General features: G+C 37.6%; 3 long non-coding RNA genes across 5 annotated transcripts; 1 reads left to right on the plus strand and 2 right to left on the minus strand.

The window, feature by feature from the left end:
* Positions 1 to 32,235: 32,235 nt before the first annotated feature.
* LOC117070162 lies at positions 32,236 to 107,668 on the minus strand. Its single transcript, XR_004431811.1, has 6 exons — positions 107,584 to 107,668; positions 87,327 to 87,468; positions 85,090 to 85,198; positions 40,089 to 40,408; positions 36,437 to 36,580; positions 32,236 to 32,296 (listed from the first exon to the last, which is right to left on the minus strand). It is a non-coding gene; the product is annotated as an uncharacterized LOC117070162 (long non-coding RNA).
* LOC117070161 lies at positions 71,558 to 86,105 on the plus strand. 3 transcript variants are annotated; one of them, XR_004431809.1, is made up of 7 exons: positions 71,558 to 71,618; positions 74,183 to 74,272; positions 74,599 to 74,681; positions 79,397 to 79,609; positions 80,411 to 82,004; positions 84,329 to 84,416; positions 86,047 to 86,105. It is a non-coding gene; the product is annotated as an uncharacterized LOC117070161 (long non-coding RNA). The 3 variants fall into 3 exon arrangements; XR_004431810.1 differs by lacking the exon at positions 79,397 to 79,609 and having other exon boundaries at positions 74,183 to 74,352; XR_004431807.1 differs by lacking the exon at positions 79,397 to 79,609.
* Positions 107,669 to 115,104: 7,436 nt separating the features above from the next.
* LOC117071468 lies at positions 115,105 to 120,255 on the minus strand. The gene is made up of 3 exons (XR_004432314.1): positions 120,018 to 120,255; positions 118,313 to 118,317; positions 115,105 to 115,133 (listed from the first exon to the last, which is right to left on the minus strand). It is a non-coding gene; the product is annotated as an uncharacterized LOC117071468 (long non-coding RNA).
* Between the last annotated feature and the right edge of the window lie 23,924 nt (positions 120,256 to 144,179).

Consider the following 144,179-nt stretch of genomic DNA (forward strand, 5'->3'; position numbering starts at 1 on the left):
TCTTAAATATTTACTATGTGCTAGACGCTGCTAGAACTGGAAATAAGGATAGAATGAACTTTGCTATCTGGGAGCATATAATCTACAGAGATGGGCAAGTATGACATGATTAATTAAGCAATTAAAGCATAAATGGCAAGTTTTATGAATGGCACAAAAACACAGAGCACGCTTTAAGTCTCTTGGAGGCAAAATGAATTTTTCTGTTTTTTCAATACCTGTAAGTCAGGGGTCCCAAACCCCTGGACCACCGATCAGTACTAATTCACAGACCCAAAGGAACCAGGCTGCACAGCAGGAGGTGAGCGGTGTGCCAGCGAGCATTACCACCCAAGCTCCGCCTCCTGTCAGATCAGCAGCAGTGCATTAGATTCTCGTAGAACCCTATTGTGAACTGCACATGCCAGGGATCTAGGCTATCCGCTCCATCTACTGCCGGATGATCTAAGGTGGAAGAGTTTCTCCAGAAAACATTTCCCCCTCCTCGTCCGTGGAAAAATTGTCTTCCATGAAACCATTCCTGGTGCCAAAAAGGTTAGGGATGGCTGCTGTAAGTGGTTTGCTATATAGTATGTGTTCAGTAAATCTGGGGGGACAGATGCACTGTTTGCTCTGGGACCCATTAGGCTGCTTCAGACACTTACATAAATTAGCCTTCATATGAATTTCTGAAATCAAAATAATAGCATAACTATGCCAGTCAAAGCTAGTCAGTTTCCACTGCCTTTTAGTTTCACAGATTATTACTTCATGCTCAAACTGCAAACCAATACAATCTTAAGTAAAGTCTTGCAGAAATTTGACTCCCATATTAAGTGAATTCAACTCTTCTGACATACATATTAGCATTAGAAAGGCTAACTGCTCAAATACTTTTATATATTAAATCATTTCTCAAATAAATTAATGTAAATTTTGCTCAACAACTTTGAGCAAAATTTGAGAGGTTCAAAAAATAAAACTGACCTCAATTCTTCCTTCAGATTCTTATTTGTGTAATCCTCTTTTTTTTTTATTTGTATCCAGCTTCCTCTGTAAATAAGCTCTGTAATAGGTGAACAATTTAGACATTTTAGAGGAGTCTAGAAATCAATGCAACTAGGGAGTAAACAAATTCATTTCGACCATATTAACCTTAAATGTTACTCTGATTTGTGCAGTACCTACACTTACCCACACTTACAGGCAAACTCAGAGACACATAAACAAGACGCCGTGAAAAATATCGCCATTGTTATCCGGCATCATCCAGTCAGTTCAGAAAACAATAACAATTGAAATATGTCTCTACTAGAAGACACCTTCCTTTTATTGCCTTAAAAGATATTTCTCTGTGGTTTTCTTTTGCTACAAAAGAGCAATGGGCAGACTCAGGAATTTTCTATTTCTTGTGTGAACCTTCTACCCAGCTCTCTTACAGACATTGTCTAAGTAAACTCCTATTCTGAGATTTTGAATTTCTACTGTTACTCAAATGCCAGTAAGATAAAGGTCTTAAAGACTTCAAATTTTGTAACCTCATGGTTATTATGTGCTTCAATCTCTGTATGTTAATTTGGCAAGGAAGTTCATCCCTTTCCCAAAAAAATCAAAAACAGCCAAATGCATTTTTAGGTCTGAAAACTAAAGGTAACTGAAAGGACCGTCATATCCACTACAATTTAGAGTCAGAAATAAATTTGTCTTACAGACATTAGCATTTATTCACATTTGACAATTCTTGAGAATCAACTACCTAAAGATATTTAGAAAATGTGGAGCTCATCGAAAACACACACTTAGTAATTAAGCAAGTATAACAATTGGAAGCACAGCTCAAATTAATGAAATGAGAAATAATTTGTTGAAATTTGTCATGAAAATTATGTATACCCATAAATGTATAAAGCATTGAGATAGGCTGAGTGTGGTGGCTCATGCCTGTAATCCCAGCACTTTGGGAGGCCAAGGCAGGCAGATCACCTGAGGTCAGAAGTTCGAGACCAGCCTGACCAATGTGGTGAAACCCCATCTCTACTAAAAATACAAATATTAGCCAGGCATGGTGGCAGGTGCCTGTAATCCCAGCTACTCAGGAGACTGAGGCAGAAGAATCCCTTGAACCTGGGAGGTAGAGGTTGCATGAGCTGAGATCGTGCCATGGCACTACAACCTGGGTGACAAGAGCAAGACTTCATCTCAAAAAATAAAATAAAATAAAATAAAATAAAATAAAATAAAATAAAATAAAATAAAGCCTTGAGATATTAATGTCCTCTGAATCTAACATGCTTTTACCTGTACTACTTCAATAATCGAGATCCCTTCTTATGTTTATTGGCACGTTTCTGCATTATCCATATGGTCTCTCCTGACATTATGTATTTTGTACTATTAGTACCAACGTTTAAAAGGCCGATCAGCCAGTATTTAATGGTAATGTTTGTGTTATATTAAAACCTTCTGCATTTCCTAGGTCTAACTTTTTGGACTGAAGTCCCATGCAGGTAAAACTTCAGGTTCAAACCCAGAGCGGACTGGAGGAGGGAAACTCAATTCATGGGAGCAGGGTGAGAGTGGATTGTATTAGCTGGAATCAACATTTCTAAGGAAACAAGTTGTTTGGAGCTTGAGTCAGTTTATCTATGAAGAGATTTACGATTTGATTTTTTTAAAAGCTTTGCCATATTTCCTCCTTTGAAATCTCAGCATAGCTCTTCAGCCCTCCATTTTTATTCCGAGGAACCTAATACTTTGTTTCCTTCCAATGCAATGTGAATATTTAAGTGTTTTTGAAAATACTGGAAAATAGAGGCATGTGATGTGATTTGAATTCATTTATCAAGATATTAAACTAGATTTCACTTAATAATTGTTTTATTTCCTAACAGTTTTAGACTTACAGAATTATTAAGAGCTACTACATAAGGTCCCCATGCACTTCACTTCCAGGTTCCCTGTTATTATCATCTTATATGAATGGCTATGTATATAAGTACATCTGTTATAGTCAATGATCCAACACTGAGCCATTATTATTAACTAAAGTCTATACTTTATTCAGGTTTTCCCAGTTTTTTCCTAATGTTCTTGTTGTGTTCTAGGGTTCTACTTACAGTTAACCATCATTTTTCCACAGATTCCTTCAGATTAGGCCAATTTCTCCACTTCCTTTGCTTTTGATGACCCTGAAAGTTTTTAGGAATACTGGTCAAATATTTCATAGAATTGTCCTCAATTGGGATTTTTCTAATGTTTTGTTTTGGGTTCTTTTTCTCATCATTAAAGTGGAGTTGTGTGAATTTGGTAGGAAGAACACAGATGTAAATTGCCATCCTCATCATATAGTATCAAGGGTGTGTACTGTCAGTATAACTTCGTACTGCTGTTAACTTTGTTCACCAGGCCAGAGTTTGTCAAGCTTCTTCACTGTAAAGTTACTGTTTTTCATCATGTTTATACTACACTTATGAAAGGAAGTTGCTATGCACACCTACACATACGCTCCCCCTCCTGAGGGTGAAGTATCCACATACATTCTTCTTCATGGCAGATTGGTCTATTCTCTCCTATTTGTTTATTTATATCAGTAGAGTCATGGATATTTATTTTATGCTTTGAGTTCTAATCCAGTGTTACTTTATGTCTTTTGTTTCGCAAATTATTTCAGCTTTGGCTGTTTGTCTGTATCAGTTGGCTTCTGTGCCCCTTTGACATGCCTCCACCAATGTGGGTTGTATTTTGGTATTTCCTTTCTAGTATTACAGGCTGATCTTGTATGTGCCCTAGTCCTTGAAACAGCCATTTCTCCAAGGAAACCTGATTCTTTTTATTGGAGAATGATATCAAAAACCAAGATCTGGGTGCTAGGTTCTAGAGTTGTAAAAATATTTCCTTGTTTATTACTATAGAATAAATGGCTAATGAAGCTTAACTATAACACATATTCTTAAAAGGAAATAATCATTATTAATGATTGCCCCATGTGTCTTATTCTAATATTTGTTCAAAGCAGCTGTTTTATAAAACTGTAGTAAATTTTCTAGAGAAGAGACTTCTTTTTAGCTATCATTTGTATCTTAGCGTCCAAAATACCTTCACCTTCATAAAAACAGTAGGAGGAGGTGGAGCAGGAGTGAATTAAACCTCACAGGATTGAAGCAGAATAATAAAAACAGGTTCATATTAACAGCAAGGCAAGGGTTTCCTCACAAGGTCCTTACCCAGCTTCTATGATAAACTCTTCAGAGGATATGTTCTAGTGTCTCACATTGATTGCGTTCTAAAATGGGAAAATAACTACATTTTAAGAGGCATATAGAAAAGGTATGACGTATTTATCCTAAGGACACACACATATTCATTTACAAATTATGAATTATTATATTCAGCAAATATTGACGTACCTCCTCTGTATAATTTACAGTGTATGGGTATGTGTGTTTGTGTGCGTAAGCACACACCTATAGGCACACACACAGTCTGAAGAATCACAAGTCCATGATTTTTGTTTCCCTTACTGTTCATTTTGTCACTGATTTTTATGCATTTGCTCATTTACGTTGCTTAGGGGGAGAAAGAGCTATACATAAAAACAGATTATCTTTTAGAGCACTCCAGGGTTAGTTTCATTTTCCCCTCTTCTTTTTATGAAGAAAATGATAGGAAACATAAACTGTCGCCCTTAAAGAAGAAAATGCATGAAATGAAACAAGTAAGCTTTCAAAAATACGCAAAACATGACAGGCAGACCTCTAGCCTGGTGGGAGGGCTGGGGGTAAAATATGCAGTGTGTACATGTGCTCAGTATATCCTCAGCACTTAAAAAAAGATAAAAGTGGTCTTGAAAGTGAATGAAGTTGACTCTCAAAAAGTGGGTTTTAGATGTTGAATATTAATTCACTGATAAAAGGGACCTGATTTCCTGCACACGGCTGCCATAAATAAGGGGGGGGGGGGGAAGCACATCTTAAAAGAGAAGCAATGAGCAGAAACTGACCTTTCTGTGAGCAAGCAGATGAGAGAAGGTATTTGGCTAATCCCAGCTGTCTCTGATTGGCCAGACAGCACCGTGTTGAAAATGTCTCCATCTGGGCTAATCTGCTCTCAGTTGGATGAGCTGAGGCCTTCAGAGTTAACCTGACATTTAACAATAATTACCCTTTCGAATGACCCTGGCCCAATCGCCTGCTCTCTTAGAAATCTCTTTTTTTGTGCGTGCTTCCAAACCTCTTGACTTTTGTGTTAGAGATGGGGGAAAAAAAAGATGAGACGGTATCACTTGTGTGTGTAAACACACAGAAGTATGTGGTTGTGTGTATGTGAGGATGTGCATATACACACACACACACACACTTACATAACATAACATAGAGGAAAACCGGTGATCTCCAACTGGTAATGAGCCTGATTTAATGTCTCCATTTTACTGTCCCGAATTCTGCAGTTTATCAACCTCCTGTGGTGTTGGAAAAAAATACATAGAGGAATAACCTCACCAATTAAAGTGGGACAGAATTTGTTTACTGGCTATTTTATGAAAGTCAAAGTTCCAGTCTGTCCTTGCTCAAGCACTTGAGTGTCCCTTATCAGACACCAGGAGAAATGGTGCATGAAAAGAGGTTCAGATAGAAAAACCAAGTTCAAGGGTCACGGAGGCTAACTGTAGATGAAATGTGGCCATTTCTTTTTACCTGAGGCTGACTTCATCTTTTCTTAGAAAGGTCATTGTGATAAAACAAAAACACATCTTGGAAAGAAAATCCATTCTGGGGTTTAATTTACTTAAAAAAAAATAAAATAAAAAGTTTTTCCCACTTTAGACTGGCATTTTTCCAGAGCTGCTCTATCAAATGCCACTGTAAGACACTGCAGTTTCTAACACTAATATTTAGTAAGGCGCTTCATGAGGCTGAAGGTTTGGTGTGAATAACCACCCCAAAGTTCAAGTACTTTAGCTTGGTCTAAAATATCAGGCTTAATTAGCTTAGCAAAGTGATCTGAAACTCCCACAAGCACCATTTCTCTTCAGCTCTGGTATTTGCTAGGTTTTTTGTCCACTTTAAAATGCCAAGAGAATAAATAATCTGGAATATTTCTTCACATCTCTTCTATAACTGATACAGAAAAAATAATATAAGAATATGTGTAGGCATAAAACACTTATGTAAAAGAAAGTGATGTTCTTGAAAATAAATGTGAAAATATTTTGTTTCCCTATTTTCTCACCTGTCTTCTTAATTTACATTTTTAGAAAAATAAATTTTATGTCAAAGTTATATTTTCATCTTTTATCATCACCTTTTTCAGTAGCCAATTAGAACCATGGATGCCAAGGAATGTGTATGAATATGTGTACATGTACTACATATACATATACATATATATACATATATATATACACATATGTAGGTATGTTTCTCCTGGGAACTAATTGCAGATTTCAAATCAATTATTGCTTCTTTTTATGCTCCACACAAATTTGGTGTTTTCTCATGATCCAACTTTCTTGTTGGTTGATGAAAAAAGTTGATGATAAGTAACAAAATATTAAAATAAAACTTCATGAAAAAATGTGTTTTTGTTATTCTAAAAATGAGAATTAGTAAAACTAACAGCATATACTTCTATTGTCTTTGCATAGACCCATTTGTTGTAGGGGTACGAATATGTGCTTGTGTGTATGTCTTTAAAAATGTAATGTTTAATACACTAACATTTTTGCCGGGTGTGGTGATTCACACCTGTCATCCTAACACTTTGGGAGGCTGAAGTGGGCAGATTGCCTGAGCTCAGCAGTTCAAGATCAGCCTGGGCAACATGGCGAAACCCCATCTCTACTAAAAATTAGCTGGGCATGGTGGCAGGCACCTGTAATTTCAGTTATTCAGGAGGTATCAATATTTAATATATTGTGTCAACTTTTTCTTTAGTGTCCCTAACAGATTTATTTAACACTAAGCAAATGAAAATACCTACTTATGTGCCAGGCACTATAATATTTGCTAGGAATACAAAGGTAAACAGGACAAACTTCATGAACCATCATTTTAGTGAGAATGAGAGTGTAGATGTCTAAAGTTGATTATAAATGAGGGAGTAATTACTATGTAGTAAACGTATATTAGAAATATACAAAGATACTCTATACATGAATTTAAATTGTTAGCTAAGATATTCTTGTAAAAAGACATTATAATATTTCTTATATAATAACCCTCACCTTCAAGTTCTTATTTTACTAATGAGATATCTGTTTATTAAGCCCTGATGAGAAAACTATATCGATATTCTGATTAGCCATAGTGGTATGGTTAGATCTAATGAGGTCAGCATCTCAATTCTGATCCCTAAGAGGCTAATTTTGAATACTTCACTCCTATGTGGAATCACTCACCCTAAAAACATGTCACAGCATCTGTGCCTTATTGGATATATGATCTATTATTTTGATATCCTGTGAAAACCACAGATGTAGAGTATGTAGGGTGGAAGAATCATTTACCAGGTTTACCAGATATCTCCAGCTTCATCTCTTGGGCCCACAGCACTATTGCCCTTCCTGGCATTAGCTTAAATGAGTCGTAAGATCAGTTTGAACCAATGAGTTGTGAGTGGAACTGATTCATGGAACTTCCATACTGGAGCTTTCAGTTGCCAATGCAAGACCCAGTAGTGCCTGCTTTTATCTCATTCACAGCAACTGACAATGTTTAAGATGGTGGGTGCTTCATCTACTGGGATTCCTGATTGACTAAGATGAGCAGGGCCCAGCTGTAAGCCTGCTAAGGACATGTTGCTTAAATAAGAAATATGCCTCTGTTATTTTAAGGTATGAAATTCTGGACTTGTTTCTTATGCAACATAACATGAAGCTGCTTTCCTCCTCAAACAGCAGTTTATACATTTGATTGACAGGAGTGAGATTGGAGGCCGCAGATCAGTTAGGAGATCATTATGGATGCACAAGAGAAAAGTAAAGAAAATAAAAAGCAGAAAGAATACAGAGAGGAAGGTAGACTTGATAAATCATTACATAAAGAACAAATGCTACTTTTTTTGTGGAGATTGAAAAAGAGAAGAGCAGGCTGGGTGCTGTGGCTCATGCCTGTAATCCCAGCACATTGGGAGGCCGACGGGGTAGATCACAGGGTCAGGAGTTCGAGACCAATCTGGCCAACATAGTGAAACCCCTTCTCTACTAAAAATACAAAAATTGGCCAGGCATGGTGGCACACGCTTGTAGTCCCAGCTGCTCGGGAGACTGAGGCAGGAGAATCACTTGAACTCGGGTTGCAGTGAACTGAGATGGTGCCACTCCAGCCTGGGCAACAGAGTGAGACTCCGTCTCAAAAAATAAAAATAAAAAAAAGAAGACCTAGAGATGTTTTAGAAAAATAATAGCACAGAGAATTAGAGAATGATGATGAACAGGTATTGGCAAGTTAAGTAAAGGAAAATATGGCCTTAAAGAGTAAAATCCCTAGGTACAAATTGGAAACATGGAACAACCAGGACTGTAGACATAGGTTGGGTGTCTCATCATATAAATCAAATGTTACAGAAATTGTCAAGATACAACAATAAAAGTTATAGAAAGTCAAAAATGACACAATCAAGGGTTTCCACCAAAGGACACAGAGAGGTAATTCCACCGGGTAATTGAACAACAGAATGGTGGTCTACTATGAAATTCCAATGAAAAATATAATGAGGCAAGGTGTAGACAATAGTGTGGTATATTACTGAGAAATCAGAGGGGGTGAGGACTGAGGAAAGGCCACTGGCTTTGGCAATCTTCCTTTTGATTTTTATCTTGTAAGAGTTTAAATCTATGCTAGGGAAGAGGAAGCCTTTGATGAATGTGGCTAATTTGAGGATAAAATTAAGATGGCAGCTTCAAAAGCAGATGGAGTGAATGATTAAAAGGCTTGATTTTTCCCATCAATATAGTTGTTACTTAGAAATATTTGCAAGCTTAGGAGATAGAATAATAAAAAATAGATACATAGAAGGTATGCACAATTTTGTGGGGATTGCGGAGAAAGAGAAGAGAGAGAGGAGAGTCTGGTCTAGTACACACTTGCTTATTCCATGTACCTGTCAAGCCCATGGGTTTATATTTGAGACATTCTTTCCTTGAGATCATTCCCAGACCTTTCTGTTACTCTGCCTACCTGTTTTCCAGGACTTGCACTGACTTATCAGCGGTGTTATTTCATAGCCCAAATCCTAGGCACAGCTGATTCCCATTGGCTTCATGGAGCTTCAGCAACAGCACAGCAACCAGACAAGTAGAGGGTGCTGAGGGCCGAATGGGCCCCCTGAATTCATGTGCTGAAACGTAATTGGCAATGTGATCATATTAAGAGATGGAGCTTTTGAGAGGTGATTAAGTCATGAGGGCTCTGAAATTAGTGACCTTATAAAAGAGGTTAAAGGGAGCTCCCTAGGCCTTTTTTTTTTTTCTTTCACCTGTCAGCATTCAAGGTGCCAGCTTGGAAGTAGAGAGTGACCCCTCACCAGATATGGAACTTTCCAGCACTTAGATTTTGCACTTCGTAGCCTTCAGAACTGTGAAAATTCAATTTCTATTACTTACAAATTGCCCAGTGTGTGGTAATGTATTATAGCAGCAGAAATGGACTATGACAGTGGCTGCTATGGTTTGGCTGTGTCCCCACCCAAATCTCATCTGAATTCCCACGTGTTATGGGAGGGACCTGGTGGGAGGTAATTAAATAATTGGGGCAGGTCTTTCTCATGCTATTCTCCTGAGAGTAAGTCTCACAAGATCTGGTTGTTTTAAAAATGGGAGTGTTCCTGCACAAGCTCTCTCTTTCTCTTTGCTTCTTGCCATCCACGAAACACGTGACTTACTCCTTCTTGCCTTCCACCATGATTGTGAGGCCTCCCCAGTCATGTAGAGCTGTAAGTCCATTAAACCTCTTTCTTTTGTAAATTGTGCAGTCTTGGGTTTGTCTTTATAAGCAGCGTCATGGACTAATACAGTAAATTGGTACCACTAGAGTGGGACATTGCTGAAAAAATACCCAAAAATGTAGAAGCAACTTTGGAACACAGTAAAAGACAGAGGTTAGAACTGTTTGGAGGGATCAGAAGAAAACAGGAAAATGTGGGAATGTTTGGAACTTCCTAGAGACTTTTAAATGGCTTTGACAAAAATGCTGATAGTGATATCAACAATAAGATCCAGGCTGAGGTGGTCTCAGATGAGATGAACTTGTCCGAAACTGGAGCAAAGATGATTCTTGTTATGTTTTAGCAAAGACTGGCAGCATTTTGCCCCTGCCCTAGAGATTTATGGAACTTTGAACTTGAGAGAGATGATTTAGGGTATCTGGCAGAAGAAATTTCTAAGTAGCAGAGCATTCAAGAGCTGACTTGGGTGCTGTTAAAAGCACTCAGTTTTAAAAGAGAGACAGAGCATAAAAGTTCAGAAAATGTACAGCCTGACAACGTAACAGAAAAAAGAAAATTCAATTTTCTGAGGAGAAATTCAAGCCAGCTGTAGCAATTTGCATAAGTAACAAGGACCCCAATGTTAATCCCAGCGACAATGGGGAAAATGTCTCCAGCACATGTCAGAGGTCTTCATGGCAGCCCCTCCCATCACAGGCCTGGAGGTCTAAGAGGAAAAAGTGGTTTTGTGCATTGGGTCCAAGGTCCCTGTGCTGTGTGCAGCCTAGGGACTTGATGTTCTGCATCCAAGCCACTCCAGTCATGACTAAAAGCGACAAGGTACAGGTCTGACTGTGGCTTCAGAGGATGGGAGTCCTAAGCCTTGGCAGCTTCCATGTGTCCAGCCTGTGAGTGTACAGAAGTCAAGAATTGGAGGTTTGGGAACCTCTGCCTAGATTTCAGAAGGTGTATGAAAATACCTGATGTCCAGGCAGAAGTTTGTTGCAGTGGCAGGGCTCTCATGAAGAACCTCTGTTAGGGCAGTGGAGAAGGGAAATGTGGGAGCAGAGCCCCCACACATTGTCCCTACTGGAGCACCACCTAGTGGAGCTATGAGAAGAGGGCCACCATTCTCCAGACCCCAGAATGGTAGATCCACTGACAGCTTGCACCATGTGCCTGGAAAGGCCACAGGCACTCAACATCAGCCCATGAAAGCAGCTGGGAGGGAGGCTGTACCCTGCAAAGCCACAGGGTAGAGCTGCTCAAGACCATGGGAACCCACCTCTTGCATCAGCATGACCTGGATATGATGTCATGGTGTCAAAGGAAATTATTTTGGAGCTTTAAGATTTGACTGCCGGCCGGGTGCGGTGGCTCAAGCCTGTAATCCCAGCACTTTGGGAGGCCGAGATGGGCGGATCACGAGGTCAGGAGATCGAGACCATCCTGGCTAACACGGTGAAACCCCGTCTCTACTAAAAATACAAAAACTAGCCAGGCGAGGTGGCGGGCGCCTGTAGTCCCAGCTACTTGGGAGGCTGAGGCAGGAGAATGGCGTAAACCCGGGAGGCGGAGCTTGCAGTGAGCTGAGATCTGGCCACTGCACTCCAGTCCGGGCGACAGAGCGAGACTCCGCCTCAAAAAAAAAAAAAAAAAAAAAGATTTGACTGCCCTGCTGGATTTCAGACTTGTGTGGGGCCTGTAGCCCCTTTGTTTTGGCAGATTTCTCCCATTTGGAATGGTTGTATTTGCCCAATGCCTGTACCCCCATTGCATCTAGGAATTAACTAATTGCTTTTTATTTTTAGGCTCATAGGTGGAAGGGCCTTGCCTTGTCTTCAATGAGACTTTGGGCTGTGGACTTGTGAGTTAATGCTGAAATGAGTTAAGACTTTGGGGGACTGTTGAGAATGCATGATTGGTTTTGAAATGTGAGGACATGAGATTTGAAAGGGGCCAGAGGCAGAATGATATGGTTTGGTTGTGTCCCCACCCAAATCTCATCCTGAATTTCCATGTATTGTGGGAGGGTCCCAGTGGAAGGTAGTTGAATCTTGGGACAGGTCTTTCCCATGCTGTTCATGATAGTGAATAAGTCTCACAAGATCTGATGGTTTTTAAAATGGGAGTTTTCCTGCACAAGCTCTCTCTCTCTTTGCCTGCTGCCATCCATGAAACATATGACTTACTCCTCCTTGCCTTTCACCATGATTGTGAGACCTCCCCAGCCATGTAGAACTGTAAGTTCATTAAACCTCTTTCTTTTGTAAATTGCACAGTCTTGGGTATGTCTTTATCAGCAGTGTGAAAACGGACTAATACAAAGGCTTATGTTTATATTTCATTCTCTTTTTCTTTTCTTTCTTTTTTTTTAGATGGAGTTTCGCTCTTGTTGCCCAGGCTGGAGTTCAATGGCACGATCTCTGTTCACTGCAACCTCTGCCTTCGGGGTTCAAGTGATTCTCCTGCCTCAGCCTCCCGAGTAGGTGGGATTACAGGATGTTCTACCACCCCCAGCTAATTTTGTGTTTTTAGTAGAGACGGAGTTTCTTCATGTTGGTCAGGCTGGCCTCGAACTCCTGACTTCAGGTGATCTGCCCACCTCGGCCTCCCAAAATGCTGGGATTAAAAGCATGAGCCACCGAGACCAGCCTATATTACATTCTTAATAAAATTAGACTCTGTGGCATCAAAGTCAATGTTTCAAGTATTTTTTTTCTTTCTGTTCAGAAGAAGAAGAAAAGAAGACGCAGAAGCAGAAAAAGAAGAAAGAGGAGGAGGGGGAAGAGGAGGAGGAGGAAAAAAAGAGGAGGAAGAGGAACAGGAAGAAGACGAGGAAGAGGGGGAGGAAGAGAGGGAAGAAGAAAAAGAAGAACAAGAGAACAAGAACAAGAAAAACAAGAAGATGAAGAAGATGAGAAAAAGAAGAGAAGGAGGAGGAGGTAGAAGAGAAGGAGGAGGAAGAATAGAAGGAGGAGGAGGAACAAGAAGACTAGGAGGAAGAAGAGGAGGAGGAAGAGGATGAAGAGGAAGGAGGAGGAAGGAAGAGGAAGGAGGAGGAGAAGTAGGAGGACAGGAGTAGTGGCTCACACCTATAATCCCAGCACTTTGGAAGGCCGAGGTGGGTAGATCTTTTGAGGTCAGGAGCTAAGACCAGCCTGGTCAACATGGTGAAATCTCGTCTTTAATAAAAATACAAAAAATTAGCCAGACTTGGTGACAGGTGCTTGTAATCCCAGCTACTCAGGAGGCTGAGGCAGGAGAATTGCTTGAACTCAGGAGGTGGAAGTTGCAGTGAGCCGAGATCATGTCACTGTACTCCAGGCTGAGTGACAGTGAGACCCTATCTCACAAAAAAAAGGAGGAGGAGGAGGAAAACTTAAAGCAACAGCAGCCACAGCCCTGTTTTCTTTCTTTTCAAGGCAAGCCCCCAAGACCACTGTAAGCCCTCAATAAAATGACCATTACTTTTTTTGGAACTATTAACCAATTGCTATTCTCATAATAAGGATAATCTTTCATAAAATGGTGCCTCAAAGTAGCTGTTTGTCATGCCCAGACCCTTCATTCTCTCAAAGTTTAACTCAAAAATAAATAATTTTAGTTGGGTCTGGGGTGCTAGCAGTCTTCACTGGGCATGTTGTGACATCTGAATAATTTCTAAATGAAAATAAGAACTGCTAAGTTTGTCGTATCTTATGAGACCTCAAATATACCACCTTCTTAGTAAAAAGAAAAATTAACTTATATTTATTAACTTCAAAACAATCTTTTTAAAAAACAACATTTTAAATATTTTTCCTTTATACAATTCATCATGCTCTTTGGAGAAATTTGGGAAAGAATTAAAAAATTGAAGGAAGTCTAAAAGTAACTTAGCAGTTGCCATTCCTTTTCCTATTTCTAAAAATGGTAATGAGTACTAATAGATAAATGATATTAACCAACGACCGGGCAAAGTGGCTAATGTCTGTAAACCCAGCACTTTTGGAGGCTGAAGCAGGTGGATCACCCGAGGTCAGGAGTTCGAGACCAGCCTGGCCAACATGGTGAAACCCTGTCTCTACTAAAAATACAAAAAATTAGCTGGGAGTTGTGGTGGGTGCTTGTAATCCCAGCTACTCTGGAGACTGAGGCAGGAGAATCACTTGAACCTGGAGACACAGGTTGCAGTGAGCTGAGATCACGCCATTGCACTCGAGCCTGGGTGACAGAGTGAGACTTGTCTCAGAAAAAAAAAAAAAAAAGAGAGAGAGATATTAACTAACTTAGGGAATTGACTAAAAACCAAACTAGGTTTCTATATGAATGATATCATTGAGTTCCCTATCAATTATATTCTGTAGGTATTGCTATTTTCGATTTTTAGATTGGAAAAAAATCCCTTATTTAGAGGAGTTACAGAATTTGTTTAAGGCTCAGCACTGCTGCTATTTTGGCTAAGTAATTCTGTGCTGTGGGGAGTGTTCTGTGCATTGTAAGAAGTTTAGCAAGATCTCTAGCCCACGCAATGCCAGTGGCACTCCTGCCTTAGTTGTGACCATCAAGAATGTCTTTAGACATTTTCAGCTGTCCCCTGTGCAGCAAAATCAAGCCCCAGTTGTGAACCATCGGTTCTAAGTCACACTCCTGGTTAGTGATAGGGGCAGAATCCAAGCCTATTCCATCTTTCTTGATAGTTGTGATCTTACTCCAAATTACATCTTGTCTTCTCCATTTCAATCCTGGTATCATTGGCTTAAACATTCTTCTTCTTCTTCCTTTTATTGTTTTTCTTTGAGACAGGGTCTTGCTCTGTCACTCAGGCTGGAATGCACTTGCACAATCACAACTCACTGCAGCCTTGACCTCCAGGTTCAAGTCATCCTCCCACCTCAGCTCCTGAGTAGCTGTGACCATGGGTGTGCAACATCACACCAGGCTAATTATCATTATTGTTATTATTTTTTGTGTGTGTAGAGATGGAGTCTCCATATGTTTCCCAGGCTGGTTTCAAACTCCTGGGCTCAGGTGATCAAGAGGGTTAAAAATGCCCCATGAGAAATAAAAGTACACGTGTTACCACTAATGTCATTAGTGTAATAAGTTTTAAGTACTATACAACAATTAACCCCAACTATATTTAGCCTACTAATAATTACTGAGGTTCCATGACCTTTGGATTCCAGTGGCCACTCTCAGTTTTCCAGGGAAAGCTCTGGCCAAGAAAACAATTTTTATGAATACTTGTGAAATGAGTCATCATCTTCTGAATTGTGTACTAATCTACTAGTATTGGTTCTTTCCATAGAACTTTGTTTCTTCCTCAAGACCTAGACACCTGCAGTTCCGTCAAGGAGGTGATCATAAAGGAAGCTTAGTGTATTATGCACTTACTAGAATCAGAGTGCAGGGCTGTACATAAGTTATCTCATTTAATCTGCATGGAAAGTATTACTTGTATTTTGCAGATGCGTGCACTGAGATTTGCTAAGCATAAATTATTCAAGTTCAGAAGCAAGAAAATGGCAACACTGACATTTTTGACCATACCTGTACTGTTTGAACTTGCATCACATTAATGGACCTCAAAGATATTTCCTCTGACAAGATCCTTAAAATTTACAGATACTGCAAAGATTGTTCTACTACCATCAGCTTTGATCACACCTGAGAAGTTGTTACAAATACAGATGCAAGTCTCTGAGAGTAGGGTATAGCAATTCCATTTCCAAATCCTTCAGTGATTCTGAAGTATGCTTAAGATTGAGAACCAATGGTCTCCCAAAAAACTTCCTCCACTTCACCTCCCTCAACCTCAGTCAGTAATGTGGTAATGTGCGTATCTGTGTTCATTTTGAGTAAGGGCAAAGTGTTTTTATCATTTTTTCGTGTCAAATGTAAGGTTATCTTGCTTCTAACCTGACTTTAGAGAATATTTTTAAGAATTTCTCCAATTTTCCTCTCATTTCTTCTTTTTAAAATAATGTTTTTATTTAAGATATAACTTACATGACATACAATTTACCCAGTTAAGGTGTACAACACCATGGTTTTTAGGATATTCACAGAATTGTACAATAATCACTTTTAGTACATTTCTGTCACCTGTGAAGAAACCCTGTAATTATTGGCACTCACTCCCTTGTTCATTGACCTCTGATGTCTTATACCTCTTTCTATATTTCTTCATATTGTTAAGTTTGATTTGTACAAGACTTTTACCTGACAGAGACTGAAGGGAATGGTGTATTATGGTATGCATAATACACTAAGCTTCCTTTATGATCACCTCCTTGATGGAACTGCAGGTGTCTAGGTCTTGGGGAATAAACAAAGTTCTATGGAAAGGCTAACTCCATCTTTATTATACATTTCAAAGCAGCTTTCCTAATCATTCATCACATTTGTTCAAACAGTACAGATTTGGTCAAAAATGTCAGTGTTGCCATTTTCTCACTTCTGAACTTGAATAAATAATTTATACTTAGCAAATCTCTGGATTAATCCTAATTCTGATATTGTTTTTGACACATTCAATACTTATTTGAAATTATAATCATCGATCGTGGTGACTAGTTGTTTCCTTTACAAGTTTTCTTACATTGTTTTAGATTCATCATATGAATAACACTGTTGAGCTTGTTTCACTCTAGTTGACTACCTTCCCCAAACTACATTGAAATTTCCAAAAAGAGATCTTGTCACACTATTTCGTTTTCCCCTTTCACAGTCAATTAGTAATGGCTGCCAATGTGCGGCAAGGCAGAAGAGTTGGAGCACTGCCCTTGAGAAAATGCCATGATGAGATATTGCCATGGAAGCTTGTGTCATCAAAGGTCATAAGATAACTGAGGCATCCGTATTTAGGCAAAAGCACAGGCTCAAAGATACGAAAATTGCTTAGGTATACATATCTTTACCATGGCCTTTTAGCAACTGGGCTAATGAAAAGGAAATAAACAATAAAACCTGGAAATATTTGAGATTAGAAAGTTAATCTGGCATAGTCCACAAAGTCAGTATTCATAGGTTAATTCCATCTTTATCATACATTTCAAAACAATTTTCCTAATCATTCATCACGCACCATCTAGAAAGTTCTTTGACAGGTCAGAAGTGTGGCCTTCCTTTCAGAATAATTTAAGGTCTTACCTCACTCATGGGGGCTACTTGGAAAGCCCCAATAGACCAATAAACAATTCTTTCTGCACAATGCCCTGCCATAATCTATACCACAAAAACATGTGCATTAGTGACTCATCTCCACCGTGCTATTTTCTCCATGGCATAATAAAAGTAGTTAATTAGATCACACTAGAATGCCTATCAGTAAACTGCAGAAGTACCAATGGCCCCTTTTAAAGCTATGGAGCAGATAAAAGCCTCCTTGTGAAATTCTTCTGAAATGAACATGTAAGTACTGGGAAGAAACTTACCTGCATTCGTTCCTTTTATCTGCACACCCCTCCCTGCTGCTTTATTTTTTAAGTCACCCAGACCTTGTCTTTTCAGTAATGTCATAATCAGCAGGCTGAAAGCAAGGTTGCTGATAATTGTTCTTTATGTTGCTCTTTGTTTAGTATCTGATTCAATACATCTGTGTAGACACCATTTCATCACCTTCTTAGTAACAGAGGTGAAAAAAATCAATGGCAATCAGATTACCTTGTTAACAAAAAGGCTAGAGGGTCAGTGTGTTAAGTTCACAGTGCATCACCTTTCATTTAAAACATTTCACTTTTTTTATTATTTATCTTTATTATTATTTATAGCACCAAGCCCAGAGCGTTTCCTAACACAGAGTGTGGCCTTGCATTTGTCTTCGGCAGAGCCAAGCATTTCTGCCACATCACAGATAGGTCGGAGACCTCTGGTGCAGGCCAGATTAAAAGCCTGCAGACAGCCCACCACTGCCATTTCTCACAAAGTGGTTTGGACCACTCCCGAAGGACTCTGGTTGCAAGGCCAATTTTGTGATCTGAGTTGTCATATGATATTGTATCTATTGTCGTGTTTGTTATTTACTGTTGGTCCTTATTAAGATCACTGTTATTATCCACAGCAGCAATGTGCCCCAAGCTATGTAAGAGGTATTATAATGTGTCCAAACAACAAAAGCTCTCAACGGGGAACTTCCAGATGAAAGACATAGGACTGCACAGGCCAAAACAATGGGGACGGATGTAGGGTAGTCATACACAGAGGGTTAGGTGATTACTGCAAGAGGAAGTGCTTTGAAGAACAGGTGGGTATGAGGAGGTTTTTGAAAGTGGAGAAGGATGTTATGTTATTGCAAACATGTTATTGTTTGAGCTTAGTGGATAATTCAACAACATTTAAAAAAAAAATAGAAAGGCATGATTGGTCCTAAAACTGTAAGACGAACTGAAAGACACAGAAAGCATGTAGGAGAGACAATGGTTTCATTGCAGTTGGTTTAAATACCAAATGGTAAGGAAAGACTTGGCCGGTGCTTACCTTTGGTTGTAATGCATGGGTCAAATGTCAGCTCGCCTCTGCTCAATTAGTGGCCCTGCCAGTGTCCGTGTGGGATCCTTGAGCTTGAGCTCATGCCTCCGCATCAGTGGGGTATTCTGGGATCTTCGAGAGGCCCCTGGAAACAGAAATATTAGCTGAGTTTCTGGAGATGAGGCCTTGGAATGAACTGAGGTGGCCCTGTATCTTGGTGTAAGTGAGCTAATTTTCCTGAACTATTTCTGGGCTATGTTTTGGAAACAGGAATCGAACATAGACAATGACCTGAGATCATGACAAATATTCAGATTTCATACCAAATTCAGCAGGTCATACCCACCGCAGCCCCAGGGTGACTGCCAGGTAGACGCAACAGTTGCTTTCAGAGAGCCATGAGATTTAGAAACTTCATTCCATTGACGATTCATAATATTCTCAACAAAGTATGTACTAGGATTTCCTCTTCACACACAGAAATTGGAAAGCCAAATTATGTAAGCTGTAAGAGGCAGAATAAGGATTTGAACTCAGGTTCATTTGATTTAGAGACTCTGTTCCTCTCCATTATTGTTTCTTAGACTGTCGTCCCTAGACTGACAGCATTGGCATTCCCTGGGATCTTTTTAGAAATGCCAATTCTTGCAGGGAAGGCTTTGCACAAGTAAATACAAATGATCGGACTCATCATTTCAGGGATCTATACTCTCCCCAGCAAGTTTCTAGGTCATCACAGATCTACTGAATCAGAATCCTTGGGCATGGGGGCCAACAATCTGTGCTTTCATAAGACCCTCGGCTTATTCTGGTACATACTAATTTACACACGTTATCAGAGGCCAGCGCTGCATGTCCTATAGTCCTCAGAATCACTCTGGAATCTCGGTGTTTCAGGTAGTAGGACAGCACACAGCGGGAGACCTGGAAAGCTCTCAACACCAGGACTACTGTCCCTGTCTCCAATGCCACTAGGACAGGGTCAGAGCAATTTGGGTTCCTTAGGAGAAGACATTTTGATATCATGCATTTAAGCATAATTCTTCATTATAAGATACAACATCATAAAGTCATGTGCAGATTAGGTTAAATGGCAGAGCAGTCCAAATAGACAACCAGTGATGTTTATCTCAGAGCAATAAAAAACTCTTGTTTTACCAAAGAGCTATTGCCTGGACTTGCATTTTCAAATTTCTAAAGTGACTTTTGTACACTAAATTCTAAATTCCCAAGAGAATTCTTAATCAAGATTTTTTAAATTTTAAAAAGAAGTCATGCAACCATCGATTAGGACTCTTCAAAATTATCAGAGGTTACAAGGATACATGAGTGGTCCTGGATTAGATCTTGGTCCGGGGAAGGACAGAACAACCACTTTGTACTTGTTTTATTAATTCGCAAATTGTCTTTGGCCTCTTCAGGACAAATCCTTGAGTTCTTGTGATAGAATCACAGTCATCTTTGATAATTTCCTTGCTTTTCCCTAAGCCATTTTTTTGTTTTATTGTATTTTTTTGCATATATAACTTTCCTTTTCTTCTCTATCTTTGCTACTTATTGTGATTTAGCTTTTAATAATGGTTTGAATTTTAATTCGAAGGCGATTATGCTGTAAAACACCTGTACTGTAAGTAAACACATATATATGCATACATTATAAACCAACAACTCTTTTTAGGTATCATTTTGGCAGCACATATTTAAATTGTTTGTAGAATATTTACACCCTTTGGCAAAGCAGATACATTTCTGAGGGTCTATCCTGAAGCAATACCCATGAATTTGGATAGAAACTGTGTGTAAAACAAGACATTATGATTTTCAAAACCAAAAAAGTGATAAAAACAAAAACTACAGCCTACAATCCTAAACTTAGCAAAATGGAAAGAATTAACTGAGCATCATACAATTGTTTAAATATGTTATTATGAAAACACTTTAGCATTTTGCAAAAGTACTTTCATATAATTAAATGTGAAGAAAAGCATAATATGAAATTCTCAATATACTATAATTACAATTATAAAATATATATGCCTAGGATAGGAAAATACGAGGTAATAAACACAGATGACTACTAAGTGTGTTCGTAGGTTAATTGTATAATGAACAATTTTTCTTGATTTCTCTTAAAGTTTCTGTAATACTGTTATATTAATTTATAATTTTAATAAAATTATTTAAAGCATTCTAATTGATGCTAGTATCAGAATGATGGGTGAAATATATTGATCATCTTCTTTTCATTATATTTATTCATCACTTTATTATGTATAATCTATGAATATTATTTGGATTAAAAGAGAAATTAGGCCTGGCGAGGTGGCTCAAGCCTGTAATCCCAGCACTTTGGGAGGCCGAAACGGGCGGATCACGAGGTCAGGAGATCGAGACCATCCTGGCTAACACGGTGAAACCCCGTCTCTACTAAAAATACAAAAACTAGCCGGGCGAGGTGGAGGGCGCCTGTAGTCCCAGCTACTCGGGAGGCTGAGGCAGGAGAATGGCGTAAACCCGGGAGGCGGAGCTTGCAGTGAGCTGAGATCCGGCCACTGCACTCCAGTCCGGGCGACAGAGCGAGACTCCGCCTCAAAAAAAAAAAAAAAAAAGAGAGAGAGAAATCAAAAAAATAAATAAATAAACCCACTCCGAACTCTTTTAGACGCACCTGGCTGCTCTTCCAAGAGAAATTAAATAAATAAATAAATAAACCCACTCCGAAGTCTTTTAGACGCACCTGGCTGCTCTTCCCAGGTTTTCCAAGTATCTTGTTGCCAGTTCCCTTCCAGTGTCGCTCCTTCTGTGCAGCTCAGACACTGAATGGTACTAGCACTGCCTGCAACGTGTGCCTTTCTTTGATTCCATTTGCGCAGGAGGACTTTGGGAAAAGCTGCCACTACTAATGGCTTCAGCTTCTGTTCAGTTGTCCTAATAAAACTGCATAGCAGAGACTGAATAAAATGGAACATAGCTGTACTTTCCATTGAGCATTATGAAATATACACATGTAGACGTATATACATAGATAAGATCCAAAACTCACTGATACAATCAATGTTTATATCCAGATCATCATTCTAGGCAACCAAATCTATGTCTCAAATCAAGATCACACACACATTGAATTATTTATATTCAATCAACGATATAAATCTTAATACTTAAGTCCGGCATATCTTTTATTTTGCATCTCAAATGTGGGTTGATCAAAACATGAATAAAAGTATAACCACTAAATCTTGGAAATCTACAGCTGCCACTGTCCAATCAAGTGTCTCCAAATTCAAGAGGCAATGGATGAGAATTGCTTCTACTAGTATGATAGAAAAATCATGGGTTCGTAGCAGGAAGATTTTAGTGTGAAGCCTATTTGGCTACACATGTACAAAGCTGGGTGGCCTTGGTCAAACCTCAACTACTCTATTTCTTCATGTTAAGAAAATGATTATAAAGCCTCGCCTATTTTGCATGTTCACTTGAGATCATAGTGGAAAGTGTAAGAAGTCACTTTTCTTATTGAATTAAAGAATACAGAACTTTGTTTTATCTACACTGCTCTTTTCCCCATTACTGCCATTTTCCCCATTACATTATTAAGGATTTACATTCATCTTCATGTACTTGTTATCATTGCTTTCATTGATTGAGAAAAATGACAAAATCTCACCAGAGATTTTATTTGTGCTGCCACTGCCAAATCGTACTTATTTGTCCTATCTATAACTACAGGCTTCATATATACCTCAGTCGTAGAACTATCACCTTGTGCTGAAACAGTCTACTGATTTACCTCTCCATTACTTTACTTTGTAAGTTCCTTGAAGTTGGGGACTTTTTTCCCACCTAGAGTGTACAATTCCAGGACTCAGCATGGTTTCCAGATGATTTTAGGCACTTGTGGAATATTTGTGTGAAGTCTTTTGAGAAGACAGTTAATCAAATTGATTGGAATGAAAAGTGTTGGGTATAAGTTAAAGATTGAAAAAGATGAGAGAAGACCTTAAATGATGGTTAAATTCACCAGACTTCATCCCAATGCACTAAATGTTTATTGAAGATGATGTAAGTGAAGTTTTAGGAAGATTAATCAGGGGGAAAGAAGTGTAAGTCCTGAAGGAGAAATAAGCCAGGACACTAACATGAGTTAACAGGGCCTCAACCACAGCTACAGATGAGGGAATAAAAATTCAAGAGGGGATGGATGAGAACTTACGAAAGATACATCAAAATACTACTGTGGTGTTGCCTCCATCTTTAAATACCAGTCACTTCTTTTCAGATGCTGTGGTAGATTTCAAGGGCTAAGGCTACCTTGTTAACTTTTGTTGCACTAGATCTTGTCTAAGTTCTAGAGGTCCTGATGTTCTAGCTCATCAGGAGCTAGATATAAATGGGTTTATTCTTTGGTGAACTGCGCTACTTAAGCAAGAATCTCATATCAGTGATATGGTTGCTCCTCTCAATAGGCACATTTATCAGACTAGTGTGATATTGTTCCAAATGATGTCATTTTGATGAAATAAATTGGAATTGCCCTTTCGAAATTTTTAACTAAAAAAATTATCTCAGCCAGGCGCGGTGGCTCATGCCTGTAATCCCAGCACTTCGGGAGGCCGAGGTGAGTGGATTATAAGGTCCAGAGATTGAGACCATCCTGGCCAACATGGTGAAACTCCATCTCTACTAAAAGTACAAAAATTAGCTGGGCGTGGTGGCAGGTGCCTGTAGTCCCAGCTACTCAGAAGGCTGAGGCAGGGTAATCGCTTGAACCCGGGAGGCAGAGTTTACAGTGAGTCAAGATCACACCACTGCACTCCAGCCTGGTGACAGAACGAGACTCCATCTCAAAAAAAAAAAAAAAAAAAAATTATCTCAGGACAAAAATTTATCAACATTTGACACCTTCTTTAAATCTACCTAACAAATGTATTTTTAAAGTTTTATTTAGGAAAAAATATTGTTAAATCCCAAAGGAAGAAACGAGATATAGGAGACAAAGAGGCAAATGGTTGAGTGAATTCAACAAGGTTTTCATTTTTTATTCATTGATATGTGTTTAAGCATCTTTCAGATTTAACTGAATTTCAGGTTGAATACATGTAACTACTAGGAACCTCTTCACCACAGAATCCCATGGCTGGAGTCATTTTAATTAATTAAGGGTTACAGACGTTAGTAACGAGTTTAGGCTGCAGAATGAAATTATTTCATGAAGTGGCAAATTCCTCCTGTATTTTCACTTCCTTCATCTGGATTAGGGCAGGCAGAAGTGGAATCTTGTCAATAGATTTTTAAAAGCCTTATCCCTAGGACAACTTCAAACCTAAATCTAATGACTTGTATAGAAAAGTAAGGAAAAATAAGTATTTATAACTAATATTATAAGTAAAAAAATATATTCACATAGAAGCAAGTTTGTGAAATGTGGCAAGTTTCTGAAAAGTTTAGAAAAGGAATCAGTAGAAATTTTTCCATCTCTACAAAGCTTACAGAATATTGAAGAAAATCCTGTTTCTTGTTGGATTCTTCTTAATACCTAATGTAAAATAATTTAAGGACAAAATTTAAAAAATTATACAAATAATCTCTCTCTCTCTCTCTCTCTCTCTCTCTCTCTCTATATATATTATATATATATTATATATATATATATTATATATATATATACAGTGTGTGTAGATATATTTAATCTCTTTATGAAGTCCAGTACTACACTAATTAAAATCAAGAGTAGTAAGAATACTATGACCCTGTCCTCAAGTAGTTTATAGTCTTGCTAGTTACTTAAGATGTATACATAAGAAACATTTAAAAATAAAGGCATCATGTAATAAAGCAACAATATATAGAATAGAAGCAAAGAGATATAAAAGAGATGAAAATGACTAAAATTATATGATGCATACTTAGTGGCAGATTCTGTGCTAGGCAACTTTAACTTAAAAATATTTTTAATTACAAAATGAAAAATAATTTTATTACATTTCATAAAATTGAGAAAATACATATGAGAATAAAGGAAATCCAATCTGTGAATTCACTATCTAGAGTTAAACATCAGCCAACATTAACATTGAACATGAGGCATTTCTTTCAGAATTTCCTGTGCTAGTGGCATATCACTACCTATTAATTACATCATATAAACAATTTGACTGAATTTTTGCTTCACACATCATGAATACTTTCCCATGTCATGACATTTTTTTCTGTAATATCATTTTAAATCTCAGAAATATCCCCCTTTATGGATATGCCATTATTTATTTAACTAATCTACTAGGTACTTTTCTTATCTCCTTTATTCCAGCAATGTTCCATTTTAAAAGTAACTTTCCCACTTCACGCGTCTAGTTAGCTACTGTAGTAGTGACAAAAAGTTAATATTTTGTCACAGCTATTATGTTTGATTCTAAGCTCCTTGTTTGATTCTAAGTTCCTACAAAATGGTATCTATATGCTAGCCATCCTCTGTACCAGTGCAATGCACAGAGTAGAATCAGTAGTATTGATGGCTGATCAGCTTCGAATTGAGTACAAACATATTTATCTTAGTTTATCTATACACACAGGGAATAAAGGAGAAGGGGATTGCCTTAACTAATGTATTAACTTGCTGGTTGGGTAAGTAATAAGAAAAGTGGAGAATTAGAGTTAGGCAAGTAAAAATAATTTTAAATTAAATAAAATGTAAATTTAAATAAATTTATTAAAAATAATTTTACTCTATAAGTTAAAGAGACAAATGGAGGAGAAAAGAAGTAAATCAGTTCAAACACATGGAAATTAAAGACAGAATATTGTATTTGATGGGACTTTATATAAGAAGGTTATGACATAATTAAAGCCAAGGAAAGAAAACAAGTGGGATAATAATATTTAAATAGAAATATTGTTGAGTTACGTTAGAAGGAAGGTAAGAGAGAGTAACAGGAAACAGATTTACCTTCTTCCTTGGAAAAGAAATCCAGAAAAATTAGATAAAATAGGCAAAAACAATGTTTTTTATGGTATCAGATGTGAGACAACAAAGTACAGTAATTAGTAGGAGACAAATAACAAAGAGGATAAGTCCTGTGACAGCCTCAGTTTACTTTCTTGAGAGAATTTCTTGGCTGTAGCACAGGGGGCATAAGCCAGGCAGACCATGGCCAGGCAGACCACGACCTACTTCCTGAGCTGAGACAGAGATGGACGTCCAGAGAGAGTAACTTGGCAAGAGCCATAGAGTAGAGAGCTGAACCATGAGGGAATGCCAGAGATCTGCAGAGGACTCTTCTTCAGTGCATGTGTGTGAGGAAGCCGCTCAAAGTCAGGAAAGGAACTACCAAAAAGACCAGAAGAAACAGTACCCAGTGTTTGAATAGGATTGAGGGGAGTGTCTGCCCTTTATTGCCAGGTTGGAAAATTTCATAATTAAGAAATTGTTGAATATAGTATTTAAAAAGGGCATTAGTGGGGGATGACTGGCTCTAGACACTGCTCTGGCCTTGTCTGACAAATATTAAAAACAAGACAACCACACAACCACACACACACACACACACACACACACACACAAAGCTACTTCTGAGTAACTTAACTGCATCCTAAAATGGAGCTCAAGAATATTTATAGTGACACAAAATGACTCAACACCCAACAAGGTAAAATTCACAATGTCTGGCATCTAATCAAAAATTACCAGGAATGCAGGCCGGGCGCGGTGGCTCAAGCCTGTAATCCCAGCACTTTGGGAGGCCGAGACGGGCGGATCACGAGGTCAGGAGATCGAGACCATCCTGGCTAATACGGTGAAACCCTGTCTCTACTAAAAAATACAAAAAACTAGCCGGGCGAGGTGGCGGGTGCCTGTAGTCCCAGCTACTCGGGAGGCTGAGGCAGGAGAATGGCGTAAAAACCTGGGAGGCGGAGCTTGCAGTGAGCTGAGATCTGGCCACTGCACTCCAGCCTGGGCGACAGAGCGAGACTCCGTCTCAAAAAAAAAAAAAAAAAAAAAATTACCAGGAATGCAAAGAAGCAGAAAAACATAAAGTATCATGATGAGAAAAACCAATCAATTAAAACCAGCCGAGAACTAACACAGATTTTAGAATTGGCAGACATAGACATTAAAACAATTATACTGTATTCCATATGTTCAGATGGTAAGTAGAAACATGGAAATATAAAAATGAACCAAATTTAAATTCTAAGAACAATTTTACAATGTCTAAGATAAAATATACACTGGCTGGGTATATTAGTCAGCGCAGTCTACTATAACAAATTGCCATAGACTGGGGGACTTAAACAACAGACATTTGTTTCTGACAGTTCTAGAGACTGAGAATCTGAGATATAGGAGCCAGAAGATTTGGTATCTGGTGAAGGATCTCTCTGTGGTTTGCAGACATCTATCGGCTTGCTGTATCCTCACATGGAGGAGAGACGAAGCTAACCCTCTGGTCTTTTCTTATAAGGGCACTAATCCCATCATGAGGACTCTACCTTTGTGACTTGAAACCTAATTACCTCCCAAAGGACCTACCTTTAAGTACCATCTCATTGGATTAGAAAGAACACATTAAAGGTTATGATTTCAACATACGATTTTGAGGGGAAGGAAAAATATTCAGCCCATAGCAGTGGGATTGACAGCAGATTAGATATCGTAGAGAAAACAATTAATGGATTTTAAGATATAGCAATAGAAACATTCCAGAATTAATTCACAGGGGTAAGCACTAGTGTCTGTTAGGAGGCAGAAAAGTCATAGGCCACAGTGTTTTGGTATATTCTGCAGGAAAGGCAGGGCAAGGCAGAGTCAACAGTTTAAGATTGGCCAGTTTGAATAATTCCAGCAGGCTTTGGGAAGTAGGGGTTACCCCAGGTTATCTGGTACCTGACCCTGGGCTAACATAAGGTAGGGCAACTATTGGCCCGATGTGTGAGAGTTAGAGGAAGAAGGTGGTCGTGGTATTGATTCTGGATTGCATAGTTTGTATATAAAAGGCAAGCTCACTGACAAGTTGTTTCACTTCTCTAGGAATCTGCTAGCCCTAGGAGGGACATTCTTTCCCCAGCCAGCAAGGACTCCTAAGGATGTCAAAACAACATAAAACATAGAAAATAAAAAACATGAATAATGCAGTTGGTCCTCTGAAATTTTGACAACAGATTAAGGAAGCTTTGGGGTGATGATTATAGAGACATTTAGAAAGCAGGACATTTGTTTCTTTAAACAGTATAGAAAATATTTTATCATGAAAATGGAAAGAAGGAATACAAGTGGGAGTACAAAGAATCTTTGTCGTTCATCCCATAACTAAGTTTCCCATTTTTATCGCATTACCCAGGAAAATAGAGCTGAAATTTTGGGGAGTCTCTAAAAATATTTTGATGGAGTTGTAAAACATGTTAGAAATATGCTAAGATCAAGGTGGCAGGTCCATCAGTTATGTTGTTGGAGGGTATGGACTCCTAATTTAATAAAGATTAGTGATATTTGTGTGTAATCCAAGGGAATGAACGGAAAAGGCTGGCGATGCAAGGCAACAGTTCACAATGGAGGAGTGTAGTCGGAGAAGACACTTCTCCTGTCCTTAAGGGTCAAGAAATTGACTTATATAAGGCAGGTACCTTCTGGGGAAAGCAATCATCTCTGTTATTTTTTAGAATGGCACTGTTAGTAGTAATCTACCAGATTTCTCTTTAGGCACGGGAGTGTAGTGTATATGCTTGGCAGAGTGCAAGTAGTATGCCAGGATCATGGACTGAGCAGACAGCAAGCTCAGAAACATAATGGAATGTCTAAGTTAAAGGAAGAAAAGCAAAAGTCTCCTATGTCCAGTTGGTGCCTTTCAAGAGACAGTTGACAGGTATCACAGAGGTGGAGATTTTACTGTTCAGGTGAAGTCATCTCTGGTGCAGGAAGTGAAGCCATCTGCACTGGTTGGGTTGTTGGTTGGGGCCATGTCATCTGATATTATGGCATCTCCAGCAGTGAGCTCCTGGGTCAGGGTGACACCATCTGAAATGTAGAGCTTGAGATACCCTTTCTCAAGTGGATACCCACTCAGGTTGAGGTGGGTCTCAGCATTTTCTGTGCTTGGTTGAAACAATGGCTTATTCCCAACTGTAAACAAATTAAGGCACTCAGAACATCTGTAATAAGACAAACAGTCAACAGATAGGGGTGCAGCTGCATTTCACATGGTTTTGGTTTTTGTTTATTGATGGAAGTTTAAGTTGAGATTCGTCTCATATCAGATGAGTGGCTATCTGGCCTATGGGACAATCTATTGTTAATGCATCCCAAGACAGCATGTACCTCAATCTGGCCTCTAGCCCTTATGGGATGGTGGTAAGAGCGAAAACTTATCAAGCCAGGTTAAGGCTTGGGGCAACATAAAGGCTCATTTGGTAGATCTATCGAACGGTAATTTGAAAAGGAGTTTATGAGGAGACCATGATATCTTTCAGATAAATTGGCTCTCTGGGACATATTAGGGATGTGAAAGTTCTATTGAATGCTTCCTCCAAGAACCCAGATCAAGTATTTTGAAAAATAAAATGTGTCTTGTTTATTATGAGTAATGTTTTTAACTCCAAAAAGGATAAAGTGTTGGGATAAGAACTTTTATTGTGGCCATAGTATATATGAAGACATGGTTTTGAGTTATATTTTGGTTATCTGTGAAGCAAGAAACTTCCAGATGTTTTTACCTGAATGGGACAATTTCTACACACTGGCCCAATAGTTTCTAATCAATGTGAAGATGAGACCTTTTGTTGCCACGGCATCCAGGGCTAAGATGACTGCTGAAGCTTGGCCAAGTCTGTTCCTTGGGTACTGTCCTTTACCAGGGATATCCTGGTTAAGGGATGAAAAACAGCAACATTTCACTGAGCTCTACCATGTAGGATGGTCAGCAGTGTCATCCACACTGCTAAATTCCCATTACTGTTCACTTGGGGAATCCCAAGGGCTTCCAGATAGCCAAGGGCTCTGTAAGAGGGGTGACCTCCTCCGGCACTCTGGCATGTGCCACAAGCCTGAGGATAGACAAAGCTACCCACTCCTGCAGGTAGAATATGCCAGGGGGCCTAAGTTTGGCTCTATCATGTCCTAGGGAAGCCTCAGTAGCTGTACTGAGCTCGTGGAGTGCAGTTTTCATTACCAAAAGCATGACGGGAAACTTGGAATACAGTCACAGGCTTAGAGATTGTGAAAGCCTCTGTTTCCAGGAGAGCCCAATAGGTAGGCAGCAGCTGTTGTTTTAATGGAATATTGCATGAAGTCACAAGGGGAAATTTTTTTGTATCAGAAACTCTGGGGCAAGTAAGGGTCATAAGTGGGCCAGAGATGCCAGGAGGCACAAAAAGAGAGAGGAGAGGGGAGGAGAAGGGGAAGAGGGAGAGGAAGAGGAGGAAGAGGAGGAGGAGGAGAAGAGGAGAAGAGGAGAGGAGAGGAGAGGGGAGGGGGAGGGGAGGGGAAGGGATGGGGGGAGGGGAGGGGAGAGGAGAGATCTGTAGACAGTATATTTTGAAGAACACATGTTTTAAGTTAATTTTTTTTTCCTTTAAAGATCACGATTTTTTTTTTATTATTCCTTAGAAATCTTCAAGGCCACAAAGATTTCTCTCTCTCTCTCTCTTTCCCTCTCCTTTTCTCAGATTGGAAAACGAATACTTGCAAAACAAAGGACTTGTTTCTAGACTGTATGAAGAATTTTCAATCTTCATAAGAATATAACTCATTAAAAAAGTACAAAAGAGTTTAACAAATACTTCAAAGGAAGTAAAATAAACCTATAAATATATTTGATTAGTCATTAGGGAAATGATATTTAAATCACAATAAAATACCATTTAATACCTATTCAAATGCCTGAAATGAGGTGAGGCAGGGAGAAGGTGGGGAAACTGACCATACAATGTGTCTGTGAGGATGTGGAGGAACTGGAATTCTCATATATTCCTGGTGGGAATATAAAATGGTGCAATTACTTTGAAAAACAGTTTGGCATTCTCTTAAAAATTTAAATATTTCATACCATGTGATACACCCATTCCACTTCTAGGTATTTACCCAAAAGAAATAAAGGTATATACTCATAAAAGGACTTGCACACAAATGTTCATAGCAGCTTTATTTGTAATAGTCCAAACCTGGAAACAACCCAAATGCCTATCAATATGGGATTGAATTAATACATTTCAATGTATCCATAAAATGGACTAGTACTGAGCAATAAAAAAATAAACGATTGACACATGCAAAAACATAGCTAAATCTCAAATTGTACTGAGTGAACAGAGAAAGAGCATACACATCGAATGATTTTATTTATATACAGTTCTAAAAAATTCGAATTAACTGATAGTGACAGAAAGCAAATCAGTGATTGCTTGAGGATTGGGGATTGGGGATTGGAAGGGGGTGGGGACTGGGGAGAAAGTTCAAAGGAGTGCAAGTAAATCTTGGTGGTAGTGAATAGATTTACTATCCTGATTGTGGTGATGATTTCATGGGTGTATGTGTGTGTCAAAATGTATCAAAATGTGCACTTTAAACTTCAGTAAAGCAGTTTTTTAAATGGCAATTTAGGAGAGATATGTGGAACAATTATTATATTGAAGACCTAATAAAATCCAAAGCTTAAAAATCAGACTTCCTTAATCAAAAGAGTGGAGAGAGTGTCACTTTTATTTTTATTTTAATTAATTATTATTATTTTTTTGAGATGGAGTTTCACTCTGTCACCCAGGCTGGAGTGCAGTGGCAATCTTGGCTCACTGCAAACTCCACTTACCAGGTTCACATCATTCTGCCTCAGCCTCCCGAGTAGCTGGGACTACAGGTGCCTGCCACCACACCCGGCTAACTTTTTTTCTTGTTTTTTGTTTTTTTAGTAGAGACCGGGTTTCAGCATGTTAGCCAGGATGGGCTCCATCTCCTAACCTCGTGATCCATCCACCTTGGCTTCTCAAAGTGCTGGGATTACAGGTGTGAGCCCCCGCACCTGGTCCACTTAAATATTTTTAAAGTCAGGAAGAAAATGTATTGCTTTTGATAGGTAGGTAGATGGATTGACAGATGATAAGTGATAGATTGACAGATGATAAGTGATAGATGAATAGATGATAGATGATAGAGATGGATGGATGGATAGGTAGATAGATTAATTGATAGGGATACACAGATGATAGCTGATAGATGAATAGATGATAGATACATGATAGATAGATATAGACAGATATAGATAGATAGATAGATAGATAGATAGATAGATAATATATAGATAGATTGACAGGGATAGACAGATAGATTGATTGATTGATTGATTGACGGGATAGATAGACAGGAAACCGCATAGTTAAAACAAACGAGATATCCTTCCTCTCAACAATTTAGCTATCACAATAAACTCCATAATATAGGAGGATCCTCATTTTACAGTGTGGGAAAAGTCAGGTAGAGGAGTGTCAATGCCTGGGGCTGTAACGACCCAGGAAGTCAATATCTGAGCCCCTTTGCATTATGTCTCCTGTCTGTGATATAGCTGGAAAGGGCTGGAAGGGCTGAGAAGAAATCCCTCCTCTCCCATCCCTTATGGCCAGAGCTTTGTCACTCTCAGAAGACACTTAACAGCAGACTCATATTTCTCATTTAACCCCTGTACAGATTTAACCATGGCTACCCAGGATCGTAACATGAATTTGTTGAAAGTTCAGAATGTTCTCAGCATATGATACAGCAACTCTGCAGGGAGATTTTAGTTCATTTTGTGGCACTTCTGCTGCTCTAACAAGATATACAATAGCACTGAACTACTCATCGGATGATTTCCAGGAACAAAGCACTTTGCAGATCTATTAGGAAGACACAGGGTCAATGCCTAATGCTTCTTCTGCACTCCAGTATTTGAACCTTGCAGTTTTCCATTCTGGCCAGGCTCTAAGGGAAAGAATAAGGCTTTTAGTTTGGGAAATCAGTACGAAGAAACAGTTATAAAATTTCTTAATGGGAGATAGTGTTTCTCCTATTAGGCCCCCAAAACTTTTACCACTGAACATCACTCTTGGCTTCAAAGAGCAAGACTGAAATAATTATTTGGTGCTTCTTTTTTAAAGTTAAAGATTCAACCAAGAAAAAAAAAGTTGGAGAACAGAAGGAAACCCTCCAATAATTTACACTGTGTAATACTAATGTCTCCCTAGGAAAAAATAAGCAAAAGTTTGAGTTAATTGTATTAGTTTGGTGTGTCTGAATAGTTATGTAAATCTAAAAAATGATCAGACTGCTCAAGAATTTTTGTTTCTTAGTTTTTCTACCGTTGCCTGCCCCACCCCAACGAGACCCTGGGATGTTATGCATGCCTAAAGTAATAGAGAAAGGGGAGTCTAACATGCAATTCTGGAGGATTTCTGTGTGCAACAATAAAGAATTAGTATTATATCTGATTTCTTTTTTTTGAGACAGAATCTTGCTCTGTTACCCAGGCTGGATCTCAGCGGCACGATCTCAGCTCACTGTAACCTCTGCCTCCTGGGTTCAAGCAATTCTCCTGCTTCGGCTTCCTGAGTAGCTGGGATTACACGCACGTGCCACCACGCCTGGCAAATTCTTGCATTTTTTAGCAGAGACGGGGTTTCACCATGTTGGTTAGGCTGGTCTCAAACTCCTGACCTTGTGATCTGCCCACCTCGGCCTCCCAAAGTGTTGGGATTACAGGTGTGAGCCACTGCGCTAGACCTGTATTTGATTTTTTATGAGTAGGATAGCACTTACATTATCAAGTAGCTAAAAATACCACAAATTTGACTATGACACTCCTACTATTCTTAAATTATCAAGTTAAACATCAGACAGAGAAAAATATTACCAACCATTTATAAGAGAGTTTTGGAGACATCTAATATTCTATGAGTTGTATGGAGGTGGGGACTAGGAGGATGTTTTCACATATAAATGGATTATGCACTTATCCAATTCACCTTTTGATTAGTAAATCTTTCTATAGTAACTGAGGTCTTTTGTCTTATCAATGGGGCTTCAAATTCATTGTCCACCTCAGGTTGTAGCACATGAGGAACTTTCTCAGGGATTCTAGTAAGTTCTGTGATTATATCATGAAAATCTATAAATATAGCCCATATATGCTTGACTCTAGTTTTTTTTTTTTTTTTTTTTTAAGAGGAGGAGCTACCATTATCTATGATTTTATCTAAATCTTCTGGAATATTTATGTGTTCATTATCTTGCACCATTACTATAGTCCCTAGGGTTCAAAAACATGCACTTGGTTATAAATGATTAAACTAATATGGTACGTTCTATAATTTAGGATTTCATTTAATTCTCACAATAACTCTGTGTGGTAAGTACTATTATTGCTTTTTTTTTTTTTACAGATAAATCTGAGGCATTGACAAGATAAGTAAATTTAATCAAAGCTAGTTGATGCTAGAATTATGGTGTGAATTCAGAAATTATTATTTTAATAGCCGGCATGCTTAATCACTACACTATGTTTCAGAGATAGTCATTCTCTACTGTTTTGTAAGATTTACAGAAAGGTTATACACTGATCCTATATATCATCATGAAAAAATCTTTACGGTAAATAATTAAAACTAATTCAAGAATTGGTTCCACCACTAAATGTATTAATTTTTAGGCATAAATCTATCGTGTTTTTGAAAAAATCCATATACATAATATAATAATTATTACCTTATGATTTTATTTAGAACTGAAATAACTGTTAATTATAATATTTTATTTAAAAATTAAAATAAATTTTAATTTATTTCTAAGGAACACTGTAGGAGAGACTTTATGCTGGTTTGACCTTCCTTGGGCTTTAAATTTCAGTCGAACTTTAAATAGAGCAAATTTAAATATAACTCTGTCTCTGACTAACAGACACAGAAAAAAAAAGGAGTCATTGGATATAGCAACTTTGTTGATAAAGATGTTGCTATATCAATAAAAAAGACTGTCTTTGTCTCCAGGCCTCACCTTTGCTTGTTACACAATGATATCCTACCGCTGGTGGGAATGATAAAAACCAGCAATGCTGTGTCTGTGGTTCAACAGCTCCTAAAGCTGTTTACTTGAAGTAACAATACTTTCCACTGTGCATTGTGAGTGAAGAACTGAAATGAATGTACTACCATTGCATTTAATTGGAAGATTTAGCCAGGCAGGCAAGAAAATCCCCTAACCAGAATAGCGACATGTGGGCTAGTAGTGTTCTAGCCACTAGTAATTGTTTAATGGTACAGAGAATCCCGGTGAAAAGCCCATGAGATATTCTTACTATTAGTGTAAACTGAATTCAAAGCTTTGGTTTGCTTGCTTGGGTATTATGTGCACTTATGAGATTAGATTAATAATAGCCCAAACGGGTTCTGTTATGGCAAGTACAATCTTAATGTCTCATGGCTTTAACCATATTATTTCAGCAAGTCCTAGGTCTTAAATGAACCTCATTATTACAATCTAAGTGACTTTGAATGAATTCAATCTCATAACAGAAAAATGTCTAAACCTCCCCTTCCATTCTCCCATTTTTCTATGGTTCTATAACCCTAGCCCCATATTCAGAACTTTGAGAGATCTTGTAAACTATACTTCACTGTAAAGACCTTGGCTCACTCAATTTTCAGTATGTTCACAGCCCTCTTCATTCATATAGACTCTTTTCCATCTTTGTCCACAGGTATTGACTTGTGTTAAGCCCAGTCATCTTTCTCTGGATGGAGATTAGAAGTCTGCTGCAGGCATCTGGGATGTCAGACCTTGGCTCTCCAGTTGCTTCAATTACGATGGTCATATTTATTTACCTTGGATGCTGTAAATGGTTAAGAGACTCACCTGCCTCTTATATCAAATTGTAACTCAACTTACCTGAATAATTGGTGACTTCGTGTTTGTCATTAAATGCTTTCTTAACTTCTCTTACCCTTCTCATTTATCCCTATTTGTTAAGATCATCTTATGAAGGTTTGCAGCCCTAACACTTAGGAGTCCCATTAGATCTTTTCCTTCATGCCCTGCGCTTTAGGACCAACCCAGCCAATCACAGGTCCCACCTAGTGCTCATTCACATCTCTCACTGCCTTTTTATGCCTATGGTGTTCACTTCACTTCAAACCCATGCCACTGTATGTCTATTTAACTGCTCATTTCTGGAATGGCCCTGCAAACTCATCTCCTTTCTCCTCGTTGGATGGACTCGTGCATGGCTGCTAGTCCAAAGTGTCTTAAGACAAACAAACAAACAAACAAAAATCCAACTAGTGATTTAATACATTCAGGTTTCAGAGCATGTTCTTACACTATTTTTATAATGCACGTTTTCCCACCTGAATGTGTATTCAGGAGATTCAGAATGTCCCAAGTGGAGAAGGCTTGTTTGGGAAGCCAAAGGTAGCGTATGGACGGTAACTGGGGGCCTGTGAGTGTATTGCCTCTTCCAGTTCTACCATATGGCCACCTCCATCTCATAATTTCCCTTCTCAGAAAAGGTACAGCTTCATTACGATGGCAATATATACATAAGATGTCATTAAAGAGCCTATGTAAGTCACAGCTAAAAATATGTATGGGAAAAAATAAAGTTCAAAATGATTGTCCAACAACCATGAACTGTTCAAATAAGTTATGTTGCATCACTGAATCATATATGTTATGCTTTCAAAGATAATTTATTGCCATAAAGAAATGCTTATGATACAATGTCTCAAGAAAGATGTAATTGTAGTAGTTATATTAGTTCTGAGCCTTCATTGAATGCTTAGCTGTTTACCTAATTTCCTTTTTTAAATGTTTACTGCAAAAGCAAGATACAAAACTGTTCAAACTGGGAATTTTTTGACTTGTCTGCATTTTTTCTAAGTTTAGTAAATGAGTACTGTATTAGTTTATTAGTCAGAAAATATTATTTCAAAAAGCTAAATATTAATTCAAGCCCAAACACAATGAGGCATTTCATTTATATCTTGTCATAGAAATCTTGTGAGTGCCCTTAAAGGATCATTAAACACACCTTTTCATTATCGTTTGTACACTTCACTGGAATATATGTACCCCTTACTAAAATGTAAGTTTCTTGGGGGAAGAGTCATGTTTATGTTTCAATACACTGCTCCACACAATAGGCCTTCACAGAATGTCCATAGACACAAATTATCTGTGCTCATCCTGATAGGAAAAGCCTGTTTTCTAAATTTTCTACAATCACATAGGGAGCAAGAAAAAAACTATTTTAAAAGTAATTTTGATTGTTTCTAGTGAAAAATATCAAGAGGAAAACAGTCAAATAAGCAAAATGTGCCCAGAAGCTGAGCCCTCTTATTAACAATGTGTATATTAATTTATATGAAATAATACATGTGCATAACTTAAAAACTCAGAATATCCAAAGTAAAAAGTAACATCCTTTTTTCATAACAACCCCCACCAGACTCTAACTGCAACTAGCATACATAATTTCTTATGATTTATTCCAGAGGCCCTAAACATTCATGAATGTATTAGATTATGCAAAACACATGGAGATATACAAAGATTTGTTTATATTATTTATAATAGTAGAAATAAATATATATGAAAAATTTGTGTCTATATGAAAAATATGTGTGTACATATCTAAATATATATATACTTAATGAAAAATATTATGTACACATCAGAAAACAATCCTGTTGTGCTTGTTTTTTTTTAACTTAACATATCTAGCAATCTTTCTTTTCAGAAAAGTGCATCATTGTGCACTTTATTTTTTTATTTAATGTATCTAGCAATCTTTCTATTCAGTGGACTTTATTATAACATAACACCCATTTATTGGCAGATACTTTGGTTATTGCCAAAATTATTTTTAATGCTTTTGTAAAATATATATATATACAATTCATATATGTGTGCCTTATATACATAAAGTGGATATGTATATAATACATATAACACATATTTAAATTATATATGAAAGTTAAATATATGTATATGTATGTATATGCACACCTGTGTATTTCTGTTGTGTACCTTACAGCACTCCTAGTAGAGGACTCTTTAAATATGGAAATGCATTAGTAAATTGCTACTCAGAAAGTTTATAGGAAGTGGCAGCCTGGCTCCACCCACTTCAGCACTGGGGAGAAACCAACCTTAGCATTCGTTTCATCAGAGAGATAAAAAATGGTAACCTGCTGTTATTTTAATTTGCAATTTAAAAAATTCTGAATAAAACTGAGAATCGAAATATATTTATTGGCCATTTGTATTTACTTCTTTGTAAATTGCTAGTTTTCTATCTTTTTTATTGATTTGTTTGAGCTTTTATTAGTTAAAATAATAGACCTTTGTGAAAAGATGAATCATTTTTTCCCTAGATTGACTCTCCTTAGACTTCTAAACATTACAGTGTGTACTTGTTATCCAGAATATTTTTAGTCACACATATCTAGCATTTTCTAGTATGTGAATTTTGTGTTTATTAGGAAGATCTACTCATCCCCAGATGATTAAAAACAACTCATTATTTTTTTTTCTAAATGGTTTATAGGTTGGTTGATTGATCCGGATTTTTATTTTACTTTGTTTTTCTATATAATTAGTCACTTTCCTCTCTCCCCTCCTGTATCTCCTTCTAAGAGCCACACTTGAGAGATGAATTTTCGGTAGCCTGAAAATTTGATGCAACCTCAATGACTAGAACGAGTACCTGCCCTTTCCTCTTGTTAAATGTCTATTTTCAAGATTGGCTTCTCAGGGACCTACTTGACTCTAGTAGGAGGTACAGTGTGGGCCCCTGGAAACTTTGTACCAGCGATAGCACTGATTGTTTACTTTCCTCTTCATTTTCACTTCTATTAACTCAAGTGGCAAAAGACTTTTGGCTTCTCCCCTGATTGTGCAAAAGGCTGGGAGGAACCGCATGTGGGTCTCTCCACACTACAGGCCTCTCTGCCCACCTTAGCTGACCCTAAGGCTTTGCAGCACCTCCCCCCTCGGCGCTTCGTGTAATATCTCCCACCATCTTTACTTACTGATGTGGAATGATTGGAAGCTTCTGGCCACCAGCCCTTTCCACAGTTTGAGTACTGCTGATGTAGTTTTGCCATTGCTTGTTTGTTTTCATTATTCTCTTGTAGGGATGTCAGGGGGTGGGAGTGGGAAGCATTTGAGATCTGGCTTTACTCCTCTATCTTAAATAACAGGAAGTTCAAACTATTGTAATCATTTTTAAATCATCCACTGCCATGGGAAAATGGCTAAAATAAATAGCCCACAGCAATCACTTCTATAAAGAAAACTGTGTCTCTTGAGAAAAGATATTAAAATCCAAGGAAAATTTCAAAAGGAAATTTCAATCAATGTTATTAATTGGTCCATACTAACATAGAACTATTTCTTATTCAAATCTTCTTTGGAAGTAACAATCCTCATCAAATTCTTCAAAAAATATCTAAACCTGAAAGTATATAACATGAATTCTTTTTGTTCCTGCTTTCCATCACCACAGAATCTGGCAGAAACAACATAAAAAAGTTATGAACCAAGAATACTAACATAGCAATGGAATACATGAATTTCTTTTCCCATGGCAGTTCAACAGCTGTTCTATGGGGATCAAATACCTCTACCATTAAACAATACAGGAAATTAATAATTTCAAGCACAACTTAGATCACTGCTTTACTTATGAGTTTTTAGGCCCCAATCAGATTTTAAGTGTATGTGAGCAGGTTTCAAATAAATGTTAAACAATTGTATTGCTCTAGGAACAATTTGACAACATTACATATGTAAGCATTAACACTTTTGTATTAAAGTCAGATTCAAATGACCATCATTGGAAGTCTATTCTTTACCTGCTTTTCAAAATTCTTGATTTCTCTTCCTATTTAGAACAGTTGCATTTTCACAAAGCAGTTTGATTGTGTGTGTGTGTGTGTGTGTGTGTGTGTGCTTTTAACAGTGTTTAGTTTCTGACTCCATATAAGCTTCATGTTTCTCACTTATACAAGGCCTGTGGAAGATGCCCTCCAGGACAAATTTTCTTCTGTACCTTCAAAGATGAAAGACTTCTACCAAAGGGGTACAATTTGCCTCAAGCTTTCAAAAATGTGATATTCAAGTTCATTACTTGTGCTCCATTCCAGTCAACTGGAGTCAAATCCACATAGCAGAATCACCACCTGAGACCTTGTCTGCCATTTAGAAAATGACTTCCCAAACCACAGAGGGTTAATTTGGAGCCCACCTCTCCATACATGGATTTGTTTTTCTCTCTAAAGAGTCCAAGCCAGTGATAACCACGGCAATATCTTGTCGGACACTGATATTTCTGCTGTCAAAAAAACAAAAACAAAAATAAAAATGGATAACTTTTTTTTTTTCCCTAAACCTCCCATACAAGGTCTCAAACTACTGCCCTGGGCCTATGGATTCCTCTCAAGTTACCAGATTGCACAATGTACTATCACAGAAATGTCATATTAGAGCCCTGTTCCAGTCGCATCCAATAAGTAATCTGGCATGAAGAAAAGTTAACTGAATTAGTGGCCAGTTGGGACACTTTGTGACCTACTCTTTAGGAACCAAGTCCTCTGAACTTTTCCATTCCGCTTTGCCTTCATACTTTAATAGGGACCGAATCTCCATTAACAATTGAACGGCGACAATAAGTGCCATCAGGAAAAGGAAATTCAATTTTCGTGGGGGATGACAGCCTTACCTTTTCGCGCTTAATTGGCCGTATTGTCTCCAAAAGTTAATTGGTTACTTAGTCCAGGTAGTTAGTAAAATGTTTAGCTGCGTCAAAAAGCTCAGGCTCCCACTGTTAATGGGGCATGAAATGGAATGTTTGATACTGCAAATAAAATCAGTGATATTCAAGGATGTTATGGTAGGTAATGCGTTGAAACTGCCATTTAATGGGTCCTGGAAGATTAGGGTAGTGTCAGCCGGAACCGCCCGGTCTCTTTTCTGACATTGTTAGTTGCCTCTTCATTTACTTAACGGCTGTCTGCACTGATTACATAGGCATAAAACTCCCTACAAAAAAACAACAGAGACACGCTCTATTAGCAGTCCAATTAGAACTATTTGCATATTACAGTTCATTTCTGCTTAAGTGAATCCCTAATACAACTTTAGGAAAAAAAAAAAAATTCTATTGTGTCATTTGAAAGAAAGAGGAAAGAAAAGCCTTAAAGGTGATCTCTCCTCCTTTCTTTTTCTCACTTCATTTCTCTCTCTCTCTCTCACTCACTCTCTCTCTCTCCCTCATTTCAGATATTATCTACTTTGAGTTGAAAAACAGAAAATAACAACTTCGAACTTGAGACGATGTTGTTGAGATTTGTGAAGACTAGAGCACTCTTGTGATAATTCAGTCCTTCTGCAAAAATCCAGACCAGTGTCACACATGACTGTTATGCTTCACTTAGAGGTGTCTACTTTTGAGATATGTTTACAGTTTGTTTTAGATCCACTTTGCTTTGAATTTTCCAGCAAAGATGTTCATCTCTGTAACAACATCCCAGGCAGGGCAGAGTCCTTTTTGTGGTGTCCCTTACCTACACAATTACAGAGAGCAGAAAATGCGGTTCTGTATCTGTCTCTGTGCCACTAAAGGTTCTGACTACGTACACCTGGTGGATTGTCAACTGCATGTAATATCAACACGTGTGAAATCAATTCCTTTCACATAGGTAAGGATGGTGACAAGTAGGGTTAAACACAAAACTGGAGACTTCACTTTACCAGACATTTCTCTGATTTTCCAAATCTTAGTCCTTAGAAATGTCATCATTTGATGGCTACTTATAAAGGCATTAGGGATACTTTATTTGCATTATTATTAATATTAATAATGATGATTATATAGCAATCAGAGGGTTTTTATTGAAGTTGGAAAGGAATCTTTCTGTAGCATAGGCCCTGATAAATACTACTGAATTAAAAGCAGCACACTTGCTTAAACTGATGCTTGAAGTATATAGAGAGTGTTCTAAGATAGCAAGCACAGTTTGCAACGAATGTTTTCAAGATGCTCCATGGACATTCACATAATTCCCCAATCTCACTGAGTCCTGTGAGTTTATGGAGACTGGGAGAGTATAGGAATAATTATTAAATGGGAAAAGAGAGTGTTGGAAAGGAGAAATGGCTCAACTGCACTGAGTCTCTAGTAGGTACTGCAGGTGACAGGAAGAGGATGATGATGGCCCACTGGATACCACTGAGAGTTTCAGTGAATGGTCAGGCAGGAGGGTAGCCTGGACTGTAGGAGAATGAGGATGCCAGTGTAGGAAGTTTCAAAGCACTTGGCGTCTCCTGGCAGTCACTATGGCTGACTGCAATGGTTATAATGATAGTTTTTCAATCTAATGTTGAACATTTTATTTGGGATGCACATACAACTCCTTCAATTAAAAAAAAAATACAGAAAGCGCAAGACCGGAAATCACCCTCAAAAACATCTGGACTGGACAGCAGAAGAGTAAGAAGCGTGAGAGGGAAGGGAGTTTGTTATTTTGGGGATTATCGTGGTGTCAGCAATTCATGTTGCTGGCAAGTTTCCCTTTAGACAAAGTCCTGGCTTCCACCCTGAGCTTAGAGCCATGCCCTCGAATTTTCTCAGGCCTGGGACCAGTGAAGACCCCTATGTCTGATGAATGTTCCTTTTGCCCTGAATGGACTCTAAGATGAAGTATGCCAATGGGGATGCATTGCAGCCATTTGATTGGTCCTGGGAGTAGTTACCTAGAAGAGCCATGCAACACGTTTGATGTTCACACACTTACACTAATACCCACAGAGTTTTTCCAACACTCACATCACCCACTTCTCTTTTGTCCGGCAAACCTAATTTCACAGGTCAGCCCACCCTCCACAATTCTCTGAATTTGCAAGTCACTGGAGGAGTTCAGGTGTTGACCATGACAAATGGGAGTAGAGAGATGGAGATTATTAAAAGTGACAAATAAACTATTCAAGACATACGAACAATTCCTAACTGGCCCTTTTTCTTGTTCATCTCTAAGCCACCATTTTAAGTGTAACAAGTACACAATTGTAAGGAAAAAGCAGAGAGGAAAGAGAGCAACAACAATAGCAGCTACCCAACCCCAAAGCAGTGTAAACAAACCAAACAAAAAAGCCTATCAGAGGGGAAGGCAGAATCCTCGATGTGTCATTTTCAATTCTTTTCACCACAGGAGCAGAGGCACAGTGTGAAACCTGCTGGCTCTGGCATTGTTTGGTCGCCCCGGTGGGTCCTCTGTGCCCTGCCTCCTGCTTTCATCCAGCTCTCATTAACACTACCACCAGATGAGCACCGTCAGAGGCAGAGGCGGACACGCCGGCCCATTGCCTGGGTGCAGCGGCCCTGCCAAGGGTGGCAAGGCAGTGAGTGCCAGGGAGAGTGAGCCAGATAACTTCGAGACACATACTTTTGCCCCTGAAAGCAGTCGTTGCACCCCGCCAGGAAAACAGCTCTCCGGAAAAGCACTGCCTGCTAGTAAAATGGACTAAATCAGTAAACAGTGATTAAGGCTCTGGCTCTACGACTGTTGTTGCCACCTCAGACACATGCTTCTCCTCCCTACACACACGCACACACAGAAAAAAAGAAAAAAAAAAAAAAAAAAAAAAGGAAAAGAAACACCAAGCAATAGAGCCAAACTTGAGATCCAGAGGGAGTTGGCTGAAGAGTTAAGGAGAGAGAACAATTCATGTTCCTTGAAGGGGAGATGCTGTCTTCCTGAAAAATGAAATGAATATTTCTGGATATTCATTTCTCTCACTTTTTTTTTCTGGACTTGTATTTAGAATTGGCTTTCTAAATAAAACATCAAGCAATGAATGTAAGCAGTTGGTTGTTCAATTCAACATCTATTCCTTATTTGTCTGATTCAGCAATGTGCAGAACATAATCTAAACCCTCCAATAGGTGGGATAAACAGAAGCAGCATAACATGTCTTGATGTGTGTTGTTTAGTAGAAACATGTCACGTCATCAATTTGCTTTCTTGAGTCAGCAGAATAAATCCTACATACACAAGTATACATACATATGTACCCTTTGATCTTCCTATGTATAGATATAGACAGATGTCATATGTAAATACAATTACATAATTTCATGCTTTTAATTTTTTTATATAATGCTATAACCATAATAATTTGAAATATGTTGTAGCTTTCACCATGAAAATGTGTTTACATGGAGCATAGGCATTGTGCCTGTGCTTCGAACCCAGCAGAGAAGGTTGACTGGAACTCTAGAATACAGGAGTATAATTCAAAAAGACCCTGACAACTTGGAGAAATGGTCAGAAACAAGTAGAATGAGGTCTTCTGAGTGCAGGGTCACACAACAGAGAAGGAAAAAGACCAATGAACTCCACAAATGGGAATCTAGGGCTGGCAGCAACTCCCAGGCTGACTGTGAATCAGAAGTATGGACTGTGTAGACTAGCGGACTCCTGAGCAGCCGCTGCACCCTGTCAGGCCCTGATACGAAACTGCATGTAGCCTTAGGCCACCCAACTCAATCCTGGTTCAAAATGGAATGATTCAAAGTGAATGGAGAGGAGTCCAAGCAGGACATTTTAATCAAAAGGAAAAAAGGCCAACCCTCAAAGACTTAATGTCCACACATATACAGATGATAGTCCTCAAAGGAACTTGCCAAATATTGTATGGATTATTTCTCAAACATCTCTAAAAACAGCAGCTAGTAAAAAACAACTCAATTTATTGTTGGAGAAACTCAAAATCTGTGCCCCCACCAAATCTCCTGGTGAAATGTGATCCCCTGTGTTGGAGGTGGGGCCTGAGGGAAGTGTTTGGATCATGGGGGCGGATCTCTCATGAATGGCTTAAGGAGCCAGCCTCTTGATGAGGAGTGAGTTCACGGGAGATCTGGTCGTTCAAAAGTGTGTGATATCTACCCCCTTCACTCATGCTCCTGGTCTGGCCATGTGAGATGACTGTTCCTCGTTTCGAAACCCTCCTGCCATGGCTGTAAGTTTCCTGAGGCTTCACCAGAGACTAAGTGGATGCCAGAGCCATGCTTCCTGTATAGCCTGGAGAACTGTGAGCCAATTAAATATCTTTCCTTTATAAATTACGCAGCTTCGGGTATTTTTTATAGCAATGAAGAATGGCCTAACACAGGGGCACAGGTCATCTTCACCAAGTGTGGTCCCTGCAGCAATGCTGATCAGTGTTCATAGATGACACTGGGTGCTAGAAACAAGACACGGCAAAGGGAAGAGGAAATAAAGACTTGGGGAAAAGCCCAAGATGAAGAAGAAAGAGAAAAGGAAGAGTGTAAGCGCAGTTATGGATATACAACCACGTGGGCAGTAGAGGCAAAAATTAATCCATGGACCCTGATTTTTTTTTCAAATGCAGAATATAATAATAACAGTAGAAATGACAGTAATAAGTAATATTCACAGAGGTATCAAAATCTTTGTTGGCCATTAAGAATCTCTTCTTTGGTCAACTCCAATACAGGGGATTAGATCTCAACAGGAGATTTGGCGGTGGCACAGATTTTGACAGTTTCTCCAACGATAAATTGAGTTGCTTTTCACTAGCTGCTGTTTTTAGGAAACTGAGCCCTATAAAGGTGTTTAACTTATTTTGTTTGCCAGCCCACTATCTCCAGGGATTTTGACTAGCATTTAATTGTTTCCCTCTTAACAACAAATGTATTAAGGAAATTCTGTAAACGTAGGCAAGTCATTAACCCATTATAAGGTTATTTCTCAGTCTAAATTGTGTTTGCATTTGTTTATGGGAGTGGTGGTAACAGCATTCAAAGTTATTGAAGTGTCTTGAGGTAGTGATTCTGGTTAATGTTTGACAGTGGTCATCGTGGTGAGCCTTTGTGTGAGTGTGTCTGTGAAGGACTGGCTACTTAACTTGCAGGGCCCAGTGAAAAATTAAAATGTGGGACTTCGACAAGGACCCAGACATCCCCTACCCAAGGACTGAACTCTAACACAGGGAGAGCAGCCAACCCTCACTCCCAATAGATTGCAACTTCCCTTTCAGGATGTGCTAGGTATCTGAATTGGCACCTGCCAATTGGCATTCTGAATGCACCCTAATGCTGCAGGAGCTGGGCAGGGCTGGTATCCACCTTCCCCTGCCCCAAGACAGCACAGCACACACCTATCCTGATCTTCCCCAAGCCTGCTCCTAGGACTTGCAGGTGGCCAAGGACTATACTGAATAGAAACTTGCTCTAGTTGCATATCCATGAAAACCACTGTGTGTGCCTCAAAAATAACAATAACCTCTCTAGGGAATTTTTAAAAATATTTTCACATTTAATTAATATAAACATGCAAGATTGTCCCAAACAAATGCTATTTTGAAAGTTATCCCCCTTATGAGGCCATGAACAATTTCCAACAACACAGAATAATTCATGGCTGCCCTTCTAATTTTTATTTGTTTATTTATTGTTTTTTAGAAATGTGGTCTCACTATGTTGACCAACCCGGAATGCTGTCGTTATTCACGGACACAATCATAGAACTCACAGCCTCAAAAATCTTGTGCTCAATTGATTATCCTGCCTCAGCCTCCCTAGTAGCTGGTGCTACTGTGCCAAGCTAATTCATAGCTCTCCCTTTTTTTTTTTTTTTTTTTTTTTTTTGAGATGGAGTCTTGCTCTGTCGCCCGGGCTGGAGTGCAGTGGCTGGATCTCAGCTCACTGCAAGCTCCGCCTCCCGGGTTCACGCCATTCTCCTGCCTCAGCCTCCCGAGTAGCTGGGACTACAGGCGCCCGCCACCACGCCCAGCTAGATTTTTTGTATTTTTAGTAGAGACGGGGTTTCACTGTGTTAGCCAGGATGGTCTCTATCTCCTGACCTCGTGATCCGCCCGTCTCGGCCTCCCAAAGTGCTGGGATTACAGGCTTGAGCCACCGTGCCCGGCCTCTCTTTTTATCCAAATCTGGGAACTAGTTTATACTCTCATCACTGAGAGTCATCACTTTCCCTTACATCCAATTACAGTATCGATTGATCTATCTGTTTTTTGTTGTTGTTGTTGTTATTTTTTATTTTATTTATTTATTTATTTATTTATTTTGAGCCGGAGTCTCGCTCTGTCACCCAGGCTGGAGTACAGTGGCGCGATCTTAGCTCTTTGCAAACTCCACCTTCAGGGTTCATGCCATTCTCCTGCTCAGCCTCCTGAGTAGCTGGGACTACAGGCACCTGCCACTACGTCTGGCTAATTTTTTGTATTTTTAGTAGAGACGGAGTTTCACTGTGTTAACCAGGATGATCTTGATCTCCTGACCTCGTGATCCGCCTGCCTCCGCCTCCCGAAGTGCTGGGATTATAGGCATGAGCCACCGCACCCAGACACTATCTGTTATTTTATATATTATATTATATAGTATTATATATATACAAATAAGCACATATGTGTGTATATTTTTTCCAGTAAGAGAAGTAAATTTATGTCAATGCTAAGTTCTAATTTCCCACAAACTCCCTGTCAAGGAAGTGGCGTTTTCATTAGTCTTTATATTCATAGACAAACCCAATACACAGCTATTATTAGGGAAAATGTGTCCCATTATGAATCTGTTTGAGAAATGACAAATAATGTTGAAACTATCCTAAGGTGGTAATTTGATGGAATAAAATAGTTTCAAACACCTCTTTACTCCCATTTAATTTCACCTTTACTCATGGGTAATCACTGATGTAATTCATTGTTCATAAGCTTTTCTAAAAATTGAGGAATCATTTTGCTATGAGACGTTCATTTGGAGATCTAGAAAGTTATCTCAAATTTAGAGCAGACTTCTTTCATAATTATCTTTACACTAATTTTGTTTACAGCCAAGCAGGATCACGTCACTCCTACAAATTGTCAGTGGAATTGAATTTCAGGCAACTCTTGCTTTTTTGCCAGCCTTCCTCCTCTCTCATCAGATGGGTGTGATCAGAAGTGGGGGTTGGGGCCATTCTGTAAACTCTGACATATAATTTGCGTGGGTCTCCAACCCTAGTAAAAGCATGGTATTGGCTATGTAGAAATAGTTTTTATAAAGGTTCCTTCCAATGATTGCTACCCTAATCCCCTTCTATATAAGAATTGGAGCTGCCACTGCTCTTCAACCCCAGAAAAATACTTCTGGTGTTAAGAGAGTCAAAGTCACCTATACAGAGTTTAAAGGATATCAAGCCACTTACTAAGCTTTCTAATTCCCCCTTCACCATCTCCCTCAAATATCAGACATCAGTCTGTGAACTGTGATTATCCCTTCCCTAAACTCCTCCTTACCCTAAAAATCAATCTTACACACCTGCCAAGGTGATGGCCATTTAAATTACCCTATGTGATCACCAAAATTAAACCAATCTAGGTTCCTCCTTTGCATTAAGAAGTCAGCTTCAAAAAAAAAAAATACCTGATCACTGTCAATGTCATTAAGTAGGCAGCATGTTACACTGGAAAGGGCATGGACATTAAAGTGATTCAAATTTTGATTCTGCTTTTATTAGCTTTGTGAACTCAGAGAAGTAGCTTCATCTCCCGGAGCCTCAGAGTCTTTAACCAAACGTAGAGATGATCACCATAAACAGGACAACCCATGTGTCCCTGCCTTGTAGATAACAAGGTTACCTATAAGTTTATTACTTATTGATATATATGTAACATAAAATGAAATAATCTTTTCATTTTTTGTGTGCAATCAAGATCTTAAGGAACTCGGGAAGAAGGCATATATAATATGTGTATATATATGTGTATATATGTACATACATACATATATGTGTATATGCAAGCTTTATATATATACATATATACATATAAAAGCTTTCTATGTGAGTGTGTGTATATATGTGTATATATATGTGTGTGTATATATGTATGTGTGTGTGTATATATATATATCTCCAGGCTGGCGTTTAGTGGTTTGATCTTGGCTCACTGCAACCTGCACCTCTAGGGTTCAAGTGATTCTCCTGCCTCAGCCTCCCGAGTAGCTGGGATTACAGGTGCCCACCACCATGCCTGGCTAATTTTTGTATTTTTAATAGAGATGGAGTTTCACCACATGGGCCAGGCTGGTCTCGAACTCCTGACCTCAAGTGATCCTCCCACTTTGGCCTCACAAAGTGCTGGAATTACAGGCATGAGCCACCACACCCAGCCAAATATATTACGTTTTCATAACTTTAATGTGTAAAAGGCGATTCACAGAAAGAGAAAGGCAAGTTTCAAGTGAGACTCTCAGTTTAAGTTGTGGATACTTGAGATGTAATCCAAAGGTATCTTACAGCTTAGGGAAGACAGAGAGTAAATGAACATGGAAATCGGAAAGAAAAATTGGCTTACCTTTCAATTGGTCTAGCACTACTTTCATTCATTCTCCCAAATTCTCCCAGTACACAGATTGTTACAGGGGGACACATTGTTTCTTAATGTGCAAAGTTAGTGCTTGTTTGCACACAATGAATTAGCTCCAAATGGGAAAAGTGACCAGAAACTATTTCATTTTCTCTATGCATCTCTGTTAATAAAAAGGTGTAATTCCTCAGAGAAAACATTGGTGAAAGAGAGTTCTGCTGGTGTGTTTGTGGCCCCCAATCAGGATAACAATTGGAAACTGTAGCAGATAGTCTTAGAGTGAAATGCAAATCAAACACATGAATATACCCACATATATTTCCATACTATTTTCATCATTGATTAACCAGCCACATGACCTTTTCAGTAAGAGAAATAATTGGCAGTTTTAACAGACGAAAAATTGATCCCATTACTCAGGATAGAATTTTTCACCTTTTTCAAAAGAGATGCTTATTAAAGAGGTCAGGTTTTTTTTCCCCTCAGGGTCATGCATATGTAAGTAAGCATAGCTATTATGTGCCATCTATAAGAATGGACGGGTGAACCATAAACACAAACATTCACATACAGCCAGGTCTCCAGCGTTCCTGTTCACCAATTACAGTAATGCTGATGACATATCTAGTTTAATGCATATGGCATTAAAGTAGTCCCCCCTTTTCTAGGAAAATCTAATTACACCAAACGCAAGCACTCAATCAAACCTGTTATTCTGTGGCTAAACAGCCTGGCGTTAATGCAATTTGAGGAGATACAGGCCGTGACTAGAGACGTCATGTATTAACAATATCTAATGGGAGCTCCCGTAGGTAAATGAATATGCTAACAAGCAAGATCACTGCTAAATCTAATATCTTTAAGCTGTTTAATTCCAAACAGTCCCTTAATAAATCAATTGACCGGGAGAGCTGATGCCCCTATCAATTATTCAAGAGGGCAAATAAATATTTCAGATGATTTGATAGGAAGGCTGGTGCTGGTCTTATAGAAAGCTTTGCATTTCATTAGCCTCTTGCTAAAAGTTTTATAATGAGCAGAACACAGGTGGCATCCTCACTGCAGAAAAGGAAAAGGGGGAAATAAGAGATTGGAGATCAAGACTTCCTTCATTTCTGCATTATTCCATTATCCAAACTTTTCTTTTTTAATGTGAAAATTGGAGTCAAGTCCCCCAAAGAATTATCATTCTCTGCAATCACAAAGGAAATTAAAATGATCAAAAGTATGTCATATTGCAAGAGTCTTAATTGTAATTCCTATTGGAAATGCAATTATCAGATACCAATATCATGAATATAATTTATGCGTTTCCACATCCAAATAGCCCTTCACCAAATATTTAATATTATCAATTCCATTTTCCAGAAGAAAAAACTGAGTTCCCCTAGTCATTTAGAAAGTGCTGACTAGGTCACCTGTGTTTGAAAGCAGGCACTTTTTTTATTCTTTAGAGACCATTATTCATATTGAAAGCATACATTCCTGTTTAACATGATATCTGTCTTATGAATAATCCACATTTAGGTTGTGATCCTTTGTACCAAGAAATAAAAGAAACGGAAAAGTATTAAAGTGATTGACATCATTTTTCTTAATGCGCGTGTGCATGTTTGTATGTTTCAAATGGACTTAGTAGAGAAAGATTCAAGAGGAAAAAATGAATGCAACTAAGTCACTTATCCCTGGAATAGTGGACACAAACAGTAACACTATTGCCTCTTGTTTCATACTGTGGAGGTGGTGACCCAGATGCTATTGGAAATGCTTGAAAACTACTGATGCCTTAAATAAGCATTTCCATATTATCTGTGAAAGAAAAGTATTTTTTTTTTTCTTAAGCTCAGGTATTGATCAAACAACAACTTTATCAAATTTTGAGATTGCAGGCTGTGAAACTAAAACAGCGTGTGCTCTCAACAGCATTTTACAGTTTACAAATGTAAAATCTCTCTTAAGTTACTGTAAGCATTATTGCTATGAGAAGTACTGTAGAAGAGAAAAAGAATTTAGATTATCTGAAAAATAAAACTTAATTGTCAGAATGTTTGAATGTAAACGCAGTTGACGACTATTTTTCTAAATAAAAAGATCCATATAAAAATCAGTGAATGAGTATTTTCTGTGCAGGCAGTTATACTCTACAAAATACTCAATGAGCTATGAAAAAGACATCTCAGCCACAGAAAATCATAATTTAAATGTTAGGTTTGTTCATTTTCAGCTTCATGAATCAATAGAGTAAATCCTTTATATTATTCTGTAAGTAAAATCTGGTCATGTTTAAAATCAGATTTTGGGACTTCTACTCATCGGAAGTACCTTTTCATGGAGCCATTTAATTAAGTGTTTATTTCTTTAATATTCTCAACCCCACAGAAACCATCAAGAATTTAAACAAGATGACAGATGTAACGTATCTGGCAATGTCCACATCTTCCCCCTGCCTCAAATACCTAGTGATTACAGAAATTTATTTTTGAATTTTTTTTACCTGAAAAAAATTCTATTGAATCAGAAATGAAAAAGATTATCTTAAAGATGGAAGGCACGTGAAATTGGACTTAAGAAGGGGACAAGAGCCAGAAATCTATCAGGAGAGAACTTTTATGGAGGGTAGAATTATGTCCTGGGGTGCTCCAAAGAGAGAGAGCAGAAAGGGTACCCCATGAAATGACACTTTGGACGCCATATCTGGAGGGTCTAGGCATTGAAGCCCTTTACAACTCTAAACTTTCTGAAGGGATCAGGAAACAGAGTATGGTGATACCCAGGCTGGAAATAAAGCTTTCATACTTAAAAAGTATTTTCTCTTCATTGCTGAGGAAGGCCTCTATAATTAGATGCATAAACTAAGGCATATGACCAAGAAACACACATAGTTGGGCAAAGACAAGAAAGATATCTGTCTCCACAACTTTGGGAAACACAGCAAACAGATCAATATATTAAAATAAGCACAGGCGGCCAGGGGCAGTGGCTCACGCCTGTAGTCCCAACACTTTGGGGGGTTGAAGCCAGTTGATCACCCCAGGTCAGACATTTGAGACCAGCCAGAGCAACATGGTGAAACCCCGTCTCTTCTAAAATGCAAAAATAACTCGGTCATGGTGGCACATGCCGGTAGTCCCAGCTACTCAGGAGACTGAGGCAGGAGAATCACTTGAACTGAGGAGGCAGAGGTTTCGGTGAGCCGAGATCACACCACTGCACTCCAGCCTGGGAGACTGAGTGAGACTCTCTCTTGCAAATAAATAAATAAATAAATAAATATCACAGTTAAAACCCTAAGAGGGATGTAAGAAGCTAGGTAGTCTACTACAAAGGCAATTAAAGAGTTCAGAAATAAAATTATGATTATAAAAATATTAACAATAATACTGACAAAAATAGTAATAAAATTTCAATCCTGTGAATGAATAACACAGGAAGCACAACTGAAAAATACATTTAGTGAGCTGGAAGACTATCTAACATTTATAGACTCCTGTCTGAATATTCCACAAGAAATTGATCTTACATTCACTCCTGCCAAAGACCAGCTTGAGACAGGAAATATTTCAGCGTGGTGGATGGAGGCACAAATTAGTCATCTCTCCTCCCCTCTAAAAACCCAAAGTTTTATCTTCAGATTAAAGTAAATCATCAAACCACAACTACCAGGGCAATAAAATCTTAACTTTTCAAAGCAATGTCTTCTTTGAGTTGAGATTTAACATTATATTCTCAGCCTTGGTAGGAAGGTGTTACAAGAAATGGCCTTTTGAAGAGTGTTCTGTATTTTCAGAAGATCAGAGTTGAAGACATTTCCCACCATATTACCTAATGTCCCATAGATGAAGATCTATATGACACTGTTGGTGCTAAACATTTAGTACCAGAAAAATAATTTTTCCCCAGGAGATTTCCTTTTTATGGTGATATAAAATCTATATATCAATGTGTATCCTTTTTGCTTTGTTTGCCAGGAAGCCCCTAGCTAAATATATTAATTAACTAAATGATTCCAGATATGTTAAATATATATTTGCATGTTCTCTATGCTGTTTTAAACCTGTCTTATTTTTTACATTTGACCTTAGGCTTTTATAGAAATAGTCAATTAAAATAAATAAAATTGACATTTCAAGCTGCCTAAAGTTTTTTATAAGCATCTAAGTTTATATAATAAGTAAATAATAAAACATAAATTGAGTAGGGTCCCATAGTTTATCTAGGAGAATGACCTCTAAGTAATGTTTGGAAACCTAAAGCACATTAGATTGAGTTCTGGCTTACTAAAATCAAAGCAACAGCTTCTAAATTCCAATTACTATCAAAACTAGTCAAATCTTACCCTCAAACTTCACAGCTTTGAAGGCTTTTCCCTCTTTCCTCTAACACATACACCACTTGAACTTCCTTCTCATTTAAAGTAAATGACATCATATCCTCCTTCTCAGAACAGAAAGCTTTACAAAGAAATGTTATCTTTGCCCCATTGCCAATCATACAAACCCACATATATCTTCCATCCCTATTCTTTCAAGAATTGAGTTTGAAAGAATGGGGATCTGGCAGAGGATGTGGAACTAAATTCAATTTTTATGTTATTATATTTTATACTAGCGATGCATAACAGAAAAGAGAACTTGAACAACACTTTAAAAAAATTAGATTTAACAGACAAACATAGAACACTCTACCCAACAAGAACAGAATGCATATTTTTCTCAAGTACACATGGAATGGTCTCCAGTGCAGACCATATCTTAGGCTACAAAACAAGTCTTAATCAATTTTAAAAGACTGAAATTGTACAACTTTTTAAGATCACTAGGGAATGAAACTAAAAATAACAAGGAAAACTGGAAAATTCACACATATGTGATAAGAGAGAGAGCATTTGTCTATGATAGCAGGAAGAACAAAGGATGGATAAGGATGAAAATGTAGGTAGATTTATACGATTAGCAGTAGGGAAGAGGAAAGTCATTGAAAGTGAAGTATAGAAGTCTCCAACTATTGTTGTAGAACTATTTCTTCTTACAGTTCTGTTAATGTTTGCTTGATAGATTTGGGACTCTTACTTGGTGCATATATACTAACAATTGGTGTCTTGATATTACCTTATCCTTTTATCAGTATATGATTTTATTTTGTCTCTTAAAATAATTTTTGACTTAAAATCTATTTTATCCAATAGTATCGCCCCCTCGGCTCTCCTCTGGTTACTATTTATATGAAGTGTGTTTTTTCATTCTTTCAATTTTATCCTATTTATTACTTTAGGTCTAAAGTGAGTATTTTGTAGGCAGCGTATAGTTGGATAATAGTTTGCTTAATTGTGCTGTTATCCATTTTGCCTATCTCTGCCTTTTGATTGGATAGTTTAACCCATTTATATTTAAGGTAATTCCTGATAAGGGAAGACTTCTGCCTTTTTGTTATTTGCCATCATTTCCTCCATTACTGGCTTATTTTGTGTTCAGTTGAAATTTTGTGTGTGTAATGACATGTTTTGCTTCTCTTCTCATTTTCTTTTGTATATAGACTATAGATATTTCATTTGCAGTTACCCTGGGGATTATATATAACATCTTAAAATTGTTACACTCTCATTTCAATTGATGCCAAATTAACTATCATTGTAAGTAGTAACTCTACAACAACTTTACTCTTTTTGCTCTTTTATGTTTCTGATGTCACAAAGTATATCTTTACACATTATGTGACCAATAACATTGATTTATAATAATGTATTTCTCTTTTAAACCCTATAGTAAATACAACGTAGAGTTACAAACCAAAATTACTATACTAGTGGCTCTTTTTCTGTTTCTCCACATATTATATTCACATTTATTGGAGATCACTATATGTTCACGAAGCTTTGAGTTACTGTGTAGCCTTTTTAAATTTCAACCTTAAAGACTCCCTTTGGCATTTGTTGTAGGGCAGGTCTAGTAGTAATAAACTCTTGCAGCTTTAGCATATTATGGAATATCTTAACTTCTCCCCAAATCTTGAAGGACAGATTTTCTGGATCTGGTGTGTGAAGGAGTCACATATCTCTTGCTGCTTTCAAGATTCTTTGTCTTTTACAGGTTTGATTATAATGTATCTCTATGTGGGCTTATGAAGTTTACCTACTTGGAGTTTATTGAAATTGTTAGATTTGTAGATTCATTGATTTTATAAAGTTTGAGAAATATTCAACCATTATTTCTTCAAATAATCATTTTTGTTCTTTTATTTCTCTCTTCCCCTTCTCAGAATCCCAAAATGCATATGTTGATCAGCTTGTGGGTGTCTTGCAAGTCCATTAAGTTCTGTTTACTTTTCTTTATTTCTTTGTCTTTCTGCTTCTAGGACACAATAATTTTAGTTTTTCTCTTTTCAAACTCACAAGTTCTTTCCCTTCCTGTTCAAATCTGCTATTGTTCTTCTGTAGTAAATTTTTAAATTACAACTATTGAACTTTTCAGCTCCAGATGTTTTTGTTTCTTTAAAAAAGATGTTCTATCTTTTTGTTGACGTTCTCATTTTGTTCATACACCCTTTTTCTCATTTAAGTGTGTCCATGCCTTCCTTTAACTCTTTGAACATATTTTAGACAATTGTTTTAAACACTTTGTCTAGTAATTTCATGTCTGGACTTCCTAGAAGGTGATTTCTGTCAGTTAATTATGCTCCTTGGAATGGGCCAAGTTTTTTTATTTCTTCGTATATCTTATTTTTTTTGTTGTTGAAACTTAGAAATTTGATTATTATACTGTGGTAAGTCTGGAAACTAAAATCTCCTTTTCCCCAGGATTTTCCCTGTTTTGTTTGTTTGTTTGTTTGTTTGTTTTTAATGGTTGAAGGCTATAATGGTCAATTTATTTTGAGAATTTTCCAAATTATTTTTGCAAAGGCTATTACTTATTGCATGTGATGATGGAAATCTCTGTTCTTTTGGTTTGTGTTCAGCTTATATTTTGATAAAATTGTCTTCAATTCCAGGAGCTCTCCCAGTCTTTGCAAACTGGTTCTGTTCTGTAAGAGCCAACACTTCAATAAAGGCCTATTTTGAGCCTAGAGATCAGTCTGAGGTGGAAGAGTAAGGTTTTCACAGGATTTTTTTTTTGAGCATGCATGTACCTGAACAGGTTCTTGGCCTTCTAAATGTCCCTGTAAATATGACTGCTTCTGAATGTCTAATTCTCCAAAGAGTCTCAGCCTGGTTTCTTCTCTAGAGTTTAATTGGCCTATTGTATGTTCTACCTACAAACTCTTGGCCCAGGGCCTGCAGGTCTGTAGTCACCTTGCACATTTTATGAGCAATATCTGCCACTTTTTCACTGAGTTGTGAATTAGACAAAACAAAGATGAGCACTTTGTGGCAATCTTTGTGCATTTACCAGGCAGGTTGAAACAAATGGGAACAGTAATTTTCAAATAAGTTCTGCTCTGCTCCTCTAGTTGAAGGGAAGGAACTGGAAACCAGGCAGCTGCTATCTCAAACTGAAGACCACTGTCACGCCGGGAGAGGCAGGAGGAGAGCAATTTAGAATGCCATGAAATTTTTCTATGAAGATGGGTTTTTCTTGATTGGGTGTTCACTTATTTGCTATAAACTTTTATTGTTTTCCAGAGCTCTGAAAATTTGGTTAGTTCCTGCATTTAAAAAAATTGTTTTGAGAATAAAGTTTGGCAAGTCTTAGTCTACCATTTTGTTCTTCATATGCATTTTCATATTGCCAAATTGCTGAAAACCTTAGAAATATTGGTGGAATAGCCAAAACATTAAATCAAATAAAACAAAAACAAGTTATAATAGTTTGAAACGGTGTCCAGATTTGAAAATGAAATCAATAGATTTTACTCAGGCTCAACCTAAGCAATTTGAGACTGACAGGCTTCCCTGTTGACGTGCCTACATGTTTTTATTAAAGGGAACATCTATATTTCTGTAATTAAAGATATTAGGGATAAAACAGACATGAGCAACTAAAGGTACATGAAGTTGATGGGAAGGTAAAGGCTTACTCATTTTTAGTTTTTTAAATGATTTCTAAGACTGTATCCAGCAACTTTTGCTTAGAGATTGTTTTCAGTAGATAATTAGAGGCAGATTATGTGAAAGATAGCTGAAAGCTGTCCATTTCAGGAAAGCAGGTTTATCTTCAGAAAAGACAAGGTGAACTTAATGCCAGCTGATATCACAGCAGAAGTTAGAGGTAATATCAGTTTGGTGCTGGTTGTCAACTAATGGTGCCGGTTGTCAACATGTCATGGCAATAAGAGAAACTTCCTAGTACATCTAAATACAATAAACAGACAGATAGCTGTTTGATGCCATAGCCCAATCTGATAGTCTTTAAATTATGCTGCAGATCCAACGCTCAATCTCTCCCCACTTCCCCCTGGAATATTTCTCTCTTCTTTCTCTCTCTCTCTCTCTCTGACCTATGACTGGCTAGTATATATTTAACGGAAACCTACCTGCAGCTTTATCCCATTGACCTTTACAGGCCATCACGTTTAGGATGGTGTTCACCTGCCTTTCCCTTGAGTCTTCTCCAAGCCTGAGGGTAAATATGATATAGTCCATGGTGGGCTGATGTAAAGGAGGAATAAAATAATCTGTAACAAAAGCTTAACACAGATCTAACACATAATTAATAGTGACTGTTACCAATGTTCTCCTTCCTCTTTTCTAATGTTCTAGTTTATCTCTCTTCCTACCAAAAACTGGTACCCAGAGCTGTACAAAATACTTCCAGTTTTGCCTGATCACTTTGGAGTCCAGTGGGAGCATTTCAGATATAATGCTTTGTTGAGTCCTGAAAAAAATGGTACCATTTGTATCATTTCATCTGTCTGAAGACTTAAATTTTTGCTTTTAAGTCATAAGGCATTTTTCTCTTTTACCTATAAGAAAAAAGATAGATAGACAAATAGATACACTTACTACAGCTAAGCCGTATTTCCCCAATCTATTTTTCAGAATTTGGATTTCAAAATCCAAGTACAAGGCCTTACACTTTGAAATTTCCTCTTCTTAGACTTCATTCATTTTGGATATCAATTCAGCCACTGAATTTTTCGTATCATTTAACTTCATGCATCGGAAAACTCAATGTTTCCTTTATCTTCTTATGTTATCTGTAAAAATATTAACAGAGATAACTATGTCTAGAGAGTCCTGTGGGATGCCAAAATTACTCCCCCACCTAGAATCTATCATTTAACGTGTATTTACACAACATCATGACATGAAAACAAAAGGTACATTTGTGACATTGTATAATTCGGTTTACAAACATTAACTCTTTCAAGCATTACAAAGATCTTGAAAAGTAAACGTCATCGTCCCTATTTGTCTCCTAAGGAAACTGAGTCACAGAGAGGTCCACAAATGTTCCCATGATCACTCAGATATCTCCCTTTTCTCTAACCCAGTGGGATTTGTTGCTAGGACCAAAATATCACTAAGCATCAGATAATTAATAAAACCACCAAATGAGGCTGCCCTTAAGAGAATCACTTTCCGTTTCTTACTTTCCACACTTTCAGTCTGGCATCATATTTTGAAATTATAAAAAATTCAAAGCAGTTTAATAGAATAGTCTAACATCAAAGTGTAAATAATATCCTCATCTAATTAGAAGTGCTTGTTGCCATGTGTTCAGTTTTTCAGCATTTACCAAGATGACTTTCTGAGATTGTGTGATTTGCAGAGTGAGTGTTGGAAACACCTTCAAAGTGACTGGGTTTCCTCACTGATATATCATTGTAGGTGCATCAGAAGCACATCACACTCCATTAAATTTAAAACCCAATGATAATTTTACACATCATAGTGTCAGAGGTGTCACACAGATATGATTTTTATCAATATGTAGTATTTTAGAAATAATTTTCAAATGATATTTGAGGGAGCCTGGGAAGGAGATGTGAGAAATTTAATATATTTTAACTCATGTCTTATTTCAGACATTGAGCCTCTTAGGAGATGAGTTAGTTATTTATCTACACATGCTTTTCTTCTCTTTTCATTAATTTAATTTATTCCATTTATATGTAACCTGAGAGTAGCATTCCCCTGCAGTATGCCCACTCCATTTGTAAACTGAATTGAAGTCATCATGCCTGCTTTAATGGCTGTGAAGGACTTAGAAATTAATAGCTCTCTCTTGAATTAGTAAATTATATTTTTCCAAAGAGAGAAAAGTGCCTCATAAAAATAAGTGACTAGAGTCACTTTTATTTTATTTCTATAACAAGTCTTTTATGCTATAGTTTTAAATCCCATTTTACAATAACATCTTACATTTATATCATACTTTATACTTTTCAAAGCACTAGCATGCACATTGTCCTATTTTTATCTCCACAACAATCTTCAGACTGAAATAGAGAAGATGTAGGAGAAGGCTTGTGCTGTAAACTGAAGAAGCAACACATTAAATGACTATTCACAAGTGAGTTCATGGGCCAACGCTAGGCTTCCTGGCTGCTAGTACCGGAATATTCAGTGTTACTCTAGGCAGGTAGAAGAAGGGCTAATGGAGAAAGAGTTTCTTTTGCTTTTTCCTAGATAATTTATTTTTTTATTCATGCCAGAATCTACAAGTCTACAAAGTCTAAGTTTCCCCAAACATACGATTATTCAATTCATTCACAAGTCTTTTCTCTATTTTTTCAAAAATACAAGAATATTATTATTAGCTATAGTTACCATGTTGCACAATAGCTCTCTTGAACTTATTCCTTCTGTGTAATGAAAAATTTGTATCTTTTGACCATTATCCCTTTAACAAGAAAGACTTTCTTGCTAGAATGTTTATACAATGATTAAAAAATAACAACAATATACTGCCAAATGTAGAGTGTTAAATAAAGAATTGGAGGTAAATGTGTACATTTGTGGCAGAACTGAAGAAAATAATGTATACTTCACATTTTTAAATCTTTGTATGCATACACACAAATATATATTTCTTTATATATATTTCTTAATAGTTTGAATAATGAAACAATCTTCCCATTTGAATAAGTAAGTCTAATTCAAAAAGTTAATTATTCAGACTCTTTATTTTTAATTAATATTTTAGTTTTATTAGAAAAAAGAACAGAAAACCCTAATCTTATTGTTATCAGAAAACTGTTTAAAAATGTATCCCTCCATTTTCATTAAACACTCTATTTGCTGATTATGTTGAACACCATATGCCATATATAGTTCTTCACACATATATGCTACTTCAAAATAACATACTTCATTTATATAGAGAGTTCACAAAATCTCACATACACATAAATGAACTCCCAGTGATATTGCTGAGTTCAGTCACACAGAAACATATTTTGATGTTTTTGAGCACTTATTACATCCCAGGCACCAGCCTAAGTAATCAGGTTAAAAGGACAAATAGTACACAGACTGCCCAGTCTCTGACCTTGGGAAGAAAACACTTTAGGCAGTAACAAAAAGATAATATAGTATAAGGCAGTATATTCAATATAGTGTGAGTACAAATAAGAAAATGATCAACTCTTCCTGAATGATTTGGAAGACATTGCAGAGGAGGAACGATTGAGTTTGAACTTCAGTAGGAGACTAACTGGAAGTTCTGGGAGCAGGTAATGTAGGTGTTTGAAAGAGTTGAGCAAAGGCAGAGATCCTGGAGCCCAAAAAGGAGAGTGAGAGAGGACTTGGGGTTGGTATGTTCTTGAGCTGGGTAATAATGGATCTGAAAGAAGAGTCGAGAAAATGCCATGTGTGTTAGAAAGTTATCAAACAAGAAAAAAGCACCAAAGTTAAATTAAAGTAGCGAAGTATTACCAATATATTTTAAGACATTTCATTTGTATAAAGAATAGAAACTAACTTAAACTGACATAAATCTCCTGACCTTTCTTTTTTTTTTGAGGCGGAGTCTCGCTCTGTCGCCCGGACTGGAGTGCAGTGGCCGGATCTCAGCTCACTGCAAGCTCCGCCTCCCGGGTTTACGCCATTCTCCTGCCTCAGCCTCCCGAGTAGCTGGGACTACAGGCGCCCGCCACCTCGCCCGGCTAGTTTTCTTGTATTTTTAGTAGAGACGGGGTTTCACTGTGTTAGCCAGGATGGTCTCGATCTCCTGACCTCGTGATCCGCCCGTCCTGACCTTTCTTTAAACACACACATGCACGCACACATGCACACATATATCCAGGTCATAAATTTTTCCTATGGACCAAGTGCATGAAGTTGTCAGGAAAACTCACAAGCACCAAGGAAGAGAACCTGGGAGGCTCTCAGAAACTGGGAGATTCCTGTTCCTTTCTCTCTTAGGAGCATTTTGGATCTCTGTTTTTGCACTTATCTCCATCTGCCTTGTTCACTTTCTTCACAGATTGTCTCCTTGACCACAGCAGATGATGAGTGCTCCGCATTCCTGAGTTTGCATGTCCTCTCCATTTGAGTTCTGTGCAATCCAATTTTGTGATGAGACAATGTGATAGAACCAGGCTGGAATTGTCGAATAAAATAGTGACACATGGCAGGGCTGGCCAGGGCTGACCAGGTTGTCTTCTGAAAGCTCTTTAAGGGGCCTTAATGGGCTCAGCATGTGCTAGATTCTGTTGGTTAAGAGCACAGATGTTGAATCTAAATTGTCTATGTTCAAATCCCAGCTTCAACTTGTCTCTTACATGGTCTTGGACCATTTGCTTAACCAGATATAATATACCACATCACCACCATTTTGCTTGGATAAGACCACCAAGGCACAGAGAAACTCATTAAGCAGTTCAGTGCATACATGAGTCAGAACATGGGTTTGCAGTCTGACCCTTGAACATAGGCTTTTAATTGATAAGTTATTCTAATTGTAAGGAAACACATTTAGATACTTTATTTTCTTGCTAAGGCATTTAAAAATATTTCTTTGCTATGCAACAAGGACTTTTACTCAGGCCAGAAATTAATGATAGAGGAGTAAAGGGAGAAAAAAAAGTTGGAAAAGAAAGTAGTTTGTGTTTACTTACCCACAAAAATATAATTTCTTTGAAAGGAAATGGTATAATAAAATTTTATTGCATCAGTTTAGATTTATTTAAAACATTTTTTCCAATACATATATTTGTTGTTCCAGATGGATCTCTCTGTGAAAAATAACCTTTATATATTTTGGTAAACAACTTGGACAGCAAATTCTTCCTAATTCTTTTACTCTCCTCAACTCCAGAAGACTAGCTCACTGTCAAATTCTGGATCACTCTGAAAAGATCTAGGCTGGTTTTATAATATTATTTATCTTTATTGCTGAAAACACAGCAGATGAAGAAAAATGAAGACAATTTGGTAAATAATGGATGCAGAGATGACTTATTGTTTTTCTGCAATGAGAAATAAGCACAGTTTATTATGTGACCTTTTTTCAAGTACCTGTCAAGAACTCAGAAGTAATAAAGCCTTACTTGCAAAGAGTGACTGATTAAAAAGAGATATACACTTAAAATGTTGTATCTTTTTATTAAGAGCTAATCTTTTATTTGTATTTTCATAGAAATAATGATATTTATAATCCTCCCCTCAGAAAACCCGTGGCTGCCCCCCATATAAAGCACACAAACTCGCCTACACTTGCTGATTACCTTTTTGGATATATTTCAGTTTAAAATGTATTAAAAATAAGATGTTTTATAACATATGCATGTGTTTTCTCCTTTATAGAAGGTCATTTTGGATTTTGATCATTCTTCCTCTTGCTGGCTTTGAAGGGAGAAAGATCTTTTGACTTGTAAGGATCTGTAGTGTGCAGCTCCAGGCTTTTATTTCTATGAATAAGTGAGATGTTACCAGTTTCATTTCTAATACTGATTCTAGAATTTCACTTAATTAGAACATTTTGGAACTAGGGGTATATAACTCAACACCTTAGAGTATCCATGAATGTCATACAATATCACTGTAGTGCAGCTTCAGTAGTGCAGCATTAAACAAATTGGCACATTGAAAAGATTTTGTTTCTTTTGCCTTCACGGTGTTCTAAATTTTTAAGATTATTCACAAAGAAAACAAGATGATTTTTGTTTGAAAGGCATAAACATTTAACACATGTTTCCTTTGTGAAGCCAAGTTTTTATTAAGAATTTAAATGAAAGCTCTTTTTACATGAACAGTTCTTACTTAAGAGCAGAAATGCCCTCTGAAATAAAAACAAAATTAATAAAATTAACGAAAACACAAAAAATGTAACTCAAGTCACAATAGAAAAGCTTGCTTATTATAGCATATGGAAGGGGACTAGGTAAAGAAATTTAGAACTGACTTTATAGAATACAGTATCTAAAGAGTGTCTTTTCTGGTCTGTACTCTGCCCTGTAATTTGCAAGATGTTGAATTATCATCCTACACAAGAAAGAATGTATTTGGGTTCAGTGAATCAAATGATTGCTTGGCCAAACACACACACACACTCACACACACACACACTCTCTCTCTCACAAGGAACACACTTAAGTAATAGTATATTTTTTAGTTTCTGAAAGCATCAGAAAGGAAAGAAAGATTTCCTTTGAATTTCACAAGCAATAACGTTATAAACTTTTAATTTTACTATCAAAGCTCACAATATTAAAGAAGAAAAATTAGGAAAATATGAGTAATACTTTAATAAAATATATCCTACCCCAGGTATAGTTCTGTTTTGCCATCATATTTTTATGCAGTTGTTTGTCTTTAGGTTTTGAAAAGTTTTCTTAGAAATTGCATTTTTTAAAATTTGTTTAATACTAGGGATATACCTCTGAGTGAACAGAAAAAAAAAAAGAAAAAAGAAAAAAAATCCAACTAATGAAACCATCTGGGTATAAGCTGTTAAATTATTTTTTTAAACAATGTATTTTCCATAGCTCTTTTTCCTCCTTAAAATTAGCAGGATTTGAAACCCTTACTCAGTTTCTTTAATAAGAGATAGGTTGCCTTATATTCACTCAGAAGAAAGCTTACCTTGCACCTTATTCATAAACTGACCTGAAATGTGAAAGAAATAATTCTGCTAGGACATCCTGGCAGCAACTAAAAAACGAAACAAAATCTTCTTGTGTGCTCATGTATATTCCCAATTTTATACACAGTGCTCAGTTGTTTTTTATTGCTTCCAGAGGAAATAAGCAAAACGTGTGTGTGTTTGCGCATGCACACCTACACACGTGAGAGAAAGAAAGAGAAAATGTGTACAAATGGGCATATGCATGTCTTGTGTTCATACATCATACCGGTAACTTACTTGGTTAGTCTGATGACAGACATGGTAGGAAAGTCATCTCGAACATAACTAGAGAACAAAGGAATTTACCCAAGCAAGCCGATGATCAGGGACACAAAGGCTTATCTCTTCTCCAGAAGTCTAATCACAGAGTAGATGGCTTTGTGATATATTTTTAGACCTGATATTTTAGGATATTAGAGGTTCAAAGATTGAAAAAAAAATGTTGAGTCTGCTGTGTTAAGTATCCTACAGCAAAACAACAATGGAGTCTATCAACAGCATTCCTCTTGAGCACTTTCCCTGGCACTGTTAGAGTGAGGCAAAATCAGGACTAACTAAAAATTTGTTGTCAATACATACTGTTCTTTTCTCTATTTCCTTCACCCATTTGTTTCTCTACACCAGTCTTGAGATACACATACATACACACAAACACATTCTGACACCATAGAAATACGGGTAATTCTTAGCCATACAAGTTGTTTCTAAGTCTTTGCTTAATTCGCCCTTTAAAATTAAACTATGATGGGTGAAATAGATGCACAATTGCATTTATATCATTACTCATCTGTGCATTCAGCCCACAATAAGAACTGATTTTTAAAATAAAGAAGTTATGATTAAGAAACTTACAAGTTTGATGTTAGAGCAAACGAAATGTGTCCTGTGCCTTTAATATGTAAATCTATTGAAATCCAGTCCTTGACATTGTGAGGATCACCCTGCTTATTCCTTTATGACATTTCCAGACTGAAGGTGCAGGAGGGGGCTCACATTAATTTGCTTTATGTTTGACTAGAGAGGCTTCCCATAACTATTAGAGTCCACTTTGGGCCCACTTCATTTTAGAGTTGGTGTCAGTCATTTGAGAGTGATATGCCCTGTGGCTGGGAAGAATAAACACATGATATATTAGGTAAAGCTTTGATGTATGGGGGTTGCTGAATGCCAACACCTCTTTCTGAGGACAGGAAACATCAGAATGTGGGAATGAGATTAGGATAGGAAGGGATATGACAGACAGGGGCCCAACCAGCCTTCCTGGAACTTTCCAGCTCAGAATAAACTGAATGGGTGAAACCAGTATTTGTTGTTTTTGTTTTGGTGTGTTTTATGGTGGTTGCTCTGAAGAGCAGAATGAGATTCCAGCACATAGTGTTTGTTTCCCTTTCCATTATCAAACTTTGAAATTAAACAAAACATTTAAGAGCTGATATTATACATTGATCCAGAACATTTCAATCTCAACCACTTGTAACAACTGGCCAGAAATTGACTAAGGGTCGGCATATAAATCCCCGTATTTTGTCTTCTTATACTCCCAAGTGCTCCATTTTTGCACATGTTAAAAAGTAGACTTTTAAAATTCAATATAAATTTGGTTTTAGAGCATGGGAAAATAATGGTCTGTCCCAGAAACTACAAAGATTTTTTTCACTTCTTTGGGTTACAGAACAAATTTATGACTGACTAGTATATTTTCAAGTTGGGAAGTCAATGAATTACAGCATTATTTAGTGAAAAGCTTCAAATTCCCAAAAAAGAAAGTTTCACCCAGAGGAATGTGTTTTATTTTTGCACGTGCTCAGCATCAATTTGCTCTACCTTATCTGCACTTCATCTTGAAGCAACTATATGTTAGCCTGATTTGAACATAGGCATTTCCATCATGATGCAACTGGTTTTCATGCTAGATTACATGGTTCTTACTGAGAACTAATTATTTCATATAGTTTTAATACTGTTCAGAGTCTTGAGAATCTCATTGAATGATGATGGGCATATATTAATACCTCACAGATTATATTAAACAGGCATATCTCACATTCTGATTGTATTGCCACTCTTTAGTCCTTGCACTGGGTCCTGCACATTCAGGAATGGTCTCCTATTCTGTCATCTTGGTTAAAGAAAAAAACGCGTTGCCCTCTTTTTTACCCAGTGAGTAAACCAACAAAGTTCCATTTGTTAAAAAGGAAGAATCTGATTTAGAAAAATTACATATCACAGTTAAAATATCAGATTTCTCTCCCCAAAGCCACACATTTGAGCCTTTGGAAGCAAATTGGCAACCCCAGAGGTCCATCCCTCTTCTCCGTTGTTTGCCTTAAACAATCCAACAGCATGAGGACAACAGAGCAAGTTAAATGTAATGAAAGTGGCTTTACTATATGTATGTATATAAGAAAAGAAATATACATGTATGCATTTCAAGCAAGGGGATACATATTTCTATTCATTTTAAATAACCCCAAAATAACAGTGAGCCACAATGATGATTGTATTTTAGCAGTTACGATAAAGAGTAAAACAGTTTCTGTCCTAGAAAAAAGAAAAAAAAATGATAGTAGAGAACCCATATTTGCACTTAATTTCTAACTTTCTTGCAAGTGGACCAAGACTAATGGTTTCTTATCAGAAGCCTAGAATCTTGACGCATCATGATTAATAAACAAATAAATATTACTCTTAATTTCCTTCTGTGGATCTCTCCAAGTTGGTTAGAGTTATCTTGAAGTATCTGAAAGGGATAAGATTAAACTACATACCTCAAAATATATAATATGTATGTACTTATTTTTATAGCATTTATAACAATGGTCAACATTTACCTATTGTTTAGGTTACACAATATGCACTTACATATTGATAGCATTTATAACAATGGTTAACATTTACCTATGGTTTAGATTATGCCAATCATGCTCCTCTGCTAAGGACTTTTGCTGCATTTCATAGCCTTAACCACCTAGATGTAGTCACTTTTGGCAATATCCAGGTAGTCATTTAGTTTTGGAAAATTAGAAAAATAAAATAAAGATGTCCATGAATTGCTCTCCATACTGACATATTCTTATCAACATTGCCAATAAGGTTTTATCAGCCTCAGGCACGAGGCAAATCTATCTTATTAGTGTGAAAACTAATGAAAGATCATCCTGACAATGATAATTAATTGCAGTTGTTGACAAGGACTCAGTTCCTTTACACTCCTTTGCTGTTGCTCTTTCTCGGTCTTTCAGCTCTGTTCTCTCAATTAGACATATGAAAAGTGCGGCCCTCCCCTTGGAGAAAGAAGCTTTTAGATTAATCATATTATCTTAAGGTTCCAAATCTCCATGCCTGCGTGACCTTTCTTCCGTTGGAATCCATTATCTTAAACTATCACAATAATCCTGGCTTTAGGGAGGGAGAGAGGGAAAAGGAATCAAACCTAATAGATGGCAAATAAGATTAATCTATGATCTAAGTGCCGATTACACTTGGCCCTGCCCTTGAACACCCAGGTGTAACCTTGAAATTCACATCCGCTAAGACACAGCAATTGGATTGAGTGTCCCTCAAGGCCTTAAGGGCAGCTGGCCAAACTTTACCCATTACTCCCCAGCGAGATCGTGGGCTGTCTCAACCTCCAACTCTTTTTACTTGTGGAATTTGGCAGCTGTGCTTTTTCATGTTTGTTTTGGGATAGTTCACATTTTTTAGATAAAATACTTATTTTGGGTCCTTGATTTTTGTTTGTCAGAAGCACCAGGCCATGGAGGGAATGAACTTTTACCTGGACCTCACAAGAGGAAAACAAATGATCCAGCTCCTCAGAATCTGATAGCTCCACCAAAATAAATTCAGTCTTTGCTTCTTTCAAAACACTGACATACTGATCCTTAAAGCTACATATGTTTAAGAACAACCAAGGGGAGAAAAAAAAATTCCCCCTTGTAACATTTGTCTTCTGAACTTTGAGCTGATTATTTTTCTTCCACACGGCCCGAGGTCTTAGAAAGGACACCCTTTTGGTAAGATGGAACATGACATCGGGAAGTCCCAGCTACCGGTGACATAGACAGGAAAAAGGATTATATAGAGAAAACAGTTTCAGCCAAAGAGAAGTATCACTGGGTCAGATAGAGAGAAGGGAAGTAAAATAAAAATGCATTCTCATTAACAGTTGGCCCTGTCTGCAGAAATTCAAAGTTGACCAGAAAGAATGTTCTCTCATTATGCTTCTGTGTTGTTCAGATCTCTAAATGTATTGTAACCCTGGAAGATAGAATAAAATTAAGTCCAAAATAAGAGTAAGAAGCAAAGTTAGGTCTAAACGAGGAAAATATTTTAAAAATATTAGAGGTAAAACTTGGTGGGTAGAAAATATGACCATGTATCCCCAAAAAGGTAGCTAAATAAAAAATGCTAGGGATACGATTTAGGGAACTCACACTCAAACCGTTTTTATCAGTGTTACACGTATCTTGGGAGTCTCTCTCTGGCATACTCCTAGGGACAAGTTCTATCTAAAAACAACGACTCTTGCGGTATTCACTTTGTGAAGGTTTTCTCAACTGTCCTCTTAACAAAAATTAACACATATTTGTTTTTAGTTCATACTGAGATTTGTAGGACAACGACCTCAGACCCACAGTTCCTGAGCAATTATTCTGTAATTTTTCTTGTCACTTTATAATTTAATTCCTAAAGTATTATAAATAAAATCAGTCTTATAGTAATCTCTATTTCTTTTTTTTCTCTTTTAAAAGTAAATCATTTGTTTTTTTGTCTTAATAAGTGTAATGAAGTAGGTATAGAAACACCATTTTTCAGAGACCACCCTTTGGAAACAATTTTGAAGCTCATTTGTCAAGAAGAAATGGCTGGTTACAAGTTCCTGGGTGAAACAAACTGCATGATCTAGAACTCGTCGCTTTAACATGTCGGAGTCTTGATTTGCACAAATGTAAAAAGGAATATGGAAATAAGTCTATGTCAATTCAGGGTTGAAGATTCAATAATTATATGTATAAAAGTGTCTGACAATAGCTGGCTGATTGGGTTGAATCCTAGCTCTGTTGCTTTTAACTGTGTGACCTTGGTTAAATTGCTCAACCACGTTGTATTTTAATTTCCTTATTTGAGAGTAGGAATTAACAGTATTTACCTTATAGTGTTTTGTTGGGGCTAATATGAGTTAAAAGAGGTAAATTGCTTAGAAGATATTTAAGAAGTACTGTGCAACTGTTTGCCATTATTGTTATCCTTGTTGTCATTATTAGAGTCTCAGTGAAAGATACTCTTTTTTTTTTTTTTTCGGCGAACTCAAGAACACTGGAAAACAACAATACCACTGGTTTCTTAGATTTTTGCAAGGATCACAGCTGAAAAAACATCAAAGAAATGAAGGATTCTGAAAGCTCTGGTAAAAACACAAAGGATTCTTAGAGGCTTCTTTTCTCTTGTGAGTTAGGACAGTGCCATTTTGACTGAGTGTGGGAGCCCTTGTCAGCTGTCCTGGGAGGGTTAACTCACACCTAGGCGGGAACCTAATGCCATTAAGTCAGGGAGAGTAATGAAATTTCATTTAATTTGTCAGGAAGAAAGTGCTAATGTTAAAAGGCATTTAATAAAAAAGGGAGAGATTCTTTGAAAGGGAGTCCTTAAGTAATTACTTCAAGTGTCTTATGCCTACTCACCAGAATATTTACATTAGTGTCTTTCGGTGCCAGTGTGTAATTAAATTAGTGCAGCATTTACAGTCCCTGTTTTTTTTTTTTTTTTCTTTTAAGGAAATGTGATTTTATTAATATTCCTCCTTTAAAAAAGAGAGAAAAAATAACTTGATGTAATCAAATCAAATGTTGGCATATTTTTGTTTTTGAAAATTTCTTACTAAGAGAATTGCTGAGTTAAAGTTGCGGGTGTGTGCAAGTGTTGGGAAGAAGTGCTGATTCCAGGGCAGAGTGGCTGTGCTCCTTCCTCATCTCCACTCACAGAAATGCCATCTTTTATCTACTCAGACCTGACATGGAGATTCAGATCAGCAGCCAGAGACTGTAAGCATATTGCAGTGGATATCCCTGCCTAGTCCGTATTCTTTTTGCAACTTGTCTGCGAGGCAAGGAGGGATACAGATGTGCGAGTGAGGGGAAGTCCGCAGGAAGCCGGGTGAGCAGGCTCATCCCTCATCACTCCGTGTGCACAGAGCAGCTCAGGCTCTCACTGGCAATAGCAAGAGGAGTTAACTAATGTGCTGGGAGTAGGTGACGGCCCATGGGACCACGACTAAATGCATTTGTACCTCTACCGGCAAGTCACATTGAGGAAAATGATTCTTAAACATTTCTTTGGAAGTAACTGCTGCTGTTTTCCAGATTAATTTATGAACATCCTAATGAATGAGTCTGTGCACTGATATCATACAAATGTTTTCCTTTTATCAGGTCTGTCTTCCAAGGGGTGTGGGCAAGAGCATTGGCTGCTGATCGGAGACAAAATAAATAAGATATAGAAAATGAAGTATAGATTTATCTCATACAAGGGATTTGAATATTAAGAGAGGTCAGGTGATCCGAAAAGTGTGTAAACTATAAAGTGTTAGTAATTCTAGCTACTATTATAACTGTAGCTGGAGAGATCTTACTAAATTTCAAATCTGATTGTATCACTGTCCTTCTTATTATCATTCAATGGTTTTCCACAGCCTCAGTGAAAGCCTGAACTTTGCAGTAAACCATGCATCACCTCTGCTAATTTCCAGAAGTTGCATCCGTCAGGAATCTGCTGTTTTTCAAAATATCAGAATTTAAGAATTCTCTTCAGAGGTCTTCAGAATATAAGAATTCTCTTATCTCTAGACCTTTGCACATGATTATCCCTCTGTCTAGAGCTGAGCTGCCCAGTGCTTTAGCCACTAAGTTCTTGTGGCTATTTAAATTTAAATTTGAAAAAAATAAAAAATAAAATGAATGAACATCATTTAGTTGCTCTCATGCATTAGGTACGTTTCAAGCCCTCCATAGCTGTATGTGGCTGTGGCCGCCATATTGGAATGTGCAATTGTAGGCCATTCCTTTATTGCAGGGGTTTCATTAAACACCTCAGGTTTATAGCCACCTTTTCTACCTTCTGACTTCATCTTTAATTTTTCAGCTTAGCTATCACTTCCACAAGGAAGTCTTTTCTACCTCCATCTCACGCCTTCAATAAGAGTTGGGATGTCCTTTTTTAATATCCCACCCTATAAAAGTTGCCTATATGTTTATCTGAATTTTCTGATCTAAGATGAGGCCGATATTCTGATCAGCTCATGAGGTCAGAGTCTTGTCTTCTGAATTGATCAGCATTATATTGTGCACTTGGAAAACAAATAATAGTGAAACCATAATGGAGTGTTTATTAGGCACTATTCTAAGCACTTAATATGTATGATCTTACTGAATACATAAGTAAGTACTATTTATCTCCTTTAGTACATAACTGGCACTATTGCTATTCCAATATTGCAAACAAGGAATCTGAGGCACAGAGAGATTAAATCACTTACAGACACCCAGAGAGAGATGGGAGGGTGGGGCTAGGCAGCTGAGGTCAACTTAGGCTCTGAACCTCCATGTCCTTGGCGTTCAAACAATTTTTGTTGAACAAATGTAGGAGTACCTATGAATAGGCAATAAAGTAGACAGTAGTCACTCTTTTCTAACGTCACTGTTTTATTAATTGTACTGATTTTCCCACCAGCCTGACTGTATAAAGTATCATTTTGTTTTAATAAGTGTTTTATGCTTTCTCCTTCAATCCTCAACTGTAGGGTGAATAAAGAAGGTGTATTATACTCCCTCTACAAGTAAGAATCCTGATGTCTAGAGAGGGTAAGCAAGATAAAAGGCTAGTGGGCTGATACTATAAAGTCAAAGTAAGACACAGCCTTGGCAACTATTCAAGTGACATGATGCATATGGGCAATGAATCCAAGTCATCAACTTTGATTTTCTTTGGCATTAATGTCTTAGTTTTCTCACTGTTCAAGTCATATTAATTGGCAATATCATTTCTTTCTCATAACTGCATGTGTTGCTAATGTTATTTGTTAGAATGAAATAACTAGACATTGTTTTCAACAAATTAACATGTCTATAAATAGGTCCCCAATCAGACATTAAGCCTCATGACTATTGTATCAGTACAGCTATTAGTAAATCAATAATGTGGTTTTGCCCATAGACTATTTTTAGTATTTCAGATTGAATGTTGATCCCACAAAGAAAGAGACCTCTTTAAGGCAAATGTATTTAATACAAAATTTTGGTTTAAGTGAGATTCTCATTACGGCTGAAGCTTAAGACTGTATCTTTCTGCAGGGTCTAAATACATTAGTAAATATGAAAATGGAGGGTTAACTGAATCTCTGTGGGACTATATTCCATTTTCTTGGAAAATCAAAGCATCAACATGGATGAGTTGGTGTTTTGGATTTGGTATACTCAAAGTAATAGCTACCTGATGCTTTGAGGACTTAATATTGAGCAAGTGATAGTCTATGACCTTCACCTATATTGGCCCCTGTATTCTTGGCAAGAAATCTATAAAGTTATTATCTTTTATATGCAGATGAGAAAGCTGAGGCATAGTGCTATAATAATGTCACCAAATCATACTGCCAGGGAGTGACTGACTGTGATTTGAACTTATATAATCTAGTTTCAGAGCCCATTTTCTTAACCACTATTCTTTATTGCCTCCCTACCAACAGGTTCAAACACACATGCATAAATATATACAGAGTTCTAGAATAGTTTTTCTTAAAAAGTGAGAATTATAAATAACTTTCTGTGTTTTATTGGAGGGTGCCATCTAAAAGGAAAATGCCATTTGGATTGTCAACGCAGATTTAAAAAGAGAAAAACTGCTAAATAGAAAACTATAAGAAGGGATTTCTGGTATAATTGAGCTCTTCAATTTGATTGAGGAATTTAGCTAGTTAGATAAGACTATCAGTTAGATAAAGAAGACTATCAAGGAACAAATATTTTATAATCTATTGTTTACTTTTATTTTCTTACTTTTCAGTATAGTATCACTTTTGTCCAATGGTAGCAAAAAGCTTCTGTTGGTTTTTAGATCATTTTTCTAAGTCAGTGACACTTAATAGTGCATATTGGTTGGGTGCGGTGACTCATGCCTATAATCCCAGCAGTTTGGGAGGCTGAGATGGGCGGATCACAAGGTCAGGAGATTAAGACTAGCCTGGCTAACACAGTGAAACCCCATCTCTATTAAAAATACAAAAAATTAGCCGGGCATGGTGGCTGTAGTCCCAGCTATTTGGGAGGCTGAGGCAGGAGAATCGCTTGAACCCGGGAGGCAGAGGTTGCAGTGAGCTGAGATCGCGCCACTGCACTCCAGCCTGGATGACTGAGTGAGACTCTGTCTCACAAAAAAAAAAAAAAAAAGGAAAAGAAAAAAATGCATATTCGTCTTTAAATAACCTTGTCTGGCTGCTGTCTAATATTGGTCCATATAAAGCTAAATGTATCTCCTCTTTTTCCAAACCCAAAGGATAGAAAAAGTAAAAATAAGGTAGCTTAAAAATACATTCACAGTTCTTTATTAGCAAGCGCTTCAGTCAAAAACCCAGGTGTAATTTTTCTCCTAATCACAAAGTGTCACTAATGACATTTTACAAGTATATTGACTGTATTTTCTTGAGAGCTGTTTATAAGTGGATAAAATGGTTCATCCTGGTGTTTGGCCACCTTCCTTACTTAGCAGGATTGACTGGAGATCCGATCTGCCCAGGTGTGCTGCAATCTGTCCTTTAGAAGAGAGGGAATCAGAAAACACGGACACTACCAAAAATGTCAATTCAAGTGGAAAGAAAACACGTCCTGGGTTTTGAAGACCCTGAAGTAGTTGAAAAAAGATAATGGGTGTTTTTGACTCTAAAGCTCATTCTAAGGCGGGGAAGAAAAAAAAACAGCAAATCACTTTGCTTTTCCAAAGAATTTTTTTGAGAAATGTGGCATTCCACAGAAGAACACAAAACAGCTAAAGCTTTTAGATGGAATTAAAACAATTGCTGACATTATGTAGAGCTAAACTACAGGCAAAGAAAACATTGAATGACCCAAAATCATGTATGTGGCATTAAAAAATATCTATATTGAAATGGGGAAAACAGATTCAGAAGAAATGATTTGTAAGGATGTGGTTAAAACTATTTCTATACTGAGTTCTATTTGTTTTACAGCTAGTGGTGCACGGACAGCATGAAAGGTTATCTTTGACAAGGTTTTAGCTATTATTTTCTTCCAGTGAAATGGTATTTCTTGAGAAAAAAAGGTCTTTGGAACAAAATAACAATAAATCCTGATTTAGATACATAAACCTGCCATTGATATCACATAATATCAGTGTTCTTTCTCACTCGATACAGGCGTTTTAAAGATAAATGGTAAAACTGAACTGGAAATCCATCTGGCCGGCTGCCTGCTCTAATGAATAACCCCACTTTGGCTCGTGCAATGTAAGCAGAAAGTTCTCTCCCGGCCTCTTTCGTCTGTCATGAATCTACAAGACAGCCGACATAATATCTGGGCGACAACGGTGCGCTAACAGTGCAGTGACTTCCATTTTCTTTGCTTTCTATTGATTTTCACTTAATAACTGGCGAAATACTAAACGTCCGCCCTGAGTACCTAATAAATCCTGCCTGAGCTTTTTATTGAGGAGAATTTAATAAAAACAACCATTGCGGCTGAGGGATTTTTCTTCTGGACAGAACATAGGGGTAGGGGACAGCGAGGTTGGGGCAAAAGGAAGCCATTTGATTTTTTTTTTTTTTTCAAACAGGACTTCTTCCCTTTGGAAAGCAGTGTGGTGGCAGTGTCACAGGCATCCTGTGTGTTTGCAGCAGGTTCCTTCCAGAAGCAGCTGTAAGTGCCACCTCCAGGCCATCTGGCCAGTGTGAGGAAAAGAGGCTGCAAGGGCTTGGCAAAAAACAACTTTCTGCTCCTCTGGTATCCCTAGATAACTGATTTCAAGTTATGGGCAAGGACTTCCTTATCACTATCAGTGGCTGTCAAAAATTTATAAGCATATTCATTTCCCTATTCAACTTAATTGGTATTTTGGATTTGACACTAGAAAAGCAAGTTTGACTTGCCTGTTGGAGTCCAAGGATACCTCCAACAGAATTCTAGACAATAAAAGAAAGGGTAAGTGTCTGAGGGGAGGGGATACTTACAAGTTATTCCATTTAATGCTAATTTGAGCCTTCCAAATTCATTTTGGGGCAATCAAAGAGCAAGAGGTCTATGCATGGCTTTTTAAAACACAAAGTTTTAACTTTGTTTAACTGTGCATAAGCTTCTAGAACAATTTCTGTTGTTGATGCTTTAAAAAAATCTTTTTCTTTTCTGTGATGTGATTTAAACTCATAGCACAACTTATGGCTCCCTCTACTTCCTATATTTTAATTGATCTTGAGGTTATTTTCAAGTCACTGGACTTAATGAACAAATATTTTAGAATTTCTTCCTTTACATACACTCATTCCTGTCTCAATAAAATGTCTAATCAAGAATACACATGTGTAGAAAATAAAAAATAGAAGTACATACCCTTAAAGTGAAGTTAGTTGTTTCTGTGATTGTATAAAATCCATGGACCTCAAGTTTGAGTATCATTGTTATAAAAACCACAGTCACTCAAGCCATACATGACACAATTACTCATTAACTGGGCAGCTTTTCCTACAGAACATGGGAATATGGGGACAGAGGGGTCATGTGATAATGATGCAGGCTTCATGTCATGGACCAGTATTGAAATCCTAGCTTTTCCTCCTCTGAAGTTGGGTTACTTTGTCCATGAAATGGGGATATTCTTGCCAAACTGGCATGATGGACATCATCTCACCAAAATCTCAACAAGCATGTGGGTACCCAACAGATATTGTTGATTTATTTTCACTGGGGTACTTCGATAATGAGAAGTAGTTAATCAACCGGGTTAGGGTTTGAAATTGACCAAATCTCAGAAATCACCCTGATGCGACTTAACTCTTCTCTGCCTCAGTTCCCTTATCTCTAAAATGGAGCTAATATCAAAGTTTTTGAAACTATGAAAAGAATCAATGCACATTAAGTCCTTAAGAGAGTTCCTGATGTAAATTGTGGACCTGGGGTGACAACGGTGTGTCAGTGTAGGCTTATAAATTGTAACAAGGGAGATAGGGCTGGGTGGAGCAGGGGAGGTGGGGCAGCAGTCAGGGGGCAGGGGCTGTATGAGAAATCTCTGTAACTTCTACTCAATTTTGTTGTGAACCTAAAACTATTCTAAAAGAAATTAAGTCTATTTTGAAAAGTTTCCCTGCACATAGAAATACTTCAAAAATGTTGGCTCTTATGTTTTACAAATATTGCTCAAAAATAACTGAAAGCAATTTGTAAATTTTTACAAAGAAGAACTTGACCGTTATGTCATTCTGATGATGGGGCTTTCATTTAATTTAGATAGCAATGCCTTTTTGTTAACTTAGATTTTTCTTTTTGAGTATTATATCGTTTCTGTGCCCAATTCTTCCTGAAAGGGGAAATGGAAGTAAAAACCTTTAATATTTTCCTTTTTTCGATCATTTGATTTCTTCTCCTTTTCAGAGCAGTCTCTTTTATATTCTTGTGAAACCTCATCTGTTCTTCCCTGGGCAAAATGTGTTGTTTTCATTATTTTAGATAGGCTAACACTGGAGAAAATTCAGCAGCTCACAGTGTATATCCCCAAGTTGGAATGTGGGGATGGACCGTTCAGACGTGGAACTCTCAGGTATTTGCCGGACTGGTCTGTGTTAAGACCTTTCATCGGTTTACATAAAGGTGTATTGCTATTCAGATAATGTCTTCCCCTGCTCAACAAAAGGTTGTTGTACTGAGTTGTGATTGTGACAAATGATTTACTATTAGGAACATTCTGTAATTATTGTTCGGTGGGACCGCAGACCGATACATCATTAACATGATAGACGGCCTTTTATATCAGCAAAAATAACTAAATTAATAAAAATGGCTTCATTCCAATCCCTGTCAGAAAGCCAATACTCAGAACAATCAAGTAGCAGTGATACCTGAGAAAGCCATAGTTTATATCCCCCAACAAATCAGGTTTTATGCATAAGCAATAAAATATTTGTATATATAATCTCTGTAATATGGATCTGTATATTATAAGAGATTTTATGGAGATCAGATCTAAACATTTATATAAGATATATAAATATTTTCTTCCAAATGATTTAAATTTATGTTTTTATGCAATTGGATTGCAGTTTTAGAATATTAGAATTTGCCTTTGACATCTTTTCTTTCAAGATGTCTTAAGCATGGAGAAACATTTTAATGTAGATTCTACAGACTAAAGTTTCTTTTTTCCTTTCTCTTATTTTCTTCTCTTTTTCCTTTCTCCCTTCCTTCCATACTTGCTTTCCTTCTTTCTTCTTTCTTTCAATCCTTTCCTCCTTTCTTTCTTTTCATCAACAAACCCCTAATTTATGCTTTAAATCCTTAGCCTCACATTTCTGACATTTCTACTCAGAATGAGAGGAAAGAAAGATCTATTCTCAGTACTCTGTTGAAATAGACTTATAGAAACGAAATGCAGGCTACAGGCATTCATACAAAACCTTTGAGGTCCTCCTAAGTAGAAATCACAATTACATTTCTAGGTTTTTTTGCACTTTAGTACTGAAAATAAATTTCAATTAAAAAAAAATGGACCATTATAATAATGGAGACCTGCATGGAAATCTAAGACTAGGAACTCTCAAGAAATCAGAGAAGGGATAAAACGGAACTCAACTGTTTTCTATTATTTTCTTCCATACTTACTTTCTCTCTTTCAGTATATTTTTATCCACAATCTCATATCCAAAACTCGTGGGATGAGATGTGTCCTGTAATTCAGAACTATTAGGAGTTTGGAAGATATCTTGGCCACAAAGCCCAATACTATCTGCCATCACCAGGGTGCCTAGGGTGGCATCCATTAATATGTATGCAATGGCACATATGAATACACACTAACTGGGATAAATAAAGACTGCATCATCCACATAGGTGTGGGTCACGTTTTGCTACAAATGAAATCAATTTAGGTCAAAAATAAATGTTGTGTAGAGACTTTTAGATTAAGGAATTGCTACTGAACTGTTCAAACCAACTCTAAGAACCCTGTTAATTTAAATATAATCTAAATTCACCTTGAATCCATTCATTTGAACATTTTTTTTAAAGACTTTATTTTTTTTAGAGCAGTTTTAGTCTTACAGTAAAATTGAGAGGAAGGAACAGAAATTTCCCATATACTTTTTAATTTTTATTTTGAGACAGGGTCTCGCTCTGTCACCCAGTCTGTAGTGCACTGGCACAATCTCGACTTACTCTAACCTCCGTGTTCCAGGTTCAAGTAATTCTCCTGCCTCAGCCGCCTGAGTAGCTGGGATTACAGGTGTGAACCACCACACCCAGCTGATTTTTGTAGTTTTAGTAGAGACAGGGTTTCACCACATTGGCCAGGCTGGTCTCAAACTCCTGACCTCAGGTAATCCATCCATCTCGGCCTCCCAAAGTGCTGGGATTACAGGCATGAGCCACCACGCTGGGCCTCATATACCCTCACATTCTTACATGTAGTGCCTTCCTCCCATCTTCCACCAGACAGGTGCCTTTGTTACAACTGATGAACCTGCAGTGACACATCATCACCACCCGAAGTTCACAGTTTATGTTAGTGTTCATTCTTGGTGTACTTTCTGTGGATATTCCATTTCATTATACATTTGTCCTTTTGCACATTCTGACAGGGTTGTTCCACTCTTTTTTTTTTTTTTTTTTTAATAAGAGACAGGTGTCTTGCCATGCTGCTCAAGCTAGTCTGGAACCCCTGGGCTCAAGCCATCCTCCTGCCTCAGCCTCCCAAAGTGCAGGTATTACAGGTGTGAGCCACCATACCTGGCTTTTCCACTCTTTGCAGGAGCTTGAAAATAATAGAAATCACCACTTAATAGATACTCAATAAATACACTTTATTGGTTGAGTAACTGGTATTGTAACATCGTAGCTTTTTAGAAATGTGCTCCTGTGACTTCATACCTCTACAGAAGTTGGAAGGATCTAAATGCTTCAACCTCTGATAAACTTTATTCACTGATAAATTTATTCTCAGAAATGTTCATACTTTGTGGAAAAGGTATAAAAATAGTCAATAATTGTCTACATAGTAGATATTTTATTAAGTAAAGACATTATTTTCAAAGCCAGATTTCTATCTAAAATGATTTTGAAAAATGTTATCATAGCTCAGTTCTTCCAATGCCATTGGCATAAATGAAATCAGTGTCAGTGGCTGGCTATAAATGAAAGAGTTGTACAGAATTGTAGCTCAAAGATGCTGAGATGATATGAAAAGTCATTTTAATTCTGAAACTAAAGAAAGGAAGAGTATTGTGCAAGGTGAGGGGAGGCATGCAGGTAAGGGATCTGGTGCAACCTTTCCTGGGTAGTCAGTGAGAGAATCATGCAATTGTTTTTATGGCTAAAGCTTGATTGAGACCTATTTTAAAACTCGTCTTTTCTGCTTTGGCCTTCTCTTAAAGGAAGACAAATGCCCTTGAAAAGGAGTCTTAAAAGTATGATTCACGGACTTGGGAAGAATTACAGGATGCAGACAGCCTAGAGTGGTGCCTCCTCCCCCCAAAGGAGTTCACATTTCCTTCCTCTTAATCTGAGTGAACCATTAAAAAGTTAGTCAGTTCCCTGGAGGCTCTTCCCAAGGAATCTCCTAAAAGGAAATACCCTGCACTGGAAAGGTAATTTACCTAGACAGGATTTACAAAGCTAAGTTCCAGTTCAGAGATAACCAGTGGCTTTATATGGGCTGGTGTATTGCTCCTTTTAAGGATTCTCCCCTGAAGTTAGTTAACAAATCAAAAAGGTAGGCAGAAGAACATCAAGAAAGAACACACTACCCTTGCACATTTTATTTATTTATTTTTATATGCAATTAAGTCCTCAAACGGATAGTTTCACTACTGTTGTAATACCAAACTGTAAATATGCAATACATTGATTTTTTTTCCCTGAAAAATAGACTCGTATTCAAACCAGAAACATTTTGTGTTCTATTCTGAGAATGTTTTTAATTATTTTAGCTAGTGGGAAAACTTTTCTTTGGGATAGGGATGTGGGAGGGGAACAAAAATCTGTGCTCTGGACCTTAGGGAGTGCTGCGGTAATTCAGTTTCTGAGGTCTTCAGGAAGCCGGGCTTAGGAGTTGATTCCCTTTTATGGCTAAATAACTCTTATGAATTTGCCTTTTCAAAGTCCACTGGAAAGTGGAAAGAGGAGCATGATTACAGAAAGCTGCAGCTGTGAATATTTGCAAAGCAGCTTGGTTTCCCATCTCTGTCAATTCCCTCTCCCCTGCCCCCCCACCTCCAGCAACTAACATCTTAGCATCTTATGCAGTAATATGATAGAACTGTCAAGAATGAATGAGGACTTTAGGCCGTATTAATTCCCATCAACAAACTAATGTCTAATGTTTTGTAGGCTACAGATAAGAAGTTGACCACTGCATTACATTTATCAATAATTTTTGCATTTTCTAGGGTTAGGTTCATGGAAGGAATTTTTTTCCTGATGGTCGTGAGAACGCTGTCAAGATTTTGTTGCTCAAATATGATCAGAATACGCATTTGTCGTTTGCACGCTTTTTCCTGGAAGGAAATGGAGAGGAACTGCAAACATGGAGAAACGTAGAAAAATCCAAATGCTGGAGTTGGAGTTGGCTTATATAGGGAAGCCTCTGCATATTGAAACAAATCAGGGAGACTGGGTCAGGCCAGGCAAGAGAGGACAGCACATTCTCATCTTTTACTTCTTCTGAAATTGGAAGTACAGGATTCTGAAATTCTGGTAGATTAGACAAGAACAACAAGCATCTTATTGCCTCAAGGAACTTAATGTTTTGCAGCCACAGGGCAGGATTCCGATACCATACTTTATTAACACAAACTAAAGTCAAGAAAGAAAGAAGTTTTGAGAATGCCTGGATTTGTATGTTTTCAATAAATAATACAACTCTTGCTGTGTGAAATGAAAGGCAGATCGTGAGAAAATGTATGATTCTACTTATAGTCAAATTTAAATTATCTGATTATAGGACAAAATTAGGAGAGACTTTAAACCTGTCTTTTTAGTGCCTAATTTGCTACTAAAAATAGTAAAACTACTCACATTTGATAAGCAATCTGTCTTGTTATTTCTTGTCCTATGAACTATGAAAAAGAACTAAGAAAAATTCCCTTCTTTCTTTTTTCTTTTCATAAAACTCAATCCAGGGCCTGCATATTATATTCACATCTTTCTTGTGTGCTTCCTTTTGTATGTTTTGGCCACACTGGTGGAATTTTCTATGATAAGAGGACCACCAATCCAGTATGCGTGGTGTGGGGTTGGCCCGTTGAGTGGGCCTCACTGGGCCTCCGGGGAAGAGGGCCAGGAATTCACAGGGCTTGATTACCACCAGGACTTTTTCTGCTTTTAAGTTAACTATGTTCTTCCTGGTAAATCAACGCCTCGACTTTGGAGATTTAACATCAGCTCTGTGATTGAGCAGAAACTCTGAAAAGAAGATGTCCCAGCAATGCCTACATGACCTTTCTCCAAGCTTGTTATAAGGAAAATAAGTAGGTGTCCCGAGAAAGGGAGTCATTGGATGTGGAACTACCAGGGGGACTTAAATATTATTAAACTAGCTTCCATGGTGACATATGTAAACAAAAGTAAACGTGTCTTTATACATACAAGATAAACATCATTTAGCTTTTCATTGTGTGTCCCTAACAGTTGCATCTGCCTGCTGTGCATATTTTCTTTTTAAAAAAGCATAAAATTAAATTTACCAGGACTCATCCAATTGTGATTTCTCTATTTACTTCCTATGATCTAACCCAATCTGGTAAATATTTATGGGACACATATATCATTAAAGTGACTGGGTTATATGTTGGTGAAATGAAGATAGAGTAGTTAATACTGGAGACTGGTCAAATGGCTCTGTTAGTATTCAAGTTTTCTGTTCTTAATATGGTTGTTAGTATTTTGTTTTTGACAGGTTTGGTTTTATTACTGTGACCAATTGTTTATCTCTCCTTGTATCCATGGCCTATGATGTGTGATTTTCACATGTGACTTAAGGAGGTAAGTATATGAACTTGTCCCTTGACTTAGGGTTAACCATATGACTTGCTGTGGCCAAAAGAATAAGGTGGAAGTGACAGCACGTCCTAAGAGGCATTGCATGGTGTTGCTTTCTTTCTTATAATTGTGCTTAGCCATGAGAGCATACCTGGGCAGCACCGTTTGTCCCAAGGGGAAGACGAAGATCATAGAGAACACAATCAGCTGAGCCATCCCAGCCAAGCTTAGCTGTGATCAACTATCTCCCAACTGATCTCCAGGTGCATGAGTGATCATAAGCCCTAGCTATCTAAAGCCATTGCCTTTTGTAATGGTTATATAGCAGTCACAGTTAGATGTATTCTTCCATTCATTTATTAATTTTCAAACATCAGTTGGACACTTCCTAAGCCCCAAGTTCTGTGGCAGAGACCTGAGATACAAAGTGCAAATTTCCAGGGAAAACAGAAAAATGGAGCAGTAAATAAAATAGATGCGCAAAGTGCTGAGATAAAAGTGTGCCTTGGGTATACTATGGTGAATCCTTAATAGGATGGTATAAGAGGCATTCTGGAAGAGGGATAATGCCACGCAAAATTTTAAAGAGTGAATAGGGATTCAGAAGGCACTGACATTGGATTTTGAAGAGAAAAAGAGTAGACGGGCATTCTAGGCAGAGAAAGCACTTAGCATTTGCAGATACCCTCATGCTGAGAAGGATCCTGGTACTTTGAGACCGCAGCAAGGAGTCTGACACAAGGAGGAACCATGCTTTGCATTTTTTTTTTTTAACTCAACATGGTACTTAACATAGCCGAGTCAAGTATGGTTAAGAGATGTCTTGGCAGTACTATTAGGCACTGTCTTAAGTGGAAACTAGAGACAATGTCTAAGAAAAGTCACCTTAGAGGTACCCAGCATCCTATGTGAATTCAGACCTAACTGCTTGAGAATGTCAAACTAAGGCAGGAAGCCTTTTGATTATTTGTGGTGTTTTTCTCTTCACTTCCTGCTTTGATCCTATAGCACAGGAACTAAAGTATTCTAAGGGAAACTACTTCCTTGGGATTTTTGGCGTGCCTCTTACCAGGAAATTGGTGGAAGTGTCAGGGGTACTCTTTTCAAGAGATTTCCACTTAAACCAAGGGTGGGGGTGGGGGGTGCATCCACTCCCTAACCATTTAAGGCTTTAATCTTTTGTGGTTTGCATATTTTCTCCATCATAAAACTTCGTTGAGAAACAGTTAGGAAGTCCTTGAAGGTCCTATCATCACTTTATCTTAGCTGCCAAATTATAACTCTGCCATTTATATGAAACTATTAAGTAGAGAGATCTAAAACATAAGTATGTTCCAATTGGAAAGAGGTTCTAAGGTAGATCACCTGGCGGTTTTCCCCTCATTTACCAAGTTGGAAGAAACTGCCCTAAGCGAAAAAAAGATATATTGATTCAAGGTCCCATTAATTATGGACAAAAATGGAACTATACCCCTGGTTCCCAAGCTGGGGTGCTTAGCACCACCCAGCTCATGGATTCTTGACTTTTTATGCAGCACACATTAAACCTAAACCATGGACAAAACTTAAATAGAGAAAAAAAAAGTGTTTCAAGTGTCTTAAAGCAAGAAATAACAAAAAAGAAAATGGCGATTGGAATCTTTAAGAACTGAAGGAATTTGCTTTTCAGGTATCAGGGTAGTTTTAGAATGGTAAAACAATTAATAAACTTAGCATGTAGGTGTATGAAGAAGGGAAAGATACGGAAGGGGAAGAAGAGGAAAGAAGACACTACATCTTTAAATTGAATTGAATGTTCTGTGACTTTAAATGAAAGCTCTTCTGTTGTTGGGCAAATAAATTTAAACCACTTAACATGGCAGAGAAGGTCAGGCAAGCTTATTATAGTGATCATAGCGTTACAGCTATTGCGATTGACCGCTGCTCTCTGGAATCACCAATAATCAGAGACCGCAAGCTGTGTTTGCAGAGAAAGGTCATCATTCATTTTTTTCAAAGCATTAATATCTTTTGTTTGTTTGGCTCAACATGAAACAGGAATCGATAGAGGTAATTCACAGAGCAATTAGCCCCTCATCTGTCAAATGGCATCTGGGTGTATTTAACAAAAAGACCTTTGGAAAGGTTTAAAAAGGAAGAAAGTGCCTGTACGATCAACAATTTATATTTTCTACATGACATGTTGTGTATGTATCTGTAAAAAGGGGGGCCTTGGGAGTAAGAAAATATACATAAAGCATGCTATAAATCTACACTTCAGTGTTATGATGTTGCAGTGTAGAGACAGACCCTAAAAAGCTCTGATTACATCCTCGTCTCATTCCCAGGAAGACAGCAAGCAAGTGGCATTTGGGGTCTTGTATCATGTTGGAACACAGCCGTAGTACATAGACTTCCTGAAAAAAAGACTTCCACGTAAAAACATACTGTGGACACTGTAACAAATTGGAGAGGGTCAAGCATCAGGAACACATGTTCCCTTTTGGCTTCAAAGCCTGTGATATTTGTGCCGGGCTAGACTGCTTCCAAGACAGGTCATAGCCTTGCTGTGCCGCCCATCAGCTGGCTTGGGAATAAGTCATTGATGGAGACATCTTTCTCACTGCTCACCAGTGGCCACACCACTCTTGTGTTAACCCTCTCTCTACATCTAATTTGCCAATATTGGAATGAAAAGCAAAATGCAAAATTAAGTTAAAAGACTTTTTGTACTCTCAAAAATGAACTATGATCTGGGTCTGTTTTTCTTTACTGAATTTCAAATGTGTGTACTATGGAATGAATGCAATACATATCAAATATGTGGACTTAAAAAAAAAATCAGCCTAGAGACTTGTCTACACGTTTACACGAGTGCTCTTACTCTCAACAGGACCAGATGTATTTTTGAAATGTATTTTCTTTTCAATTCTGGCTTTTTTTCCTCTTTTCTTTTTTTTTTTTTTTAACTTTTCTTTCTTTCTCTCCCCCTGCACTCCCACCCCAGCCTTCTGCCTTCCCTTTTATTTGAGTCTTCTCCCAGGCCATAAAATGATGGCTAAAAATGAAGTCATAAGATATAAAAGAAAATGACACAAGTTTTGCTTACCTTGTGACTTGTTTTTGGTTTTGAATTTAATTTTTTTTTTCTTAATATCAGAGCATTCCAACAGTTCCTTATCCATCTCTAGGGCTCTTTCTGGATAGCTGTGTCTTATCTGAAAATTATGTAATATAGTTAATTTAAAAAGCAAGCAGGCCAGGCACAGTGGCTCATGCCTGTAATCCCAGCACTTTGGGAGGCTGAGACAGGAAGATCACCTGAGGTCAGGAGTTCAAGATCAGCCTGGTCAACATGACGAAATCCTGTCTCCACTAAAAATACAAAAATTAGGCCGGGTGTAGTGACTCACACCTGTAATTCCAGCACTTTGGGAGGCCGAGGCGAGTGGATCACGAGGTCAGGAGATCAAGACCATCCTGGCTAACACGGTGAAACCCAGTCTCTACTAAAAATTAAAAAAAAATTAGCTGGTCGGGGTGGTGGGTACCTGTAGTACCAGTTATTCAGTAGGCTGAGGGAGGAGAATGGTATGAACCCAGGAGGCGGAGCTTGCAGTGTGCCGAGATTGCACCACTGCACTCCAGCCTGGGCGACAGAACGAGACTCCTTCTCAAAAAAAAAAAAAAAAGCCAGGCATGGTGGCACATGCCTGTAGTCACAGCTACTTGGCAGGCTGAGGCAGGAGAATCACTCGGGAGATGGAGGCTGCAGTGAGCCGAGATCATGCCACTGCACTCCAGCCTAGGCAACTGAGAGAGATTCTGCCTCAAAAAAAAAAAAAAAAAAAAAGGCCAAAAACAAACAAACAATAACAACAGCAACAACAACAAAAAAACAAGCAACTTTGAGTAGAGTCACATTGTGAAGAAAATATCTAAGCAAAAGACTGAAGAGAATCCTCAAGTAATGTTGTCTTAGAGTGGAGGGATTATGGAGGTTATTTTTGTTTCATTCCATTTCCCTATTTTCAAAATTTTCTTTTTTTCTTTCTTTTTTTTTTAGGTGAACTTTCACTGTTGTTGCCCAGGCTGGAGTACAATGGCACGTTCTCGGCTCATCACAACCTCCACTTCCCGGGTTCAAGTGATTCTCCTGCCTCAGCCTCCCTAGCAGCTGGAATTACAGGCAAGTGCCATCACGCCCAGCTAATTTTGTATTTTTAGTAGAGACGGGGTTTCTCCATGTTTGTCAGGCTGGTCTGGAGCTCCCAACCTCAGGTAATCTGCCCACCTCAGCCTACCAAATTGCTGGGATTACAGGCATGAGCCACCATGTCCAGCCTCAACATTTTCTATAATAAACATATTACTCTTTAATTGGAAAAAATAAAACATTACTTAAAATTAATGCAGTAACACAAATAAGACAATCATGTTTTTGTACATGCATTGTATTTTATACTGACCCCAGATGACCACATTTTGACTTTTTGTAAACACTGCCAAGCACTCTATAGAATTCTGTAGACATCTTAATAGAATTTTTCTGGGCAAAATTAAGATTAGTTCTTAGAGCCTTATGAAATTGTACACAGGATGTAAAACTGAAGTTGAGGAGAACAGCAAGAAGTATTATAGCTCATGGTAAATCTAATTTTCTGAAATTATGACATTCTGTTATAAGAGAATTTCATTGTCAAATATATGGGTTCATCTTATTTTTCTGAACTTGGAATTTAATCCTGGAGACATTTTGACACAGTATTTTCTTCCTTCCAACTTTTTTTTTTTTTTCTGTTTATGTGAGCTGTATTAGAAGCTTCCATACATTCACTAAATGGCTTCCTTTAATTAGATGGATTCTCTATAACCCACTAACACTGGCTAATAATTATTTTCCAGACTTCCAGTTACTAAAGCAGTCAGCAGTTGCCCAGGCTCTATTTTGCTTTCATGAAAATGCTATAATATACTTCAACAACAGTCCAAATCATCCCACCTTCCAAGCGGTTATTCACAAGCAGGGGTCATTATTTCCTTGTTAGACTGTCTTAGGGGTGGGTCTGGTTTCTACGGGCTTTGCACATTCTTCTGATTTGTAAATCAAACCTGAGTTACAAAGATGGACTGCCACCTCCTCCGGGCTCTGCTTAGTGTCACAGGGGTACAGTTCATCAGACAAACACCTCATAAGCATCAGTTCTGGCTGCCTTCCAGGGAAAACCATGTCATGCCATTGAATAACACTTAGGACCCAATCTTTCATCCTCCTCCTCCATAACTAAATAAATTGGGTAAAGGTCTTGCCCTGTCTCAAGATAACAAGAAGTTTAAAGAACTTACTAGTGTTTCATGTTGCAGACACTGTGCTTTAGAGGAGTGAACAAAAACAAGATGGCGGCTTCCCTGAAGTTCAAAGGCAGTTCTGACAGCAAATGAGTACTGACAATCCTTCGTGTTTCCCTCATGGGCACAAATAGTCCTGCTGAAAACAGGAAGGGGATTTGGATTGAGGGCTGAAAGAAAATGAGCATAGACTTTTCTATCGCTATCCTGCTCAGAACCTCATTATACAGAGCAGGGGTCAGCAAACTTTTTCTGTAAAAGACCAGAGGGTAAATATTTTATCCTTTGTGGGCTATACCACTTTCTTCACATCCACTCAACTCCGCTGTTCTGGTGTGACAAAGGAGCCACTGACAATCCATAAACAAAAATAAGTGTTGACCAGGTTGTAAGAAAACTTTGAAATACGAATTTCATATAATTTTCATGTGTCACAAAATAATATTCTTAAGAATTTTTTTTTTTTAACCAGACGTTTCCAAGTGTAAAACTCATTCTCGGCTCACAGGCAATACCAAAGCAGCCATAGGCTGAATTTGCTTCTCCGGTCACAGTTTGCTCACTCTCGCTCTAGAATTCAGAAGTTCAAGTTCACGCTTGTGAATCAGATTTTACAGAACCACGGGCCCTTCTTGGCTCTCTCTCAGTGTAGTGACAGCTGCTGTTACCATGTAACTATCATCTCATGTGAATAAAGGTGTTTTTCTTTCATTTGAATCTTATCTTTTGTTATTTGAGAAAAGGCTCATTAAACTTTTTAAACTCATTGAATTTAGAAGAGAGTCTTAATTATGTGTGACTCAGGCATTGGAGGAGAATATGCATAACCAGACCAAATTAAATTTTTTTTTCAGGTAAAATCCAAGATAGTCTAAAAAGGCAATAGAACTTTAAATGATTGTTTATTCAGGCAATGAATATATAAATAATTGGTAAATGGTTTTAAAAACTGGTGACAAAAGAAAACGTTCCCTTTCTAATGCAAGTTGGAATAAATCAGAGTACAAACTCTACATTTATGTGTGTATATATTTTATATAATAGAAAGATATGAATTAAAATATTAACAACATTTATGGAGATGGTGGAATTACTTCTTTGTGCTGTTTTCCTACTTTTTAAATATTTTGCAATATGGTTACTGCTTGTATTTAGGGAGAAAAAAAAACAACTAATGTTACAAGAATATCTTTTGCTCCCAATTTTTAAAAGTGTTTTCATGAAGAGACCTATGCCTCTGTAGCAATCTTGGACAAGGGATCATGAAATAATCTGCATGATTCATTGACCGCTGGAAGGCTTTGTGATAGCATTGAAGATAACCTTCTGTGAGCTCATAAAAATAATTACCTGAAAGTTGTACAAATTCAGCATTTTTATGACACGCAAATAAAGAAAAGGAAGGAAGAACGTGAGATAACACAAGTAAGATCTCATAAAAGGGACAGCAATAACTATATGTAAAAAAAGAAATAATGGATGTTACTAAGTTCTGTAAAATGTTGGCAGGTCAATAGAATTAAATGAGAAAGAGCCAACAAACCTCCCTCTTTTGCTATTCAAATGATGAACAAAGCACCAATTTCTCTCTGGCATGAAAATCTTATTTATATTTATGACCAAAGGTGTTTTTTAAAAGCTTGCCTTCATCTTCATTTGTAAGTTTCTTAAAAAATTGGCTGAAGCCGAACAATGAAACTTTCATTCATGAGAACAATGTAACAACAAAAAAAATTCTTCTGTGCATTGTTTAGTGGGTTTTTTCTTTCAAATTTTTTAAAAAGCAGATCTCAACCCACAGCCTAACCCTTAATTCTTACTTACGTATTTATTCCTAGTATATTCTAGACACCACCAGGAAGGGATACATGTGATAGTTTATGTTTTTCTTAATTTAAAGAAAAAGATCTTGAAAGAAGCTATTAGAAAAAAAGGTTATATTAAAGATATATTGCTAAGTGTCTAGTTTTAAAAGATATCAAAATATATTTATTTATGTGGTTCACCAGTTCAAGATAAGCAAGTGTATGAGAATAAAAGAAATAGTGGCTTCTCAGAAGTAAACTAATGACATTTTAGGCATTTGATACCTTTTTGCCTGAAAGCATCCAACTTGGTCATTAGATTTGGTGTGTCAATAATTTTAGAATGAGGACACTAATAGAAATACACCCGAGAGAGGCATTATTGGGTGTATCTTCCCTTCTCTCTCTTTCCCTGCTTCTATTCCATAGAAACCCAGTTTCCTAGTAATCTACTTGACTGACAGACTTGTAAGGGAGAAGAAATTATAGCTGCAGGACCCGTCCACTTTGCTTCACCTTATCAAACATACTCACCAATTTATGTTCTTAGCACTTTTCCACAGTCTGACAAGAATCAGGACTATTCCAGGGCTTTTTGAGCAGTCCTGTCTCTTGGGATGGTGACCTTCTATCTTAATAATTCAGATCTAGTCACTGGTACCACACACAGGCCACTGATAGATTTTCAGCCTGCTCTAGGTGAATGAAGAGGGAACATGATTGCAGACTTTAGTTTTTACTCCTCTATATTCTGATTCAAAAATGTACTTTAATATTCAAAACTCATCTGCAAAAGATTCAACTCCCCGTCATTAGCTGCTGATTAAAAGCTTATAATAAATGAAGGAGATGGATGATGTGCGCCTGTCTGTTTTAGTCGGGGACATACGAATAGACTCACTAAATTTATGAAGCTATGTATGAGCGCTAAGTGAGTTCTACAGAAAACGTTCTTAAAAATTGCAGACTTCATAATTTGGCAGAGAGAGTCATGGAAGACTTTGTAGAGGAACTAAAATGTGAGTCAGACCTTAAGGATGAGTAAATTTGGATGGGTACAGAGAAGGAGAGGCAAGAGAAAGTAATGAACAGTGTTGATGACTACTATTACATTGTATCTGAGGACCTCTGTGGGTTCTGCAAATGCTGTCCCATTCCATTCTCATCAGATGAGGAAGTTGAAACTCAAAGAATATACAGTTTTCCAAAGATTGTATAGCTAAGAAATATGGAAAGATAGACTCAAGCTCAGATTTACCTCATTCTGAAGCTTAGATTCTTTTCAGTGCACTGAACTGTATCAGAATGTTTTTTAGAATGCAGACTGACAGGAGCAAGAGTGAGGAGGTGTGAATAAACACAAGTTTCAGGATGACAGAACTTCCTTCCTGGAAACAATGATTGGGATGAAACAGCGAAAAAAAATTTTTTTTCTAGGAAGAATTTCAAAATGAGATTCCACCTGCTTAACAAGCATTTCTCAAACCTGAATTATTTTCTGATTGTAAAAGTATTCCATGTTAATTGTAGAAAATTAGAAAACTATAGAATCACCAGCTATAAAATCAAACAACTGCTATTGTTAATGTTCTAGTGTATCATCTTCCAATCTTTTAATATTTTTTCAAATATATCCATATTTAAGTATATACTAGTTTTACAAAATTAAAATTTTGGGTTTTTTTGTATTTTGATGTCTGAATTAGTAATATATCACCACCATACTCCATGTCTTCTATATTCTTTGGAAACATTTTAAATAAATATAGAATATTGCATCCTATAAGTTACCATAGTTTATTAAACTTCTATTATTGAATGTTGATGTTATTTCTAGTTTTTCTGAATTATAAATAATGTCTATTTTATCTTATAAATCATTTATCTCTGATTTTTCCTGAAAAAACAATTTTTTAAACAAAATTTCAGCTTGGCTTATTTCCCACTATACAGAAAATTTAAATCTAATTTAAATTGTGTGTTATCCTAGGAACTGAAGCTCAGGTCAGATTCCTGAGGGGATAAACCAATATCCCAGCAGAGGCTTGACCCAATTATTGTCATCACTTTAGAAAGTTAAACTCTTCCATATCAGAGAGAGGAGTGGAGGGAGAGAGGTTGAAGGAGAAATTGAGGAAGAGGGGACAGAATAAGACAGAAAGAAATACTGGTTTTCTTCCTCAGGAATCAGATATCTGTTCTCCAGGTAGACAAATTTTATTTTATTTTATTTTATTTTATTTTTAAAAAGATCAGACTCCATGGTGGTCCTGTGGGGAGGTAGAAAAGACTCTTTCTAGACTGTGTCCAAGTGGCTATTTTCTTTTTTAAAGCCTAGTAACATCACAGTGATGGATTTCTCCATTTGGAAGCATCATGCAGTGAAGGAAACCACCTGGGCTTAAATCCCAGTTACTCAGTTTCACAGCTCTGTGGCTTTAGACAAGGCTTTTAATTTCTCTCAATCTCAGCATCCACAGGGTAAGAAGGGATAGGAATGCCAACTAAAAATCTTTGGATCCTGACAATTAAATCAAATTACGTAGCATCAGGCAATCACAAACAACTAGCTCTTTCCTCCTTCGTTTCTTCTACCTTTCTGCTCACTGAGAGCAGGATTTTTTTTTTCTCTCTTTTCTTTAGATTTCTTCATTGTAAAAAGCAGAGTTCATTCATTCCAAAAAATTTTAAATCTCTTGGCACCAAGAATTCAAAGCATGGTCCATGCCCTTACAGACATTACAGTCTAGTGAAAACTACAGGAAAGCTAACATGAATGACAAGGTCAAGAGAGAGAGACGTTGGTACAAAGTCATGTGTTCCCAAATAAAGGAGGGCCGAATTTATTGGAGAAAGGGGATCAGAGAAGTAACCCTTGATGAGATCTTACAAGATGAGCACTTGCTCGCCAAGCAGGGGAAGGAAGGTGAGCATTCTTGGCATAGGGTAGCTCTTACCCTGTAGTAGTGAGGAGAGGGCTAGTGGTCAGCAGAAGGGCGTTTAACAGAAGCTAGAAGTTGTTAAAAAATGCCGCTTCCTCTACAGAACCCTTTCTGGTTCCTTATACAGGAAACCCTCTACTGCCTTAGCACTTTATTGCACCACATCTGTGGATTTCTTTGACATTTACTACTTCCTGCTTTGCATTGGAGATATTTGTGTACATATTTTACTTTCATTATACCACTAGAGAAACAAGAGACTGTTTTATCCTTTAATCCTGGTATTACCCGTAGTACCTTCAACTTTATATATATATATATATATATATATATATATATATATATTCCATTTATTTATTTTAAAATTTCCCAAAGTGTCCCCATTTAGGGGGGCACATTAGACACTTTGTCCCTCAGCCTTTGGGTTTAACCCCCTTCAATCAATAAGCAAAATTTTATTTTACTTTTTTATTTTTTTAGAGACAGAGTCTCTCTTTGTCACCCATGCTGGAGAACAGTGGTGCAATCATAGCTCAAGGCAAGCTTGAACACTTGGAATCAAGTGATCCTCCTGTCTCAGCCTCCCAAGTAGAGTAATGAGGACTACATATAAGAACCATCATGCCCTGTTTCTATTATTTCCTTTTTTCAGAGATGACATCTTTCTACGTTGCCCAGGTTGGTCTTGATCTCCCTGGCCTACAGTGATACTCCTGCCTTGGCCTCTCAAAATGCTAGGATTACAGGGGTGAGCCATCATGCCATGCCTATATAGACCAGGCAGAGTGGCTCACCCCTGTAATTCTATATATGTATATATATATATATATATATAAATACATATAATTTATATATATAATAAATTTTATTTATGAAATCACCCCTGTAATTTCTTAAGAAAGCCTATATGTTTCACATTCATTCCCTTCATTATAGTGGGGCTCTTGGTCTTTTTACTTACAAAATTTGTGTTGGGGAAGTTTACTTATGAACTTCATACTGGGGAATACTTTGATATGAACTTCATATTGGATACTTCTGAACTTCAATATGAACTTCATATTGAAATGCAACACATTCGTGTTACAACACATTGCATCCCAACCATTGGTAGGTATGTAACACCTCCTTCTTCATTCATGAAAACCATCCGAGCAGGTTTTGATCTTGCTATCAAAGAAATGGATTTCTCCTAGTGTCATAGATTTTTCAAGAATAGACAATTTACCCCCCATTCAATTTAGAGTTCCTTGGGCAGAGCCTATGACCTGACAAGGAACTCCAGGAGATTGTGATTTGCTAAGTTCCCAGGAGGGATGGAGAGTGGCTGGGGTCCTTCATGGTTGTGTGGCCAATTTAGGGACATTTTGTCCCTCAGCCTTTGGGTTTAACCCCCTTCAATCAATGGACTATAGTTGGCTTCAAGTCAAACCTGTCAAGGAGACTATTAATATTCACCTCATCATCTTGGTTATTATGGGTAGTAATATAAGCAATACTATATTACAAGAATATCATTTATAACGGCTTACATTTATTGAACATTTACCATAGCCAGGCACTTTGTAAATACTTTGTCAATACTAACTAAATTAACACTCAAAGTGATTCAATCACTTGGTTACTATTAGCATTCTCATTTAATAGATGATAAATTGGAGGAGAGAGAAATTAAGTATTTGTTACTTGCCCACAGATCACACCTGGTAAGTGAGGGATTCTGAATTCAGACCAAAAATGATATTGCTGTGAAATCTGGGCATGTATTCTTTATGCCATTTCATTAATCCTTGAAATGAGCCAGTCTGGAAGACATGGTTGCTCCCATTTTATAAACAAAGTGCAGAGAGTTTAAGTGACTCGCCCAAGTCCACACATTGAAAATTGATAGAACTAAGCCGGGTGCCGTGGCTCACACCTGTAATTCCAGCACTTTGAGAGGCCGAGGCAGATCACCTGAGGTCAGGAGTTTGAGACCAGCCTGGCCAGCATAGTGAAACCCAGTCTCTACTAAAAAAATACCAAAAATTAGCCAGGTGTGGTGGTGGGCACCTGTAATCCCAGCTACTCAGGAGACTGAGACAGGAGAATAACTTGAACTCAGTAGGTGGAGGTTGCAGTGAGCTGAGATTAGGCCGTTGCACTCCAGCCTGGGCAACAAGAGAGAAACCCTGTCTCAAAAAAATAATAATAATAAAATAAGAAAAGAAAAGAAAATTGGTAAAACTAGGATTTAGAGCTCAATCTATCCAACTCTAAAGCCCAAGGATAGGACTCTAGGCTCCCAACTCCTGTTTAAGGTTTCAAAACCTTCTGGTTATAAGTGTATGGTATATGCCATGTACCTATGGGCATTATCAGGCGATAGTTTTCTAGGATGAGGGAGAAGTAAATAAGGTGGTATCCTAACACTAGTATTTTATTCATTGAGACCAACTGAAGCAAGATTTGGTGACTCTATGAATGAATTAATTTCAGGTTATTTGAGATATTAGGAACATTTCTTACTGATCCACTGCTCTGCAGTGAAAACCATAGTCACTTTACCATATTTAGTTATGGTCCACTCTTGAGGCTATGGTTTAGGGACAGAAGGGGTCAATACAGGTAAAATAATGAGAAGGAAATGTTCTAAAGGAGTACAGATCTAGCGCGCAGTAGGCAAGAGCATGATCTTCTTTTGGAATACTGAATTGATATAAGTCAAAGACTAGGGAAACCAAATATGCCTTCATGTTCAGAACCAAGGTTGGTATGGGTGCCAGAGCCCACAGGCCAAGGCAATTAGACCCCTCCTTGGGTTTGGCAGGAGGTGGAGATATAGGTAGCTCCCAGTTATGACCTCAGGGTTTGTGTTCAATAGGAAATATGTGATAAATGAGTGTCAACGAATTGATACGAGCAAATTAATTACTTAGGGACTCCTAAGTGGACAGCTTCTTGTCTGATTATGATAGTAATCATGTTTATACTCCACCAAATATCTTGGAGTTTTGAAAATGGCCTAACGAATTTGCTGACCACAGCAAACTTCTGCTAATTAACCTGAAGTATCTATCTCATGTTTCTTTTTCCTTCAATTAAATGGTCATATATCACTTAACATCAGGGATATATTCTGAAAAACACGTCATTAGGCTATTTTGTCGAGGTGCAAACATCATAGGATGTCCTTACACAGACATAGATGGCATGGCTGACTACACACCTAGGCTGTATGGTATGGCCTTTTGTTCCTAGGCTATAAACATGTACAGCACTATAGGCAATTGGAATACAATGGTAAGTATTTGTGTATCTAAACATATCTAAACACAGAAAAGGTACAGTAAAAATCTAGTCTTATAATCTTATATGACCACTGTTGTTTATGTAATCCATTGTTGACTGAAATGTTGTTATGCAGCCCATGACTGTATATGATAAAATTGTCAAGTTATCATTTTATTCCCTGAAGTACCAAAAGAGACTTAGCAGAATGCATAATGCAAGGTATAATTCCTTATCTATTTTGAGGATGAAACCAGTGATGTGTGTTTATTTATAGGTTGTTCTTACAATTGTCCCTCTTAAATGAAACCTGACAATTGGAAGGACCTGCAAGAAATGACAACGAGTGCTTCTAAATAAATAAGGTTGTGTGGACGCAAGGGGCTTTCCTCCCAAGTACATAACTGAAATTGACAAAGCAGTCACGCTTTGCTTTTTAACCATCAACAATTGGTTTTACAGCAAATAATCCCTCATCAACCTGATTATATATTCCTGTTGCTTATATTAAATTATTGAACAGTTCAGAAGGCAGCTATTTTGGTTAGATTGTCAGATAGGGTGGTTAAACTCTTAAACCTGTAACTGGTTTATTGAGGAAGTTAAAATTGGATATGAAACAAAACAGGTTCTATTGTGTTGATTGTGATTTTATTTCATTTTCCAATCCTGACCTTCAACCATGTTATGTCAGAATCCCATTTCACATTTAAAAAAAAAAAAAAAATACCTTGACACTATCCTATAGTGTCAAGTCCCTCACAGATATAAAACTTAATTTAGCCTGTTTTATTTATTTATTTATTTTGAGACGGAGTCTCACTCTGTCGCCCAGGCTGGAGTGCAGTGGCATGTTCTTGGCTCACTGCAAGCTCCACCTCCCAGGTTCACACCATTCTCCTGCCTCAGCCTCCCCAGCAGCTGGGACTACAGGTGCACACTGCCACGCCCAGCTAATTTTTTGTATTTTTAGTGGAGACGGGGTTTCATCGTGTTAGCCAGGATGGTCTTGATCTCCTGACCTCGTGATCCACCCTCTTCGGCCTCCCAGAGTGCTGGGATTACAGGCGTGAGCCACTGCGCCTGGCCCAATTTAGCCTATTTTGAAATTAACATCTCATATTGATTTTAAATTTCTTGTACTCCTTTCCACCAATGACTTCTAGAACAGACTAGACCCTGGCTGCTTGGGTTCGAAAAGGGAGAAAAGAGTTTTCCTCTATCATCTCATTCTTCTCCCTGTTCTTGGTCAAGCTCTTCTGGCTCTCCTGATCTGACTGGGACCAGGAAGAATTGAAAGCACATTTGGCTTCCCCTGTCCTTGAATGACCTTCTAGTGTTGAAGGGAGGATATCAAGCATGAGAGAGAAAGAGGAAGGATTTATCTAAATTGCTAGGTCAGATTGGGGCAGAGTCTTTGGCTTCACTGATTCTCTTCAGCAACTATCACTCATGATGTAGCCTTTCTCCCTGAGTTGGGGTAGCTTAACCACCAGCACCTTTTTCTGAAGATCTACACATTCCTTTGACGTCTCCAGAAGGTTTTATCCCCCTCTAGATTAGCTTAGCAGCCTTCTGACCCATTTAATCTCCCCACTTTCTTAGGTGGAAACACAAGAACCACTGAGTCCTCTTTGCACATTCTGAGGGACAAGGAAACCACTAGGGGGTAAAGAGAAAAGATTCCTGCACCATCTTCCCAGGTACATTTCACACCACAGCTCCAGCAGCCTCACCCTCATAGGCTGATCTGATTGGCTTCCTAGTAGATTTCTTATGTCTCATGACCTCTTTTGACCAATCTTGGGCACAGTCTTAATGGACACTTCACTTAGAAACTCAAGTAGGCACGTGTCAAGTCATGCAAAATTCTCCCTCATGAAAATCATCATCATGATCCTCTTCTCTGTCAAGGCGACACTAAAATGTGCTATAGCTTCTTGACTCCAGCAAGCACCTAGAGGGAGAGCAAGAAGTCAGTTTCCCTTTGTCAAAGGGGCCCCCAAGCTCTACATGCTATTTTCTTGAAGTCCCCATTCTGGCCCTCTGTTAACTTTGGAATGAACAGGAATTAGTCTCTTCCCATGAACATGCATTCCTCAAAGAGCTGAGATAGTTTCTTCACCATGATACCTTCTGTTGGTGGACCAGAAATAAGATATAAAGCTGAGAATGGGTGATCAATGACCACAGATTTCCATTCACATCACTTGAGACAGACTATAAGGTTCTAGTGATTCTTGTTTTTTGTAGGTTCTGAGTGTTGATTTCAGGGAAATCTAAAATGTTAAGACTCACTATGTATATACAGGAGCTAACCAGGATGTGTTTTGTTTGCAGGGGCCAAACGGATACAATATCACTCCCATTTCTCCTTTCCACTGCATCATCTGTCATCTGAAAAGTGAATGCATTTAGAATCTCCAAAATCAGAATGTTGGTGCCAGAAGGGAGTTGCCAACAATCCTCCACCAATTAGTAGTAGAACTGGAACACTTTTCCTCCTTGTTTTAGCCTGAGTTCTTTCCAGTTGCAGTCATGCCTTTAACCACAATATCCATTTGTGATCTTGGATTTGTCTTGTTTCTAATATTTGAGGGACAGAGGCGGGGAAAGAAGCAAATGAGGTTACCAGAGCTGGTTTTGTTTTCAAGGGTCAAATGGGTACCATGTCACTTCTACTTCTTGTGCCCACTCCATCCCTACTTCCAGAAGAGCCAGTGAATTTTCTCCTTCTTCCCCTCAAGTGTCCTCTAGAGTTTTCCACACTGCTTCTTAATACACACAGCTCTGCTCCTTGCGCCTTACTGGAAATAGGCTCAGTGCTGACGGGATCTGACCTATTGGTGGGTGGAGGGGAATGAAAGGTCAAAGCTGCATTTGACTCTTTGTTCCACAGACTTACTTCATAGCCGAGCAGTCACATTTTGATTTAAACTTCTTTTTTTTCTAGGTCCTAGATCAGTTCCTTACCTTGGAGCATGCCCCCTTTGCTGATCTCATACATTTTTATTTTATTTGATACTTGATGTTATGCTTGGATTATAGAACTTCCATTCGGTAAAGGTTCGGTAACAAATTGTTCTTTTGTACAATTGCCAGATATCTCAGACTAAAAACATATTGGGGGGAAAAAGCCAGATAAAAAATTAAATGAAGGCAAAATTAGAGGCCTGCTAATAAAATCAGGTTTTCTTGACACTTTTAGTCAATGCAAAAATAATTGTGGGAATATAAAAGGTTTTTTATGGTCAATTATTCTTGTCTTAGTAAGTATCTATAATCATAACCCCTCAGAATAGGTAATAATCCTCTGCAGAGGGAAGTGAGACTTCCCCACAGAACCATAAGGAAAGTAAAACGTTATCATATGCATGCATAAAACATATTAATATTGAAATGTGCTGGCTGTAAGGTCAGGTGGGTAGGTAGCTTTTTTCCCACTATATATATATATATATATATATATATATATATATACACACACACACACACACACACACACACACTATCTGACTTTATTGGACTGCTGACATCCAATTGATCTGCATTATTCTTAGCTGGCAAGAGCCTATGTACCTAAATGCCTCAGATAATAGGTATTACAGTATTAGGTAAAAAGCCTCCATGCAGTCTACAGCAATATCAAAAAGGTAGAAAGTGTAAAATAAGGGAGATTAAGATGACACCAGAAAGCGTTGAATGAGGTGTCATTTTGCATTTAGAGAGACAACCAGGAAAGTTAAGACAAGAAAAAAATGCCCCTTCCTCACCAGCTGCCCTTAAAGGTTTACAAATGATCTGTTAACAGAAATGAGTTTCTCTTGGGCTTCAGACACCATTTATTACGCTGGGAGAGAGACAAAAAAGGAGATGGAAAAGACTGGCAAATTATGCTTATTTGAAGGCAAAATGCTTCCCATCAGCAACATGATGAAAATGTACCAAAGGTGTCAGCCAGATGTTGACATGTTAATATTTTTCATGAGGTCTTTCACTGAGGAATGAGTACAAAGAACTTTTTGGGTGTTCTTTAGAATATGAATTGAAATGCATTGTTATGCTAGCTGCCTTGCCTGGGAAATCACAATCGTATTTGATGATGAAGAGGAAGAGGAAGTGTGTCCTAAATAGGGGGCTTGAACCTCGATTCCCTGGCTGCCTCCCAGATGTCTTGTGCTACGAATGGGCTCATCTGATCTCTCCTAGTCAATTTCATTCTGGAAAGTAGCCAGTGGGCCTAGTTCACGACCCAGTGATGTCATTATAATTCATTCTCCCTCACCACAAAGACTTCGGAACTTTCCAATTTACAATGGGTCTTTTTAATAAAGAAGAGTGTCATGTACAGAATTTTTAAGTGTTTCTAATGATTTATCTTTTTTTTTCTTGTTATAGCCTCAAAAAGGCCTATCTTCTTTGTATGAATGGACTATCAAAATCATTTAAAGAATTTTATATCTTTGTTAAAGTACACGATGTGTTTTATAGGCTGAAAGAGGATAACTGAAGCTTATTATAAGAGAACATTGTGTCCGAACAGAGAAACTTTACATTTTATGCATAAAGAATAGAGAATCTAAAATTTCATATGACTTAGGCCATGCTTCATCATGAACACTCACAGGGTAATTCTAAGTAGGAAATATGCCATTTTTAGGGATGTATTCTGTGTTTTGAGACTGGATTTATAAGATGAGGGAGGGGCTCGGGGCTGAGAGAGACATATGTAAGTCATTTCAGAGCACAGGCTATATCATCCGTGTGTTCACTCAACACCTCTCATGGGCTGTAAGGAAATATTCACTGATGAAGATTACATACGAGTTGAACTCAGCGTTGGAGAGTTAGGGCTGTCTCCCAGAACCTCACCTCCTTGAACTTGGTTAACCCTCCTTGCTAAAATAAACTTTGCTGAATGACATCACTTATCCTTGGCATGGATCTTTAAAACTCTGGGTAGTACAAGCCTAGTGGATGATCAATGCATTTGTGGCCTGCACTGTAATTTAACTTGCTCTATCTGACAGGAGATGTGGAATAGCTAAAGAGAGGCTTTACTTGTAATCTTCTTATCACCTTATCCTGGAGTGTTTGTGAAGAGCAAGGCCTTCCCTACACTAACTCCCATTTGAGGGTTAAGGCTAAGAAAGAGAAACAACTGCCCTGTTATGTGTCTGATGGTGTGACCTGATAAAGTCCTCTCTGGATACCTTGTGAACCCCAGCCTTTTATGATCAAACACACCTTGTCTCTCCTGAACCACTTGTGTGTGTTCTATGAGCTGATTAACAGAAAATAACTTGCTATAATTACTATGTGCTGGGAGAGAAAGTTTGAACTCTTTTCTTACCATTTCTTTCGTTTTTTGTTTGTTTGTTTGTTTGTTTTTTGTTTTGTTTTGTTTTGTTTGAGACAGAATCTCGCTCTGTCACCCAGGCTGGAGTGCAGTGGTGCGATCTTGGCTCACTATAGCCTCTGCTTCCCAGGTTCAAGTGATTCTCATGCCTCAGCTTCCCGAGTAGCTGGGACTACAGGCATGCACCACCACACCCAGCGATCCTGTTTCTTTTCTAAAGCATGGAATTCTAAATTAGATCATCATCCTTAGACTACCATTAGCAAGAGACCGTGAGTGAGCAGAGGGGGGTGGCCAGACCAGTGCAGGCTGGACAGTAGATGGGGAGGACCTTACCGTGGAAATGGTATAGAAATGGACAAGACTGACAGAAAGAGTGGAGGGTGGAGGAATATAAGAAGAAAAAACAAAAGAAAAGGAGGCAGAGTGAGAGAAGGAGAGAGAGGGAGAGAGAGGGTCTTAAGGAGAAATACACACAAGTGGAGGAACTCAGGAGAAAAGCAGCTCAGGGTGTGGCAAAATGAAGGAGGGTGGCATGCAGAGAGAGAGCTTCCTGGAGAGTGGGACACTCACTTTTCCACGATGCAGTTTTCCTGTTTTTACAGAAAGCTGAGCAAGAGCAGACAGCTTGTGTGTCTCAGGTGCTCCAGGGCCAGCTAATTCACACTCTTCCTGATGACTTTGAGGAACACAAAACTCTTTAGTATAAGCACTCTGTGAATCTGATTGAGGGAAACAGTCTGGCCACTTTCCTTCCAGGGATCAGATTCTGGCTATGTTAGTGGGATAGTTAGTTACATAAGCTAGCAATCACATCCAAGGAGGAAATGTCTTATCACGGCCATAAATAGGAAGAGCTGGGAAGATCCAGAGGGGACATGTGACAAGCTTTATGGAAGAGATATACAGTGATGAGTATTATGATGTAGTAATTACAAGAAAGGCAACAGTTTCTGTGACAAAATTAGTAAGAGTTGCTGCTATTTTTGTAAACCCCTTCGTGGGCACGTGCCTTCTGTAAATATGTTTGGATGCATATGGATCTGTAAATATATGTGCATGTGTATAGGTGTGAAAATATGTATGGTCCAATAAATGTTGAATACTCACAGAATCCCTCAAGGTAAGTATTATTATTATTCCAATTTTATAGCTGAGAATATTTCTAAAGCTTAGAGAGCTTGCAAAACGTATCCAAAAGTACAAGCCCACATATTTATAAAGTTTGATAATGATAGATTGGATTAAAAGCTTGCAATTATTATCTATAGGTTACATGACATATATGACCAGAATGAGAAAGAAGGAAAAAAAGGTGCTAAGGGAGATACAGTTGGAAGTTTTGTTGGAAACTAGCTCAGTAAACACTTTATAACCTGTTAATAGAAAACTATATTGTATCTTATAAGAGCTAGAAAAACAGGGGAGGTTTCTGGCAGGGAAGTAATATGATTGGATCTTTATTTGTGAAAAGTGAAAGGTAATTGATTAGTGAAGGGATGAGAATTCAGATAGGTCATTGATGGTAATAGGCCAAGCAAAGCATGATATGAACTCAATAACCCATAACAACAAATGTGGTGGCTATGAAATTAAAAAAATATAGGTATAGTACTTTTTACAAAAATACAATTAACCAACTACTTTCTAGGTATTTATGTTTTCTTTTCTTTTTTTTTTTTTTTTTTTTTTTGAGACGGAGTCTCACTCTGTGGCCCAGGCTGGAGTGCAGTGGCCGGATCTCAGCTCACTGCAAGCTCTGCCTCCCGGGTTTACATCATTCTCCTGCCTCAGCCTCCTGAGTAGCTGGGACTACAGGCGCCCGCCACCTCGCCTGGCTAGTTTTTTTTTTTTTTGTATTTTTTAGTAGAGACGGGGTTTCACCGTGTTAGTCAGGATGGTCTTGATCTCCTGACCTCGTGATCCGCCCGTCTCAGCCTCCCAAAATGCTGGGATTACAGGCTTGAGCCACCGCGCCCGGCCGTATTTATGTTTTCTTTTTTATTTCTACACTATGGCTTATTTTTCAGGAAAACAAAGGTTAGATTGGGCATTTTTAAGATGATTATTCTTTATCTTCTTCCAAGTTTCAAGGACAGCATATCTTTTTCTCATCACTTATCTACAGAAATTGACATACACAACAGAGAATGTTTAAACATAAAGTTATACTGAGGCTTAGACACAATTTATTTCATGCTCCATATGAATATATTTCACCAAATTGAGAGCCTCAGAAAGGAAAAGGCCATGTTTTTTTGTCCCTCCCATTACCAGGACCTTTCTAAGAGCTTAACGTCTGCTATATCCATCTCTTGGCTTTGATGGTAGATGTTTTAAGCTGGCAGGAGGATTAAGAACAACGCTTAATAAAAAAGCACTTAAGAATATGCCTTTAGAGTTAAGCAAATATTGGGCTGAGGCCTGATTTTGCGACTAATTACGTAACTTCGGACAACTTGCCTTTCTAAATCTGGGGGTTCCTATTTGGAAAATGTGGATAAATGTAGTTCCTACCATATCACATTGTGGCGAGAGTTAAATTAGATTCATACAAGCCTCTTTGTGCAGTACCTGACAAGCAATACGTGTTCAATACTTGCATCCAATAACATGTACACACTGAACACTGAATGTACACAAAACACACCAGTGGGAGAATGGAAGGTAAAAAAGTGGAGACAATATAAACGAAAAATTATTTCAAGATTGACCATGAGTAGGTGCAGAGAGAAGTAGTAACTAAAAGGAAGGTGTCAATGCAAGGCTTTACTTTTTAAGATGGGGAAAATGAAGCAACTTTTTATGCTGATGGAAATGATTAAATAAAGAAGAAGAAATTATAAATGTGGGACAGAAGAGTGTTAATCAGAAGAGAAGTTCTTGCTACCAGGAGGAGGAATTTGTCTTTCGTAGGTGTAGACACAGCCCCCATGCTCACCCACACTTCATAGTAGGAGAGGAGAAGAAAAGCATGAATGAAGACAGGCATAAATTGCGCTCACTTGTCAGTAAGTGAGAGAATGCCCAGAAAACGAGAATGTTTCAATGAAGTGCGAGGTGAGGTCATCAACTAAGAGTCAGGAGGAACAGAGGTCGGAAGTTTTATTTATTTATTTATTTATTTTGAGACTAAGTCTCCCTCTGTCTCCCAGAGTGGAGTGCGGTGGAGCGATATCAGCTTACTGCAACCTCTGCCTCCCAGGTTCAAGCCATTCTTCTGCCTCAGCCTCCCAAGTAGCTGGGATTACAGGCACCCACCACCACACCCAACTAATTTTTGTATATTTAGTAAAGATGGAGTTTCATCATGCTGGCCATGCTGGTCTTGAACTCCTGACCTCAAGTGATCCACCCGCCTCAGCCTCCCAAAGTGCTGAGATTACAGGTGCGAGCCACCACACCCAGCAGAGTAGGAGTTTTAAGGAGAAAGAAAAGAAATGAAGTAATCATTCAGAGAAGAGGTACAGCCAGATAAATGCAGAGAAGGCCTGAGCAGTGCCCAGTGCCAGATTGAATTTTGTGATTGTGTACTTAACTGGCAACCATTCAAGCTGTTTATGAAATTTCCTCCAGGAAAATCTCCTTAAAGGGGTTGAAAGAAGGAAAAAGGGCTTCCTGGTTGGTTTACCTGGAACCGAGATTCTACTACTTGACTCAGAGAACAGGAGAGAGTAGAGAGGGAAACAGTGATATTTGCAAGGAGGCGATTACACTCGAAGGTCATGGAATGCAAGATAAAATAAAACAAGAAGAGTTGATGGATCGATAGTGCAAGACCACTGAAACAGAGCTCTTAGGGATATGGGAAAATTATAGTGCTAGAGGTTCCTGAGCAAAGTCAATTGGAAAAACACAATTTGTGTTTGGAGAGCAAGATTTTTGAATTTGAGATTTGGGAGGTGGAGTAGGACCTGTTGATACTGAGGCTTAGGGTGTGACCCTGGGATTAGCCAACTGCAACAAATTGGAGGAAAAGGTGAACTAGTGATTAGGAGATCAAGAAACCAAGAATCTTTGGAGCTAGATGGGTTCATTCTCATGGATATAAGAATTGCCAGGAATCCTAAGTAGCATATATAAGGTGTTTATTATGCATCAATGTTCTGAGAGTTTTATCTGTACTCTTTGATTCCTAGCATTTAAGGCTGCTACTCCTAGTGTCATTTCCACTTTATGGCAAATAAAGTTTAAATAATTTTCCCATGGCAACATAATTAGCAATGATAGAGCTGGGCTGAAACAGAGGCTCCAGAACCTACTCTTGTATTGACTACACTGAATTTTCTAGAATTATAATGATAGAGATGTGGAAAGTGAAATTATAATCTAGGTTCCAAAATTTTTAGTGAATTAGGGTGCAAGGTAAGGATATCTGTAGGAAAAAAAGGAAAAAAAAAAAAAAAAGAGGAGAGGGCGAAGAGTGAGTTCCAGAAATTTTAGAAGAGCCTGTGGGGATGATGGTGAAAAGAAGAGTGACCACCATTCTGCCACTGAAGAATTTAAAAATGAGAAAAAAAAAAATCTGTTTATTTAAAGAGAACGCAGAGGGGACAGTGTCCTCAAGATCCATTCTGTTTCTACAAATACTTACTTAATTGAGTGGATGGAAACTACAGAATATTAGCATTTTTTTTTTTAGTCTCTCCCTTTGAGCTTAATGTGCACACTCATTTGGGAATAACTGAAGAAAGTGAAGGAAAGAAGAGAATTTTCTGAAAAACAGAAGATAAAGAATTTTCTGGTCACAAAATGAGAATTCTAGCAGGATAAGTGGAAATGTTTGAGAAAGAAGGAAAGGCAGTCATTAATATTATTGATGCCATTGGTATGCATATCTTTGAATAACTTCCTTTTCCATTGCTTGATATTATTTTTACTTGACAACAATGGTTCAGTCTGATTGCATTATTCTTTTATTGTGAGCATCTAAAACTATATTTGGTAGGAAAGGAATGGGATATAAATATTTTAAAAAGTAATATGAAGGTGAGGAAATATAGCTTATTGCTAACTGGTGTCAAGAGGGTGAGTTTTAATCGATTTAGGCAGTGGTTTGGGCTGAGTTTAAAATGTCATGTGCCGGTGCCTTTCTTTGAATTTTCCTCTCTCGGTTGCTTATTGTCCCATATAACTATAAAAACTGACTTTACTTATACAAAGATTTAGAGAAAAAAATGAAGGAAGAAGAAAAAGAAGGAAGGAAAGGAAGGATGGATAGAAGGGAGAGAGGGAAGGAGGGAGGGAGGAAGGAAGGAAGGAAGAAAGGAAGGAAGGAAGGAAGGAAGGAAGGAAGGAAAAGTGAAAAGACGGTAATCAAAAGAAGAAATTGAGCAAATCCTTATGTGGCAAGACCAAATGGAATTAATTGAATGGCAAGTACGGCACAGGAAGAATTATAGTCCAAGATTACTCATTGGCCTAATAGGAAGAAATAAGAAGTGAAATCAAGCTGTTTTCTGAAACATGAGTGCATAGATATAATCAAAGGATGATATCATTTTATATGTAGTATCTGAACAATTGATGATCCTTCAAGAAATAGTTGGAATTCAAATCCTTTTGAAAAAGCTGTTAAGAAATAATTTTATGGTCTCTATTATAAAGTGCCAGTTCATACACTTATTTCTGATTATTTTTGAGGTAATTATATTGTAAGAATAGGGAAATTATAACATCTTGGAAATAGTCACTTACTACAAATGCCTGAGTTTTTGGCCAAATATAAATTCTATATCTGGGTTCAAAACCTCAGTTGCACAAAAATAGCATAATTTGACTTCTAAGTAGCGTATGTGTCAGCTGGATGACTATATAAGTAAGCAAAGGGGACTTGGCCACGTAATAGATGACCCAGAGGAAGGAGGAGTATAATCCTGCCTATCTGTGGGCTCTTCCAATCACATTTGTAGAAGAGGGTTCTGTTCAGAACTTTGGGGGTCATTGATGAGCTTGGGCACACAGAAGATAACCATTGTGAATATTTTCTTGGTTAGAAAACAATTTAAAGAAATATAATAATAATCTTCAAAAGGTTGGTTGTCTGTTGTGTGCCATCCTAAAAAGGATTGTTAACAATTATTTTGAGAAGGGCAACTTTTAGCTGTCTGTTTGGAAGAACGTTCAAATAACTGGAACTTTCCAAAGACAAAATGGACCACTATAGCAGATAATGCATTCCCTTTAACAGGAAATACTTATCTTTACTGTAGATAATCACTTAGACCCACAGACAAAGACATTTGGGTATCAGTTGGGAAGAAAAAAATAACAGCTGATAATTGCTGAGTACTTACTAAATGCCAGGCACTGCTATCTGTACTGTCTCATCTATCCCAATAATCAATCATCCTTTGAGGTTGATGATATTCTTCGTATCTTACAGATACAAACCATAAAGCCAAGAAAATTGCTAGTAAATGACACAGACAGGATTGAACTTCAGACTTTTAATAACCATCCTATATTACTTCTTAAGGAAGTTGCAGTGGGAGACTTCCAGGATCAGTTTAAACTCTAATGATCATTGATTTTGAAAGTCACACTTCAAGGGTTTAGAGTAGTGGTCTGGAATTAGACCAGGGTTCAAATTTGGACTGAGTTTACAATGTCATGTGCCAACAATTTTCTTTTGACTTTTCCTCGATCAGATGCTAACTATAAAAACTGACTTTACTTAAACCAAGATTCATAGAAAAAAAAAAATGAAGGAGGAAGAAAGGAAGGGGAAAAAGAAAGACAGTAATCTATAGAAGAAACTGAACAAATCCTTACATGGCAAGAACAATTGGAATGAATTGAATGGCAAGTACAGGCATAGGAAGGATAGTTCAAGATTATTCATGATTATTCATTATTCCTAGTTATTAATGACTAACCTTGAGCAATGTACTTGAACTTTCTGAAGTTTATTGTCTTCATCTGTAAACTTGAGATCACAAAGTTTCATTCACAAGATTGTAATAATTAAATAATATAATGCATATAGCTTTTAAGCATAATGCCTAGCACTAGTTACAACATTGACAAATAGTAGCTATTTTTAAGTGTTCCAAGACATAAGATATTATTAGAATGGTATTTTGCACTTCATGTTGCAATCCTAAATTTTAGCATTAGAATGTTTTTTTAAAAAATTTACTGGGTTTAGACCAGATTTAAATCCTCTGTGAGAATAACCAGTTGATTTCATCCTTCAACTTTTTCTTCAGTAAGATATCAACTAAAAACAAGTGACAATTTGGAAAAAAATGATAATATGTATAAAAAGTATTTAGTATCAAGAATGAATGAAGACAAATAACTAAAAGAGGCAAAGAACAGGTAGTTCACAGCAAAAGAGACACAAATAGTGAATAGATAGGGAATCATACTCAAACACATTTTTCTTTCTTTCCCAACCCACTGGAAAAATTATCATCATCATCATCATAATTGTAATGTCTAACTCCCTCTTTTATTTCTCCTTGGCCTCATATCTTCCTGCAATTACCACTGAGTTTCTCTTTGCCCATTACAGCAAACTCCTCAAAAGATGTATTCATACTCACCGTTTCACTTCTTACCCTCTCTCTTGCTTTTGAATCAATTCAAATGCAGTGTTCTCTCTGCCTTTTTCTCAGTGTAAAAGAAAAAGTATGCTTCTCCCAGAGTTGCTGACTGCCATTTTGAAATCATAGATAGAGCTGATTCTACAGAAATCTGAGTAGAAAGGTAAGAGGAAAAGTAAGTGCTTAATAGCATCGTTGGAGAATTCAATCTGACTAACTTTGAAGCCCACCCACTTCTAAACATTTCTGTGATCATTTAACCAGTTTGAATTGGGCTTTGCGTTTCTGAGAACACACATGAATGACTAAGTTACCCCCTCTGACAGGGTCTATGGATGAAAATAAATTTCTGTACAGAAAGACAACATCTGGCAGCCCCTAAGGAGAAAATTTCTAGAGACAAATGTATTTTGGCATCCCAGAATACCAATTAGTATTCAGTCCACATAATTCCTGCAGATTTGTACTTAAAGAGCACAGGATAATTCCCATATGAGCCAAGACAACTCACTGAGAGATTCAACTGAGATTGGAAAAGGTTTGTGAAAAGTTGAGTAATAGGCTTCCAAAAACATCAGGAAATGTTTTGAATTAAAATACATGATTTCTTTGCTCTAGAATTCAGACTAAAGCAATTTTAAGTCCAAGTCGTTAATTTATAATTGATTTATCAAAAAGTTCTTGCCTTCTCCTTTTTCTAGTGGTTAACTTAACCAGTATTTACCCATGACTTGTGTGAGGTGCTGGTGACACAATTATGAATTGTCCTTATGCGTTATTGCACAATATAATCAGAAGACAAACAAAACAAATATGACTTTTATTTATTTTCAGTGAGGTGAATTAATTTTGGGAGATTGACTTGCAAAACCCTAATTAAAGTTCTTTAACCTTCTTCAGAAGAAGATACTGTAAGCCAAAGGTTTAATTAAGACAGTTGGCTTCTTTAAGTTACTTAGTAGTTATTTTTCTCTTGACTCTTGTTGACTTGGAGATGCAAAGGGAGAGAGATGGAGGTGAGGGAATGGTGACATAAAGCAGCCTCTATGGGGACCAAACAGAGCTGGGGAAACGGGACTATAGAGGGGATGAGCAAAAACAGAGCCTGGTGAATCTTCAGAGACAGAGCCGAGCTATGAGACCACTTAAGGTGGTTTAAAAAAACTTGTATTCAGGACATGGAAAGTAATCAGCAGAAGCCTGGATAACAAATTCTGTCGGAAACCTTGCCAGAGTGCCCATCTTAGGCCATGACCTTGCCTGTGGGTTGACTGAAGCCATTTTCTCTGCATGCTGCCCCCTCTGTTGTGATAAATAATTTTTACTCAGCATTTATACATAATTTTTCTTTTGGTACTCTTTCTACACAAATGATGCTTTACATTTCTCAAATAATGCTTACATAATTGTATATTTTAGAAATGTAAGTTATTGTTCTAGTTTGTAGTCATCACTCATGAACATCCATTCTTACAAAAAAATATGTTCATGGTAGTTCTGAAGTGGAAAAACAATCATTACAATTTAACAGATATTAAAAGGAGGGGCATCTGAGAGGCAGAGATTTTCTTTCAGAGGAAGACACATTGAACTCTGCTTTGAATATTTTTAAAAATTTCTCTTCACTGAAAATTTTCTTAGTGTGTCTTACAATGATGATTAAGTTACTTGAATTGAATTCAGTTCTTTCGTGATAGCTGAATGCTCTCATTTACCATAATCTGTAAATTCTTAAAGCCTATACTAAACCTTTGTGCCCAGCACAGAATAAAACAAATGGTCATAGCACATAAGGTTATCAATACATTTGAGTATATTTATGTTTGGCAGAGTCTGACGTCCTGACTTTATGTTTATAGATACTGATGTTTATGTTAACATAATGTATACACAGTACATGTATGTGTATTTGGAGAGAGCTTCATTATATTTATTGTACCAAAGAAGATGGATTATGTGGAAAAGACAACTTCCTATCTCTTATTTTCTACCATTTCAAAGAAAAAAATTATTGTCATCATTATGATCACTATTATCTTCCAATAAACTAACTGGTGGCCACTCTACTAGTTCTTGAGCTGTGATGAAATTTTAAAAATAAAACAACAGCAACAAGCAAAAGTTATAGTCCTTACATTCAAGGAAGGATTCTTCTTAGACTGAAGCTCTTAATATACATGTATTTCATACAGAAAAGAACAAATAACCACACACTCTTTGAAATGCCAAAGGAGTGATAGAGGTGGTAAATGAGACCACGTCAGAAGAAGAAGAAGGTCATCTGAGTTGGGCATGTGCGTGTATTTGTGAGAAAGAATCTCACAGAGGGAAGAATCTTAAAGCTATCTTTAGAGGATTGGTAGACTTTGGACTATGGGAAGATGAGGTGTGGGAAAGAAATACATAGGAGGGAAGGAAGGAAGGAAGGAAGGAAGGAAGGAAGGAAGGAAGGAAGGAAGGAAGGAGGGAGGGAGGGAGGGAGGGAAGAAAGGAAGGAAGGACCAAGGAAAGAAACAAGGATGGAAGGAAGGGAGGAAGGAAGGGAAGAAGGAGGGAAGGAAGGAAGGAAGGAAAGCAGGGGAATGCTAGAGCCTTTCACTTGACATGTAGAAGGAAATGAAGACTTTAATTTCCAACGAAATATCTCTCCAGTTGAACAACAATACAAAAATCTTACTTTTCTTTAATGCCATCAAAATCTGTGGACACAATGAAATTCAAAAGAACTCTACTTCAGAAAGACAAGCCTTTTCTATGTAAGTAAAAAATACAGGACACATTCAAAGCCAGTGGTCAGTTGTGAAAAGTTAGGGGCAGGTGGGCTGATGAGCAAAGCTGTCAGAAAAGAACAATCTGTGCTTAAACTAGAAGAAACAAACCAGACATTCTGATGAATTCATGGGATGTCTTGGCAGTGGATCTGCAGGAGCCCCAAAGGCAAAGAGAATCCTCTCAGTGAAGTCACTTACAGGGGAATTTAGATGATTAAGCAGAGGCTGGGAGTGGAGAGAGGAAGATTTCACAGCCTCACAGTCCCAGAGTTGTCAGAATTTCAGTGTCCTGATATCTCACTGGAATCCCACCATCATACAGCTTCACTGTCTGTGGTCTCACAGGCGTCTGGGCCTCAAGGAAATGGTAAACATAGACCATTTTCTTAAATTATTAAAAGTCAAAAGTTATTCAAAAGATTGATTAAAGAAAAAATCATAAAGTATTATGGGGCTTATAATATGCATAAATAAATGGAGTAATAAAATTAGCACAAAAGGTGGGAGAAAATGTACATGAAATTATACTATTATAAGGTTATTTCATTGGATACAGAATAATATTAAGCTAAGTCAAGAAAGACTGTGACAAATTGAAAGGTACACTACACTGCAATCTCTAGAGCAACCACCAAAGTAATAATGCAAAGAGGTATGGTTAAAAAGGCAATAGATGATATAGAATGGAATATTGAAAATTATCAACCCCAAAAGAAAACAAGAGGAAAAAAGAAAACACAACAAAAAAATAGAACAAAGAAGAAACCAGTAGCAAAATATTATACTTACATACATTTAGATAAGTAAATTAAATGTAAATGTGTGAAACAGATTCCATGTAAAAATTTGAGGATTTTCAGAATGAATGTTTTTTAAAGACTCAAAGATATATCCTTTATAAGAGAGATGCACTTTAAATATAAAACAACACGTAAATTGAAAAAAAAGTTAATGGAAAGAAATATACCATGGAGCCTGTAATCCAAGCACTTTGGGAGGTCAAGGCAGCCAGATCACTTAAGGTCAGGAGTTTGAGACTACCTTGGCCAACGTGGTGAAACCCCATCTGTACTAAAAATATAAAAATTAGCCATGTGTGTTGGTGGGTGCCTGTAATCTCGGCTACTCAGGAGGCTGAGGCAGGAGAATCATTTGAACCCGGGAGGCGGAGATTGCAGTGAGCCAAGATTGTGCCACTGCACTCCAGCCTGGGTGACAGAACATGTTGGCCAGGCTGATCTCGAACTCCTGACGTCAGATGATCTGACTGCCTCGGCCTCCCAAAGTGCTGGGATTACAGGTGTAAGCTACCGCGTCAGACCTTTTAACAAATTTTAACTACACAATACATTATTTTTATCTATTATGGATAGCCACATGCTGTACATTAGTTTCCCAGAACTTATTTATCTTTATACTAATGTTTGTACCTTTTTACTAACATCTCCCTTTTCCCTATTCCCCAGCTCCAAACACCTTTCTACTCTTTGTTATTATTGATTTAACTTTTTTAGATTCCTCACATAAACAGGATCATGCAGTATTTGTTTCTCTGTGTATGGCATATTTCACTTAGCATAATGTTCTCCAGATTCATCTGGGTTGTCACAATGGAAGAAATTTTTTCTTTTTTAAGACTGAATAATATTTTACTGTGTGTGTGTGTGTGTTTGTGTATCATATTATTTATGTGGCATGTGTTTGTGTTTGTCTGCTGATACCAAGTTATTCCTTGGTATCATCAGAAGATTGGTTCTAGGACTCCCTAAGGATACCAAAATCCACAAATGCACAAGTCCTTTACATAAAATGATGTAGGCATTTGGATATAAACCTGTGCACATTCTCATATACTTTATATCATCTTTACATTACTCATTATACCTAATACAATGTAAATGCCATGTAAATAATTGCTCTACATTTTTATTTGTATTATTTTTATTGCCATATTGTTATTTTATTATTTTGATCTGTTGTTGATTGAATTTGTGGATGCAGAACCTTAGGATACCATGAATTAATTGTGTATACTTATTATGTATTCTTATCTATTCATCTGTTCATGGACACTTAGGTTGTTTCCATATCTTACCTACCATAAATAATGTGAATATAGGAGTGTGGATCCCTCTTTGAAGTAGTAGTTTTATTTCCTTTGGATATACATCCAGAAGTAGAATTGCTGGATGATATGGTCATCATTCCATTTTTAATATTTTGAGGAACCAATTTTGTTCATGGTGAGGGCTCTCTTCTTCATTCTTGGATGACTAGTTTCTTGCTGTGTCCTCACATGGACTTTTCTCCAGCATGTGTGTGTATATGGGGGATAGATGAGAGGTTAAAGAGCTCTCTAGTTTCTCTTCTTATAATCCTATGGGGTCAGGGCCCACCCTTCTCACCTCATTTAACTTAGGGGTGCCATCTCCAAAGATAGTCACACTAGGGATTAGGGCTTCAATGTGTAAACTTTGGGAAGGACACAAATATTCAGTTAATCTACATATATATATCGTGTTCCTCCTATCCTGAAAACCAACCAACCAACCAACCAACCAACTAAACAAACAAAAATCCTCTTAGGCCCATATGACTTTAATGGTGAGGCCAAGCACTTTGAAATATTTAAAAGAGAATAAATACCAATATCACATAATATCTTTCATAAAATAGGAAAGAAAGAAAACATAATAATTTGGTATGTGAGTTTAGCATAACCCTAACTCCAGAATATTAGGAAATAAAATAAACCAATATATAAAAATGGTAATATATTATGTCCACACATGATTTGTCCTAGGAATTCAAGGTTGGTTCAACATTCATAAGTTAAATTCACCACATTAATAAAATAAAGGCAAAAACAATGTGATTATCATAAGAGAGACAGAAAACATTATTTGACAAAAAACAAATTTTTGCTCATTTATGATAAAAACTCTCAGAAAAGTATGAGTATGCTCAATCTAATAAGCAAGATAGCTACAAAAACATTTCACTTAGTGTTTAGTGTTTCCATCTAAGATTAAAAACAAGATAAGAAAGTTTTTATTGAATCGCTTTTATTTTTTCTAAAAATTTACCTGTGTAACTACAAAAAAATTCACTTAGTGTTTAGTGTTTCCATCTAAGATCAGAAACAAGTTAAGAAAGTTTTTATTTCATCACTTTTATTTTATTTTTTCTAAAAATTCACCTGTGTAACAAAAAAAATGGCGTATAGATTTTTTTAAAGCAAAGCTATCATTATTCACATGAAAACAAGACTTTTCCATAAGGAATCCTAAGGAAACTACCCTCTCCACCAATAAACAATACATAGAATTAATTAGAGAAGGAATATAGCAATGTTATAATATACAAGGTCAGTATATAAAAATTAATTACTTTTCTATACAATAGTAACAAACAATTGGGAAGTAAAATGTTCAGATGCTGCTATGTATAATAGTTTCAAAAGAAACCAAAATATTTAGGGGTAAATTTGATGAAAGATGCCCAAGATCTGTATAGTGAAAACTATAAAATATTGCAGATAATTAAAATGATGTAAATAAACTTAATGGGAAATCAACTGAGATAACTAGAGACATAGTTCATGTTAACAGATAGGACGATGCAATATTTTTAACATGACAGATTTCTTCCAACTTAAAGTATACATGCAATACAACATGAATCAACGTCCCACAGAATTCAAAAATAACTATTATCAAGTTGATTCTAAAATTTCTATTAAAATGCAAAGCCAAAATATTTTTTAAATGAAGAAAATTTTTTCCAATTTTATAACTTAATCTCAAGACTTAGTATAAGGGTATAACAAAAATTAAAACAGCCAGGCATAGTGACCCGTATCTGTAATCCCAGTACTTTGGGAGGCCAAGGCTGGTGAATCAATTGAGCCCAAGAGTTTGAGACCAGCCTGAGCAACATGACAAACCCTATCTCTATAAAAAATACAGAAGTTAGCCAGGAGTGGTGGCATGTGCCTGTACTTGGCAGGTTGAGGAGGGAGAATCACCTGAGCCAATAAGGTTGAGGCTGCAGTGAGTCGTGATCATGACATTGCACTCCAGCCTGGGTGACAGAGTGAGATCCTGTCTCAGAAAAAAAAAAAAAAAAAAAAAAAAGACATGTAGGTCAATGGAATAGATTAGACAATCCAGAACAGAGAATATATATCCACAGTTATACAATCAGCTAATTTTCCACCAACTTGTGAAGATCATTTAAAATAGAAAAGGATACTCTATACAACAAAATGTGCTAGAGCAATTGCACATACATTGAAAAATAAATAAATCTTGTTCAAAACCTCACATGAAACATAAAAATTATTATAATTTAGGATGGGTCATGGGCCTAAATAGAAATGTTACAACTTTAAAACATCTAGAAAACAAAATAGGAAAGTATGTTTGTGACCTTGAAGTAGGCAAGCATTTCTTAGATAAGAAACAACATCAGTAACAATTAAAATGTATATATAAATTAGAGTTCATTAGTTAGACTTAATTAAAGCCAAAAATGTATGTGCTTCAAAAAAGATCACTAAAAAAACTAAATTAAAGGGCAAGCTAGAAACAGGGAGAATATATTCACTTCACACTTTGCAGATGAGAGCATATATGTAGCTAGTATTTATGTAAAAATGTCTTAACCACATTGACCATCAGGGAAATGGAAATGAAAATCATAATGAGATATCGTTTCACCAGAATGGCTAAAATTAAAAAGCTTGACAACATCAAGAGTTGGTGAAGATGAGGAACACCTGGAGCTCCCATATATTGCTGGTAGGGGTGTAAAATGGTACATATGGAAACCTTGAAAACTATTTAACAAAGTGAATTAAACATATACACACTTCATGAACAAGTTTCCTAGATAACTTAAGAAAACAAAATCATATATATATGGATGTTCATAGTAGCTTTATTTAGAGTAGCCAAACTTGGGAGGTGGGAGACCTAATTAATGCCCATCAAAAAGAGAATTGATAAGCAAATTGTAGTTATTCGTACAATGACATACTATCCTCAATAAAAAATAATGAATTACTATTATAGGAACACATAAAAATCGTCGCATTATGTTCAGTAAAGGATACTAAACAAAGGATTATATAGAGTATGATATGTTCATTTGAAACTCAAGAAGTAAAATTAAGCTATGGTGACGAATATCTACTGATTACCTCTGAGTGGTGGAGGAAATTGACTAGGATGGGTCCCAGGGAACTTTCGTGGGGATTAATATGCTCTGTGTCTTGACTGGAGTGGTGGATACACAGATAGAAACTTACGCTTGTTAAAAATTATGTAAATCTACATTTAATGAATGTACATTTAATGAATGTAAGTCATTCCTCAAGTTTATTTTTTTTTAAATTACAGGCAAAAGTACTTTTTGTTTTTTTCCAGATCTTTTTTCTCTTTTTCACCTCCTACTTGCCTCTCCATACACACAGCTTCCCTGCCACTTACATCCTGCATTTTGGTGGTGTGATGGTTAATACTGAGTGTCAACTTCATTGGATTAAAGGATGCAAATTATTGATCCTAGGTGTGTCTGTGAGAGTGTTGCGAAAGGAGATTAACATTTGAGTCAATGGGCCGAGAAAGGCAGACCCACTCTTCATCTGGGTGGGTACAATCCAATCAGCTACCAGCTCAGCCTGAATAAAAAGGAGGCAGAAGAATGTTAAAAGACTAGACTGGCTTAGCCTCCTAGCCTACATCTTTCTCCTGTGCTGGGTGCTTCCTGTCCTCGAACATCAGACTCAAAGTTCTTCAGCTTTGGGAGTCAGACTGGCTTCCTTGCTCCTCAACTTGCCGATGGCCTATTGTGGGATCTTATGATCATGTTAGTTAATACTACTTAATAAACTCCCATATATATATATATATATATATATGAGCTTAAAGTAGAAAAGGACACTCCATACATAAATACATACATAAGGATACTCTATACATACATATACATACATATATATGGAAGTTTATTATATATGTATGTATATATACTCCAATCAAGACACAGAGCATACACATATGTGTATGTGTATATATGTATGTATGTATGTATGGGAGTTTAAGTAGTGTGTGTGTATATATCTATCTCTATCTATCTATCTATCTATCTATCTATCTATCTATCTATCCTCTTAGTTCTGTCCCTCTAGAGAACCGTAACACAGATGGTATATTTGTTTCAATTCATGAATATACATTAACACATCACTATTACCAAAGTCCATAGTTGAAATTAGGGCTCAATCTTGGTGAGAAACATTCTATGGATTTTGACAAATGTACGTTGACATGCATCCACCATTGTAGTATCATACTGATTAAGTTTATCACTATAAAAATCCTCTGTGCTATGCCTATTCATCTAGCCCTCCTCCCAGCCTCTAGCAACCACTGATCATTCTACTGTCTCCATAGTTTTGCCTTTTCCACAGTGTCAGATACTTGGAATCATACAGTCCGTACCCTTTTCACATTGACTTTTTTCACTTAGTAATAGGCACTTAAGTCTCCTCCATGTCTTTACATCCCTTGATAGTTCATTTCTTTTTAGCACTGAATAGTATTCCATTGTTTATATGTGCCAAGATTTATTTATCCATCCACCTCTTGAAGGACATTTTGGTTGCTTCCAAGTTCTGGCAATTATGAATAAAGCTGTTATAAACATCTATATGCAAGGTTTTTCATCAACATACGTTTTCAATTCATTTGAGTAAATATGAAGGATTACAATTGCTGAATCATATGGTAACAGCATATTTAGTTTTGTGGGAAACTGTAAATGTATCTTCCAAGGGGGCTGTACAATTTTGCATTTCCATCAGTAATAAATGCAGTTGTTTGTTGCTCTACAACCTCCCTAGCATTTTGTGTTGTCAATGTTTCAAATTTTGGTCCTTCTAACAGGAGTGTTGATTAGATGTTTTTAACTTTCATTTCCTTTCATTTTTATATCATCAAAATGTACTTTGAATTAGATAACATTTTCTAGTTATTGTAACAACTCATGAAATCACTAAATAATACCAACATGGTTTGGCTGTGTCCCCACCCAAGTCTCAGCTTGAATTCCCACCTGTTGTGGAAGGGACCAGGTGGGAGGTAATTGAATCATGGGGATTAGTCTTTCCCTTGCTATTCTCATGATAGTGAATAAGTCTCATGAGATCTGATGGTTTGAAAAAGAGGAATTCCCCTCCACAAGTTCTCTCTTTGCCTACTGCCATCCATGTAAGATGTGACTTGCTCTTCCACCATGATTTTGAGGCTTCCCCAGCCACACAGAACTGTAAGTCCAATTAAACTACTTTCTTTTGTAAATTGTCCAGTCTCAGGTAAGTTTTTATTAGCAGCATGAAAAATAACGAATACAGAAAATTGGTGCCAGTAGAGTGGGGCGTTACTAAAAAGATATCCAAAAATGTGACAGCAAATTTGGAACTGGGTTAAAAACAGAGGTTGGCACAGTTTGCAGGGCTCAGAAGAAGACAGGAAAATGTGGGGAACTTTGGAACTTCCTAGAGACTTGTTGAATGGCTTTGACAAAAATGCTGATAGTGATATGAACAATAAGGTCCAGGCTGAGGTGGTCTCAGATGAGATGAGGAACTTGTTGGAAACTGGAGGAAAGGTGACTCTTGTCACTTTTTAGCAAAGAGACTGGTGTCATTTTGTCCCTGCCCTAGTTACTTGTGAAACTTTGAACTTGAGAGAGATGATTTATGGTATCTGATGGAAGAAATTTCTAAGTAGCACAGTATTCAAGAGCTGACTTGGGTGCTGTTAAAAGCGTTCAGTTTTAAAAGGGAAACAGAACATGAAAGTTCAGAAAGTTTGCAGCCTGACAAGGTAATAGAAAAGAAAATCCCATTTTCTGAGGAGAAATACAACCCTGCTGCAGAAATTTGCATAAGTAATGAGGATCCCAATGTTAATCCTAGACAATGGGGAAAATGTCTCCAGGTCATGTTAGAGGTCTTCATGGCAGCCCCTCCCATACAGGCCCAAAGGTCTAGGAGGAAAAAGTGGTTTCATGGGTCAGGCTCAGTGTCCCTGCATTGTGTGCAGCCTAGGGACTTGGTGCCCTGCATCCCAGCTGCTCCAGCTGTGGCTGAAAGGGCCAACATAGAGCTTGGGCCATGACTTGAGGGTGCAAGTCTCAAGCCTTGGCAGCTTCCAGCTGGTGGTGGGCCAGTGAGTACGCAGAAGTCAAGACTTGAGGTTTGGGAACCTCGGCCTAGATTTCAGATGTATGGAAATTCCTGGATGTCCAGGCAGAAGTTTGCTACAGGGGCAGGGCTTTCATGGAGAACCTCTGCTAGGGCAGTGTGGAAGGGAAATGTGGGGTTGGAGCCTCCACACAGAGTTCCTACTGGGCACTGCCTAGTGGAGCCATGAGAAGAGGGCCACTGTCCTCCAGACCCCAGAATGCTAGATCCACTGACAGCTTGCATTGTGTGCCTGGAAAAGCTGCAGACACTCAACACCAGCCTGTGAAAGCAGCTGAAAGGGAGGCTGTACCCTCAAAGCCACAGGGACAGAGCTGTCCAAGACCATGGGAACCCATCTCTTGCATCAGCATGACCTGGATGTGAGACATGGAGTCAAAGGAGGTAATCTGGGAGCTTTAAGATTTGACTGCCCTGCTGGATTTCAGACTTGTGTGGGGCCAGTAGCATCTTTGTTTTGGCCAATTTATTCCACTGGGAATGGCTGTATTTACCCAATGCCTGTATCCCCACTGTATATAGAAAACAACTAACCTGCTTTTAATTTTACAGGGTCAAAGATAGAAGGGACTTGCCTTGTCTCCATTGAGACTTTGGACTGTGGACTGTTGAGTTAATGTTAAAATAAGTTGAGACTTTGGGGGACTGTTTGCTGGGAAGGTATGATTGGTTTTGAAATGTGAGGATGTGAGATTTGTGAGGAGCAGGGGAGGAATGACATGGTTTGGCTGTGTCCCCACCCAGATCTCATCTTGTATTCCCACCTGTTGTGGCAGGGACCAGGTGTGAGGTAACTGAATCATGGGGGCAAGGTTTTCCCTTACTGTTCTCATGATCGTGAAAGTCTCATAAGATATGATAGTTTTAAAAGGAGGAATTCCCCTGCACAAGGTGGTCTCTCTCATCCCCTGCTGCCATCCATGTAAGACATGACTTGCTCTTCCTTGTCTTCTGCCATGATTGTGAGGCTTCCTCAGCCACATAGACCTGTAAGTCCAATGAAACCTCTTTTTTTTTGGTAATTTTTTTTTTTTTTTTGTAAATTGCCCAGTCTTGGGTATGTCTTTACCAGTAGTGTGAAAATGGACAAATACAAGTACCATATATAATCATTTCCAAATACATGCATCTTTGACATTTACCTTTTCTACATTTTGAAATTAAATATAACATCCCTTATAATGATCTCTTCCCAAATCCTTTTTTTCCTTCTTCAGCCTCAAAGAACCCAGGTTTTCCTCATCCCATTTCTGTAACTCAATTTTTTAAGCTTCAGTCTTTTATTCTCTTGATGCTGCCTTCAATTTGCCAAGCAAAGCAATTTATCCTTGTTCTGTCTACTCAAAATGTTCAAATCTCCATCTCACTGTGAAGTCATCAAAAGCCATGACAGTCTCGTTCTGATTCATCATTATTTATACCCATAAGTGGACAAGTTTTGTTAAACTTGAAGCTTCAACAATTTGGGGAGTCTTCTTAAAAAATAGTGTAGCATCAGATATGAAGTAAAATATTTATTTTTAATGAGAAAATAAGTCACAGCAAACTGTATACTTACAAAGTTAAATGCCACAAACAACACAAAAATTACCATAATAAATCTCAAATTAGGAGTCTGTCATCTCTAGAACACTTTAGTGTCTCTTCATATGAAAATTTTACATCTCTTTCTATGAAGAAAGTTAGAAAATAATTTAGTTTTTCTTCTCAATGTGGTGAAGAATAGTGTTTTTACATTATTGAATATTTAAAACATATTTGTAAACTCCCCAATTCGCATGATTAGCAATTTCATATTAAAGTTTAGAATTATTATCAAACTTGGGGAAACTTTTCTTATTTCTTTTCATTTACAAGCTATGAGATTTCAGGGAATTTCAGTTTTTCTGGAAGAGTGAAATATTCTTTGACATCACTCATTAGCAAGGAGTTTGCCTCCAAGGGAAGTGAAGCATCATTCATAGCATTTTCAACATGAATGTTTTATGTCAAATCCCCAAATATAGAATTTTTTCCAATGTATTGATGTGATTCGCAACTTTTGGTTATTTATAAGAGAGTACTTGAAGCCATTCCTTCCCTGGGATTGCTAACAATAAATTAACCAGGCATAGAAGTAGTAGTGAACCATATGACTTTATCCCATAAAGCTAGACCAAACCAGACTAAATGAATTCCCAAGGAATCTTCTATGCTATCTTAAAAATGCTGAGGATATTCCAGTGTGTTATTTACATAAGGAAAAATGTGAAAAGGGCACAATCAGAGAGGAAAGCAACAAAAGTCTTAACTCATTACATTTAACATATCTTTCGCAAATTTTGCAAAATCAGATGCAAACCCACGCTGAGGCCCCTCTCTGTGCTTTCCAAAGCTTAAACAAGTGACAGGTCCTAAGGTTTAAGCTTTATCAGTTTCCCATGAATCAGCCTCTGATTTTTGCCTGTATCTATGTTTTCATCTATATTGTCATCTATACACATACTAAAAAAATCTATATTTTCATCCATATTTATGTTCCATAAATTGTCTCCTAACCAGCACAGTGCCCTATGCCTAAAATAGTTTCTGACTTATGGTAAGCACAAGATAGGAGCTTTTAGAATTAGTTGGATTGGACTGAATTTAATTGACAACGTGTAAAAAATTTAATTGGGTTGGTTCTTATCCTTTTTATGCCTTATGGCAAAATGAGAAGAATGCAGCAGACTTTAGCATTACTTACTATATTTTTTAAAACTTAGGAAACGTTATTTTACCTCCTTGAGATTCTGTTTCCTAACCTGCAAAATGGGGAAAATAATACTTGGCAAGAGTCTGCAAATTATCTTCCAGTATTCATTCTTGCCTTCTACTATAGAAAGAGAACCCCTGGTTTTAGCTGGGCACATGGCTGCCTAGAATAAAAGCTACAGTTCCCAGACTTCTTGCCATTATATCAGATGAATGAGATGTAAATTGTCATGTAGTGACTTCCCAAACTTTCTGAAAAGAAAGATGACAGACGTCTTGCCTTCCTCTTCATCTTTTCCTCTATCTTGATGCTTAGAATGTGCATAAGATGCTAGAGCTCTACCCACCATCTTGGACTAGGAGGCAGAGGACCATAGCCTAGGGGGAGTGGAATAAACAGATTAAAGGCTCCTAATCTGGCAAGACTTTGAGGAGCAAAGCTACCATGGCAGTTCGGGGTTGCCCACCTCTACATATTAAATTAATCACTATTATTTTGAGCTTCTGTTACTTGTGCTGAATGTAATGCAAATGGCTGCATTGCAGGTTTTGGGAAGGCTCTATATACAGAGGACCCAGCACAGTATCTGGCATAGCACTGATGCAGCTGTTTAGCATTCTCTTATCTGGATATTTTTGCTTGCCCCATGAAGCAGCTCTCAAAAGTGACTACATTCCTAGTGCTAGCTAGTAAATAGTTTCATTCCTTAAGTTTCTAAAAATAAGCCTTCTCGATGTCATCTATGTATTAAATTCTGTAGCCTTATCTCCTTTATAAACTATTAGGAGAAGAATCTATCAGGATGGGATTAATATTTTCCTGCTGTGTAGACTTTTAAGAATGTGCTGGTGTGTAATTTTTCCCAGCATACAATTTTCATCCTGCTTTCTATTTTTTCATCTTGCTGTTGTCAACTCTAACTTGGAAAATATCTTTAAATAGATATTGGAGCAAAAAAAGGATTGTGCTTAAAGAAACTGTGGTGTCTGTTTACACAGTTTACAAAGTGATCAAGCATTATCCTTTTAATAGAGGCCTATGGAACTGGATTGGTGAAAAATTATGCCTGAATTTCCATAAAACTGAATTAATAGGGAAAATGGCATTATTCTTTTTTCCCAAAAGTGATCTTAATTAATACTATTATTATTTTTTAATGGAATAGACTATACACATTTTCATTTCCACCTTCCCAAATCCCCATTTTTCATGAAAGTTTTCCCTAGCTTCTGTGCAGTAGGTCATTTCTTTCCTCTTGGACATCTTGTTTGGCTTCATTATCTTGCCAATTTCTTTGGGTCTTGACTTACATCTCTTTTCCACTAAAGATGCAAAATGCAAATAGAGTCTAAGGCAGAAGAGTGATTTTCCAGGAGCAAAGGAATGCTAAGGAAACTGAGTTCCCAGCCTTTCAGGAGTTAGTTCTTTCTTCAATTACAGCCCCTCCTCTCCCCTCCTAGGGAGCCCTGCGCGATAGACTTGTTAGGGGAACACACAAGATAGCATCAACTCAGGAAGGACCCCGAAATTAATCTCGCCTGGTACATTAGGAAACACTTCCCTGACATTTGCTGTCCCTGTCAGCCCTAATAAAGAGATTTTTACCTGTATTTGCCTATTCAACACTTCAGCCCCTCAGCCAATTTTGGAAATTATTTTTGATTTATGGCTCTCTCTCAGGCGGGTGTCACCCTGCCTGTCAATTATGCCTTAAAGCAAATGCTAAGTGAATGCTGGCTAGTAAAATTAATAAGGGAAACCTTTACTCAGAAACCCAGAAAGAGGCTTGTAAAGGGGATCATTCAACCAGGCAGCAACTCGGTGGCTGCCTGTGATATTTATAAGCAAGACAGAGGTATGTGGAGTTCAGTCACACACAGAAAGGAACAGCATTTTTCTCCCCTCAGTATTTAAGGCTTAGCCACTCTGGAGAACACAAAGACCTAATGATGAAAGTCTATTGATTCCAATCTCCTCAGATGGGACCTGAAAACGTTTTCCTCCAGTTTGTGAATATACATGTTCAATTTCACTACAAATCTAAGAAATGGAAACCATATAGTTCTTATTATTTTAAAGGTTTGCAACATAAACACGTGTTCCTTGGTTTCCGTAATTTTTACATATTTGATAGTAGATAAGTTACTGCTAGTTAAGTACATGGATTAATGATTAATTAATTAATGAAGCAAGTCCACATAATCTTGGGGACCCTTATTTCTGGCGACATTTACAGCGACCTGGCCCATTCACCTTGTCCCTTTGTACACTTCAGCCTCCTGACATTCACTGTGATCCTTACTTTTCCACTCCAGGTCCTCTGAACATTCTTCAGTTTCTAGCAGGAATGTTCTCTCTTGGCCTCTTTCCCTGAAGAGCTCAAGCTCATCCTTCAGGCCTTAGTTCTAATTGTGCTTGCCCAGAGAAATCTTCCCTTCAACCTATATGAGTTATCATTTGTAATCTCCTATTCTACCCTTTCCTTTTGCTTCGAGGAACTTATCACATTGAGTCATTATGCATTCATTTGTGAGATTATTGGTTCTGTACTTGTTGCCTAAACTAAAGTTTAAGCGAGAGGTCAGGCCCTCTGGTTCTTGTTTAGTTCTATCTGCACCCCCAGAATACAGCACAGTCTTGGCACATAATAAACTCTCAGAAGATACCTGTTAAATAAATGCAAGATGAATGAAGGATGACTCTTTTAGAAATTTAGGTTATTACATTCCTCATCCTAAGCTGGGTGCACAATGCTCTCCAATACATTAATTTCTTTTCTCTGTCTCTCCTATGAGAATACTTGAGAATACTCTCAACAGATGATTTGAATACTCCCTAGGGGTCGAGGAAAATATAATAGTAAAAAGAGAGGTTTTAGTACATGGCTTAAGCCTCAAAGACAAGAAGGAACAATAAAACTTTATAAAATCAGTCATTGGATGCTCATTTTAGTTACTGATCACTTACTATGTACAAAGGATTGTTATAGATACTGGGGATAACAGAGAACAACATGAAATTTGTCTCTTCCCTGGTGGAAGTAAGTAATGGGTGCTGCTGAGTGCAAATTCTGAATTAATTTATTTCCTCAGGACCTATGGTTTTCTCCTGGTTCTCCCAATTGCATTTTTAGTTGTAAACGTATCCCCTAAAATTGAGAAAACTGTGATCTTGGGCTGGCCAGACTGAAACAAAGACAGCGGTAATCATGTAGACGAATCAAGCATTGGTGCTGGAGGGGAGTCAAAAGATATCTCTTTTTATCCCACCGCCTCATGGGAGAACTGAGGCCCTTGTTCCCTAATGCTATTTCATCCACATGAGCTGCAAAGGAACTTCAGCTTATTAAGAACAACTATTGATAAGCATCTTGATGTTTCTTACAATGTCCTGGAGAATATATCATGCTACGATTTATAGCTTTTCCCATTAAATCAAATCATTGTAATTATTATTTCTCAGAGTGAATAAGTAGATCTGTAATGTATATGATTATTTGCAGAACGAACTTCAAATGTGTAATTCTTATAGATTCTAATCAGAAACATTTAGGATTCAATTAGTGAATCCTTTTTTATGACCTCATAGGAACCAGAACTCCCTTGCTGACCTTTGTTATAGAAAGAAAAGTCATGGGATTTGGTGTTGGACAGTTCTGGCATCAAATCTAGATTCCACTATTTTGTATTTCGTGACTCACAGATAATTCTACCTGACACAGCGATGGGAGGACACAGTACTGGATAAGAGCATAAATTTTAGAATCAGATTTCTGGATTCTAGACTTGCTCTACCACTTTTTACCTTTGTCATCATTCAAGTTGTTCAACAACTCTGAGTTCTGACTTCCTCATCTGACAAAGGTGGCAATAATGATGCCTTCTCACGAGGTCACTAACACAGATGGTGTTTTAAAGCACTTAGAATACAGCCTGGAAAACCATGAATATTCAATAAATGATAGACCTGTAACTACTAGTCAGGGTTCTCGATTTCAACTAATGGAAATTAATGTTAGTTAACTCTAGTGGAAAGGAGCTTACTGAAAAGGTATTTATTTGTCACAGATTCAAGGGGAAGGGTGTCAAAGTTGAGCTCAGAAAGGATCAAAAGAAACCAAGGCACAGCCAAGACACTGCCAGGGAAAGGGCCCCCTAAGGATCGCCTCTACCAGTGGTGTCCTCAGAATACAGGATTTATGCCTTGGAGCTCTGAACACATCACTCAGCAGCAGCTTCCCCCAATCATCTCTACCCATGTCAGCCAGCTGCCTGTCCTAAGATGTTTGGCAGTTCCAGGCAGGAGTGTCTTTCTGGAGGGGCTTCAGTTACATGGCATATTCCAAGTGACAGGAACCTACAGCCGTCTTTTATGAGCCACTCTCCCCCTCTTCCATAGTGCTGGTATTATCATTCTTCTATTTTGAAAATAGGAAAGCTGAGGCATGGAGAGATGATGCAGCTTACTCAGCTATCGAACGGCAGAGCAGCCCATCAATAATTCAAATGCAGGACTAAGAACTCCAATACCATATTTTTTCCACTGTGCTGTGCCCCCAAACTTGTGACCCATGCTTTACATTTGATATTTTACCTACTTTCATATTTGCCATGAGGCTAAGTATCCTCATCCAATGTAAGCAAATTAAATTGCAGCCTATTCAGCTTTCTCACTAGGGCCATCCCCCAACTACAGGCTAATCTGGATTTGTATAGTTTTGCCTGTGTCCAATGCATTTTTGAAGGGAAAGGAATTTGGATATAGATGCAAATAAATAGATCTACAGATAGTCATTCAATTATTATAAATTGTAAGAGGAAGTTGGTGTGATCACATCCTTCTCATTGGATCAGTGAGGTTCTAAAGATAGGTTTTTAACATTTGGGGAAAGTTTATTTGCCTGAATATGAATACTAACATCTCTTCCCTCCCTAGAAAACAATTTTTAAGTTGGGCCCCTACAAGTCAGCAAATTTCCATCTAGGGTCCATCTCTGTAACAATTGCATCGTTTTATTCCAGAACAATTAAGATTGAGTGTAAAAACTGCACAATTAATAAGCAAAGATTTTGAATGACGCAGAGTAATAGAATGTTCTATTTCTGTATATTCCCGGAATCACAGATTTCATTTTGTGCTAAGCCTTATTTGTCTACAAAATCCAAAGCTCTGGAAAAACATACCTAGGGAGAGCACCTTCTCAGATTCTTGGCACTGAGAAACTACAAAATCTCAGCATGTATGTGGTTGTTAGATCCCACGGAACATGAAAAAGTAAGAGAGAATAAAACCTCCAATTTATGTAAAGTTTTAAATTAGACATCTTCTTTAGTTGTAAGACATACAACATAGCCAAAGCCTTAGAATATCTTGCTTTGTTGTTGGGTGTTGGCTCATTTTAGTCCTTTCAAATGCATAACTTATCTGTCCCCCCAAAATGGAAAGAGTACCATTTTCACTGTTTTATTTGAAAGGAAACTGGAAATCAGAAAAATTGAGTAGTAAATTCAATTCTAATGCGTATGTGACCCAATTTGGATTTGAATGTGTCTCTGATTCCAAGGTCTGTGTGTCCATGCACACCACGCACACATGTACATACAGAGAAATAACAGGGCCATCTAGAATTGAAGGATGTTATATCTCCCTACAAATTTGTGCAGTAGGGTAAGATCAAAGGAAATGAAAAAGAAAAGAAAAGGGGAAGGATCAGATATTAATGGCAAATTAGTAAGAGGTTGGGGAAAGAAGAGGAATTGGGAAAAAATGACATTCCATTGAATAGTGTATGTGAAGCTTATCACTCAGGGACGATGTTTTCTTGGTGTGAACATTTTAAACTATTTCTACATGGTCCATGTTGCTTGTCAGCAGAGATATGAAAGGGATAAATATAACCCCTGGGGTTTCACAGCCTTGCACTTTGAAGAAATCAGCAATCATTCTCCAGTTATCAAAACCCAGCATTCTTCATAGTGATGGATGCAGTATCCTTTGGAATTACTCAAGTGGAGGTAGCAAATGCTGGAATAAATTGGGGTTTTTAAAAACTGAAAGCACAATTTCATGTGCTTCAAAACTGCTTATATGGAATTCCCCAAACTCTTGCCCCTTATTTATCAGAGTGCCTTCATCAGCACATTCACTTTGAATCACTTAGCCTGTTCTTCCCTTAGGTTGGCCGAATGCCCTCATTGGGTTGTTCTCTGTTGGAAGGGGCAGTTTCTAAACACACTCTTGTTGCAACTTCTACCCACTCATACTAGACATGATGTCCAGGCTACAGGAGTGTTCTTCACTGATGGCTCTTCCAACTGGTCAGAACAACTTTCAGCATGAGTTGTTTCCTTAGCTCTCTATCTCTCCAGTAGCAAAGCCAGTTGATCTCCCACTCTTACAGGTTCAGTAATGTTCCCGCTCGTAGACCAATCACACCCCTGATTCCTGGGACTATATGATGTCCTAGGTTGGTGGCTGATATTTTATCAGCATCGATGTCAGTACCTCTCTGACCTTTTGTCTTACCTCCAAATATAGGAAAGAAAGGGTGGTGGTGGGCAAGACCTATGACACAGAAGAAGGTTATAGATCGTGTAGATTCCTGTTCTTCAGCCAAGATTATTTCTGTCTGAAGGATGTTGTGGTCATTTGTTCTTGTTCATGCCCTACTTAGAATATTGTTCCCCTAATACTTGGGTGCCTCAGTCCCTCTTATCTCTTGGGTCCCAGGTCAAAGATGACTTCCATGGAGAGGTACTTCCTGATTATTCAATTGAAAGTAGCCTCTGGCTCTTCAGGTCTACTCATCAGTATCACTCTGCTTTTTGTTCTTAGGGGTCTCATCACAATTTAGAATCATATTGTTTATTTGCTTTATGTCCATCTCACTATGAGATAAGCTTCCTGAGAAGAATAAATATAATAAATGTATCTGTTTTTCAATGTTGAATTATATTCAATTTGTTGAATGAGTAATATCGAATTGGTTCTCTAAATGGTTCTTGTGACCCTTCTCATTTTTATATCTATTGTCTCACACATGAAAAATAAACATGATTATTATGTAATCACAGAATACATGGAACCATGACTTAGGGTCACAATTTTGAATAGCTGGTGCTATTTTGCAGATTTCATGATGTTAAAATGATAGCATTGGGTAGTACTTTCCCCAACAAAAAGTCATGGGTCTTGTTCTTTTATTACATTTTCCTACAGAATTACCTCACTTCTTTCTCAGTTGATTGACATGATGATTTTATTTATTCTTGACATTCCTTTAAGAGGTTAACCTTGAGATAGGAGGGATCCTGTTTACTGTTGCTCCCTACTTCTGTACTTAGTGTGGTGCCTGGAAGCTCTCCATATACTTCCACATGCATGAGTGGATGTTGACGATAAGAACCCTAACATTTAGCCCACACCCTACTCATAACTGGGTTTCTATTTTCAGCCAGGCCCCTGACTCGGTATTCTGTATCCTCATTCCATCCAAACCAGAAAGTGACTGACCTTCTACCATGAACTTTGGAGAAGCCCTGTGCATGGATGGATCTCCAGGACCTATAGACCAGACACCATGATTTTGCCCATACCTTCAGGAACTCTCCAGTCAGACTCTGGAAGATCACAAGCTCCATTCCCTTTCTTGGACATCCACATGTTGGCTGTTGCTGTGTCTCCCTAAAGCAGACAGCATGCCTGGTGGGGAGATTACTGCTGCTCACTACTGGACTCCATGCCACCAGCTCTTCTGCCTGATAAGATAATTCTGGACCACAGTAGGTATGAGCAGTACTTCTTCTAAGAAAAGACAATCTGAAGTTTCTGGCAAGTGCCAGCCACAATGCTGTTTCTGAACAAATTCTCATTGGAAAACTTTCAGTTACAAATTAAGAAATATAACTTTATGATATTGATACCTATAGATTGAGATGGGAAAATAAAACCATTTGAAATTCTCATCCAATTTTTTTTTTTTCTTTTAAGACAGAGTTTCACTCTTGTTGCCCAGGCTGGAATGCAATGGCATCATCTTGGCTCACTGCAACCTCTGCCTTCTGAGTTCAAGCGATTCTCCTGCCTCAGCCTCCCGAGTAGCTAGGATTACAGGCGTGTGTCACCACACCTGGCTAATTTTTGTATTTTTTTAGTAAAGACAGGGTTTCACCATCTTGGCCAGGCTGGTCTCAAACTCTTGACCTCATGATCCACCCACCTTGGCCTCCCAAAGTGCTGGAATTACAGGCATGAGCCACTGCACCTGGCCCTCTAAACTTTTTGATTGAGCTCCATCAGTAAGTGTTTTCTAAATACTACTCATATGTGTTTACTTGTAAGTTATATATATATATATATATATATATGGATATTATAAAACATACTTAATATACATTTTAAAACTATGAAATCAAAATAAATTTAAAAAAATTTTGTTTAGCAAAACATCATCTTCCATGATTCTGTGCATGCCTTCCTTCATAGCTCCATTTCTAGAGGAACAATCACACAGGGAAGTTCAAGATGCATTTGTTCTGCTGCTCTTTAAAACTGCTGTTTACACTCGTGTCACACTGCAGTTCCTGATGTAGTGGAGAGGTGGTGACCCCAACCTATTTGTGGTGTGAGATTACAGAAGCATTTAGAGAAGCTGACAAATTCAGGACACATAGTTTTAACACAGCAAAATGAAGTAAGTTTTGATGTTGTTTTCATTCAACAAATAGGGAACACCAAACAAAATCTGGCTGAAAAAAAAAAAAACAGACTGAGAGTGTGTGTCTTCATGATTTGTGAGATAATTATCAGAAAGACTGCAGAAAACCAGGGGGATATATACATATATAAGGCATGGCTTCCTGGTCATGAATAAGCAAGGCACGTTTCATTGGCAGCATGTGTTCAATAAAACCTTTGTGCACAGGCCAAAATTCAGCCTGCCAGTGATTTTCATGGATTGTGTCAGCCAATGTTATTAGCTAATTGTGTAGTTAACCTAGTGCAAGAACTTTATTGCAACTGTATATTTGGTACTTATATATCAGGAAGTTTTTGATACTCAGCCCCGCAAGCCTTTTGAACAGAAGAACTGGGTTTTTAAAAGCATGTTTACAGTTAACTGGAATTATCACTGCCCTGTAAATTCAGTGTAGGGGAGCAGTCCATCAGCTTCGTTTTTAATTAGTTGTGGCAATTAGTTGGTATTTTCTTTTTTCTCCCAGGAAGAAATCATGAACAAAGATCCAATCTTTCATTCCAATTCAGAAACGTGTCATTTTGCTCTTTGACCAGAATGCCTCCCAGCTGCCCTCTCCTGTCCTAAGCTCAAACAGATCTCATATGGTTATGTTCAGTGATAGGAAGACATTCCTTGTCTGACATTCTGGTACTGGTATTACGCTAAATGTTCAGGATGGCATGAAATAGCCACTGAGGGCCGGGCGCGGTGGCTCAAGCCTGTAATCCCAGCACTTTGGGAGGCCGAGACGGGTGGATCACGAGGTCAGGAGATCGAGACCATCCTGGCTAACACGGTGAAACCCCGTCTCTACTAAAAAAATACAAAAAATTAGCCGGGCGATGTGGCGGGCGCCTGTAGTCCCAGCTACTCGGGAGGCTGAGGCGAGAGAATGGCATAAACCCGGGAGGCGGAGCTTGCAGTGAGCTGAGATCCGGCCACTGCACTCCAGCCTGGGCGACAGAGCGAGACTCCGTCTCAAAAAAAAAAAGAAATAGCCACTGAGAAATGAAAATGCCCCAGTGACAACACAAAGAAATATTCTATTATCTAAGGTAGCAACTGCAAAGGAATAAAATACTAGATCCACAAAACGTGTGCTTCATCAGGCTGCACGTGTTTGCAATTGCCATCTGTGGTATGATCACGAAGGCAGGATTTCATTTCCCTCTAAATACTGTGCATATAATAATGGCTTTCAAAATTTCACAGCATGAGCCTATGATGGTCCAAGGCCAATAATTTACTGTTGATAACTTAAGAGAGCTTGAGTTTAGCAGAAGTGACTTTAAAGAATTTTGAGTTTGTACATAGCTCAGATGAGGCTGCAAGTTTGACTGTGACCTTCTTCTATTTACATTTGTCCCACAAGGCTGCAAAATGGAACCAGCTATTTTTTTAACAATTCAACTTTAGAAGGATATTTTCTGGTCAGACTAGATATTCAAGGTGGTTCTGAAGCAGAATATATTTATGGAAATTGGTAAGTCATAACATTTTTGACCTTCCTGCCATCTCAGGGTAAGGTTAAATAAATGTGTTTGTTTTTCCCTCCTCAAGATGTATATTTAAAATCATGTAGAATATTTGTGATCTATTTGAGAAAAATAAGCAATGCCACAACCTTATTTTGCCTAAGAAACAAAAGAAAAAAGAAAACAAAAAATGCTATCATCAAGTAAGCTTAGAACTTAGTCAGGACAATTAGAAACTCACTTAGAAATATGTGAATCATTTTAACATCACTTAAACATATAGAGGCACTGAACATCGGAGTGACTGAAATAAATATCTTTGCCCCTACATTTCTATATTAAAGTGTAGAACAGCATAATATATATATAACATTAAATTATCATTGTAAAAATGCGTGATATGTTAGCAATTAAAATGTAAGACATAAACATAAATATATTTATATCAATATATTATCATTTCAGAAATGTATAAAGAAAGAAAATTATAAAGACATAAATTACTCTTTATCCCACTACCTGCAGATAACCCTATTAGCTTTTCTCATACAAACTATAAAGACATGTTTCCTAATATGTTTCTCACTATGCAACATAAGCCCCTGAACACGTTTCATTTTAATTGCTGCATGATATAGCATTATGTGGATATAACGTAATTTATTTAATCAATATGTGTATCTTTGTTATTTGATTTCATTAATTATGTTACAAGGAAAATAATTTTAAATAACATCTCTTCTATCTGTAATTTAAACATTCCATATGATAGATACTTAAGATTGTAATTATTTGGCCAAAGGGTATGGGTATTTTTAAGGTTTTTCATTAACAATGCTAAGTTGTTTTCAACAACAGCAAAATAATTTCCAGTGTAAGAAGTAATTATTTGAGGGGGAGAGACTATAACATATTTGAACCAATGGTTGTACTCACTAAAACTCTGACTAATAAAAACAGGGAAAGTATGAGGAGAAAAAGAAAAAAAAAATGAAGAAAGCTGAAACCATTTGAATTTCTAACATTTACATTTATCAACTCGGTTTACAGTGAATCTCTCTGTTTAAGATGCAGCATATTTCCTGACGAGTTAAAATAGCCAATCGAGAACAAAGTCAAATGCTTTGTTAATGTTAGTTGATCACTCATTTTAGTAAAAATACTTGATTCTTGATCGTTATCTAATTGTGAATATGAGACTGTGATGAAAGCTATAGATTTTCTTAGAACAAGCACATACAGTGTTTCACATCTGTTATCAGGGATCCACAGATCCCAAAGATGCTCATTCCATAGTCCCTTTAGGTATTAGATAATTTGGGTTAATAAACCCTAAAAATAATTATTAGCTCATTTTCAAAACATTGTGAGAGAAACAAATGATGGCAACCTTTAAATGCCATATCTGAAGAGCTTACCACTTAGCATTCACAGAATCAAATGGCATTACTGAGAAAACAAATTATAGAGATGTTTAGTCAGGTGGGTCTACACATTTTGTGGGACACAGATTCCTTTGAGATCTTTATGAAAGCAAGGGATATTTTTCCCAGAAGAAAATGTTTGCAGGCACAATCAGCCATCATTTTAACATAGCATATCTGGGTTTAGGTGGTGAATTCAAGGACATTCTTAATATTTTTCTCAGTGTCCACAGATTCCCAGACTGAGAGCCCTTGAACTCCAATCCCATCACAAACTAAATTTTACAGATGAAAAAGATAACGCAAAGAGAAGTTACATGATGTATTTCGGGCCACAGGTGGTAGCTCATACCTGTAATCCCAGCACTTTGGGACAAGGAGGGTTGCCTGAGCTCAGGAGTTCAAAACCAGTCTAGGCAACATCATGGGACCACGTCTCTAAAAAATAAAAAAGAAGAATTTTAAAAACCAATGTTAATAGTTTTAAAAATATATATCTACTCGTAATAGGAATTGCTAGTTACATTGGCATTATAATCTGTATTTTCTAATCTTCCATTTAGTACCATTTCAGACCCATTTTACAGATCAGAAACTAAAATTCAAAGAAGGCAAATTGCTTACCATAATCATGTGGTATGTGATAAACAGAGAACAAGAAAGTGACATTTCCAGACTCTCGATCTTATAGGTGTCTCCCTTCTCCCTACAAAAAAAGAAAATACTTTAATATTCAGGAATATAAACTTTAAGACTAGATCAGTTAACTATAGATGATCAAGTTATTTATCTCGATTAAATAATGTGTTTTCACTGCGATACTTTGTAATCAACTACAGAAATTCCATCTTTAAGAGTTAAACAGATGTATTCATATACCTGGGTAATTCACTATGCAGATACTAGCTTCCCAGGATGCTTATCCTATTGGCATTGGCAAATGTTCATGTTGAGAGCTTTCCTTTCCTCACTGTAAATTTTGACCCTTGCAGTTATGAAGTTGATAGTAATCAGCTGGTTTAATTTTATTTATTTATTTATTTTTAATAATAGAGAGGGGATTCTTACTATGTGCCCAGGCTGGTCTCAAACTCCTGGGCTCAAGTGATCCTTGCATCTCAGCCTCCCAGACTGCTGGGATTATAGGCACGAGTTTCCATGTCTGACCACAGCTGGTTTGATTTTTGTGTGTACAATGTCTACAACGAAGAAAGTTCTTTAAATAAATCAAATACTGCTCTTTGAAATCCCTCAGGCCCACTAATTTGAAAAACATATGAAGAGGAGATGTAAAAATGTCCTGGTTTCGATACAATATTTTACATATGCTAGTTTCCAATCTGATGACCTGGCAGTCCAATACCACCAATAGTCAGTATGTTCTCCTTGCTGAAGATAATATATCAATAGATATGTGGACAAACAGATTCACAGGCCATCACTTCCCATCAGTTGCTGGCTGTTTGATCATATTGTTCTCAGAACCACTGGAGGCAAGTGAATCAAAAGGTAGCTGGCCACTGGGTTTTTGTTTCCTAGGCCTATTAGAAAACTAAATGTTGGCACTTATTAAATGAGTATTCTCTTGCATGTTGGCTGCTGTACAAATTTCTTATTTACAATCCCTGGTTTTAATTTTCAAGAGAAGGCTGAATTCCAGCCTAGTGAGTCAGTACACAGAGAATCCATCACAACTGAGAACTATGTCAGGGGCATCCAGGGTTGAGAAGTCGGGGCACGGAGCATGGTGATCATCCCCAGCTGAGCCTGAGTTCTGTTTTCTTTGCACACATTCTACTCTTCGGCCAGATATATTTAAGGATTTTATTTCATAAATGGCCATTTTCTACAACCTATACTATGAAAATTGTGACAGATCGTACACCAAAGATAGCTTTTGTGCCCATTTCAGATAATGAAATAGAGTGGAGCAGGATTTCTCAGGACTGTACCAGTAGTCAGCTATAGAAGGAGAAGAAGGGAGAAAATATTTGAGAACAAGGAATAAACTCTTAGTTCCTCTTAGAATCTGTTCTTCTTGCTATGAATTATCTGACCTGGCCATAAGTGTGTTTCATCAACATTACACTTCTTTCTGCAGAGATTATGGATACAAACCATCCAACCCTACCTAGAATTGACCTTAAGTAAGTGGGAAGATAATCAGACCACTCAGTAAGAGGGACACCATTTTGATCTAGTATCTTGCTTAACTGGATTGTGTGATCCTTGGTGAACTTTCTGTTGTATGTAGAAAGGGAAAAAAGATGATAATCTTTTCTCCTCTGTATGGATATACTTGCCACAGCTTGTCAGACATCCGGTTATCTAAGCTTATACAGACAATGCGATGGGCAAAATCAAGTGGTCAAATCATCCAAGCTTTGAATCCTCCTGTGAATTGTTTATCCTAGTTGAGCTTAAACTAACTCATTTGTTAAATGGAGGTAGTGAGATTTCTCTGTTGGATTTTTGTGAAGCTTCAATGAGAAAACACACTGGGCCTGGCACATAGTAGGTACTGAATAAATGATAGCTATTCCCAGCAATAGAATGTCAATAAGATTATAATTTTTTAAAAAGTTCATATAAATTTCTGATATATTGAAACCTGAAAAATGGCAAAATTGAGATAACATACTCACGTTTCAATAGACTTGACTCCCAAGTAAAAGAGAGAAATTTGAAGTCTTCCAAAGATCTAAGAGTTATACCCATTACTATTCATACCCATCAGCCTCCACTCAATACTACAAGTTGGGGGATTAATGTGTAATTCCAGGGAAATCTCTAAAATGATGATGTTTAAAAAATTAGTTCTAAGAAGTACTCTCTATTCTATTTCAAGTAAGTTTTGAAGTGGACACAAAAATTATTTTTAGTGTATGGACAATCACAATTTTCATAACATGGATGACAGAAAATGGCCATTTAAGGAAATAGACGTTCTACATATGTATATCTAACAGAAAAGTAGAAACTGTACAAAGAAAAATTTGTAACATATCATCCCATTTCAGTAATTACTCTTGATAACACATTATTTTGGAGTAATCAGAAGACAATGCCACCTAATTTCTCTATTACAAAAGGTAAGTTAATTACTTCATTTAATTTATTTCCAAAGAAAATTTGCACATTATTTTTCAACTAAAAAATACTAAAATATATATTTTAGAGATAATATTTTCCATGTTAATAACAGCCTAAGGTGATTTAAGCCAGAACTCAAACACAATGATTCATTTGAGCTTAGCAACTTTCCATACAATAATACTTGCTATACATATTTTAGTTGTTCTGATACTACTGTGTGAACACGTGTATATTTCCAAATTCTAATAAAGTAACCATAAAATATGATTCAAGCCATATGCTTGAATGGTTAAGCAGCTGCTTAATCCATTTCTTTAAAAACTACATACATAAAATAAATTGGAGCATAGGTTTGTGGAGGCCTGTGTACATTTTATTTAAAAAAATTAAAATAGCCAGGTGACTCCTGAAAGAAGGACTTTGTAACACCCCCAAGTGATCCAAGTCACCTTAGTATTTGCCCTCTCCAGCTTGGGCTGGAAACCCTGGGCAATCAAGCTGGCTCCCAGTACGATTTTAGAGCTTGTATGCCCAATTAACTGAATTTCTCCACCTGTTGGTGAGGTTGCTGGTCTAGGCATTACAAACGTGCACAGTTTACATGAAGCAGAGTACAGAAACGATGAACTGAGTAATTCAACAAAATCGAGTGGAAACATTGTTTCCCCTACCACCCGTTCTAATTTATCAGTTCACTTCTGTAAAGCCTGTCAAACTGTTGAGTCTAATCCAAATTTGGAATTGCAGAAATCACTTCTATGCAAGCAAGTGTTTATGCCATCACCATCATCATCATCATCCAGGTCCACATCATCATTATATTAGGGTTCTCCAGAGAAGCAGAACCAATAGGATGGATGAATGAAAGATAGATAGAGAGACAGATAGAGAGATAGAGATATATAGATAGATAGATAGATAGATAGATAGATAGACAGACAGACAGACAGACAGATAGATAGATACATAGATAGATAGATGGATAGATAGATAGATAGATAGATAGATAGATAATGTCAAAATAGATTTGGTATTGGAATTGGTTAATATGATTATGGAAGCTGAGAAGTCCCATTACTGGCTGTCTTCAAGCTGCAGAACCAGCAAATCCAGTGGCTTCATTCAGTCTGAATACAAAGACGTCAGAACCAGAAAAGCCAAGGCTGTAACTCTCAGTCTGAGACTGAAGGCCTAAGACCCTGGGGAGCTGCTGGTATAAGTTCTGGAGTGTGAAGGCCTGTGAACCTGGAGTCCTGATGCCCAAGGGGAGCAGAAGAAGGATGCCCCAGCTCCAGGAGAGAGAACAAACTCACCTTTATTCTTTCTATTCTATTGTGTCCTTCAGTGGATAGGATAGTGTATATTCACATTGGATGAGGGTGGATCATCTTGACTTAGTCCATTGATTCAAATGCCAATCACTGCTGGAAACTCATGGACATACCCAGAAATAATGTTTTACCAGCTATCTGAGTACCCCTTAACCAAGGCAAATTGACATCTAAAATTAACCATCACAATCATCATCCTGATTATCTGGATACCACATGCCAGGAATTGTGCTAGCTCTTCCCATACATTACACAAATTAGGTCTCCAAGCCTCAGTATAACGTAAGGATCCCCATTACAACTAAGAAGAAACGGACATTCAGAAAGATCCCTTTTGCATTTGACAGTCTAGTACAAGATAGAGATACCATTGCCCTTTGCATACAAATGTATTTTGTTTCATTTCTCCACTTGCTTCATGAACACAGATAGAATGCATTCCACCTACCAGCCACAGTGAGGTCTGGTAGAAAAAGGATTCACTCTATAATCCACTGAACCAGGTTTAAGTCCCAGATCTTATAATTATGCACCTAGAGATTGATTTTAAGCATGCAGCTGCTTAACCATTCTGAGTTTTATACCTTCCATTTAAATATGAGGAAACTCATACCTACTTTATAATAAACACATCGTGCTTAAAAAAGGTAGGTGTTCCGTTAATCAGTCTTGTTATTATCTTACTTTCTTGTGACCCAGAATTCAGCTATCTTTTAAAAAGAAGAGAAATGGCTGTTGACTATCTTAAGAACTTTTACAAAATATAGCTGATTTTTATTTACTTACTTAAAAACAATAGACAGATCCCCTATGGTAACGTCAAACGAGCTTGTCTCAAAATTCATCAACCCGGTGCCTTCAGGATGTCCCAGTTCAAAGAAGACCAGAAATCACCGCTCTGACTTGTCCTCTGGGTCGGAGCAGAAATTCTGCCCCCTCTGCCCCCACATACCCCCCAGGGCCTGGTTAGAATCCCAGGGGCCAGTTCATGCCACTTCACCATAAATCTTCCCATTTCTGAAAACAAGGAAAAAAAAAATCATCAGAATTTGTCTCCCCAAGGGAAGAAGTAAGAAGTCCAGTTGTAGGTCTTTTGCCTTTTAAAGTGCAAAAAATGCAGAGTTTTTTGAGAATATGTTTTTGCCAATTTGTACTTGGAAAGGCATAAATGTATAAAAAGGGAATTTCCTTTTCTCTGAATAATTAGGAGGAAAAAATGTAGCTTTCAGACAGGGCACATCTGCTTCAGTTTTTCAGTTGTGTATTTAAAGGAAAGGCTGCCAAAAGAAACCAGTTCTTTTTGTGCACCCACTATATGCTGGAGTCCTTATTTGCTGTTTTATATATAAATGTTACGCACAATCTTGTATGAGAGGTATTATTATAATTTCCATGTGATAACAACAACAGTTTTATTTATATTTATTTGTATTGTATTGGTAATAATTTTACTTGTAAATAAATATATTTGTACTCATTTGTAACTCAGACTTACAAGAAAGCATTTGATACAGCTCGCTCCTATTTGAAAGATGAAGAAACTCAAAGAAGCTGAACCCCTTTTCTTGACAGACAGTAAATGCCCAGGTAAACATTATAGCCACTTTTGGGGTCTGGGGTCCATCTTCCCACAGTGAAATACTTCCTTGTCAGTGGGTGTCCAGCTTGTTCAAATTTTCTATCTGTTCCCTTAATTCATAAAGCATGTTGGATGCTAAATAAATTTTGGGTGATTTATTGTATGTCTCACTTGCACATTTATAGTGTGTCTTGCAAACAAGATTTGCACTGATAACTGGATTCAGTAGAATAAGTGAGGAATGGAATGCTGAATTTACTGCAGGTTAAGTAGACCACCATAGAACCTGGCATTTCAGCACTGGATGGGGTTTTCAGGCATAAGAGGTCCAATTCATTTCACCTTTGGTTATTTCTGATTTAAAAGTTATTTAAGATTTCAAACATGGTTAAATATTGCTCTAAAATGCATTGTTTTACTCTTTTATATTATAGTGAATATTATCTGATATTTCTTTACTAATCCAGGATCTAAGAGTAACTCAGGACCAAGTACCTGGGATCGACTCAAAGATTAGTCCCAACTCCTCTTCTTACATCTTTCTCCATAGCCATACCACTTACAAAGTCACTTTGTAATCCTCCCCAACAGAAGCTGAATGCTCTTTCCTACCCCGTGACTTTGGACTTGGCTGCATGACTTCCATGAAAGTTAAGAAGTTGTTCACAAGCAAGGGATTGATATGTTTTTTGTGTTACTGGGCTTGCCTGCTTGCACCTCTGCCTTTCACCATAATAACTTCCTCTAGGTTGTTTCTGCCTGAGCCCCAAAGAGATTAGACATGAAGCAGACCAGAGTGCTAGCCATAAAAAAAGGGAAAGCCAAGCCTAGCTGGACCCAATGCATGAAGCACAGCAGCCCAACTGAGCCCCACCTACATCAGCTGACTCTCAGCTGAACTACAGACACTGTTAACAAAGTAAATGTATTGTATCCTCAGGATTTATCACAGTGATAGATGATGGATGCTGCTAATGAATACATCTTTTTTGATGGTAAAGTAGTACAGCCATAAAATGTATAACCATGGCTGAGTCTAATGTTTCTAAATGTGAGAATTGGCTGGGCTCAGTGGCTCACGCCTGTAATCCCAGCACTTTGGGAGGTCAAGGCGGGCGGATCACGAGGTCAGGAGATCGAGACCATCCTGGCAAACACAATGAAACCCCATCTCTACTAAAAATACAAAAAATTAGCTGGGCTTGGTGGCCTGTGCCCATAAGCCCAGCTACTCAGGAGGCTGAGGCAGGAGAATCGCTTGAACCTGGGAGGTGAAGATGATGCCACTGCACTCCAGCCTGGGCAACAGAGAGAGACTCCATCTCAAAAATAATAAGAATAAAAACTAAATAAATTTTAAATTAACAAATTCAAGGATATCTGCTATTTTTTTCCCCGTAGAAATTAAACCCCATTTAAAATAAGACTTAAAGAATAAGACTTTTGGCTGAAGAGATGACTGGAGACAGCTAAGAACCACCTTCCCCTGTCATTACCATATCATCCATCCAAGTACTGACAAATATCTCTCATTTGTTTATTAATTCATCCAACAAATGCTGTTAAGTGCTAGTAGGTACTAGGTGTTTTGGGATGAGCAGCCCAGGTACTGGAGTGAATGAATGCACAGTTTAAAAGAGAGAGAGAATGTTGAGAAGGCTTTTAAGTAACAGTAGGTAAAATGAGTTGTGTAGTTATTGCAAACCAAGTACTGATCTCTACATTTTATATGAATTGTCTCATTTAATCTTCTAAACCCTAGGAACTGAGCTAATACTGTTTTCATTTTTCAGAAAAGGAAATGGAGACCCAAGAAGATTAAATAACCTGTCCTAGGTCAGGCATCCTGTAAATGATAGTGGCTGGATTTGAACGTGTACAGTCTCATTCCATAGCCTCAATTCCTCACCAGTATACCATAGCTCTAGATTAGGTGACACCTGAGCCAATTCTTAAACAATAAATGTCAAGGACTGCAGTAAATAGCCAAGTTCTTGGAGTGGCCCCAGGTGGATACAATTAGCTGGTCAAATTCAGCATCCATGGGGCTGCGGTTCCCCTAGTTTGATTCATGCTAATGTTGATTTTACAGGGGCCCAAAGACCTCTCTTCTTGAGGATCGTGCAGAATGGTGTCAACTACCAGCCTTCTTATGTCTCCTTGCTTATCACAGAGAACTTTGAGTCATATACTTTCCACCCCTCATTTCACTTTTATCCTAGACAACTTCAATGTCTGTAAGAATGACACAGTCAGTATCCTGATTCATATGTCTTGACCTCAACTCTAATAACCTTTATCTCTATTCCATCAACACCATGTGATGATCTTAACCTTGAATTCATCACTATCAGGAATTGCACTACCCATTAAAACTTAACTAGCCCATTCTCTAATCACAGACTCTGGTCCTTAGAGCTTTCTAGATTTTCCATTTCTATTACATTCAACATAATATCAAGGTTCCTCAATACCTTAATTTCTTGAGTTTCTTCTAGTTTATCCAAACTTTCTTCACTTACTGCCATATGTAACCTGGCTGATAAGGTGCATTTCCTCTAAATGCTTGGCCTACCCAGGACTCCTGCTATACATACCCATCCCACTGGGTCACTTATATTTCCTGCTCCATCCCTTCTTACTAACAGACTTCCCTGTCCCACTACAAATTCATGATTCTTAAACCCACCTAGATTCTATACCACTCAAGTACACATATATGTATGCTGAATCATTTCTCCCTTCTTAACAGCAATTATTCCAAAGAGTTCTAAGTGTTATGGGCTGAATTGTATCCTCCAAAATTAATAGGTTGACATCCCAAACCCCAGCACCTCAAAATGTGACTGTATTTTGAGATAGGGCTTTTGAAGAGGTAATTAAATTAAAATGAAGTCATTAAGGTGAGTACTAATCCAATACCACTGATATCTTTATGAGAAGGGATGAGAACACAGACACACACACAGAGGGAAGACCAAGTGAGGACACAGGGGGAAGGCAGCCATTTACAAGCCAGGAGAGACTAACCCTACTGATAGCTTCTTCTCAGACTTGTAGCCTCCAAAATAGTGAGAAAATACATATCTATTTTTCAAGCCATCCAATCTGGGCACCCCTAGCAAATGGATACAATCAATCTCTTCAAATCTTTATTTCCTTCTAGCTTTTCTTGTAGCAAGAAACCTCATCTCCTAATTTTTGAAGAAAATAGGAGATTCCAGGATTGAACTCTAACTGCTTGCTGTCATACCTACCAAATCCAAAGAAAGAGGAACGTCTACCTTTGCCCAAAGCAGATGCTCCATTTCCTCTTTGGAACCTGTGTCTTCTGGTCTTGTTGAAGGTACATTCTCCTTCATTCTAGACATTCCCCTCTTTGCTAGTTCTTTACTTTCCAACCTAGATATATGCTAAGGTTACGGATATTTGTTTTTGTTGTTGTTGTTTTTTTGTTTTGTTTTGTTTTGTTTTTGAGGTAGAGTCTCATTCTGTTGCCCAGGCTGGAATGCAGTGGCGCGATCTCGGCTTACTGCAACCTCTGCCATTGGGGTTCAAGCGATTTTTCTGCTTCAGCCTCCCGAGAAGCTGGGACTATAGGCACGCACCACCAAACCCAGTTAATTTTTGTATTTTTAGTAGAGATGGGGTTTCACCATGTTGGCCAGGCTGGTCTCGAATTCCTGACCTCATGATCCACCCACCTTGGCCTCCCAAAGTGCTGGGATTACAGGCCTGAGGCACCACGCCCCGCCACGACTATTCGTTTTTAAATGATATTAATAAAATCCTGTGGTACTATAAAAATCATTACAAATTTTCTTTCCCTTCATAGTTAAAATTCTTGAAAACTGTCAACATTTCCTCAGTCTTCTGTCAGTTCTCAACCCATTGAATCTGACGAACACGGCACTAATGCATGGAAACTGCTCTGACCAAGTGGCAGCCAACTTCGTGATCCAAATGCATTGGGGACTTTTCAATGCCAGTCTTATTTCAGAGCTCTCTTGTTACCCAATTCTCATCCATTTGTTGCTCTCGTTGGGCTTTCCCTTTGTTTTTTTTTTTTTTTTTTTTTTTTCCTTCAACCTTTGACCTGTTCTTTCTCCATCTATTTCTTAGATTCCTCCTCCCTATTTTTTTTTTTAATCTGTTCATGTTCCAGTGGATTCTGTCTCTCTTCTTCATTTTCCTTTTTCTTTTTTCTACTAACCTTTATTTTATCCTTTACTAGAATTTCAACTTCTTGGTGTCATCACTATGATGACTTTTTAAATTTTGTTTGTATTTTTTGCAGCAAGTATAGTGTAATGGTTAAGAACACAGACTCAGGACTCAAATTATCAGGTTTATCTTATGGCTGTATTACTTCTTAGCCAGCAATGACCATGGAAAAGTCACTTAATCTCTCTATTTGAAATTTTCTCATCTGTAAAATGGGTGTTTTTTGGTTGTTTCGAGTATTAAATGAGTTAAAATATGTAAAAAAAAACTTACAAATGTCT

The sequence above is a fragment of the Trachypithecus francoisi genome, unplaced genomic scaffold (genome assembly GCF_009764315.1).
Source record: "Trachypithecus francoisi isolate TF-2019V2 unplaced genomic scaffold, Tfra_2.0 Lachesis_group3, whole genome shotgun sequence".
Lineage (NCBI taxonomy): Eukaryota > Metazoa > Chordata > Mammalia > Primates > Cercopithecidae > Trachypithecus > Trachypithecus francoisi.